This window comes from Myodes glareolus, chromosome 21 (assembly GCF_982192425.1).
Source record: "Myodes glareolus chromosome 21, mMyoGla1.1, whole genome shotgun sequence".
Lineage (NCBI taxonomy): Eukaryota > Metazoa > Chordata > Mammalia > Rodentia > Cricetidae > Myodes > Myodes glareolus.
The window spans coordinates 64422885-64563289 of NC_142046.1; the positions used below are offsets into that span (position 1 = coordinate 64422885).

Sequence of the window (140405 nt, forward strand, 5' to 3'; positions counted from 1 at the left end):
GTTTGTTCTTAGTCTTCTTGTAACTTGTTATGCCATTGTCTTAGTTATTACTGTTAGGAGACACCGTGACCATGGCAACTCTCATAGAGAAGACATTTAATTGAGGGAGCTTGTTTTCAGTTCAGAGGTTCAGTCCACCATGGCAGGGAGAAACTGCCCAGTGTCGTACCTCTTGCAGGCAACAGGAAGCTGGCTGACACACTGGGCAATATCCTGAGTATATGAAACCTCAAAGTTCACCCCCACAACAAGGCCATATCCACTCCAACAAAGTCACACCTCTTAAGAGTGTCACTCCCTATGAGATTATGAAATTATTGGGACCAATTTCATTCAAACTATCACAGCCATATTTGGTTGATAACCCTAGGAGGAGGCCTACTCTTTTCTGAAGGGAAATGGAGGAGGAGTGGATCTGGGGGAGGTGGAAGGTGGGAGAAGCTGGGAGGAGTGGAGGGAGAGGAAACTCCAGTCGGGATTTAATGTGTGAGAGAAGAAAAAATAAAGAAAAAAGAATTCAGGAGTTTAAAGAAGACACAAAGCAACAGTTCAATGAATTCTAGGAGAAAGAGCTAAGGAAAATAAATGCCTGAGGGTTGCAAAAGAAAACACAAACATAAAACTGATAGAAATTATGGAGACAATGCGGGACTTGAGAATGGAATCCAACCAGGAGATAGAAACACCGAAGAGGACTCAAACTGAAATGAAAATGGAGTGGAAAACCCCAGTACCTCAACTAGGAAACCCTAAGGAAAGCCTTGCAGGTAGAATGGATCAAGCAGAAGATAGAACATCAGGTCTCAAAGATGAAGCAGAGGATCTAGACCAAATAACCAAGCCAAATGAATTAATAATGAAAGCACAGAAAAAGAACACACAGAAAATTCAGGAACTGAAAAAATTAAACTTTTGAATTATAGGCATAAATGACAGAGAAGAATCCCAAGTTAACAGCATAGTCCAGCTCTTCAACATAGAAAACATCCCCAAACTATGAAAAGACATACCCATACAAACACAAGAAACACACAGAAGACCAAATAGACAAGACCAAAAAAGAAGTTCCCTATGGCATATCATAGTTGAAACACTAAGCATACATAACAAATAAAGTGTACTGAAAGTTATAAGAGAAAAAAAAGCCCACAATTCACAGATATGGGTAAACCCATCATTATAATAGCTGAATTCTCAATGGAATCTTTGAATGCTGAAGAGCCTAGAGCAACGCATTCCAAGTCCTAAAAGGCTACAATGGCCAACCTAGAATAATACACAATACATAAATCTTTCTTTCATGATTGAAAGAGGAAAAACAACCTTTTCAGAATACAAACACCCCCAAAACATTTATATTCTATAAACCAAACCTAAATAAACACAGGAAGCATTGTTTGGAGCTGGGGAGAGGAATGAGGTATCAGGGTAACTGTGGCAAAAAAAAATATGAAGCCATAATTATTAAAACACAAAATACCACTGAGAACACACCACCATTGAAAATCAACAACACACGGCAACAATTAACACACACATTAATGATTACTTAAATATTGCCAGGCATCGTGGTGCACGCCTTTAATTCCAACCCTTGGGAGGCAAAGATAGGCAGATCCCTGAGTTTGAGATCAACTTGGTGTACACAGCAAAATTCTGTATTGATAAACAAAACAAACAAGCAAATAACTTTAAATATCAATGACTCAAATTCTCCCAACAAAAGACATAGACTGATTCAATTGATCAATAAACAAAATCCTTCTCAGATGCTTCCACTAAAGCATCTGAGTTTTAAAACTGTGTTTTAAAGATAGGCAGCATCTTAGAGCATGGACAAAAGTATTCAGTCAAATGATGGAGAGAAGTATTCAGTCAGATGATGGACGGGAGAATCCAGTCAGCGATGGACAGAAGTATCCAGTCAGATGATGGACAGAAGTATCCAGTCAGATGATGGACAGAAGCACCTCTTCAAATGATGGACAGAGTATCCAGTCAGATGAGACCAGAAAGCAGGTGCCTGTATCATAATATCTGACAAAATGACTTCAAATTAAAGCTTAACAGAAGAGATAAGGAGGGACAGTTCATCCTAATTAGGGAAACAGTTAACCAAGAAGACATTACCTTAATATCTCAACAATCTATCTATCTATCTATCTATCTATCTATCTATCTATCTATCTACCTACCTACCAGACACTGGGCCACCCAATTTCATTAAAAATAATTACTAGATTTAGACATAGATTCACACCAATCCCTTACAAATAGGTGATTTCAATAGCCCACTTTTTCCAGTAGACAGGTCATCTGGACATAAAAAGTAAACAGGGAAGTATCAGGATGAATTGCCATCATACCAAATGAACTTACCTGATAGCAACAGAGTATTCTATACAAACTCCAAAGAATCCACATTCCACTTATCAGCACATGGAAACTTTTCTAAAATAAACCATATCCTGGGACAACCCTTTCCAAATTAAAAAAAGGTTGAACTCATTCCTTGTATCCCATCTGACCACAGTGCGCTGCAATGTAAAACTTACAGCAAATGAACCTTCAGTAAACATGCAAACTCATGGAGATTAAACAACTTATTATTGAATGATGAATGGGTCAAAGAAGAAATCAAGAAAGAAATAAAAAAAACCTTCTGGAGCCAAATGAAAATGAAAACAACACAACAAAACCTCTGGGACACATTGAAAGCGATCCTACAAGGGGAATTTATAACTTTAAGTGAGTGCATTAAACTCAGAAAGAACACAATTAGTGGCTTAGTGATGCAACTCAAATAGTTAGAAAAGTAAGAACAAACCGAATCTAAACTCATTAGATGGCAAGAAATATTGGAATCAGAGCAGAAACCAGTGAAACAGAAAAGGAAACAATACAAAGAGTCAACAAATAAGACCCTTGTTTATCTTCGAGACAACAAACAGCTGTAAGAGATCCTTGGCCTAAAGAGGGGATTCAAATGAACAGAATCAGAAATGAATGGGGAAATAATATGACAGACACTAAAAAAATACAGAAAACTGTAAGGAAATATTTTTAAAACCTGAACTGGGGCTGGAGAGATGACTCAGCGGTTAAGAGCATTGCCTGCTCTTCCAAAAGCGTTGAGTTCAATTCACCACATGGTGGCTCACAACCTTCTGTAATGAGATCTGGTGCCCTCTTCTGGCCTGCAGGCATACATGCAGGCAGAACACTAGACATAACAAGTAAATCTTAAAATAAACCAAACAAAGCAAAAAAGCAAAGCAAAACAAATAAAAAAACAACTTGATGGATGAATTTCTAGAGTCAACCAAGCCACCAAAATTAAACACGGATGTCAACAACTTAAACAGACCCATAACAAATGACAAAATTGAAATAGTAATAAAAAGTCTTCCAGCTAAAAAAAGTTCAGGACCAGATGGATTCACAGCTGAATTCTACTAGATATCCAAACAGCCTTCTTAATTTATTAAAAAGAAGGAATGGCAGGAGGGGAGGGGAGAGGAGAGGAGAGGAGGAAGTGGAGAAATGAGAAGTTAAGAAGATGACGGCAGGCAGGAAAGAAGAAAGGAAGAAAGGAAGGAGCCCAGACTCTTCTACAAAGCCATTATCACTCCAACACACAAATCAGGTAAAGGCACAACACAAGAAAAGAAAACAATAGTTCAATATCCCAGATGCTTGTAGACTTAAAAATATTCAATAAGACGCTTTCAAACAGAATGTAGATGCACAAAAAGAAAAAAAAAAAGGTTATACACAGTGGCCAGGCTGGCTTTAATCCCTGAAATGCAGAGGTAATTACACGTAATAAACTGTGTAAATGTACTTAATGATAAAAATCTCAGGATCATCTCAATAGATTCAGAAAAAGCCTTTGACAAAAATCCAACATGTCTTCATGATAAAAGTCCTAGAGAATGTAGGGCTAGAGGAGCATACCTCCACATAATAAAAGGTATATCCACAAAACACACAGCCAATGCTATCTTAAATGGAGAAAAGCTTGAAGCATCCCACGGCAGTCAGGAACCAGACAGAGATGCCCACTATCCCCACACCCTACCAATAGTGTGCTAGAAACATCAGTTTAAGGAGTAAAGCAAGAGAAGGAATTTAAAGGAACAAATCAGGCAAGAATAAATCAGACTGTCCTTTGAAGATATGTTATTATACACTAGAGATCTCCAAAATTCCACCAGAAACACATTCAGCAGTGTGACAGGATATATAATCAATTTACACAAATCAATAGCTTTTCTATAGATCACCAACAAACATTCAGAGAAGGGGATCATGGAAGCACTCTAGTTCCTAACAGCCTCAAGGACAACAAAACATCTGGAAATAAACTAAACTCAGGATGTGAAGGGCTTCTGGGATGGAACTTTAGACCTCTGGAGAAAGAGACAGAGAAAGATACCAGAAAATGGAAACAGTATCCCAAGCATGTGGTTTGGTAGAATTAATATCGTGAAAATAGCCATTCTACCAAATGCCATTTACAGATTCGGTGAAATCTCAATCTACCTCATTCTTCAGAGAAATAGAAAAATATAAATCAAACCAAAACACAAAAACTATCCTAAAATTCATGTGGAATAACCAAAGACCCCGAAAGTCAGAACAATCTTGAGCAAAAAGAACATTGCTGGAGGGGTTACCATTCCAGTTAAGACACATTACAGGGTCATAGTAACAAAACCAATATGGCACTTGCACAAAACAGACATGTGGACCAGCAGAGCAAAGCTGAGGACCCAAAGGTGAGTACATGTAACTTCCGCCTCTTACTATCTGACCAGGGAGAAACGAAGGCTCTTCAACACATGGTGCTGAGAAAACTGGGTGACCACATGCAGAAGAATGGAATTAGACCTGGGTCTATCACCTTACACAAAAACTAACTCCAAATTGATCAACGTCTTCCATGTGAAACATGTAGGCGAAAATACAGGTGGTACCCTACCTGACGTAGGAATAGGAGAGGGCCTTTCTGAATCGGAGTCAATTTGCCCAAGAATTAAGGCCAAAAATTAACAAGCAAGGCTCCATGAAACTAAAATGCTTCTACACAGGTTTAAAAAAATCAGCTAGGTGAAGAGGAAGCCTACAGGATGAGAGAGAATCTTTCCCAGTTATATACCTGACAGAAGATTATTATACAGGATATACAAAGAACTCAAAATACAGAGTCAAAAAAAAAAACCCAAACAAAAAACCCGACTCATTCAAAAATGGGTCTGAAACCTGATTAGGGAGTAATCAAAAAACAAAACAAAAAAGAATGACAAGAGATATCTGAAAAATGTTCACTGTACCTAGTAATTATGGAACTGCAAATTGAAACAACTTTGAGATTTCATTTTACCCCAGATGGAATGGCAAAGACTAACGGAACAACCAAAACCAAACGCTGGGAGGATGCAGGGAAAAAGAAAACCTCATTCACTGTTGGCAGGAGTGCAAATTGGTGCAGCCACTGTGGAAATCCATGTGGAGAATTCTCAAACAGCTAAAAATAAACATACTGTATGCCTAGTTATAACACTCCTTCACATATGCCCAAAGTACTCAACATCCTATTCCATGGACACTCGCTCAGCCATGTTCACCAATGCTCTATTTACAATAGTCAAGAAATGGAAACAATCAAAATGTCCTACAACTGATGGATGGGTAATGGAAAGGTGGTATACGTATATAGTAGGGATTTTTTTCTTCTTATTCTGTTGTAAAGAAAAATGAAATCATGAACTTTTCAAGTAAATGGACAGAACCTAAAAAGATCCTGTTATGTGGAGTAAACCAGACCCAGAAAGACAAATGCTGCATGCTCTCTCTCATTGGAGGCTCCTAGCTTCAGATCTTCAGACATGAGTTCATAGTCTGTAGTAACTACTAAAGCAAGGACAGTAAAAGAGGATCATTGCCAGATGGGTGGGGTGTTTGGTGGGGGGCAATAGAAAGGGGGTATAGCTGGGTACCAGTGATCTGCCCAGGGAAATGGCAGAGGGGAGGACCTTTAGGGAGGGAGGAGAGGTAAATACAGAAGAAAGAGGGAGGATGGTAAAACAACAATAATGATGTTTGAAAACTCACAAGGAATTATACTGCTATTTACCTAAAACCCTATAATACACACAGTTACATATACAATCACACACACACACACACACACACACACACACAGTTTTAATGAACTTTTCTCATTTGGTCTGATAGTACTCTCTTTAAGAGTCAAAGACCACCTAACAAAAACTTAATACTTGGCATGGGAAGCCTCTTTTTTTTTGAGTTGTTGGTTAGGGTTACCCCAAAATACCTATTGCTATTACCCTTTGTTACCCCCACCCTAGAAATAGGAGGTAAGTCCCTATAACTAAAGACACCATGAACTTCAAAAATGGGCCCCAGAGACCCCTTAGCTGGAACTGGACTGGATGTCCCCCCACCCTGTGGGTTAGTGTTCACGGTACCAGAAGACACTGTGCAACCTTTTAAAGGAGGGCAACAACCAACAGTCCTACCCAGCTATGATACCTATGGCCTACATCAATGATGAGCCTGGCATGATAGTCCTAAGGGTGCAGCAATGGCACACATACCTTGACAACAGCCAACAACTGTCTAATTGGACTTAGAACCCCGCCAACAAAAGGGAAACCATGCCTGGTACTGGACACCTAGCCAGCTACTCAGTGCTAGAGAAGTCATGGTTATTGGAGGAGAATCTAGAACGTTATTAGCCCAGCATCATCCCTAACAACACTCTATTAACATTTGTCCTTCTACCCAGAGAGACGTGTGGTCTTCACTCCTCTTCACGGGCACCGCCATAGGCAACAGACAGAGACCACTACAGAAAACCACAGCCAACCAAAATGCAGAGCTGTGGTGACCCGTCCCAACAGATACATCTACAAAACTCTCACACCTAAGGTTCAGGGAACACTGAGGAAGGGTGGGCAGAAAGATTGTAAGAGTCAGGGGATCAGAGAGTTTGCTGTGAGATTTTTCTCCTAATAATGTTAGAAGTTACACCAATAAAGTCTCATCAACATGAATGGCCATAAGTGAGATGACAACAATGGACAGGTCAAAATAGACAGGGGAAAGCCCACGGAGCCTCAGCCCTACACGACAGTCCTACACGAAGAACTATAGGCAACTGATAAAAACTGGGAGAAGGAGAGATGGCTTTTCCCAGGAAAGAGCACACAAACTAGTTATCCAGGGCCAAATGGCAGCCCTGAAAACATACATAAGAGTCACATCATACAGACTGAACAGGTTGTATTTAGCAACACACTCACACATACACATAGACAACACACATACACACACCCATGCACACATGCAATAACAGTTTTTTTTTTAAAGCCATGAATTTGAAGGAGAGAAGGGAGAGGATTTGGAGGGAGGAAATAGCAAGGGAAAACGTAATTATAATCTCAAAAGTGCAACTAAAATGTAAAAAGAAATAGAGTGATGTGGAGCAAAGTAACTGGCTATGATGGTTGGGGGTGTGTCTAGGTGGTTCTTAGAGAAGGTTTGTATGAGCAGGTGACCGTTAGCTGGGGCCTAGCAATGAGACAGAGTAGTACAGGGGCTTTAGCTTGGTTCAAGAAGTTGGAATCAATATGATGAGGGTCAATCACTCTAATGAAGTTGGACCAGTGGATAGTACCCTGCTAGTGGACAGCCTTGCAAGCAGCAGCAATGAAATCAGGTTGTTTGCTTGTGAGCAGAGACTTTCAATGGAAAGTGTGGGGATGTTGGGTTTTGTAAATCCTCAGTCGTGGTGGCTTGGGTCTGTGAGGCTGCCACTGAGGAGGAGAGGGAGCAGGAATGAATCAGGATACCTGGTCTTTCCCCATCGGACACTTGGAGGCTGGACTGGCTCATCTCTCAGGGCTCTTCCAGCTCTGGGCTGTGGGGCATCTTACTCTATAACAAGTGTTGGGACACCTAAATGAGGAAACGCCAGGGAAGCTGTTGTCAAGACCTGTTTCACAGAGCAACGGCTTCATCCCTATCTCGTGGACCGCTTGCCCCTGGGATTGTGTTGGCCCTTTCACCACCTTTATCTGCCCCGCAAGGATGTTGGCCAAGCCCAGCCAGCAGGCAGTTGGTCAGATTCAGACTTTATCTTTTTTATGAGGCTACGGAGTCCAACTGAGCAGAGCCTGGGTCTATGAAAGGCCACTTATGTCTTTTTATGATCTGAAAGGACTCTTTCTCTGTCTATTGCCTGTTCTTCTGTCCCTGTGTCCTATTCTAGCAGGTCTATGGGCTCATTTCTTGGGACCCTGGCCTATGCCCCTCCCTCCACCAAGTGAACCAACTGACAGGGAGATGGTCCCGAAGTTGTTGGTCAGCCATGCCACAGGATATATTGCTACACGTTTAGCAATGTCGGGCCACACAGCTCGGTAGATCAGAGATATGAGCGTGGCATGACTGGGGTTTCTGTCGAGGGGCTCTTAAGGCTGAAATCAAAATGTTGCTTGACCGCATTTCTGAGCTAATGAGGTTGTGGAAGAATTCTGTTTCTTGTGGGTATGGCACTGAGGTTCCTGATTCCTCACTGGTTGCAAGAAGGGCTTCTGTTAGGTCCTCAAGACTGTCCACATTCCTTGTCATGGTGCCCTCCACTCTAGAAGCCAACAATGGGTTGAATATCCTAACAAGAGATCTGTGGCTTCAGGAAGAGCCCAGCTGCCTTTAAGAGTTCATTTGCTTAGTCAGGTTCACCCCATATAGCCACTCTCTGTCTTTCTGTTGCCCCTACCTACCTCCCTTCCTCTTTCCTCCTGTTTTCCTCTCTCCTCCCATCTGATTTTTCTCTTCTCTTCCATGCTCCTTTCCTCCTCTTCCCTCCTCCCCTCCTTCCTTCCTTCCCATCCTTCCTTCCATGCTGGAAATTAAACCCAGGGTCTCATGAATGCTGGGCACCACTGAACCGCAATCCCATCACTATCCCCATCTTAAAATTAGTTCTGCTGTAGAATATATAACATGCCCACAGGAAGAAAGTCCAAATCAATAGTCCCAAGGATTTTGTAGAGTATGCACCCTAGGAGGTGAGAAGGGTGAAGATTTTTAGAGAGCATCGTAGGATTCTTTTCATCATAGGAGCCTGGAAAGTCATTTCTGGTTCTTAAGGAACAAACCATTCAATAAAGTTGGTTGTTATTTAGACTTTCAATAGGTCATAAAAGAACCTATCGAGCATCACACACGACCTCTCTATGACTGTAGGCTTCATGACTCCTTGGGCATTATTTAGTTTCCAAGTTAAAAAGATATGTCCTGGTGCTGGGGATGCAGAGGCATGCTGGTGATGCTGATTAACAGACAATGTGAGTGATATATGTTTGTATGTGTGGATGTGTACAAGTGTGGATGTGTGACTATGTAGATCAAGGGATAATTATTAGTTCACTTCCTTTTTGAAGGATTAGGGATGGGAAGATGACTCAGAAGGTAGGGTGCTTGTAGTATAACTATGGGACCTACCTCTGGATTGAGTTTGGTTTTTTGAGCACGCACACATGTGCACACATCTAAACATATGTACATGCATATGTTGCACACAAAGATTAAATAAAGCAGTATTTCCACACACAGTATTGAAACATGCAAAGTTTATAATTATGAAGGTGGTAGATTGGCCAACCAAGGGGTCCAATTCTGAGAGCAAGTAGAGGGCTGTATGAAAAGAATTCCTGTTCACTGAGTTCCTCAGCTCGGTGACTTCCAGGCCCATCTTCATCACCAAAGTCTGGACACATTAAATGCAGGAATCTGCTTTCTATTCTAGAAAAACTAATTAATCAGAATTTCCCAGAGAAGGTCTTATCTGTTTTAAAAACATCTTTAATACAGACTCTCTTCAAGTTACAGATTTTTGCACAGACAGACTGTAATCCACGGGGACACGTAGAGTAATTAAAGATGGAATAACTACCTCTCTTCTCACTCATGGAGGCCACCAAGGTCATCAGACTAGTTGAATTCTTTACACATCTAACTATGGTCTCGATGAAGTCTCACAGGAAGGAGCTGCCCAGGTTTCTTCTTGGAAAGCTGTGTTCTCACACTGAGTATTTTCTTCTTGCTGGCTGTGGAGGCAGCACAGGCCTATGGTCTCAGTACTAGAGAAGCTGAGAAAGGAGGATTGCCACAAGGTTGAGGGCAGCCGGAGATACAGAGTGAGTATCAGGCCAGCCAGGCTAGCAAGACCCTGTGTCTAAAACAAAAAGAGAAACCAGAGAGGCAAACAGAGGCAATGAACAGGGAAACTCAAGCAAAGCCCTCAGATGTTTTCCTGTCTGCCTTGCTTTCTTCCCTTCCTGGTGTGGTACACACACAGCTCCTCGGGCTCAGAGGCACAGGTGTAGCTATAGGAGATTCTCTAGAACAGATGTGACACATTTTAGTCACCATCCCATGGGCTCAGATGGTACAATCAACCAATAAGCAACTTTATGAAAGTGCCTACATACAGGTACTTTCCTGTTTGACACAACGGTCTACAGAGAGGAATACTGGTTGAAAGTAAACATTTAACTCTAACAGATGATGAATAGGCTCCCCCAGTGCCTCAGGTAAAGCGGGGAAGCCTTGAATTGGGGGGAGAGTCAGAACTCTTAGCTCAGGTCAAGAACTCAAGGCTTCCCTCCCCCACGTGTGGGAGAGTAGACTCCTCAAAGAAGTGAAGAAAGGACTCTTATCAGCTCACCCTCTCCCTCTGATTGAGACAAACCCTCCTTTGGCCAGGGGACTTCCTCCAAGGCGCCTATAAATGTCGCTGTGAGATGTGTGGAGGGAGGACCCAGCTTTGGAAACCTGACACGACCCAGGAAGACCTGTAAGTGTTCTCTCTACTGGGGATGTCCACCTTCTGGGGAGGACCCTGATGTACGCTGAGGGCTGTGGAAGGCTGGCAGGGTTTCATGGGGGCTTTCAGCTTCTGCTGGAGCTAGTGCAGTGAGCATCACTTCTGAGCCACAGGCAAACTCTCCTCGTCAGGATGAGGATAGGGGAAAGCATAACCAGCTTTGGGGAAGGAACCCACGATTTAAGCGCTGTGCATTCCTAGCAAGCTCGACAGTTGTTGCTTCTCCGTTCACTCATATTGCAGACACTGCCAAGCTCATTAATGTAAACAAAGGAATCATCAATCAATCAATCAATCACTGATCTTGCTTGCAGGCTTACAGGAAAGCAAGGCTGAACTGCTCCTTATGGTCTGCTTCATTTTGTCCAGAAAGGACTTCTTGGGGCTGGGGCTGGGGTTCAGGTCGTTGAGTGATTGCTCAGCATGCAGCAAGCATTGGGATCAACCCCCCAACATAACATAAACCAGGTGTGATGGTGCATGCCTGTAATCTCAGGACTTGGGCAGCAGAGGCAGAATAGCCAGGAACTCCATGCCAGCCTCAGCTCCATATTGAGTTCCAGGCTGCCTAGGCTACATGAAACCTTGTCATAAGCAAGCAAAACAAATGAGTTCCTTGGATCAGCATGGACTGGGGCTCAGCCTTAGCTCTTCCGGCTCATCCTGAGTTCTTGCCTTCTTTCTCCACACTCCCCTCCCATGGGTCAAAAATGGTCTGGCTGTGTGTGTGTGTGTGTGTGTGTGTGTGTGTGTGTGTGTGTGTGTGTGTGTGAAACATCTGTGTTCTCTATTTTAGGACAAAGCCAAGATGAAATTCGCTCTACTTCTGGCTCTTCTAGTCGGGGGCGCGTCTGCTCTTCATCTGAGTGAGTCATCAGGACCTTCACGTTTGCTCTCCCTCTTTTGTTCCTGTGTGTAAAGATGATGGGAGTCACATGACCAGTCCCATCACTGATCACTCCCAATTTCAGAATCCCTGTACACTAGGGGTGCAGGGACTCTGCAGGACTCCCGAGAGCATCTGTTACGTCTTGTAGCCTTGATTCTGTTGTGGTATTTCCAATTTTTTCCTTTTTACATAATTCTAATGATGTCTGCAGTAACAATGCTTCTTTTTATTTTGAGTTTACTGGGGATTCTTCTCTGCATGTTAAGTCCTTTCAGCCCTAGATCACCCTTATAAAGTATCTGGAATTGGACACCAATTTCACACACAAAGAAATAAAGTGAGTTGTTGCTGTATCTGGGACCCAGACCCCAAAAGCATGGACTCTAAGCTACTGTGGTTAGCCTTCTTGACCTCGTGCGTGACATGGGGTGTCTCCTCATGGAGATGTGGCCGTGGGTTCCTTTCTTTACAGGCAGGGTTTTGCACACTGGTGTTTGGAGTGGGGTAAGAGATACCCATAGTTCTCGGGAGAACAGGGGAAGGTGTCAAGGAAGGACACTTGAATTTTCTACTTGCCAGGGCCTGAAACTTCTGACTTCAAAAGCCCTTTGGGAGATGACAGCTTGCCTCGGGATGTGGAGCTATCAAGACCGGAAGCAGAAGAGTGTCCTCCTGGAGAGGAGCTAATACCACTGGAGGGAGAGGAAGGTTCTGGAAGTGAGGACACTTCTGGGGTTGAGGGAGCTGTCTCAGGCCAGGATATGGAAGATGAGGATATTCAGTGCCCCAAGGAAGAGGACACAATCAGTCTGAAGGGCAACCCTGGATGTAAGACCTGTCGGTTCCTCCTGGTGCGGCAGTTTCTAAAGTTTGACAAAGCTCAGGTAAGTGGCTTATGACTGAGGCTGAGAGCAGGGACAGACAGGAGACATGCCTCCATTTCCCACAGCAGTCCACAGCAGCAGAGGGGGAAGCTTCAGAGATGCTGGGCCGGGGGAGGGGCATGTGGAAGCATGCGGTGTACTTTGCTTGCTTGCTGTCTAATGGTTATAGAGGGAGGGCAAGGAGAATAGGAGGGAGGAAGGGAACAGATTTTGGAAACTCAGAGACCACGGCTGTGACCATGGGAACTCCTGCCAAGGGGGTGAGGGACATTTCCCTTCTTCCTCTTTTATTTTGTTCTGCAGTTAGTTTGCCAGAGATGCTACCGGGGCAACCTTGCCTCCATCCACAGCTTCAGTGTCAACTTCCAAATCCAGGCCTCTCTCAGGGTACTCAACCAGGCTCAAGTCTGGATTGGAGGCAGAATCAAAGGCTTGGTAAGAGGGGTACCAGAATTAAATGGGAGCATCTCTTCACCCCATCCAGTGTCAACCTTTCTACAGCTTTATTTGTATTCACCCTTTACTGTCCCCCAAAGAGCTGGGGATAGAAAGCCACTCACACAAGACACTGAGGTGCCACCAAGGATTTAGAATCAGGTTTGAGTCTAAGTTCCTCCCAGCCTCTCTATCTTTGTGATCAGGGGGCTGTTTCCTGACCTCTAGGTTGCACCTGGTTTCCCCAGTGCCATTTCTTGTTCTTGATGTAAGGACGATCATGTCATAGGGAGGCAGAGAATGGTGACCATCCCTGTGGGCCAATACTCTAGCTAGCCAGTCTCCGTTATAGCCCTGTGGTCAAGGTCCTCAGGGATAGTGCTGACTCGGTCTCTCCCTCCCTCCCTCTGTATCCCTTGGCTTCCTCCCATCTCTAGGGTCCCTGCAAACGCTTGCAATGGGTAGATGGAAGCTCTTGGAACTTTGCATATTGGGCTTCTGGCCAGCCCCGCTGTGGTATTGGCAGATGTGTGACCATGTGTACTCGAGGTGAGGTTGGTTGGCTGTGGGAAGGGAAGGACTCAAGAAAGAGTGCCGGGAAGTGAGCCTGGTCACTCAGGGAGAGGCTTTCTAGGTGGTGGAGGGCTTGTGGGAATTATGAGCTTCCTGGTGTCACGTGAGGGTAGACACAGCACTGACATTCTCCTATTCTCCCTTCACAGGAGGCCATTGGCGTCGTTCTTTGTGTGTCAAGAGACGTCCCTTCATCTGTTCGTATTGAGCTGGTCCCAGCCAGGAGTTCGAATCCATGCTCTTCTGGGCAACTGCCTCTCTTTTCCTGCCACATGTCCCCTTCTTTCTCCTACCTACAATAAAATGGCTTTACTGAACTGAATTCCCTCTCTCTTGTGATCATTGGTAGCTCAGTCTCATTTTGAGCTTTCCGCTTCCTCCTCTCACCCTGCCTGTCATGAAGGAGCCATGGAGGTAGCACTCTTCCAAAAAGGATGGTGCAGTGAGGGTGCATGAAGTGCTACGACAGTAGAAAAATGTTGCAGGTGGCTCTAAAGCGCCTGCGGAAGACCCAATGACACAGCATCTGTGTGTCAGGTACTGCCAGGACCCCGCCAACACCTTCCAGACGTGTGACGGTTTCGAGTGAACTCTTATCCACACCGGGCTCTTCTTTCCTATTGTATTAGTGGCTTTCCCTGTTGCTGTAACAAAATATCTGACTCCGGGAGACAGTTTACTTGAGTTCACAGGTCAAGGGTACTGTCTACTACGGCAGGGAAGTCCTGGTAGCCAGGCGCCAGGCAGCTGGTTACATTGTATCCATAGTTATGAAGCAGTGGGATGAAAGCTCAGCTGCAGCTAGCTTCTTCCAAACACAACCCAGGATCCAAACCCAGGGAATGGTGGGTCTTTACATCTCAATTGACCCAATTAAGATACCCCCTCCCAGATTTGTCCAGAGGCTGGTCTCCTAGGTAACCAGAGAGCCGGTTGACAATAGTCACCATCGGGCCTATCAAGCAGAACAAACACATAGCATGTACTAGGCACCATTTCTGTTACCTATTAAGGTGGCTGGCATTACAGCAGGTATTTTATTGGCTGCGTGCCTCTCCCCAGATGAATCCTCTCTTCATCTAGCAAGGTTTCTGCACTTCCCCAAGTTAACTCTAGGATATGGACTCAAATCCTTGTCTCAGTCTCTGTTTTGGAGAAAACCTCGTATTAAACTCTTTATTATGAGTCAAACTCTCAATAAGGTCTGGGAATCTAAGACACAGTGTGTGTGTGTGTGTGTGTGTGTGTGTGTGTGTGAGAGAGAGAGAGAGAGAGAGAGAGAGAGAGAGAGAGAGAGAGAGAGAGAGCATGAGCACCTGTTGGTTGTAACCAATTATTGAGCCCTCACCTGCTGTGGAAACGCCTTGCATTGGTCACACTATACCATCAGTATCATTATCTCTGCCACGCAGAAACAGGGTCAGAGAAGTTATACATGGATGAAAGACTTGCTCAAGGCAGAACAGCTTGCTGTTTCCAAGGCAGAGATTTGACTTACTCAGCTCCAAAGCCTGCTGCTCCTGTATCTATTGTTTCCATGCCTGTAAGTCTAGAGTGATTGCCTTCACTCTTGACTTCACCTTGGGGCATAGAACTCAGCCCATCTGGAGGCGAAGAAGCCTGGTTAAAGACGGGGAAGGACAGCTTTGATATTACCAAGGAGCTAAGCAGGATGCCAGGGTTCCAGTGCCTGAGCCCTTTTCTTTCAGAGATTTCCCAACTCTCTACGATGGGTCCAGGGTCCTGGGATAGCAAACGAAGATGTGTGAGCTTCTGAATGACTCAGAGAAAGGGGGCCATTTGCTCAATGTTAGTTACTCTGTAAGCTGAAAATGAGACAGAGCCACATTTTTGTTCATGCAACCACTGTGTCGTGTCTGCTGTTGGTTTTATCTATGGTCAGCTTCAGAAAGTCCATGTGTTTGGCTCTGTGGTGGGTGCTGGGAGGATACCACGAGCCCTCAGGGGTGCCATCTTCTGCCATGGAACAGCATTGTTCTTGTTTGACTCTTAATAATAAAGATTAGGAGGGGCTGGGACCGTAAGTCTGTGGTAGAGCAGTTGCCTAGCACACGGGAAGCCCTGAGCAGACTTCCATCTCTGACACAAATGAATGGATAAAAAAAACTGCAGGAATAAGACAAGATACTCCCCACCACCATTGCTAAGAGTCAGGTAGATTTTTTGGTCTTGCTTCTCAGACACGGCTCTCTTAGCGGGCTTTGTGGCACCTGCTCCATCAAAGTCTCTTAAAAGGATGCCAAGGAGGCGCCAAGGTGATTTACTATGTTCTCTACATAGTTTTGGATGTGCCTGTACAGGTGCGATGACTATAGTTTTCCCGCCCAGCTCACTCACGGATACTCCAGGTGTCTTCATCAGTGAGTATCTGGCTGTGTTTGCTCAGGAGGCTGAGCTCCTACACACTGCTCTGACCTGTAGATCTCATTTCTTCTCACACTGACGATGAGAATCATCCTTTTGGTAAAATGGGGTTGGGCTGAGTTTTAGTACGAGATTGAAATCCAGGAATCCACATGAAAAATGAATTTATTATTATTACATAAAACTGTTTTTTAAAGTAAAGTGAGTCTGCGGATGAGCATGGTTGGCACGGTGCTTGCCTGGCAGGCGTGAAGCCCTGGGTTCTGCCCCCAGCACCTCATGAAGCAGGAGTGGAAACAGGCGAATCTACAATGGCTGAAATGTTCAACATCCCTAGCCATCAGAGAAATGCAAATCAAAACAACTCTGAGATTCCATCTTAAACCTGTAAGAAGAGTTAATACAAAAAACACTGATGACAACTTATGCTGGAGAGGATGTGGGGTAAAGGGAACACTTCTGCATTGCTGGTGGGAGTGCAAGCTGGTACAACCGCTTGGGAAATCAGTATGGCGATGGATTTCTCAGAAAATTAGGAAACAACCTTCCTCTAGACCCAGCAATACCGCTTTTGGGTATATACCCAAAGGATGCTCAATCGTGCCACAAGGACATGTGCTCAACTATGTTCATAGCAGCATTATTTGTCATAGTCAGAACTTGGAAACAACCTAAATGTCCCTCGACAAAAGAATAAATAAAGAAAATGTGGTACATTTACACAATGGAGTACTACTCAGTGGTAAAAATCAACGACAACTTGCAAGCAAATGGATGGAACTAGGAAAAAAAACATCTTTAGTGAGGTAACCCAGACACAGAAAGACAAATATAATATTTATTCACTTATAAGTGGCTTTTAGACATAAAACAAAGAAAACCAGCCTACAATTCACACCCCCATAGAACCTAGACAACAAAGAGGGCCCTAAGAGAGACATACATGGATCTGATCTACGTGGGAAGTAGAAAAAGGCAAGATCTCCTGAGTAAATTAGGAGTGTGGGGATTATGGCAGAGAGTAGAAGAGGAGGGGGGACGGAGGGAGAGGGCGGAGAAAAATATGTAGCTCAATAAAAACAAAAAATTTTATTATACCAAATTAAAAAAAACAAAAAACAAACAATAACAACAATAAACAGGAGTGGAGGCACCCATTTGTAATTCTACTACTTGGGAGGTGGACGCAGGAGGATCAGAATTTCAAGATCATCATCAGCTACATGGTGAGTTTGAGGTCAGTCTGGGCTACATGAGACTCTGTTTCAAAAAAAAGTAAAATTACTAGACTGGCCTTGTATCCCAGGCGATAACTTGTGTGAGCATTCTTCCTGTCTAGCAAGATGCTGTCCGAGCTCTGTGCAGCGGAGGTCATCATCCCTTTAGATGGGATGCCCAGAGGTGCTGCCCAGTGCAAAGCAGAGGGTGGACACTCAGTCTCCCGAGCAAGCGCAGTACATCACTCACTCACTGACAAGGGCCAGTTTCCTGACAGGGACCATGTGAAACTTACAGTGCCTCACCTCCCAAGGACACCTCGGCTCCACACACCAGGCCATTCTCTGATAGCTCTGCCCTGAGTGGTTTCTTTAGAGGAAGACCTTGTCACTGCCCTCAGTTTGGAGTGGTTGCCTCTTGAACTTGTGATTTGATTACCCATCATGTTGTTGGCTTCTGGTCATGATGAAGCTCATCTCCTGGGTAATATGGGGTATGACTGAACCTTAGAGCAAGAGGCCAATTTGAACACAAATGAAAACAGTGATCCTGAGACTTGAAGACATTGGTACCATTGACTGGGTTGTCAGGGTAACACGTTTGGATGGACGCTGTGAGAACTGGAACATTTACCTCTATTAGTTTCTTTCAGTAAATTTGTAAAATTTAGGTGGCAATGCCCAATTTGTAGGATAATTTTTTTAGGATTACATATGAAAGCAATGGTTGTCAAAAAAAAAACATTATGGAAACACAGTGCTTGGTCTGGAATAAACCTTCAGGAATGTTACTTCTGGTTTTCAATCAGACAGGAGTTACTATGGTCATTGGCAAGGTTATTGAAGTCATTAGAATGCCTTTTTTTTTTCAGGACTTGTGTGCAAGCAAAACAGAATCCATGTGAATGACTGAATGGGGTTGGAGAAGACAAAAATCCAAGAAAGAAAGGGCAAGATGGGGTGCATAAGGGGCACAAAACCCCGAGTTTCGTCTGGTTTCTGACTTGCCATGGGATCTTAGGCAACTCCTTTAAACACATGGAAATTTCTAAAGAGAAATCATACCTGCACAATGGTGCTGCTGGCTCATGAGAAGAGCAACCCCAGGGCTCATCCCAGCCATCCAGTGAATTGCCACCTCTGTCATGGGCCTCACAGTGAAGAAGAGCAATAGGGAAGGGTGTTTATTTCTCTTTTTCTCACTGAGGCAATCTCAAACTTGAAACTTATAGACCAAGTTTTAGGGGTACTGGAATTGATCAACCTTCCCACTGTCCGGTAGATAAGTGGACAGTCTGGTCTGTCGGGTGGAGAGATAAGGGCCAAGACCGTTACTCTGAAATCAGGCCAGGAAATGGCCTCTCAGCTTCTTCTCTAATTATAGGTCCCTTGGGAGAGCAGAGGAAGTCAAGGCTTGCATAGCCCATCTTGCCCTCTAGATGATTTGTGTCTGCTTCTTTGGAGGTGTGGGCCAGTGTACACATAGCAAGTATGCACTATCCAATAGAACACCCCTAAACTGCATCAACCTCACTTCCAACAATCCACAAGCTCTTGGCAGGAAGATGTGGCAAAGCCAGGTCTAAACACCCACTCTTTGCTCTTCGGGCAACAGTGAACGAACTGGAACTTGATTATTTAAATAAAATTAGTCATTGTGAAAATATTTGCATTTAGTTTGATTTTAAGAAAATTTGCATTAAAATATTACTTATGCTTAATACTGAAATTTTAAGTGTCTTCTTAAATTTGTGGTCTGAGATGAGCATTTCATCCCTTGATCCTACTCCTAACCCTGTTAGTGACAGAGGGCTGGGAGGAGGTAGATGGTGAGGGTGGGGAGGGCAATGAGGTCTCCATGTTGACCGGAAGACCTAACATGAGGGGTTTCATCCCAGTTCCTGCTTCTTTGCCAGTCCTAGAGATGTGTTTAGAGGTTGGGATGAAATGATGTCGTCTAGGCCAGTGGTCTCTAAATGATCCAGAGGACATTAGGAAATGAAACGTGTGGAAATGGTTTTGATGGTTGCCTACTCAGTGTGTGTGTGTTTGTGTGTGTGTGTGTGTGTGTGTGTGTGTGTGTGTGTGTGTGTGACATCAGACATCTCAAGGATACAGACAAATAGTGCTATTAAACTTTAGATAATGCATAGGGCAGACCCCACAACTAATACATGGTCCTACATATTAAGAAGATAAATGTTGAGAAACTTGATGCAGGTTCATAGTACAGAAGACACCACATAAATATTGAAGATGAAAACAGCAAAGGGCCTGGTTTCTGAAGGGGGAAGGAGGGAGGAGTGTAAGGGAAGGAGAGAGAGAGAATGTGGGACTATTTAGGACTTAGAAATCCCTGCCTCTTGATTTCTTATGAGTCTTAGTTAGGGTTTTTATTGTTATGGTGGAACACCATAATCCAAAGTAACTCAGAGAGGAAGCTGTACACTTCCATATAACTGTTCATCATCAAAAAAGTTTAGGCAGGAACTCAAAACGGGACAGGAACCTGGAGGAAGGAGCTGATACAGAGGCCAAGGAGGGATGCTGCTTACTGGCTTGCTCATTATGGTTTGCTCAGCCTCCTTTCTTATAGGACCTAGGACCAGCAGCCCAGAGATGGCAGCACCCACAATAGGCTGGACCCTCTCCTATCAATTACTAAGAAAATGCTTGCCTACAGCCTGATCTTATGCTTTTGTCAGTTGAAGGTCCCTCCTCTCAGATGATGCTTTTGCCAAGTTGACATAAAAATAGTCAGGGCATCGTATAAGTTTGGTGAGCTTTCCTTCTCTGGAGCCTATTGCTTACATCTGTGAAGCAGGGAAATCCTACAGTCTCAGTGGAGGTGGGTGAAGGTGGGGATCAGGGGTGTGCTGTCTATGAAGCATCGTGGGGATGCTGAGGCTTACCTCCTGTCTTCCTCCTTCCCTTCAAAGTTCCTAGTTGCTCCCTGGGATCTGCACATCACTTCCTAGAATCATCACTTTGGAAAGCTGCTTCTAAATTAAGGGGTATAATTCAGGCTGGGCACTAAATAATACTAATTACATCATGGTGTTATACATGCCACTCAAATAAACTGGCGCAGACAGGCTTCTACTTAGGGCAGCAAGCCCCAGACAGCAGGACGCTGCTGTGTTAATAGAGAGCAGGGTCTGGGGTGAACAAAACTGAACAAATTTTTATCAGTTCCATTATCCCCAAGCCTGGCCTGGAGCAATCACCGTGGCCCTTTCCACTTCCCCAAAAAGTGTATAAGGCTGACTGTGCAGCAGTAGCCACACAGCCACTGAGCGTGGAGACTGCAGACTCTCACACTGTGAGTGCTGTGCTGGCCAGGATCAGGGAGGAGGCAGAAGGACACAGCAAGCAAACAGTCGGGGAGCCTGCTCTTAGGGTCACCACAGTTGCCATAATTGCCTCCTCTTTCCCCAAATAAGTGAAGTCAGTTCTGACTGGGGGCTGTTCTGTCACTGCAGGTCAGGAATCTGACTGTTCTGGGTAGAGAACAGCCATGGAGATCTTAGGAGGGGTTTCTGCAGCTCAGTTGCGCATCCTGTCCATCCCCTGACTCCTGTTTCAGATTTTTTCAGCTCAGGGAAGAAGAGGGAAAGGAGGAAGAGGAGCTCTCTGACTCTCCCTTAATCAGGTAATTAAATGACAAGTATCATGTCTTGCAACAGAAGCTGTGTTGGACACAGACTGGACAGTTGTGAGTACAAAGGCAGAACTGCCTCTACTACAAGATCAAGCAGACATGAAACAGCCCCTGATCCTGTCCCTTCTCCTGCTGGGGACAGTTTCTGCTTCTTATCTGGGTAAGTCCTTCCCTTTTATTCTCATTGATCATTCTCCCTTCCCCTCTCTCCCACCCTTTTGGTTGTTGTTGCTGTTGCCATAGGGCCAGGGTCACAGAGTGTTCTTTTAGGTTGTTCACACATCTCTGGTTAGCTATCTCCCAGACCCAGAACTGGTTCCTTCAGAACAAAGCAAAAACAAAGCAACTATAGTATAAGATGAAGGGCCAGTGATCATTTCAGGCTTCTCACACAAGGTCTTTCCAACCAGTCAGAGTTCAGGCTATTGTTCGTCTATGAATCTGGAGTGAGACATCTCTTTTCACCCAATCTAGAGGAGTTCCTTTTTAGTGTGTGGCTCCAGATTTGAACTCAGGAAAGCTCAAGTGGATGGCTAGAGCTGTCCTACGTGCTGGAGGAAGAGGGAGTCTGATGTGGTGACAGGTTACCATCTTCTTCCTAGGGACCACTCGCCACCATCAGGAGAGCCCAAAGAGAGAGCCAGACCTGTGGCAGGATGCAGATGGTTCAAGGGATCAGGGAAGAGATTTGGCTTTGACCCAAAAGACAATATTGACAGAGGGCGAGGAGACTGAGGGTTCCGAACATCAAGACATCTTTGAGGATGAGAAGGCTGACCCAGATGCCTTAGACAAGGACTCAACATGCCCCAGAGAAGAGGACATAGTTCATTTGCAAGGAACTCCTGGGTGCAAGAGCTGCCGCTACCTGCTGGTGAGGACTCCCAAGTCTTTTGATAAAGCTCAGGTAAGTGATAGAAAGACATGGTGAAAAGGTCAAGGGGAGGGAAAGGCACTGCGTTAAAACTTCTGTTCTGTATTCATTTAGACTGGTGTTTCCCAAAGCTGCAGAACTGCCTGGAGGTTTTGTTAAGATATAGGATTTACAGCTCCATCTTCACAGTCTTTGAATCAGGAAGCTGGGCGCGGGGCAGGGAATGTCTCAGGGAATAAAAATCTTCTTGGTCTGAGGACTGCAACTTTAAAACCAATGATCTGCATTAGAACACTTTGGTCAGAGAGATTTTTGCATTTCATGGAAGAGGAGGTGGAAAATGTGTAAGAGAAAGATGCTGGGGGTGGGGATTGGGGTGAAGTGAAGCAGTGTCTCTTAGACATGACCGAGATGTTGCATTTGTGAGCCCAGAGCAGTTTTGATTGCCTGTGCAAAACAGGATCAAGCCAGTCAACATTCCATCGTGGGTGTCCAGGGGTCCACAAGCACCACCCTTAGGTGACGAGCTATTGGCAATTGATGACCGCTAAGGCAGAGAAAGTCAGTTTTCGTTAGGGTATGGCCACTGGTAGGTTGACTGTGGTCTTGCATGTAGAGGCAGCCATTAATTAACCTCAGTAGGTCGTATATTTACTAAAAAGAGGCTATGAGGTTGGAAAGATGTGTGTGTGTGTGTGTGTGTGTGTGTGTGTGTGTGTGTGTGATTCAGGAGGAGCTAGAGGAGGAAGTGGGGAGATGAATATGATCAAAACACATTATATGCATGTATGAGAACCTCAGGGTAAATAGAATATTGTATTAAAACCAGATAGAGCATTAGAAAATAACTCCTATAAGAGGGAAGAGTCAAAATGACAGATATACCCTTCTGTGCCTCACTCAGATCTGCCGTGTGTGCGTGTCTAACTGTGTGTGAGCATGCATGTGCATGCTAACTAGGAAGTCTCAAGATCTGACAACCACGCTGGATGAATTTTAAAAGAGTAATCTTACCCCCAACAAAGAAAAGAAAAGAAACCATTGTGCTAAACACTCCCTTCCTTGATTGACAATTGGTTGTTTTGTGGGTGACTCTCGTCACCTTTCAGAGCTCAGGCTCTTCCAAATGAAGATATATCATTGCCCCTTAGTCTCCCTGGGACCTCGGTCTTAGGACCTTCCCAGTGGACACCAATGTCTATGTTCAAGGTGCTTACAGAGAAATGGCATAGTACTTGCATATAATCCTTGCCATTCTCCTGTATTTTAAACTTTTATGCGTGTTTATTTATTGTATATTTGTGGGGGTGCACAAACTATGACACACACATGTAGGTCAGAAGACAGCTCACAGCAGTTTGTGGTCTCTTTCCTCCATGCATGATCTGGTATCAGATTCACTTACCACTCACCGAGCTCTCTCGTTACTCCTCGTGTATTCTTTAAACCATCTCTAGGTTACTTATAACACTGCGGTGTAAATACCATGAGAATAGATCTTATACTTTACTATTTGGGGACTAATGTCAAAGGAAAGGGTATTGCTCAGTGTAAGCATAACTAAAAATATGCCCTTTTCAGGGGCTGAGGAGATGACTCCGTGGGTAAAGTGAGCTTGTTCTGCAAGCATGAAGGCTTGAGTTCAAATATCCAGCATCCATGGGAAAATCTGGATATGACAGTGCGTGCCTGTAACTTTAACACTAGGGGGCAGAGACAGGCAGATCCTAGGAGCTCACTGTCCAGGCGGTCTATCCCGCATCCTGGTTCAGAGAGAATCCCTGCTCAAGACAGTAAGGCAAAGGGTGACAGAGGACACCCCACGTGATGTCCTGCTCTGGCTTCCGCATGTGCAATCCACACTCGCATATACATGCATGCATTACTTCCAGAGCCCCACATACAAACATACAGCAGACATTTTCAATATATGGTTGGTTGAATATGTGGCCAAGAAACCCACAGCTATGGAGGGCTGACTGAATGGTACCACTGCTTTTTAATTGTAACGAAGACCAGACGAGATTATGTTTTCGAGTTATCATGTGAAACAGTCTGTAAGTGGTGGCTATAATTATAATTAGGATTACTATTTCACGCAAGGATGTCCTGACCACTGGTAAAGGGGCAAAACATAGGCTTGAGGGAAGTAAGTGGGTTCCTTATATTGAATCTGTGAATAGTTGTAGGGTCTCTCTTGGAGATTCAGAATCTTGAGGCAAAAGAGAGTAAATTCTCTATCCCACTTCTCCCCTCTGCAGTGCGTCTGCAGGAGTTGCTACGGAGGCCACCTTGCTTCCATCCACAGCTACAATGTCAACTTCCAAATTCAGCGCCTGGCCAGGAAGATCAACCAGTCCCACATCTGGATTGGAGGCATCCTCAAGGGCTGGGTAAGTTAGGCCCCAACTCAGTATAGAAAGCCTGAATTGTCTTGAGGGCTCATTTGCTGACTCTACAGTTAAGGTGTCCTTTAAATGATAGGCAAAGGATGCTGGAGTTGCCCTGCCCTGTCTTGGGAGAATTGATTACCAACACCTCTCACTAATTTTATTCAGCGACTTCAGGTTTGTGCTCAAAATTAACCATGGCAAATTTACACCAAGAAAATCGGCAATTGTTATCAGTTGCTGTCACTGCGACAAAACGCTTTGAGAGAACCAACTTATAAGGAAGAAAGGCTTATTTTGACATAGTTTCAGAGGCTTCAGCTTACACTCACTTGAAGGTGTTGGTTTGGACTTGACACACAGTATGTCATGGTGGGAGTGCGTGGCAGGGACACAAAGAAGAAGAAAAGGGTTCACAGTCCTATGTTTCTCTCCCAGAGAATGCCCCAGATGACCTTTCTCTAAGTAACTCTAATTCTTAGAAGTTCTACCACTTCTAATTCTATCATGAGTTGGGGCACATGATCTTTAACACATGCTCTTCAGATCAAAATTAGAACATGTTACAGTAAGGGTTCCTTCTTCTCATCCTTCCCTAGGGTGTGTGTGTGTGTGTGTGTGTGTGTGTGTGTGTGTGTGTTTTCTGTATGTGGAGACCATAGTTCAATCTCAGGTGTCATTCCTTAGGAGCCATATAGCTTAATTTTTAAGACAGTCTCTCACTGGGACCTGATGCTCCCTGATCAGCTATTCTGGCTGACCATGAGTCCCAAAGGCATTCTTTTATCTTTGATACCTAACACTGATTACAAGTGTGAACCAGTATACCTGGATTTTTAATGTAAGTGCTAGAGATTGACCTCAGACAAGCCCTTTACCACTGAACCATCTCTTCAGTTCTCAGAGCTGGGTTTTGGAAACGTGTAATCTCACAAAGCTGAAGTGAGAAGGCAGATTCCAGGAGACTAAAGCAGGGTTCATCTCAGTTGTTTGCTAGTTGAGAAGCATTCTCAGCTGAAAAACAGGGATCTCCATTCCTAGTGGTAATTCCAAGATTGTGGATGAATGAAGTATACTTAGTAGTAGAGGAATGGTCCACGGGCCATCACCAGCAGCATCACTAGGTAGCTTGCTAGAATAGTAGGTCCCATGCCTGAGCTCCGGAATCTGAGTCAGGATGTAAATCAGATCTGTACAGTTGGGGAGAGCTGCCCTGTGTGGTGTCTGGGAGCAATGGTTATTTTTCCATTGCATCCTGTGCAAACACTGAGAGGTGAGTGGCAAGAGCAATTGCCTTCTTCCCAGACAGGCAATGAGAGGGGTCCGCAGTGGTGTGCATCTTCCTGCCTTCTTTGGTTCTCTGATCCACTTTCTCTCTTCTCTAGTTCTTCTGGAAGAAGTTTCGGTGGACTGATGGGAGCTGCTGGGATTTTGGAAACTGGGCCCCAGGGCAGCCTGGGAATGGGGGAGGACACTGTGTGACTCTGTGCACCACAGGTGAGAGGAATGGGCTCCAGACAAGGAGATGCATTGATAGAGTAGAATTTTAGCTGCTCTTGCTTTGAGCTGCCTGGACACCCCTCTTTGAACCTACTGACTCTGTGTGGAGAACTCAGACTTGGTCTGTGGGGAGAGCTGAGGTATATAGACTTCTCAGGGCAAGACCAGATGATGGGATTGCGGGATAGCTTGTGGAGGAGGTTCCAGCTGGGAACCCCGTACTTCCTCTGATTCTAGGTGGACAAACTGGAATGACTTAAGACCAGCAGATGTGATGTAAGGTGTGGATGTAGGCACTGGTGATGGCTGAGACAAAATGCGAGCTTCTGACTGCAGATGTGGGGGATACCATGTGTGGCAGATGTGAGGCACTTTAGTGCAGTGGCTGAATGCATGTTAGAGCAAGAGGAATGTGGTTCACACACCACACTTGCTACCTACCAGCTATGATATAGCGAATTATTGGCGCCAGTATCCTCCGAAGAGGATGGTAGCCAGGGAAGGGTTTTTAAAGGTACCTGAAAAGGGTGGGATGGAGCTCAATGCAGAACCCTGCCGGTTTGTATCACTGTGTTCTCTGCTGCAGGGGGCCATTGGCGAAGAGCCTCATGTAAGAGCCGCCTGCCTTTCATATGTTCCTTCTAAGCTGGAGGAAGACCCTACCTCAGAACCTCCTGTCTCCACAGCCTTGGCTGCTGGTGTCCCGTCCTCTGGCATTCAGTTCTGTCTCCTGCCTCTCCTGGTCATAAAGTCAGCTTCCCCCTGCATTCCCTAAGTCTTCTTTCTTTCTTTTTTCCTTCCTGGAACTAACTTTGTAGACTTGGCTGGCCTCAAACTCACAGAAATCTGCCTGCCTCTGCTGGGATTAAAGGCATGTACCACCACTCACAACAAGTCTTGTTTCTTTGTTGCCCTTTCTGGGCGACTCCTGCTTGTTGGAACAATCCTGTAACTTCAAGATGATGGGGGTAGGCGGCCTGCTGCAGGTGCGGGGCAGTGACAGAGCTTGGGACTGTGGCGGCAGCACGGAGTCACCCAGAAGCTGAGCAATGCTTTCTGCAGTCCTTCACTGGGCTCTTATTTACCTTTCTACCCTGAGAGGAGAGCAAAGAAGATCTCTCTGGTGGGAGGCTGGTTCTGTCTTTGCTTGGTCCCATGATGAGGTGGGGTGACTTTCCAAAATGGAAGAGATGGGGCTTATTCAAGAGCTGGTATGCAATAATGTGATTGAATGTGGGCAACACTCGACGGTATGGGGTAAAACCCTCTGTTATAGAAAGAGGTCTGTTCCTCTAGTGCGATGCTTTTCTGTCATCCAGAAATCGCTTCCATTACTCATTCTCCCAGGCCTCTTTTGGCTGTCCTGAGAGAGAGGTGGCCCTCTCCTCCCTTATCACCCACACTTTCTGTAGAGAGGCCATAATTTTGAAGGGATCTGTCCTCCACTCAGAAGCCAAAGGCAAGAGACTGGCAGCAGCACAGATGCCACCCTTAGTTCGATTACCTTGGGTCTCAGCAATCCTTCACTTCCCATTCTCAGACCTGGAGTGACGGAGGGAGTATCATTGTTGTCTTTAACTTTATGGCAACTAGGACCCTGGGTCCTAGCAGGATTTTGCAACAAGGATTTAGAGTAGACAGAACAGGAAGTTCAGAGTTGAGATTGGGTATTGAAGGGTATAGAGAGAACTTCACATTGTACGTGTGTGTGTGCTTATGCACAATTTCTGTACATGTGCTTGTAAAGGTGCACACTTGTATTTTTGTGTATGCATAGGTGTGCATATCTGTGTGTGAGCCTACATAGGTGTGTGTGAATGTATGTGTTTGTACTAGTGTGTTATGTGCACACTTTTGCACCTCTCTGCATATTTATGGAAACTTGCCTATGGATGTGTTTGCCTGTGTAACTTTACACCTGTATGTACCAGAGTCTCTGCACATACACATGTATATTTACCTGAGTCTTTAGTCATAGGTATGTAGGGGTGTCAGTGTGTGACTGAGTACAAGTTTATGTTTGTATATGCATCTGATGCAAAATGACTTGAGGCACAAAGATACTAGTATCTCACAAATTCTATCTCTAAGTTTACTGGATTTGAGGGAACAGAACAGGGATGGGCACCATCCTAGACAGTGGGTTGGGGAGAAACAGTAGAGATAAGCCCTTTGAATGTGGAGGTCTCTGACCATGGATGGATAAGCTCTAATACCAAAACACCTCACTGATGGTGGATGCTCAGGGTCTGTCTCAGTAGAGACTGTTGTCTCAGCTCCTAATCACAGCATAGAATCCTGTCAAGAGGTGGGGCTGCCTAGGGTCCCCACATGGAACACTGCAGTAAGTAGGCTCTTGACTCAATGCTTCTAAAGAGAAAGTGGAATTGCTGCAGGGGGTAAGAAGATGAGCACCAAGGAAGGCATTTCAGGGGTACACCAAGCTCCCCCTCCTTCCCTGACAGAGAACGGTGTCTCACAGAGGAGTCCAGAACCCTGGAGACCAGGGCCATAGGCAATGGTGTGTGTGTGTAGGGAAAGGCTCCTTCTCTACTAAGGCCTCCCTAGGGCACACCTAGCTAGTCAGATGCTCCTCGAGTCTCTGGGCTGTTTCAGGGGATCGCAGTCTGCCCTTGTGTGGAAACTGTGCCAGTTGTGCAAAGTCTTCCACTCTTGCTTAGCTCTCAACTAAAAGGCGAATAATCTTGAGAGAAGACAGTCCCTAGAACCCTATCAATTACCATCTCCGGGAGGCTAGCTGGAAACTCGCTGAGAACAAGGTGTTGTGAGGAGGAACACAGAAGGGAAGGGTACGGGATGTCAGGGTATGGTGGGCATCTGGGGGAGGTAAGGGAAGTAGCAGCTGTGCCCACGAGTCTCGAGAGGACATTCCCGGTATTCCTCCAGTAAGTCGGCTCTGTAACTTGTTCCTGAGTCTGGCCAGTGCGGGTCTGGGCACCGGATGATTCTTACAGTTCTCCAGGTCTCCATTTCCCTGCTTCGGGGAGTCTGTGTTTCTCACCCTGTCTGGCTACTCCACAGAGATTTCACTACTTACCTCAAGAGGATTTTGCTTAGCCCAAGTGACACATATGGATAAAAGATGAGTCAGCAAATTTCCTGACATCTCCCAACAGCTAGACCACAGAAGCCAGCATCTCGCACCCCAGCAGCACACATCTAGGTTCAGGTCAGCTCTACTTCCATTCCTTCATCTTACTCACTCTCGGTTTATTTTGTTAAATGGAGATTGGATTAGGCAACGCCTGCTGTACATCTAGCCCACAGCCTGCCAGTGGTGAGTCACCCCACCACTGAATGGCAGCTTGTAGGCTAAGCTGTGTAGCCTTGAGAGTGAACACAGCTTCCAGCTCTAGTTCTCAGGACCGTGTATTTGTTTTTCTACCAAACAAAAAGAGTAACAAGCCACAGGAACCTCAGCAGGTGTGGCCAGGGCCTGTGTGATAACGTCGGTGACGGCGCTGAGTAAACACAGGGTATCAGGTACAGCTTGCTGCTGTGATTTCTATTAGCCTACAGCTAGCACATGACAGTGGACTTGATTCAAAGGGAACAGAGAATGGGGCTTTCCACTTACTGGAAGGTTCAGAAGAGGCACAGGCACCTGGGGGAGGTTATCCTAGCCTGGGGTACAGTTCCCTTTCAGGACACAGGGTCTCCATCTCCTCCTGTGAACTCAGTCTCAGCTCAAAGGGGGCCTGTTGCCTCCTTATTGGAGGATGTGTGTCCCTAACTGATGTCTCTGCTGGAGATGAAGCCTGGCCAGGTCTCTGGATGCTGGTGCCGGGGAGACGGTATCCCATTGCCCATAATGATGGGGGCTGTGAGCAAGCAGAGTGAGGGAAGGGTTGACGAACCTGGTGGGAAGACTCTCACCCTGTCTCCGCCTGGGGTGGGGATCATTGGGGTTAGGTCTGCCCAGGCATGCCTATAGAAGCCTCCCCACTATCCTTCCCCACAGCTCTCTGTACCTTCTGGCGAGGGGCCAGCCCTCTGTCTACATGTATGCTCATCTCTGCTAAGACCTCACCATCACGCCCATGTTCCCAGAGGAGATTGGCCCTGACACTAAAGGAAGCTTGTACCTCAGGCCCACTCACTAGCACGAACCTCTCTGATATCTAATTCTGTATTCCCCCAACTGGGGGATGGCACTTGCCTGTAAATCCCCAAACTGGGGAAAGGTTGAAGGAGGAGGGTTATAAAGCTGAGGCCACTCAGGGATATACAGCAAAGTCCGTTCATCAAAAACCAACCAACCAACCAACCAACCAACCAAAAAAGCCCAAATCAAAACAAAAAAGCCTCTTTTCCCTAACCTTGCCCTGTGCAATTTAGAGCTTCCTCTCCATGTCCTCTTTTCTTTAAAAGCCCAGAGAGGAGGTGGGACATCTAAGCAATGGAGACAAGACGGACTTGGCTGCTGCTCAATAGCGTCCTTCTGTGAGCACAGGACACCCGAGCTCTCTCTTGGCCCCTATGATGACACAAGGCAAGCCCTTTTCCACTTCTGGCCTCAGAGTTTCTGATCTGTAAGCAAGAGGGTTGGACAGGATGGTTTCTGAGGCCCCATTAGCTCCTAGCTGATCACCGATTAGGATCACGTGGAACAGGCCTGGCTGACCTGACTGGGAGCTCACAGGGGACTGCATTTCACTATGCCTCCCACTTCTTCTCTGAGACAGTTTCAGGGGTCCCGGCTGGCCTCAAACTTACTGCATAGCCACAGATGAACTTTCCATCCTGTCTCCACCTCCTGAGTGCTAGGATTATAGGCTCACTACCATACGGTATGTATCGCGCTGGGCGTGGGTTCTAGGGCTTTCTTTGCACATCCTAGACAAATACTACCTACACAGCTACATCCTGAGCCCATACCTGAGGCTTTTCCAACAGTGCTTTAGACAAGGACAACTGATGTCCTGGGGCCTGGTGCTAGGCTCTACAACCACTTCTCAGCTGTCGTGTGTGTGTGTGTGCGTGTGTTCTATCTGGATTCTGAAGCGAGGGTCCAGATGCGTGAGGGTCTAACTGGAGAAGGAAGGTCTGTTCCTCAGCTCGGGCTTGAGATACATGGTGAGGTAAGGAAAAGTTCACTGACAGTCATATCTCCTATTTCTTCTGAAGCTGGGCTTGGCCCGGTCAGAAATGAGAGTTTATACTCCATCTCACTGGGCTCCTCTAAAGTCAGGCCTGCATCCCAGAGAAAGCTCCCTGGTGACCTGGCCATGGGAAAGGCAGGAAAGGGCAACTGACACAAAGGGCAGATAACTAGGGAGCTCATTCTCCCCTCATGGATGTGGGCAAAGGACCTGGGTAGAACCCTCACTTTCTGGCCACATGGCCTGGGGCAAATGACTCTGTCTCCCTGACCCTTTGCTTCTCTTCAAAATCAAAGAATGGAAATCACCCTATAGGATTATTTTAGGACTCAATGAGATAATGTGTATGGAAGTGCCTGGTACTTGTAGGCCCCTATGGGTGTAACTATAGCAACCATTTTCTCTATCCTTTGGAAAGGGATGGATTCTGCTGTCCCAGGACCCTGGGAAGCAGAGGGGAGGCATGCAAGGGATAAATGCAAGACTCGGGTCTTAGCGGGAAGCACTACCTGTCTGCTGAACAGGGGGCCTGGGTACCTGGCTGTGGTCTTTGGGGTGAGCAGCAGAAATGAGAGCCCGTCTCCTCCCCCCATCCCACCCCTTTCTGCCCAGACAGAGTGGCGTGTTGGAGGTTCTGCAGCCTACGGGTGAGCATGGAGCCCTGGGAAGAGGCCCTAGTGGCCGATGGAGTAGGCCCCTGAGTCTGTGGACTGCTTTTCCACAGTGGCCTGGTCGCTGGGGAACACTGGGTTGGCAGATGCGGTGCCCTTCAGGGTTGTCTCGTTCACCTGCAAGCACAAGAGTTGGCAGTGTCACGTTTGACATCAGGCAGGATCTTCCAATGTGAGCCATTTGGAAGAATCAGAAGCTGGGGTGGGGTGGGGCTGCCTGGTCATTAGAGGAGGCAGTAAGTCTCTGAGAGCCCAGGACTTTGCATGCACCCCAAGGGAAAACTGCACCCAAGCCATTTCCAGGCAGCATCTATTCTGTCCCTGAGGTGGACACATGACAGTAGGCGGTGGGCATGTTGATAATGACCCACAGAACCAGCCCCTCCCGATTTGTGCTAGTAAGGGAAGGGCTGGTGTCTTTGTGCAGGCTAGGTGAGCACCGAACCCCTGAGCTACACTCAGCCCAAAGTCCCCAAAGAGTCCATTCTTGGCCCAACCCTCTCTCGGACCCCGCAAACTAAAGGAGGCCCACTGAACTTCCATTCAAAATGCCCTGGCCAGTAAGCCATTGAGAGTCCGGGGTCTGGCAGCCTTCCTTGTCCTGCTTCCTTTGCTTTTCAGTCTCTTCCCCGACTCACCTCCTCAAACTTCCTGGCTTTGTAATGGTCAGCCCCTTTCAGAAAATTGAGCAGGATGATGTCACAGAGAACCGTGCCCTAGAGAGAGAGGCAGTGCAGGCTTGAGCAGCAGCTAGGAGATTGGCAGGGCTCAAATGGCTCCTGCGCGGCCTGGCTCTTGGCTAGGATGATCTATAGCAGCCGGTGAAGCGTTGTGGGGGAAGGGGTGTGAAGGGGCTGAGCCTTCCAGAGAGACCCAACTGTACAGCTCTCAGAATATTCCCAGAGGATCTTCAGGGTCCTCTAAGGCCCACCTTTCTAGCCACTGAGAAATACCCTTGGATCACAAGCACAAAGGGTGTGAAGGAAGAAACAGGGAGCTAGGGGAGGAGTCCTTGGGATGGGCCTTTGTTCCCACCTTTCCTAGTGACTGTTCCTCACTAAGGCATCCTATGACTGTGGAAACACGGAGTCTCTCCCTCCCTTCATGGTGAGAATCAGAAAAAAATTTTTTTTTTAACGTGGAGTTTCTCCCTCCATTCATGGTGAGAATCAGATTTTTTTTTTTTTAACATGGAGTTTCTCCCTCCCTCCATGGTGAGAAGCAAGAATTTTTTTAAAAAGATTATTATGTATACAGTGTTCTGCCTGCATGAATGCCTGTAGGCCCAAAGAGGGCACCAGATCTCATTACAGATAGCTGTGAGCCACCTTGTGGTTGCTGGGAATTTTTGATAAGACAGAACCACCTGAAAATGGGAAGGAAGTCTCTGGAGCCCCCCCCCCCCCCCCGAGCCTCAGGAGGTAATGATGGGAGATGCCCAAATCAGAGCTACTTAGCAGCAGGTGTTGAAGGCCAGAAGGAGGGCTTAGCTGAGCTGTCTGATAGCCCCGGGCCTCACTTGGTCTGACTCCGGCTGCCCCGGAAGAGCCTGGGAAGACTGAACTTACCACTCCCACAGAGGTGAAGGCGGCCACGGAACTGATGATGGTAGGGATGATATTGAACTTGCCAGCCTGTACAGACAAAGAGCAAGGCCTGAAGATGGAGGGACCAGCAGGGAGGGGTGAGGGCTGAGGTTCATCTTGGGCTCCTGTGGAGCCTGAAGGGTTTGTGGAGGGTCAGACAGTTCCGCTCTGCATAGTATAGGGAGCTGACGGGGGATTTGGTCAGTTGACCAGTGGAAGGCCACCATCCCAAGAACCTCTTCAAGGCCCAAATGCAGGCATGGGAAACCTCCCCTGTGCCCCTCATCCGCTGGATCCCAGGACTCACGTTCCCGTACACCAGCACGTCAAAGCGGATGCCGAAAGCCTTCAGGAGGGTGCGGTACTCGCTGCCATTCTCCATTTTGTAGTACTTGGCAAACCTGGAGGCCAGGGGAGAAAATGGGTCTGTCTATGAGCTCTCCTGCCTGAACTCTCAGGGTTCTTTAGAGTTCGACAGCCAGTAACAAGCAGTTGATGGTTGGTAAAATGCCCGCCATAGTTCTTCCTGCACTCATATGGGGACTTCAACAGCAGATTCTGGGGTCGAAACCTAGAACTTACAGAATCAGCATCTTTGTTGGTGAGAACTTAGAATCTCCTTTTAAAATAATCTCCCTACAAGGTGTGTGTATGTGTGTGTGTGTGTATACCTATGAGTGTGTGTGTGTGTGTATACCTATGAGTATGTGAGTATACGTATGAGTGTATGTGTATGTGCGTACACCTATGAGTGTGTGTGTGTACCTATGAGTGTGTGTGTGTACCTATGAGTGTGTGTGTGTGTGTATACCTATGAGTGTGTGTGTATACGTATGAGTGTATGTGTATGTGCGTACACCTATGAGTGTGTGTGTGTACCTATGAGTGTGTGTGTACACCTACGAGTGTGTGTGTACCTATGAGTGTGTGTGTACACCTACGAGTGTGTGTGTGTATGTGTGTGTATATCTATGAGTGTGAATACAATGGTCTATGCGTGTGTGTAGCTTGAGGTCAACATCAGGTGTCTTCTCTGATTGCCTTCCACCTTATCTCTGAGACTGCTTCTCAGTAAACCTGGAGCTCCTCGGTCGGCTAGGTGGGCTAGTTAGTGAGATCTTGGAAAGCCCCATCTCCATCTTTTCAGCACTGGGACTATGCACATGTGAGTGCTGGGGATGGAACCCAGGCTCTTATGTTTGAGCAGCAAGTACTCTACCCACTGAGATACCTCTGAAAACCTCTCTCCCCATGAGTTCTGTGTTTATGAAAGCTTGAACTACAGCTGACCACAACTGGACCCGGGCTTCTTTAGTTCTATTTGCTTGGGTATCACGGGACCCAACTGTAACCTCCCTGGGCTCAAAGCCTGACTCCTATTACTGTGGACCAGCCATTTAACCTGTCTGAGACCCAGTGGCTGCAGCTTGAGGGGCAACAATAAAACAGTCCTGCTCTATGGGGTTGCCACGAGAATTGAAAACACATGGCCGTGTTCTAGAACATCCCTGGGCCCAGGAAACATATACTAGTGTTGGCCATGGCTGTCTCGCAGAAGAAGTATGTTCACACGAGAACTGAGAAAAGTGTTTCCTGACGCCTCACCTCATTCCACCCTTGCCTCCATCCCGTGGCAGAAGGAAATGATTTCATATTTTCCGAGGCTCTGCGAGGTTGAATGACTCACCCAGGATTTCCTACTGGAAACTCAGCGCTAGATCTGCCCAAGTCCTTTGCTTTGTCTTTTGCTCCTCAGTTCTGGCTGTTGGGTGCCTTGTGACGATCGCATTTCAGTCTCCCCACTGACTCAGCTGGTGCCCGCACAGAAGGGTGGTGTTCACACCCCAATTGGCAGACGCCTATGACAGGGGAGGGAGCTGCCTGTGGTCCGGCAGCTCGTAAGTGCTGGACTTGGGATTGGAATTGCACTGACTCCAAATCAAGTGCACTTCTCCCCATATGGCTCTGCCTACCACAGGCCAGGCTCTAACATCAGCACAGGGTAATCTCCCTGGGCAAAACCCCACTGCTGTGAAGAGGCCTGATGTCAGGACTCAGTGAAGTGATGAAAATGAAAGGACCCAGAAAGTTCTAGGTGAAAAGAAAAGCTGAAGCTGCGTTCAGTCAGCGCTGGCTTCTTCCTCTGAACGCAATGGTTGAGGCGGCCCCTCTCTCCCAGTGGCATTCGTGTGTGAAACTGTGCAGCCATGCAGCCGGAAGAAGGAAGTGTCAGCCTAAGTGGATCGGAGCTGGAGGACCACGGGCGTGGGAGGAAGGCATGGTGAAATGCTGTCCGCTGCTTTGGCTGCCTTTGGGGAACTCCAGACTCAGGCAGAAATGAGTCTGGATTCTACAGTCATCCCCTGTGAACAGTGTTCCTAGCCCTCAGGGTGTCAGCTTCAAGTCTATAAAGATGGGGTGCTCCTGTCCTGTCAAAGCTCTGCTAGCAGTAGCAGGTGAATACTCGCTGAGACCAACTCTGAGCACTACTGAAATCCCACAGCAGATATTCTGTCCGCTGGACATCATCTTTCTCTGCCCACATCTGGCCCAGGGAGCCTGTCTCTTGCCGCTTTTGCCAAGCAGTCTGCTCAGCCTTTATGTGGGTTAATCCAAAGGAAGAACAAACAGGAGAGCAGAAAGAATGGGGTGGTTAGTCTGCTCAGCCTTCAGCAGTGGCTTAGCTCCCATACAGGTCAAGGGCTGACAGAGCAGCGTCAGCTTCGTCTAGATTCTGTGCTTTTCTCCCTTTGCCTGCCCATGCTAGCCCTGGGATAGCAGCTTCCACCAGCTGACAGTCTTGGTCCTTCACCATCTAGGTTGGCTCCTCTTGCCTCCGTGTGTACCCTTGTGCATTGTTACTTCATGGAATCACACCTTCTGAGGCCACCCACGTCCCCTCGAGATAACCACTCTAACTGTCCCCACTCTGCAGACAAGGAAGCTCAGGCCAGGTGCTTTTGTCACCAGGAAGCAGTACAGGAAAGCTCAGGCAGCAGGCTTCTGCCCCCACCCGTGCCTGGGCGTGACAGGTGCTGAACCCACCACCAAGTTAGGCTGAGAACTATTCAGTAGGAGCATCCTCGGGGGTGCCTAATGTGAGAACCCTGTGGGTTCTACAGTTGAAGGGGTAGAGTGAGGGAAGACGGGAGAGCTCTCCAAAGACTGAGACTCAGGGTAAAAGTGACAGTGACCCAAGGGGGTGCTGAATAAGTACAGCCCCTGAGCAGAAGAAAGGAAGGCTCGGAGGCCAAGAAAATGTGTGGGGAGTGAGACCATCTTTAACTCTGGTAAGTAATGTCTGGGTAGCAGTGGAGAGCTCTATTCAGGTCAAAGCAGAGCAGAGTGAATCCAAATGCAGCAGCAGGGGGATGATGGAACAGATTGAAGAAAGGGAAACAGTTCAAGATCCATGGGGAGACCCAAGAGCCTGGATCTTCAAGGAGACCTCCAGGGATATCTCAAAGAAGTGTTTGAAATGAACAGAAGATTTCAGACACCCATGGCTTTCAGGCGGCCTTGAGGATATGTAGATCAGACAGACCACGGTGTATAGATCAGACAGGCCACGGTGTGTAGATCAGACAAACCACGGCCATCTCAGCACCCACTATTTATAAAGCCCCATAAATACATGCAGAACATCTCAGTTAACTCATGAATAATGCACAGCTGTTGACCCATTTTACAGATGAGGGAGATGAACAGGTAACTTGCTTGAGTCAGGATCCTGATGACTTCTGAGTCTATGACTTGGAATCTCTGAACCATCTGTGTTCAGCTGGCTGTTAAGGAGGCAGAGCACCCTGGTGCAAAGTCCTGGAGTCCTTCTAAATTCTATATTCTCACATCACCGGAGGACTCAAGATCCTTGTCACCGAGATGCACTCATAGCAACCAGGCAGGGGCAGTGGGGATGAATCACGGGTGTTTGGGGAGGGCAAGGGTCGGGCCTGCGGTCCTGCAGCCTTCGTGTGCAGCCCAAGGCTGCATCCATGACGAGAGCTCTGACATGGACTCAGAGAACAAGAAGTTGGCAGCCTGGGCTCCACTGGTTAAATTTATCCTGGGAAAAAATGTGAAGGGAACAGGGAGAAAAATCAGAGCGGACTTGGTTTTCTTCCAGCACCTGCCTTCCAAGAGGCAATGAGCGTGGTAAGATCATTATCTCACCAGCCACCCACCCTCAAGGAGGCTTGGCAGGGGAGGCTCCTCTTCCTGCTGGGAGGAATTGCAGAGCCCAGGGAGGAGGGCCTAGGCTCTGGACAGGACCAGACTCCGCTCCAGTGGAGCCAACGAAGATCACGGGAGCTGTCTCATACCTAAGGCGGGGGATGGTTCAGGGCACAGGGGCTTGGAGTATGTTCTCTCATGAGGCACGCTTGGACGTATTTCCCAGTCCCTTGTATCTAGCTGGTGCTCCATCACTGGCTCTTCTAATGGAATGAGGATGGACGTGAGGCTCGTTACCGTCGGCTACGATGGCTCAGTGCAGTGTACCTTCTGTGTTCTCCTTTTCCCCCATCTAATGACTAATTGTGAAGGAATCAGGGGAGATTGATGAGGCAATCATGGAGGAGACGAAGTCGAGATGGCAACAGGCTAAGGCCCAAAATAACTGCACAAAGCCCTCCAACATCACTGGCACACAATGTTAAGCTGCCGATGAGATGAGAGGGCTGTTTGTTATAGCAGTTATCAGTGCTTACTCTGACTGTTACATCCTCCCCACTAGCTTTATCACTGAGAAGACTGAGGCACAGTGAGAAGTGCTTTTCCAAAGGACAAAGAATAAGTTAGAGCTGACAAGGACTACACCAAATGGATCATTCCGAGGGATGAGCCCTCTAAGAAAACTTGAGATCTGAGGATGCTACTTGGCTCTTCTTAAACCAGCATTTTGTCCCTGACAAATCACTCAATCTCTCTGAGATTTTACCTTTTACTGACAGGGGGTGGGTTGTGGAGAGAATGAATTAAGAGAGCGGAGTGTCTTATCCTAAGGCCAGGATAAGGAATAGTATTGTTATTTGCCTTAATTCTTCTTGCTCCTAAAATATTAATATTAGGATATTACAATATTATTATTATATATTATATATTGTTATATATAATATATTATTATATATTATATATTGTTATATATAATATATTATTATATATTATATATTGTTATATATAATATATTATTATATATTATATATTGTTATATATAATATATTATTATATATTATAATATCCTAATATTAATATATTAGGATATTATAATATTAATATTACAATATTAACTGTAATATTATAATATACAATATTTATGATATGCTATATAATAATTATAATATAAATTAGTAACATATACTAAATTCCTACTGTGTAGGTCACAGTGTATAGGACTCACAGAGTTCTCTGTTGTGCCGTGGCTGCCAGCACATCCTGAGAACCAGGAACCGGCACTGTGTGACGGGTTCTACACTTACCGATTCACTTTGTGCTGGCTGCCACTCCATGTCACTAAGCACTGCTGCTTTTCTTACTTTACAGATGAGCAGGCAGGGCCGGAGGGGCTAAAGCCAAGAGTCAGGAGAGCGAAGCTGGACTCCACACCTCGTCCGTCCAGTTGCAGAGTGCACACTCTGCTTTGTCCACACACGTGTTTGAACATGGTTTGTCTCCTGCTGAAACTGAATCTCCATGCAAGACGTTAAGAAGTGGGATAGGCAGGACCTTTACGAGGTGATTAGGCCCTCTCCTTGTGAATCTCTGTCCCCATAATAATGGACAAATGTGTTAAAGAGTTACATCAAGGGGCTGGAGAGATGGCTCAGAGGTTAAGAGTATTGCATGCTCTTCCAGAGGTCCTGAGTTCAATTCCCAGCAACCACATGGTGGCTCACAACCATCTGTGATGAGATCTGGTGCCCTCTTCTGGCCTGCAAACATCCATGTAGACAGAATGCTGTATACATAATAAATAAATAAATAAATCTTTTAAAAAAAGAGTTATATCAAGAGTAGGTGGGGAAATGGCTCAGCAGATAAGAGCACTTGCTGCTCCTGTAGAGAACCTGGGTTCGTTTCCCAGCACCCACATGGGAGCTCACAACTCTCTGTAATTCCAGTTCCGAGGGATCTGACTCCTTACCTCCACAGACACCAGGCACACATATGGTGTACATACATACTTGCAAGCAAAACACTCATACACATAAGATAGAAATAAATACAGTTTAAAAAAGAAAGTATGACTGGGTATGGTGGCAGATGCCGTTAATCCCGCATTTAGGAGGCAGAAGTGGGTGGATCTCTGTGAGTTTCAGGCCAGCCCGGTCTACACAGTGAGTTCCAGGACAGATAGAGCTATGTAGAGAGGTCCTGTCTCAAACAAACAAGAGTGGGTGCACTGTGACATCAGGTCAGTGGGTCTCTTGAACATCACCTGTCGGTCACTGTATGATGTCTCATGCTGCCCCAGGGCTCTGACAGCAAGAAGATCATCTCCAAATGTGTCCCCTCTATTCTGACTCATCTCCAGATGTGTCCCCTCTATTCTGACTCATCTCCAGATGTTTCCCCTCTACTCTGACCCATCTCCAGATGTGTCCCCTCTACTCTGACCCATCTCCAGATGTGTCCCCTCTACTCTGACCCATCTCCAGATGTTTCCCCTCTACTCTGACCAATCTCAAGATGTGTCTCCTCTACTCTGACCCATCTCCAGATGTGTCTCTCTACTCTGACCCATCTCCAGATGTGTCCCCTCTACTCTGACCAATCTCCAGATGTTTCCCCTCTACTCTGACCCATCTCATCTCCAGATGTGTTCCCCTCTGCTCTGACCAATCTCCAGATGTGTTCCCCCTACTCTGACCCATCTCCAGATGTGTTCCCCCTACTCTGACCCATCTCCAGACGTGTTCCCCCTACTCTGACCCATCTCCAGATGTGTTCCCCCTACTCTGACCCATCTCCAGATGTGTCCCCTCTATTATGACCCATCTCCAGACGTGTCCCCTCTACTCTGACCCATCTCTAGATGTGTCCCCTCTACTCTGACCAATCTCCAGATGTGTCCCCTCTACTCTGACACATCTCCAGATGTGTCTCTCTACTCTGACCCATCTCCAGATGTGTCCCTCTACTCTGACTCATCTCCAGATGTGTCTCCTCTATTCTGACTCATCTCCAGACGTGTCTCCCCTACTCTGACTCAGAATTACAAGTCAAAATGAGCCCCTTTCTCTGTCCATACCTAGCTATTAGTAACAGAAAATGGGACAGAGCAGCCAGAATTCCAGATTGTTCTCCTCCCGTTCCCTGATTTATCTCGGGTCCTGACTCCGGGCAGTACTTCTGCATCCCTGGTGTCACTGACTGGGTAGCCCAGGAAGCACAGGAGAGCCGCTCGGAGTGGGAAGAGGGGACCCTCCATCTGGAAAGAGAAAGGCTGGCCTCTGTAGATCCCCATTCTCATCCCTCTAGTCTTGAACTTCTTGGCTAGGAAGTGGGCTTGGTGATAAGAACATGGGCACTCGACACCCTGGCCTGGAGTTCAGGCCCTCCTAACATGAGCCGCTTTGTTTCCACCACACATGACCCCCCCCCCCCCCCCCCCCCCCGCACATGCCTGTCTTCCCGTGAGTCCCGAACACGCTCCACAAACATAGACTCTGGAGCTTTGGCTCACGCTGTACCCCTTTCCTCCCCTCTCCACTCCGTGAATACCTTATTTATTCAATAGGGCCCAAGCTCAGACAACCCCTCATTTTTTCAGTGGTCAGCAAAGGCTTAGAGCACCTACTGGGTGCTGGGCACTGGGCTAGGCACCGCAGACATGCTGATAAGCTCTACTGCTGTTAGAGGGAGAGAAGTGTCAGTCACAAAATCCAAAACGGGGCGCAGAGAAGCCTAGGAAGCTGAGGAACACCAGTCTAAGAGCACAGGGTCACCAAAGACTCTTGGCCTAGGCTCGATTTCAGGCAAAGCTCGGGGTGATAACAACACACAGAGCCTGGTGGGCTGGGCGAGAGGCGGAGACGGCAGTCATGGCTAAGAGAGCAGCAGGCTCTTTTGTGGAAAGGACAGGGTGCTTTGGAGGAGCTGAGCGTGTGGCTGGACTGGAGGTTAGGGATGGACTGAGATGCCTGTGGCTGGATTCACCTGCTCTGGATAGGACAACCAACCATGTACACCTCTTCCCAGACCCATGTCCAGTGACTTTACCCTTGTAGCTTGACTACAATGGGGTATTCAGGTATTCACTCTACGGACAATGGCATCCCACACCCCAAACCCCAGAGCACAGCCTGGCCAGTGCAGAGAGATACAGTCGTGAAACGCCCCCTCCCTATCTGTCCAATCTCCATCAGGACCCAGGCCCACTACTGTAGAACCTGGAGTCTGGTACTTGGTCCATGGGCTATGAGCTTGTCCAATGGTCTTGTCATCACAGCAAATTAATTTCTCAGACTCTTAACCCCTCAAAGACTGAGTCTTTCAATGCCAGCCTCTGGGCATCCTTCTGGTGGCTGGGCTTCTCCAGATTCTCTCAGTTTGGCAGATGGAACTAGGATGGTGGTAACAACATGCTGTTTTCTCTCTCAGACAGAAAACATTTAGATCTGGCAGCTGGCTAGGTGGGAAGGTAGGTGCCACTGGTGGGGGACGTGCTGGGAGGAGAGAGGACATAACGCATGTGGGGCACTTACACAAGCTCAGCCCGGTGGGGAGGCCTCACACTCAGGACTGCTTCTGACAGCCCTAGGTGGCATAGGGACTTAGACCTGGGACAGTCCTGGGGTCTGGATCCCTGATTTGCTACTTGAAGTACTCTATACAACCTTGAGAACTCTACACCCCACCCTCCACATATCACTTTTCCTGTCTGTAAGCTGGAGACATCAGCATCTGGTGGCTGAAGGGATTAGCTAGTGATGGGGGAGTGAGAGGAATACTTAGGGAGAGCCAGGAGAGGAAGACAGGAGAAATAACACTAAGGATGTTTTAAAAAAGCTATAGGGAAGCACATTCCTTTAAAAGCTTACTTAAAAATACATACATAACACATATATGTGTATATATACATCATATATGTATGTATATGTATGTATGTGTTAAATGGAATGATAATGCTTCCCACAAGAGCTATAGGCTATCTAATAAAAACCCCAGTGCCAGGCATGAGAAAGCTCCCTTGAATCCAATAGGCTACTGCCATTGTCCTTGGTGTCTTCTAGAACATGAAAGTACGGCCTGAGTACACTCTGAACACAGGACTTGGAAGAATGAAGCTAGAAGCAACCCGGAGGCTCCTTCCTGAGGACTATGGCTCTCATAGTATCTAAGGAAGCAACACAAGCTGCCAAAGGAGAAAGGCCATCAACGGTTCTACTTGATTGTAAAGCCCATGAAACACAATGACATCATGACAAGGTATCCCTAAAGGTGAAATAGTGGCACTCACATCTTGGTGGCCAACAACTGTCTGTCTGGACTTAAGGCTTGCTGAACAGGAAGGAAGTCACGCCTCATGCTGTAAACCTAGCCAACCACCCAGAGCTAGTGAGGTCACAGATTTCAGAAGAGAACCTACCACGTCACTTTTCTAAGCCAGTGTATTTCCTCACTGTATTCTAAACACCAATCCTGACATCTACAGGTAAGTGTGGCTCTCAGAGACCATTACAGAGAGCCACAGTAGTCAAAACAGAAAAAAGACCTAACTGTGGGTGCCTATCTCCAACTGATACAGCTACAACACAACCCTTATATACATCTAGGGCTCAGAGGACGTCATGGAAGAGGGGCTGGAGAGACCGTGAGAGCCAGAAGACCAGGACTCCTGCCTGAGATAGTTCTCCAGACACGGAAGCTGCATGCATGAAATCACAATGCGTTTGACTACACAAGACCTTCATGACAACACCAGCTGATGTGCCAGTATCAGTGGGGAAATTTTACAAGGCCTCCCCACTAGGATAAAGTGTTTCAGGTCATTAATGGCTGCTGAGAGACGATGAATCAATTTCCCCAGGAATTAGTTCCCTGTTATGTTGTTCAGTCCTAAGTGGCCATCCTTAAACACATGTAGGTACAAGCAACACAAAATTGATTCAGTAGGGTGTGTGTGTGTGTGTGTGTGTGTGTGTGTGTGTGTAGCCTGCTTATTTTCACATCCTTTATTTTTTGTTTGTTTATTTTTGAAATGGAGTCTCACTGTGTGTCTTGGCTGGCCTGGAACTCTCAGTAGACTGGGAGGGTTGTGGCACTCTTCCTGCCTCTGTTTCCTGAGAGTTGAGATTACAAGGTGTATACCATCACCCCCAGACTCTCTGTCTGTGATTTTATAAGCCACAGAAAACCAGAAATACTATCAGGTAAGGGGCATGGTTGAGATCTGAACTCAGGCTGTTCAAATCCAAGGTCTACGACTTCTCTAAGACAGAAACTAAAAGGGAGTTGAATACAGCTTCAGAGGAGGCAGAAAATTAACCAGATGTTTCCAACAGCTCAGCTGTCGAGGAGAGCACCCCATGCCTGTGACTTGATGATGCTTAAGTGTTAGAGACACAGCTCAAGCAGCTGCCAGTGCCGAGCTGAGAAGAGGAAGGAGAGGGGAAACAGGGCTGGCGCTGTCAGAGATGAGAGCATCACTACCAGGCCAACCTAGAAAGGCTACCGATGCCAGGCACAAGCAGGAAGTTGCTGTGTGGCACTTCTCTCTTCCCTCTTGAGCAGTGGTTCTCAACCTGTGGGTTGTGACATCTTGGGGTCGAATGACCCTTTCACAGAAGTTGCACATCAGATATTTATATTACGAGTCATAACAATAGCAAAATTACAGCTATGAAGTAGCAGTTAAATAATTTTATGGTTTGGGGTCCCGGAACATAAAGTACTGTATTAAAGGGTTGCAGCATTAGGAAGGTTGAGGGCCACAGAGCAGAGCGAGTCTCTCTTCTCTGGGGTCTGCTCTCTTGCTCTATGGCTTCTGGAGATGTGGTTGATGGGAGGTACTGGCTGGGGATCAGAAGGCAAGCAAGAGAAAAAGTGGGTATTTACTCTTCCTGCTGCTTCCCAGCCCTGTCTTGCTTTTCTAAGTGGCTGTGTCTGTTTGTGATGGCTGCTTCTGCCCGGAATCCTGGTCTAAACCACGTGCCTATTCCTCCCACAAGACTGCAAATCTAGAGTGGCGATGGCTGTCTGTGTTCCTCCCTGTCAGCCGCAGCTCCCATGTTGGTGCTTGGCTGCACACTTCTTCCCAAGTCTTGGCTCAATGTGCTTTCTAACTGAGACCTCCACAGAGATAGCTGTTCCGGGAGCAGACAGGACAGCCTGACACTGGACCAAATTGAGCCGTTTTGAGGCCTGCCAGTATGGCGAGGCTTCACGCGTGTTCCCTTGTGCCACGAGCGTAAAGGATAAAGGATGAGTAAGTACGAACGCCAATTGCTGTAATAAATCATTTGTCAGATGTGCTTCTGTGGGGCGGGACTGAAACTCCGTCCCAGTGTGGCAGGGCTATAAATAACAGTGCACACTTCAGCAGCCCCAGCTTTCAAAGCCCTTCCCTGGCCCCCAACCCTATGTGTGTTAATTTAGGCTGTCAGAGTTCAAAAGGCTTTATAGCCCATTTTACAGAAAAGGAAACAGGCCCACAGAGGCTCTGAGACCTGCTTCAGTCGCACCAAGTGTCCCTAATTTGAATCCACATCCTGGACTCTAACTACCTCCCCTTTGTTTCATGATAATGGTGAGGAGGACTGTTATTGGGACAGGGTCTCACTATGTAGCCTAACCTGCCCTGGTTGACCTAGAGCTCACTATGTAGACCAAGATGACTTCTAGATTATCGAGTTATGAATGCCTCTGTATCCTACGAGTTAGGTTTAAAGGCAGATCGATTTTTTTTTTGTCTTCTGTAGGCCAGCCTGGCCTCAAACTCAGTATGTAGCTGAGAATGTGCTGTGGGATGTCTTTCTGTATGCATTTACTATGTTACAATGAAAACCTTAATTTTTGGTTAGACAGAGAGGGGAAATGCTTGTGGGATGTCTTTTTGTATGCTATGGATATGTGTTGCTCTCATTGGTTGATAAATAAAGCTGCTTTGGCCTATGGCAAAGGAAGGATAGAGTCAGGCAGGAAACCCAAGCAGAGATACAAGAGAAGAGCAGAATTTAAATGTAAGAGTTAGATAATAAGCCTGAGTCATGGGCCAAGCATCTGTAAGTAATATTAAGCCTCGGAGTGGTTATTTGGAAGCTGGTGGGTAGGAGAGAAACTCTAATTACAAAAATGACCTTGAGTTTAGGATCTTCCCCCCACCTCCCAAATGATTACAGGTGTACACCACCATGTCTGGTTTTCTTCTGTGTTGGGCATCAGAAAACAGGGTCTTATGTATACTAAGCAGTCTACAACTAAGTTACATCCCCAGCTTCATCTTAATTATTCTTAGTCATCCTTCTGAAGTTCCAAGAGGTTGATTCTAGGAGCCTTGTAGACACCAAGACCCATTTTCTATAAGGCTCAAGCCCCTTACATAAATCAGCATGGTATTTGTCTAAACTGTGCACACTGTCCTGTGAGTGTCATATCCTCCCTAGATAACTTATAAGGCTTAACAGAGTGTATATTCTGTGCAAACAGTGGTCATGCTCTATTGTTTAGGGTATAAGAAGGAAACAAAGCCTGCTCTCCTTTGGGGCAGGTATAATTGCTTCCTCAAATATCTCTGATCTGTGTTTGGTAGCATCCACAAATGTAGAACCCACAGCTAAGGAGAGCTGCCTGCATTTTCCTGTATAAACAGTTTTTCTATTTGGGTTTAGGTTTATCATTCTCTTGATCACAGGAACTGGCCTCATTCCACTCCCCATCAGCCCTGCAGCTCAGCATGTGAGAGAACCAGAAGCTGAAAGAGACCTTCAAAGCCATCGCCTCATTATCCGCAAGAGTTTTCACTCTTGAGGCCTCAATACTCCTGTGCAAGGAAGTATGCAGCCAAGTTTAGCTTTGAGGAGTGCCAACCATTACAAGGGCTTCCCCATGCTGAGCTGACACTCAAGAACGTTTGCTGAATGGAGAAGCGTTTTTTTATCACCGTGCACAAATCCCTTGGAAGCACTCATATCTGTTTAGAAATGATTTGTCCTCCCATAGAGCAGTGGAAACTCCTTCCTAAACCAGGACCCAAAACTGTTAAACCAGCAGGAAAAACAGCAACAAACATGCAAGATCCGGGTTGACTTGGGAGGGAAATTTTGGGTCTGGGATTTGGGTTTCTCTGTGAAGGAGGTGCTGTTCTCGGCAAAGCTTTGCCTGCTGGGAAGTAATTTTGCCAGCTGAAATACACTTTTACAGTTGATTCTGTACAGATAGGAAAATACTGCCTGGCAGTCTCTTTGCATCTGGGACGGGGGCCACATCTTTAGAGCCTGCTTGGACTCCTCCCCTGAGAGACAGGCCCAAAGCCAAGCTTATTTATTTAGAGTCTATGGACCTGATAAACTGCAAAAGCAGCCATTTAAAAAGTTGCCTGTTGTTGATGTTTAGGAGCACATCCTGAGCTGACCGTGGTAGTCTGCACTTGCCATGCAGCCCTGGGAGAGGCAGAGAGTTACTGTGAGGTAGCAGCTAGCCTGGAGTGCATAATGAGCTGCAGGCCAGCCTGGGTCGCAGGGAGAGGCAGGGGCAGGGGACAACCGTACTGGTTCTAGAGTTTACCAGCAGCTGCAAGTGCTGCTGTGGGGCCAGGCTGCCAGTCTCTGAACGTCTTCCCTGGTACTATATAAGGGTATGTGGCTCTGCCCAGGTAGATGGAACCACCCAACCCAAGGCCCAGAGTTTCGCAGGGATGAAGAGATAACCCCTTTGACTCTTTGGTCAGCCCTCAACAAGTTTTAGATCATATTTTCTATTAGTGACTGGTTTCTGTGCTGACAGGCTGGACACGGATGTTAGAAAGGGCGATACGCACCTGGGACCACTGGTCCTCCCACTGACATGGCAAGAAGGTGGGGAGGAGAGAGGACCATGGGAACATGCAAACACCCCACGGGAGAGGTCTTCCTAATCATGGTTTTCTGTGGAAATGACTGAAGTGGCTGCCTTTGAAACCCAGTCTCTGTGGCGTCTGAAAGCAGGAGGGGAAATCCAGATTGCGGGGAGAGTGGTGAAAGCCAGGGCCCACTTCAGCTCCGTCTCTGTCGCTTGGCCTGGGAGCTTGGTGAGCTGCGTGCTGTGAAGTGGGAGGGGAACCAGGCCAGATCCTGAGCTTCAGGAAAGCTGCCGCGGGTGATTTTTCAACACGGAAAGCCTGCTGGAAACACCTAGCATATGAGGAATGTCTAGCAGATGAACCAGTGGGCCCCCTCCTTTTTTGTAGGTCCTAGACACCAAGAGAGGAAATCCAAAACTGCGTTGTCTTTTAGTAGCAATGCTGTATTAGGAACTTTCAGAGGGAAACTGAGAAATCAGACATCATTAAAAGTGCTTCTGTTCCTCCCCCCACCCCCAGCTGTCAGCACTGGGTATATCCCTATGGCTACTATATTTGTGTGTTGTTAGGCCAGTCACATAATGGTTGAAGGTATGCCAGAAGAAATGAATACAGACCAGGCTTCTGGCTCTGAGGCTCAACGAAGTCGGGCCATTTCTGAGTAGGAGGGTGTAGTGGTCTGTCAATGAGGTGAGCCTTTCACCAAGTGTGAGAGGGCTTCACAGATTCAACATTAAGGGCTTCTTTAAAAAATAAAGATTTATTATCCTTTTATATATACATTGGGGTTTTGTCTGCGTGGACGTCTGTGTTAGGGTGTCAGATCCCCTGGAACTGGAGCTACAGACAGCTGTGAACTGCCATGCAGATAACGGTAATTGAATCCAGGTTCTTTGAGTGAGTAGTCAGTTCTCTTAATCACTGAATCATCTCTCCAGATGAGGACCAGGCGGGGAGTTTCTGAGGTCTTCAAAGACCAGGAATTTTAGGTTGCATATGTATAAATGTATAACTGACTGGAAGGACGACCCTCTGCCCCAGCTGCCATCTATGACGCTAACATCCTGTGAGGGGAGCAGGACTGAGAGAAAAGGAGCCCATGTTGCGGCTCTGTGTAGCTCTTATATTTGTAGACAAGTATCCCTTAGAGGCATGCTAGGGACTGAACCCAGGGCCGTGCACACGCTAGGAAAGGGCTCTACCACTGTGCTACATCCCTAGCCTAAAAAAAGCATATTTTAAGAAAACTTCCATTTGTAGATAAAATAGCCTCTAAGAACAACAGCAGCAAAACGCCAGCAAAATTGCTCATGACTGGGAGTACACACTCTTTTATTGGGCAATGGTTCACACTTTCATCAGGGACATAAGGGTTTAGAGACCTCCACAAGGTAGCAGAGAGACCTTGACTGGACCTCACACGTGCCTTCTGGACCTAGCTTCTCCCTGTCTTAGTGGACCACGTTGCTTCTGTTCTGGTCCTGGTGGGGCTTCGCTCTCCACACCTGCCCACATCTCTAGCTCTAGCCCCTTTCCACAGGCCCTGTAGCTCCCTGCACCCTGCCCACACTTTCAAAGCAGCATCTTTATTAAGCTCTCCTCAAAATACCTAATTTGGGTCTGTCATTTGCTTCCTGCTGAGGCCCGCATAGATATGACATTATAAATCAGCCATTAAATCATCAATGCCTACACACACACACACACACACACACACACACATGCATACATACACACACATACATACAAACATAATAATACATATATATATACACATACACATATACACGCATGCATGCATACACATATACACGTGTACACACATGCACACATATACACACATGTACACACACATGCACTGTACACACACATAGACTTGCTCTCTCTTGGCTTGTAACATTTAATCACTAACAAACACATATGTGCCTCACAGACTCACCGTGCAATACGACAATTAGCCCAATTCAAAATACTGAGCTGAATTTTCAGAGTGAATTGAGGCAAATTGAGGGTATATACCTGGGCTGCAAGGTCCCACCCCATTCCTGTGTCTAAGCTACAGGATGCCACCTCCTGCTTCTGGAGGGGGGGGTTCTTTTGTCTGTAGACCGTTAAACTATAAGTTCTTATTTTTAGATACGGCGACACTTTGTCCACCACACACCCAGACAACCCTATCAACTGCACTCTCAATATGCTTGGAAAAAAGCTTCCAAAAAAAACCACTAAGAGATCCTTAGAATAACTAACTATGCAGAATAGACAAATCTAGGTATAAAAACCAAACATTCTTCTGACCAAACTGCAGGTGGAGAAAGAACAAAAGCCTGTAGAGATCACACAAAAATTAATTTTAACAGAGAGAACCAAGTCCACTAAGAATTGAAGGGAGATGTACCGAGGCCACTTTTCCAGTAGCTGGACCTGATTCATGACCAACAGGCCACCTTATGAAGTATCTTTTTGCTTGGGGTTGTGTCTTAGGCAAACAGACGCCAGTGGCTTGGACAGAATGACCTCTACAGCTACACTAAGATGCTCTCATGGTCTTAGACAAATCACTTCCCCTCCAGAGCGTTTGTTTCCTCTCTGTAAAGGGACAGTTTTGTCTAGTGCTCATGGGATCTTTAACACCTAGACCATCTCAAAATCAATGATTCTGCAGGCAGAGAGCTGCACAGAGTGGGGAGGTGGGCATAGAAATGAGCCGCAGAAGTAATTAGCGATGGAAGTGCAGGTCTCTAGCTGCCCCTGGGTATCAGATGTGCAGCGTACAGCAAGGCCAATCTTGTCTGAATAATTCCACTCTCTCCAGAGCAGACGGCAACAACAGAGTGGAGAGAAATCTGGCTTCTGTTGGAGGGAAGACAGATGAACTTGTTTGGGAGGCAAAAGGCCAGACTGTGGATTGGGTCGCTGGCATCTGCTAGTATTTCCACTCCCTGGGAACCCAGGTTCTTTGTTTTTCAGCAGGGTGGAAAGAATCGACCACCTATGCATGCTTTACTGAGGATTCACAAGTGTGAATGCCCCAGCTTTCCTGGCTGTGTTAGGCATCACTCAAGAATATTTATCCACATCCGGGTCCCTGCATGGATTGGATGTGAGAACTCAGTGAGCCTGCCTTTTCTCGTTAGGACTGGAGGGATTGTAGCATCTACCCTCTAGGATGGGGGAGGAGCAATCAGACATACAGCACGCTATGCACATGGGGCAATGAGTGCCCGTCTTACTGCTAAGTGGCTTTGTGAGGTTTAAACATCAGCCTCAAATCACCTTGTCATGGAAACCATGGCGAGTGCCCTCTTCTCCTATCTGAGCATCCAGAAAGGCGATTCTGTGGCCTTCCTGCCACAGCAGCCGCTTGGCCTTGAGTGTCAGTGTGTCTACCACTGTATGGGAGTGGCGGTGGGGACCTGGGTGGAGGGAAGAGATGGCAGGATGCCAGATGTCTCCCAATGGCAGTTTTCTTTGGCTCTCTGAAGACTTTACCCGGGTTCATCTGGGTAGCATTTCCTGCCCTGTACTTCTGGTTCTGTTACAGAGCAGGTTATTTGGGTTCCTCAGAGGAGCCCATGCCACTCAGGTGGCTTCCCTAGATCCTGAAGATTACAGTGGTGTATTTCATGGAGATCCTCTTCCCAGTCTTGTCCAAATAAACAATCTAAGCTATCTTTACGTAGCCCAGGCTGACCTTGAACTCCCTATGTAGCCCAAGCTGACCTTGAACTCTCACCGCAGCCAAGGATGACCTTGAACTGATCCTCCTGCTTCTACCTCCTGAGTGCTGAGGTTACAAGCAAGTGCCACCATTCCTGGTTTTAGGTTTTGTGTAATTTCTTGAGATGGGGCAGGAGCCCCAGCCTTCTTGCATGTTAGGACCACACTCCACCGACTGAGCTACACCCACACCCTCAACCAAAGCTTATATTGAACTAAGTGTATCTTCAGTCCTATTGTGCCTAGCTAGGGCACAGCCACCGCACAATCAGCTGGAGATGCAGAACTCCAAAGCAGCTCTTCCTCAAATGAAAGGTACTGTTTCAAACTGCATGACACCAAGAGGCGGGCTCTTCACAGCAGACCCCAACTTCACAGCGTTCTGTCACTAGAGTCGTTTGGAGGACTGAAGGCTTTCTAATGGCCAAAGGGGAGTTATAACGTGCAAGCTTGTATTTTAGATTGAGAATTTTATTAAAGTATATTACTATTTTAAGCCACCATACAAATATCCTTTGTATTGATCTCAGTGTGATGAACTAACTGAATAAATATGCCAATTTCTTTCAGTGAGCCAAACAGTATTTTTAACCTACTTTAAAATATGTGTTGTTTCCCAGGGTTTTTCAAACTCTGGAGTTGATTATGAAAGCGATTTCAATTTTTAAAAATTCTTCTTTCCAGAGAACATACATATATATTTTAGACTACCAAATGGAAAGCTTAATGGGACGGGCCATTATTTTTTAAAGTTGCAAAGTAAGGTGAAAAGGAAAACGAATTATTGTGATGGTTAATAACGACTGTCAATCTGATCTGATATAAAACACCCTGGGCATCAACTTATGGGCATATCTTTGAGGACTTTTCCAAAGAGATTTAAGTGAGGGCTGAAGACCATCCCTGAATGTAGACAGTACCATCACAGAGGTTGGAGTGACCACCAAGTGAAAAGGAGAAAGCAAGTGGAACCAACATTCATCTCTCTCTGCTTCCTGGCTGAGGATGCAATGTGACCTGCCACCTCACACTCCTGCCGCCAGGCCTTCTCATCATTATGGATTATGCCCTCAAAACGTGAGCCAGAGAAAATCCTTCCATCCTTAATTGCTTTTGTTGGGTATTTTGCCACAGAAGCTAGAAAAGTAGTTAATGCAAGAAATTGGTACCAGGAGCAGGGTTACTGTTGCGATAAACATAATCATATGGGTTTGCGTGCTTTTGGGACTAGTTTGCTGGAGGAATGCAAAAAATTTGGAGCTCCAGGCTAGAGAAGCCCTAGAATGACATAAGAAGAGAGTAAGGGGCCACTGTGTGTCAGGGCCACCGTGAAAGCACAGCAGGAACAGCAGAACAGCCTGTTCTGCAGATGAGAAAGGAGTGTGGCGAGTTTAAAGCTTAAGACAAAGCAGATGTGGAGAAAGCAGCTAGAGCTGCTGGAGAAATCAGTGCCCCTCAAGAGAAACTGATACCCTAGGATAGTAGGAAAGACACCCTGAGGGCGAGGTCTCACTCACAGAGCACTTCAACTTGTGAAAATGCAAATTCACTTGAAAAAGAGAAAGCCTACATTTAGAGTGCTAATCACCAGAACCAGAGGGCCACATAGGAAAGCATTTGTCCAGGGTCTGCCTCCAAGGCACACAAAGGTTGCCATAACCGTTGTCTGGGGGCTTAGGCTGCATCTTCCTCTGACAGCACAACCATGAGGCACTGGCTCTGCAGGCATGGAGGAGTCACAGACGCTAACACCAGGGTTCTAGAAGCTACTGAAGCCAGGCAGTGTGGATCTGGGTCAGGTCAGACTTGCTGTAAGTAGGCACTGAGAGGCCATGGCACAATGCTGAAAAAGTGAAGCCTAAGTTGCAATGGAGACCCCAGGGTATTGGAGATGCTAGTACTGACGAATGCGGTCCAAGAAGAACTGCAGAACGAAGCAGAGCTGGCCCAGGAGAGAGTCTGTGTGTACGGAAGGCACCAGAACCAGAACTGCAGCCACCCAAGGGAGTTGCAGCCCAGACAGTGCCACCAAGAACCCCACATCCCAGACATGGAACTACAGGGTTTGGTGTCCATCCTGCTGTGATCCAGTCATACCTTGCCTGAGCCTGAGTCTTTGCTTGTTTATTTCCATTCTTCCTTTGTCGGAAGGAGAATGATTTCTTCCTGATATTGCATAAGAGAAGTGTACGACTTGTAGGCTTGATTTTTATAGGGAGTCATGTATAAGAGATTTCCCAAATCTCACAAGAGAATGTATTTAAACTTCTGAAATTTTAGAACTGTTGAGATACTGGAGACTTTTAGAGATGAACTAAATATATTTTACATTACAAAATGAACAGGAGACAGGGATCAGGGATGCAATGCTATGATTTAAAAGCGATATGCTTGGGTGTCAAGCTGATGAAATGAAGGCTTGTGATAGTTAATCTTGATTATCAACTTGGCAGGACTTAGAGTCACCTAGGAGACACTCTTCTAGCCTTGTGTGATGGAGTGTTTAGTTCAGGTGGGAAGACCCACCCCAGATGCGGTGGCTGAGTTTCAAATGAGTACAGAGCAGACAGTGGGTGGAGCATCTCTGTTTTGTGACGGAGGATTCTATGTGACTAGCCACTTTACGCTGGTGCTGCCGTGACTCCCCTCATGATGGACCGGACCCTCAAACTGGACCAAAACAAACCTTCCTCTTTAAAAGGCTTTCTTCTGGAATGTTTGGACAGGAGGAAAAAGAATAACTATATACAATGTAGCACTACACGAAGACTGCTACAACAAGGTGACGCTTGAGTAACAATTCTTCAAATCTGTAACAAATGTATCCTTCTACGTCTTTTACCCTATCATTGCAAATCCATTTCCTTAACTTTCTTTTTTTAAGCATATAACATTGCGTACTTAATCAGGATCCTTCCAGGAAACTGGGGATTTTCAGAAATTAAGGGAATGACTGGGGAGATAGCTCATTTGGCAAGAGTGCTCAGTGTGTAGGCCCAGAAATCTGAGTTCGGGTGCCCAGCACACATGTGAAAGCCAGATGCAGTGGCACAGGAATCTGGAATCCCGGAAGTAGAGACAGGAGACTCGCCACAAGTGCATAGGCCAGCTGTCCTGACGCGTGGGAACGAACAAGCAGAACTGCCTCAAACAAGGCAGGGAACAGACATAGTTTTTAGAAAATTCAGAGTTTGTTCTCTGACCTCTGAACGCACGCGCATACACATACACAAGAGAGAGAGAGACAGAGAGACAGAGAGACAGAGAGAGAGAGAGAGAGAGAGAGAGAGAGAGAGAACACAAAACTGAAAGCCAAAGCACAAAGCGATCAGGCGGCTCAGCATATTCTCCCAGCATTTCACAGATGGGGACCTAACAGGGAAGAGGCCAAGGACTTGCCCAAGGCCCCGCTGTTCCAATCAGTTCACCCTGGGCTTCCTCTCTCTCCATCTTGCCTAGTGGAAAAACTCCCCCAAATAAAAGTCCTTCAGGCCCCACAGCTATTTGGAATACCAATTAGATGATATTTAAAAACTGTTTTTTCCCAAGAAAAGCATGAAAGAAGTACTGATCACTATAGCTGCTGCCTGTGAATCATGGGATTTCCTGGTTTTACAGAGAAATGTCAGTTTACCGTTTTGGAAGAAGAAACCGTGCCAGATATTGTGTTTACTTTGTGGGAGTGAGAGCCTCAGAAAATTCAGGCACAGGGCAGGGAACAGGGCTGGACATGAACCAGGCACACCAGCATCAGGGACAGAGCTAAAAGCAAGTAAAAAATGACAGAATCCAGTACTTCCGGAGACCCTGGCCAGCTGGTGTGACTACTGCCCTCAGCAGATCCCAGGCAGCTGGTTCCTTTTAATGGCAGGAATCCACACCTCACACCACAATTCAGGGATGGCCAGCTCTCAGGAAGTCCTCCCCAAGCTTGAACTGAAACCTGGTGGGGACCAGAAGACAGACAGGAGGATTTCCCTTTCAAATGTGCATTTCTGTTTGACAGGAATGTCTTGGGAGCTGCCTGTGGCCTCTGCCCCTGCTCAGCCGGGGAGGTTTACCTGAAGTTGTAGCCAGGGGAAACGCTGCTTTTCTCCGACACTCCGTCCAGCCGAGTGAAGGAATATTTGGGAATACACTGGTCCCAGGCCTTGTCCAGGTCACACACCCAGCCGATCTTAATGCCCAGAACGCCACCCTGAGGAAAGGGCCAGGTCTGAGCTCTCCTCTCCGCTGTCAGTCAGGGTTGAGGGTTTGTGGAGAGTGATTTCTTTCTCTTCTCTACATGGGAGGTGGCAGTAGGGAGGGGGTGACCTTAGGGGAGGAACCGGGAGTCTCAGAGTCCCTGAGAGACTACACAGGGGAGAAAGCATGGTTGCAGATGGCTTTCCTGTGGCATGACGCTTAAGAGACCGAAGGCCTCTTCTGGGGAGAAATGGGAAACTGAAGCTTGGGGAAGTAGAGGCAAGAGCTCTCGGGGAGAGATGGATGGGATTTGGGATAGGAATGGATTTGGGGATCTGCATGTCTGGGGTGCTTGCACCAGGAGGCATTTCTGCCCAGCATCCCTGGGGCAATCCCTGAAGCCTATGGGAGCACTGAGCTTTCCGGGTAGGGAGCGGGGCATGGACAAGAGACAGGTTCTCACCGTGCGGGCCAGCTTGGCAAAGTCTTGCCCAGCAAACTTAACCACATCCCCTACCCTCAAGATGGGGCAGAATGGGGCCTTTTCCGGGTGGAAGCGGCATGTCTTTATGTCCTTGTCTGTCAAGTTGGGCAGGAGGTTTCCCCTGGGGAGGAAAGAGGAAAGAGGTGAGGCCCAGAATGGAAGCAGAGATAGCTATGCCTAAGTTTTCCCCAGGCTTCTGGATGCTTCTGGCCCTCGACACCGACGTGGGGACATCTATTTCCACCATCGCTCAGCCCCCTTCCCGTCTACCTCCCTTCTTTCCCCGCATGGTTTTGTAGCCCCCGTGTCCCATCTCATGGCAGGGCTAGGAATGTCTGTGGCCAGGGTCTCCAACTACCAGGCTGGGCTCCTGGCGACCAGAGTCTCTCCTGATTGCTCTGTGCATCTCTGTGGTGCCTGGCAGGGTCCTTTCCACATGGCTCCCTGCCACTAGGTAGTTGCTGAATGTATGAGCCAAGGTTGTGAGGACAAACTAAGGCAAAGCAAGGAAACAACGAAACAAAACAAAACAAAACAAAACAACAGTCTCCATTTGAGGGCTGTAGGTGGCAAGAAACAAAAGTGACAGACACTTCAGATCCCAACTGCAGGAGACCTCGGTATCCACAGCCAGGCCATGCTGCCTTTTCTCAGCTGCAAGAGACTCCTACGTGGGTTCAGAGCTCCAAGGCAGGGACACAGGCAGAGAAATCAGCTACGTGACATTTGGGATAGGAGCCCCAGGGAGATGAGTAGGTGGAGGGAAAGTGGGGGGCTTCTGTGGCAGGCCGAATGAAGGGAGAATCGGGGACTCACTTCTCGAAGTTGAAGAGAGGGAAACGGATGCTGTTCTTGATGAAAATGGTGAAGTTCTCGGCTTCCATCATGATAGGCCTGTGGATGAGAACGGGCTATTCAGCTCTCAGGAGAAGGGACACCCGGGGGGGGCTTTTCTTGGGAATATTCCTTTGTGGGGGCCTCTGGAAAGGAAACATAGACTAAGGGCCTATGGGAGCAAGGGTGAGAGGCAGAGGCAGGGCAGGGGAGATGACACCCTAAGATAACATTCCCACTCCAAGAAAGAACATTAACTGGGGACACGCAAAGCCCTCCATATGCTTGGGGATGCTCAGAGCCTTACATCTCCACGGTGTCCACTTCGGTGGGGCACCAGCCCTGGATCTCACAGGTTCGGAGAACAGAGCTGTAGTTCACACAGCGGCCAGTGAGGATCCCTGGAGGGTGGAACTGCATGTCGAGGTGGCTTCCTGCCCCTTGCCACTCCCACCCCTGTCCTCACCAGGGCCCCAGGAGGTGAGCAATCTCTGCTGCACATCAACAATCTGATGCGTGTCCCGAACACCCCAGGACTCTTCTTCCTTGCCTTAGTCTGAGCATCCCTTTTTCCTAGAATACCCTTCACTAAGCTCCCACCATCTTGCTGAATCTTCCCCCAACTTCAGGTCACCTCTAGGAGGGCTTTGGAGTTACCTCTCAGAGCCATTCTTGTTCCCTTCCCTGGGCTCTCTGTATTTTTTTTTTTAATACTACTTGCTACTCTATGCTACCACTGCAAAACCTAGACTAACTCTTGGGGCAGGAACCATGCACCTCCACAGCCCTGACTGCTTCTGGCACCCAGCAAACTTCTTGTAACACTGGCAGAATTCCACAGAATAGGCTTGCCCCCTTTCCTGACATGGGCTTATCCCCATGGAGAGTTCACTGCACTTTAGAGTCCCGTGAAGGCTTGGAGTTGGGGGTGGGGTGGGATGGAGGAAAGGGCTGCACTCACCCCCACCCGGGAAGCGCTCAGGCCCACACTGGCTGTCAGACACACAGCGGTACTTCTCCTCATTCTGTGGGGGGGACACGGTCACAGGTGTATGAAGGATCCTCCCTTGGCCCTGGTCAGCCCATTCGTTCCCATTGCCTCCCCCAAGTTCCCACAGCTGTGACTTCTGGTGGGTGGCAGGTCCAGTCGCAGCTCCAAGGCTAGACCAGGGGCCTCAGTTCACACCCCTTGCCCTGCTTCTGCTGGTACGCTTCCGTGACCTCTTCTACTCACCTCTGGACAGAATCCTTGCATTTGATTTTCAGTGACGATCATCTTGGTGATGATGACAAAGACAGAGGTGCCCTTGGGAGGAGAAGGGAGAGGAAAAAAGCCCCATCCCAATCTGCAGGGCAGGAAGTGATTTCTTTCAGCTCTACAGAAGAGGAAGCCCCAGTCTGCCTGTGACTTGGCCAAGGTAGCAGAGCTAACAAGGGGCACAGCTGGCACTCAAACAAAGTTTCCCTAACCACCTGGTGTCCCCTCTTGCTCTCCTTCTGATCGCTCTCCATGAAAGCACAGCTGTCACAGGGCCGGGGGGGGGGGGTTGGGGGAGTCCAGCTTCTTTATGTCCAATTCCCCCCAACAGTACTGTAGCTTCTGGCTCAGGAGGTCTGCCCCTCTGTCCCCACTCTCCCCAGATGTGGGCATGCACATGTCCCTAGGGTAGAGCACCATACCTGGGGTGGGGTCACATAATCTGACACGTCCATGACTCTGTTGGCATAGCGTCCGAAGCCTTTCACCTTTGTCACTACCGAGGACTCAATGGCAGTGTCCCGCACTTGGTAGGCCTTCTCGTGCAAGAAAACCCACCTGCAGCAGAGAATGTGAATAGGGAAAGAGCCCACGGGCTCACGAGATGGGTTGGGAAATCCTCCCTCCTGACAACGTTAGAGTCGTACGGGTGTGCTTGACAGGGTCAAGCGTTGGGATGAGAAACAGGGATGAGTTCTTGGTTAGTTAGTGAGTCTTCATAACCATCTCCAGGGAGCACTTCTGGGCTTCTTTTTCTAATTGTTCTCCTATGTAAACTCTTATTATCCCACATGTACCATACGGAGTATAGTGTGTACATATTTAAAGGTCAGAAATTGATACTGTTTTTCTTTGTTGTTGTTGTTGTTGTTGTTGTTTTCCTTTTTGAAACAGGGCCTCACTCTAGTCTGGCCCTGCCTGGACTAGATTCATTTTGTAGACCAAGCTGGCCTTGAACTCACAGAGATGCATCTGTCTCCACCTCCCAAGAGATAGGACTAAAAGCGTGTGCCACCATGCCTGGCGTCAGAAGTTGATACTGAGACAGGCATTCGGGTATCACCTCTATTGCTGTTCACCTTATCTTCTTGGAAACAAGGCCTCGCTGAACCCGGTACTCGGTGACTGGCTAGGCTGGCTAGCCGTGAGCCCTCTATCTACCTTCTACTGGATTACCAGTATGCACCGCCATGCCTGGCACTGCTCTTTTTAAAGACCGCACCAGGGGCTCTAGAATGCTAGGAAAGTGCTCTATCAATGATGAGCTACAGTCCCAGCCTATTTGTGATTTACACATAGAAAACGTCGAGCTATGTTTGACTCCTTAGGAGGAAGTTCCACCCCCTTGTGGGCCACATGTGTGGCCAAAAGTAAGTAAGTACTGCTGATAACAAGGTCTCCCCTCTAGCAGGCACCAAGGAGAGCGGAGACAGAGGTTCCGGCCTGCAAACCCTGAGCAGCCCAAGCTTTATTCGTGGTTGTGCCCTGTGTACCAGGCACACAGCAGACAGTCAAGAAAGAAACTGATGAATGTCCTGAATGGCCTTGGAGCGGGCTTCTTGGCAGTCTTCACCCGGCCAACACTGGCTGGGGAATTAGGAGGAGGTGGGGGTGTGGGCAGTGGTTGTGCCTGTGCCGGGGCAGCGAACACCATTGGGGAAATGGGGACACCAATCTTATTCCTTGCGTTGTGCCTCCACCTAGTGGCCATTACCTGTCTTCCCATAGTTTAAAGCCGTCATGTGACCTTCCTTCCATCTCACCTGCTTCTACAGACCCTCCCAGACACCCTGGGGTAAGGGAGAGACTCCGACTGATGACTCCGCCCACCTGTGAAGGCCGCCACAGCCCTCAGGGTGCAAGGCAATCAGTCCCTACACCTGTCCCAGATTGATGTGTGGGCCTGGTGGCACACTGGAAGGTCAATGCAGTTACTGTCTTTAGTCTGTAGGTGAGAAAAACCTATAGGTTTGGGAAAATTTACACACTCTATACAACAAACCAGTGACAATGCTAAATTTTGGTAACCTTATAATCATCATAGCCATTATTATTATTACCACTGTTATCCTATTGTGTTGCGGTGCTAAGGACGGAACCTAGGGCCTTGCAAGCACTCTATCACTGAGATACACTCCTCAGCCTGCTGGCCTTACTTGACCATAGAAGCTATTTGGGAGAGAGAACTCAGGACAGATGGCTGAATCAGACAGAACACTTCGGGAAGGCCGGGTTAACATCATTATCTGCCTCTATCAAACATTGGGAAGGCACATCAGGAGATGACAGAAGGAGTCTGGGACAGTTTAGCTCAGAAAATGCTGTGGGTACACCTGGCAGGACAGCTGCAGGGACAGTACTGTGGGCACCCCTGGGAGGGCAGCTGCAGGGGCAGTGCTGTGTAGGCTCCCCTAGGGCAGCTGCAGGGGCAGTGCTGTGTAGGCTCCCTTAGGGCAGCTGCAGGGGCAGTGCTGTGTAGGCTCCCCTAGGGCAGCTGCAGGGGCAGTGCTGTGTAGGCTCCCCTAGGGCAGCTGCAGGGGCAGTGCTGTGTAGGCTCCCCTAGGGCAGCTGCAGGGGCAGTGCTGTGTAGGCTCCCCTAGGGCAGCTGCAGGGGCAGTGCTGTGGGCTCCCCTAGGGCAGCTGTAGAAGCAGTGCTGTGTGGGCACCTAGGGCAGCTGCAGGGGCAGTGCTGTGTAGGCTCTCCTAGGGCAGCTGCAGAGGCAGTGCTGTGGGCACCTCTGGGAGGGCAGCTGCAGGGGTAGTGCTGTGTGGGCACCCCTGGCAGTGCAGGGGCAGTGTTGTGGGCACCCCTGGCAGTGCAGGGGCAGTGTTGTGGGCACCCCTGGCAGTGCAGGGGCAGTGTTGTGGGCACCCCTGGCAGTGCAGGGGCAGTGCTGTGGGCACCCCTAGGGCAGCTGAAGAAGCAGTGCTGCAGAAGGTTGGGCAGACATGAGGCATTTGGAAGGAGGTAGCGAGTATCCAGCCCAGGAATTCCTGTCGTTAGATTGGCCATGAACTGCTGCTTCAGAAGGGGATGGACACCACATGGCTGGGAAGACTGGGGAGCTTGTTTTTCCATGTTTTGTGTAAGCTGAGATCTTTTTCTTGGGTGGAGGTTGGACTGTATGCCCTTTGAGATCCCTATACTGTTAGTAGATTCAGAAGGAAACAGTGTTCAGGCCACTAAGGGAGGTAGAGTCACTTGTAGGATAGACACACTGTTGTTTACAGCAAGCGTGGGCTGGTCTTTGCGAGGTCTCTCCATTTGGTGAGTCGTCTAGTACCATCCCTATGACCGGGCTTTACTTATTGAAGTCCCCCACCCCTCTTTCTCTCTCTTGTATGTAATTCCTCAGAAGCTATCTACCTTTTACTTGTGTGGGAGTGAGTATGGGTATGCCATGGTACACGTGGGGAGGTCAGAGGGCAACTTGTAGGAACCAGTTCTCTTCTATTCTGTGGGTGTTGGGGACTGAACTCAGGTTTTCAGGCTTGGTGTAAGGTAGCTTGACATAAAGGCTCTCTTACTGGTATAGCATCGGTCTATCTACCTATCTACCTACCAATCTACCTATCTCTGATCTATCTCCCTGTGACAGAGTCTCTCATCTGCCTGCCTGCCTGCCTGCCTGTCTGTCTGTCTGTCTATGAATCTATGAATGGCAAGGTCTCTCCCTTTTACCTGGCACTCACCAACCAAGCCACGTTGGCTGGCAAGCAAACCCCAGAGAAGCACCTGTTTCTGTTTCTCCAGCCCTGGGATTAGAAGCACATGCAACAATGCCAGGTCTTCTTCACACAAGTTCTGGGGATTAAACCTAAGTGCTTGTGCTTGCAAGGTAAGCACTTTATGCATTCAAGCCATCTCTCCAACCATTCCGTTTGAACATGTAATTGGCAAGCAATCGTTGTCTGTATCTATGGGACATACTGTGAATGTTTTGGTGCGTGTATACATTATAGAATGAGTCTATTAAACTAATTAGCATAACCATCTCTTATACTTATCTGCTTTTTTTTTGTAGCATCATCCTCTTGGAATCTGAACGCTTTCTTGCATGAGAGCAAGAGGGTGGAGTTGCAGCTCTGCCAAATGGCTCTGAACCTGTTACCTGCTTTATTGTGGCTGCCGTGTAGCAGCCGGTAAGTTGATTAATGCACCATTAAGCGTTACCCACGTGCTTGTAAAATGCTCTTCTGAGCACCACGCCTTTAGAGAAGTCTGCAGTGCTGTCTGCTTTACCACTCTTTCCATAGTTCTTTCTTTCTTTTTTTTTTTTTTTTTTGAAGGGGAGGAATTTCATTAAGGTCTCATTCACCATGTTATGTTCTAACAGAGACGAAGGCAGCATCTTGTTACAGGATCCAAGGAAGTTATCCGAAAGAGAGCACCATTAGCTCATGGCCTTGTGCCCTCTGGAAGGATGGGGAATGAGGTCTGAGGGGCCTGACTCTCTAACTCAGCTAAGGTGCTGGCTGCTGCTGAACACTTACCACAGAGTAAGGCACAGTCCACACGGACTTCTGGACTGACGTGTTTCTGGGTGCTGAGCTAAGGAAATGGTTCTCTGAGGCCAGTACCCCGTCCTTAAAGCCAGGGCACATTTGTAGATGCAAAGAGCACTCAGACTGTCATATCACACACCAAGACTATGACGCTACATGGACCCAGTCCATAAAGCCTTTGTGAGACGGCTGGACAGGACCATTGTGCAACCATCGGGAAACAGATACAAATGGGTTGCTGACTTGCCCAAAGGCACGTAGCTGGGAAGTGGGTTCCAAACTGGAGTCTGCTCTGGACCGTTCCCAAACACACCACTGTAGGATCTCCAGCTATATCTCAAGTAAGATCCCTGCTTCACTGATAGCAAAGCATCCCCTAACTCAGGAAAGTCTCAGGAGGAAGGGGCTTGGGGTGGAGAAACAATTAACCAATCTCTTCCTCCTCCTCTTCCTTTAAGACTCCTTGTATGCCCAGTAGGGAGGAGAGGCCGCATTAGAATTCTCTCTGAGTTAACAAATGGAAGAATTTCAGTGGCCCCATGGGGCTGAGAACGTCATCAGGGTAGCTAGCAATGGAAGGTGAGGGGTTGCTTCATTTCCAGAACAGAGGGGCTGAGGCTGTCTCTAGAGGCCAGGGCTCAGGAGATGCAGCAGGACTAAGCCTCTGATTCTTGGCATTTACTCGGCTGTTCTGATTTCTTTTTTTTTTTTCCCCTCTTGCATTTCTGGTTCATTATTTATAGAGCGGAAGGTGGTGGCAGCTCCCTGGCAGGTGGGATGTGCAGGAAAGAGGCCCAAGCAGCATCCCAAACCCCTCCCATCTGCCCCCAGGGAGGCAAGGAGGAGGAGGAGGCCAGGGAGTGGGTGTGAAATGTGTGCTGCAGTTGTGTGTGTCAGAGGAGAGGGGTCGTTTTAGGAAGGTGTGAGCTGGGCAGAGGGAAAGCAGGAGGCACATCGGGGTGTCGAGGAGCAGTAATAGTTACCACACATAGCTCAACACCACTGAGTCACCATCTCGGAGAGGCACCTAGCATGTGTCACCTCTCGTCCCTGACAGGAGGTACCCTTACACCCCTTTCCTAGCTCTTGCGGACTGAGACTCGCAGGTCTGTGTCTAGATGGTTTCAAAGTAGGGATGTCAAGCCATGGAGTCCCTTCATCCTGGGGCTGTGGCGTAAGGAGAAAGCAGGTAACGGCGGGTGTCACTCCCCTTGTATCTAGAGGATGAGGAACTCCAACTGATCCTCCCAGTGTGTCACCTAGTGTGTTGACAAGGAGCCTTGGGTGGCCGTGGTGCAGTACACCTTTAATCCCAGCACTTGGGAGGCAGAGGCAGGTGGATCTCTGGGAGTTCGAGGCCAGCCTGGTCTACAAGAGCTAGCTCCAGGACAGCAAGTGCTGTTACAGAGAGAAACCTTGTCCCAAACCAAACAAAGGAACCTTGGGTGCCAGCAGCATGGTAACCCCAACTTCTGGCACACTTAGGGCAGGTGAAGGGTCTGGGCAAAGTGTGTCAAACCCAGCTGGCAGATGATTGGTGGGGTGTTGCTGTGAGTGTGTAAGATGAACACTTGGTTCACGTTACACACTTCTTAGGTGAAGCTGTGTGTCCTGTCTCCCTGGCAGGAAGTTACAGGGGGAAAAACTGAGGAACTAGTGAGTGCGAACCACAGCAGTCATTAAATATCCTTCCAAGGGACAGCAGCACTTTGGCTCCTTGGGTAAAGGTCTTTGTCAAGCCCAAGGACCCGAATTTTATCTTTAGAGTCCCTGTGGTGGAAAGAGAGAGCGGAAAGCCCTGCAACTCTGACGTTCTCTGACCTGTACACATGTCCATGCCCCACTACCCCACAAAACGAATAAAAGAAAATTCAAAAAATAAATAAATAAAACCCTTTCAAGTTCTATTGAGTCTCGGTAGTGCTGACTCCCTCCTTCAGGCTCTTGCTCAGCCACATCTACTCCTGTTAATCCTTGGGCACACCAGGCAGCTCAGATCTCACCCTAACACTCTTCCCAGTCTCAGTCACACATAGGCTGACAATGTCACTTCTTCTTACTCAGGCTTCTGTGGGACGCCAGGTCTGACCTCAGGTCTTTCTAGAGGCTAGTCTCTACTCCCATAGACTCCTTTTCCTCCTCCTCCAGACCAGGCTCTTTCCCGCCACAGAGGTGGGTTCTTCCTTCTGCTCATCTGGCTGCTCCAACCTACCCTTCAGAACCTGGGCTGGTTATGGCATTTCCAGAAAACTCCCCTTGGGTTCCACATGAAGCCAAGTGCCTCGATGGTGACAGTGCTTCTGGTGTCGGGCATACTTCGGACACCATCCACACTTTGCATTTGTCTGTGGGGATCACTGGGTGAACAGCCACTTCTTGCCACATTCATGGGTGTGATGTGGACAGCATAAAGACCCTGTCTGCTCCTGTCCACGGCTCTACCCTCAGTGCATGATGCCCGGCATGAAGAGATACTTGATGCCCTTTTGCTAAATTAATCACAATGGATTCATGAAGTCACATGATGTCTGGGCCCCTATAAACAGCTTGGGCCGGGGGGGGGGGCTGGGCTGCCAAGCGTGCTGATGTAACTGCAAGGCACGGGTCCACGGGGAGCTGTCGGGCTGGCAGATGGATGGGGTTGCATATCAAGACGCCAAAGAGCCTCTCTCCTGCTCCCCTGAGCAGGTTGGACTCCAGCCCCCAGCACTGGAGAAGTCAATCTGATCCTGATGAGGGGCAGCCAAGGGCAGTGCAGGGCTGAGGGGGCTAGGCTAGACCAGGAGACGGCTGTCTCTGTTGTCCATCAATGCCCTGCCTGGAGCCAGGAGAGCCGGGCCAGGTTAGGAATGCGCTGAAACAGCTTTTGTACTCATTTGGACCAATACAGCATCCTGTGAACACAGAAGGCTTAAGGACTAACTCTGAGGCTGAGGGTGTAGCTCAGTTGGTAGGAGTGCTGACCTAGTATGTTCAAAGCCTTGGGTTCAACCCTCCACACTTGTAATTCAAGGTCATCTTCACCTATGTAGTAAATTTAAGGATAGTCTGGAATACATGAGACTGAAAATGGAATACATGTGTCTTAAAAAAACAAAAACAAAACCAAACAAACTAGGCAACCAAAAAGGACCCAATTTCGAGCCAAACTTTGGAGATAGGAATACAGAACATTTCTCTACATCTTTCACAAAACAATATAGGAAAGGAGTTTCAAGGCCATTTAATCCTGCTCTACAGCTTGAATTCTTTCTAATGTCCTCACAAGGCTACATAGCCTCGTTATGCACGGGAATACCAAGGTCTACTGGCAAAAATTACTTTAAAAGAAAAGCCACATCTGCCCATCTCTCCACACATCCAACCTCTCCACATTGCTCCAGCCTTTCAACTCCAGCCCACAGGCACACAGGATGTATTCTTTGATTTGCCTGAATTAACTCATGACCTAGTCAGTGGCTTTCTGTCTTTCATAGACAGACTCATTGTCTCAAGGAACAGCAAGCGACCACAGACCCGAAAGCCAGGAAAGAGAACCCTTGAGGTTTCTGCCTGCATTTCCTGGTGCCGACCAGTGTGTAGTACTGACCGCAAGAAGAACAAACCTGTGTTTTCCTCTCAGCCATTGTTTGCTGGAGTCCCTTTGTGTGTGTGTGTGTGTGTGTTGTGTGTGTGCGCGTGCGTGCGTGTGTGGTGTGTGTGTGTGTGTGTGTGTGTGTATCTTGCTGACCTTTGAGCAACCCCTAGCATGAGTCTTACTGCACAGAGTCAGGCAGAGGGGAGATTTTATGCTTTTTAACAATGGATATCATTTCTGCATTCTTGAGGGAAGAACCCCACACTAAGTCCGGAAAGGTACCTTTCTCTTTAGCAAACTCTTTCCGTGAATGTATCTGTGCCTGTGCCTCTCTCTACCGTGAGGGGCACTTTCCTCCTTTGTCCTGCTCTCTAAGAACAAGGGGCTCTTGCCTTTTTTAACCTCTCACCATCTAGTCCATGGTGGGGAGGAATCCCCAACTCTATAGGAAGCCCAGCGCTCTCCTTTCCTCCCCATCTGGTTCTTTTCCCACACAACATTAGCCCATCTCCCTGGTCCCAGTACCTCCTTCCTATGCTCCTGTATCTGAGACTCCAAAGACTCGACTAAGGGGAACGGAAAAGTGTGCAGAGAGCTCTGCCCCCTCACCCCTCCCTTTTTTTTAGTTTGGAAAGGACCCTGTGGGTCCTTAAATGCCTAGGGAATGCACCTATCCTTGGAGCGTGTGTCTAGATTGATTTTCCAGTCCTGGAAGAATTACTGGGTAGAATAATCCACCTGAAGATGGGACTGGATGGGAGTGGCAGAGGCCAATCCCGAGGAGAAGCGCTGGAAGCTGCAGAGCAGTCTTGGGAGAGGGACGGAAGGACATCAGGTAGCTCTCTTATCCCGGGACCTGAAGGACCATGGACTCACCCCACAAAGTAGGAGATGATCAGCAGCTGGACGGCTCGGTTGATGATCCCAATGGTCCAGCTCTTCACAACCACCGACTTGGTAGTCTCGTAGGTGAAGAAGTCTGATATACAGTTCATATTGAGAAAGTCACAGTCACTCAGAACGGCCGTAGATGGCAGCCCAGAGAGACGACCTCAGGACAGGGAGATCAAGGCCTGGAGTGGGTCGCTTAGTGGGACTTGAGGAAAAGATCCTGTAAGCCAGGCAACTGTAGTCAGTCCCCCTCTCTCTCCTCTTGACACTCTGGCTGCCAACCGTCCAGGGCCAGGGCGGACCACCTTTTTATTCGTCTTCTGCGCTCCACTCCCCTGTGATGTCACAGCAGGGGTGGGGTCTCCAATCCCGGGCTCCAGATTGCCTGGGATGCAGCTGGCTAGGGCCCTCTGGGACTTGTGTTTTATCTGCACTCTGTCTACTGCTTCCATTCTGTTCTCTTATGCCGTGTCTCTACCACACAACTCACCAGCTCCTCCGTATTCCCCAAAGCCCCTTGTAAGGGTCTACTCCTGAGTTAGCTGATCTGCCTGAGCCACGGACTTCACTGCTGTGGGTCTGCTGATTTCTACCTAATAGCACAGATGGAGGAGAAAGGGTTCTTGAGTCTCCTGGGAGGAAGAGTCACATACCCCCTCCTCTTTGCCCTCCAGAATCTCATTATGTTCCTGAGCTGGTCTCAGACTTATGTTCCACACTCACAACCCCCTGCCTCAGTCTCCAGAGTGTTGTGATAACAGGTTTGTACCACTGCAAAGTGGAAAGTCACTTAATTTCCAACTCCAGTTGACAGGGGTGGTTGAAACTCTTCTGGCTGTACAAAAATTACCAAATTTCCTTTCTTGCCCCCCGGGTATTCGAATCTTTTGTTCGGGTATGTGCTCCTGAAAGGTTGGGGCTGTTTTAGCCATCTTCACAATTTCCTCAAATCCTGCATTAACAACAGGTTCTCATGACATGTCTTAAACCCAGTTTGAATTAGCAAAATAGTGCTAGCAATAGCAGTGTTTAACCCAGAGGTTAAAGGCACAAGTTCTAGAAGCTAAGAATGTATTTTGACTGTCTCATATCCCAGGATGGAGTTAGCAAGTCAGTGCAGTGATTGTCAGGAAAACCGCGAGTTTAAATATCCTGTCTTATGCAGGATACGTTCTTGCGATTCCTCTAAAGGTTGGACCCTCATGGTTACGATAAAAGGCTGATGTTAAGGATTCTGAATTCTAGGATTCTTTTGTAGGCCTCATTTTTTCTCATCTGTAAAATGGGGAAGGGTGAGAGAAACTCAAACACCTCTTTCAGACCCGACTTCAAATTTTGCAAGATGCACCCTGGTGCTATGTGAGGCCGTCCGGGTTCTGCCAACTCAGGCTGATGTGGTTTCAAGTAAATTCTCGCTCAAAGATAAATCTGACACCAGCACTTGAACTTAATGCGGCCATCTGCCAGGCTCTTCCGGAGAACCCACAAATTAGGAATATGGATGGGATGGTGCTGGGGTTGGAAGGTGAACTCATCTCAGAGAGGATCTGATGCACTTGCCAGGGTACAGCTGGAAAGCAAGCGGAGACACCGTCATTCCTGGCCACAGCTCTGTACTTTTCTGGTTCAACAGACTCCTCCCCAGACTATTTTACAGGAGGGTGGGACGTGAACGATTCCAACGCACAAACAAACCTGAAAGCCTGATAAAACTGCATAATTTTCCCTCGAAATCTACGCTTTGCAGAGCGGCTTGTAACTTTCTAAGCGGTACTCCCTTCACCTAGCTAAGAATCGCTTTGATTGCAGAAGGGGATGGGGGACTGACGCTCTAGGCGCCGTCCCGTTGGTCGGCTCGGCGGGCGTCCTTCTAGCCACGTCTTCCTCTCTATGGTCAGTGCGCGACTTCCGGTGGCGGGACGCGGGACCGCGCACGCGGGAAAAAGCTTCCCCGGCGTCCCCCTCCCCCGCGTCCCTGCCTCCTCCCCCGCGTCCCCTGCGCCCACCGCCCGGGCTGTGCCGTCGCGAGGCTGCAGCTCCAAGAGGTGGGTGGTCGCGATCCCGGGGTCCCGGGTGTGCACGGGTCGCGCTCCCCCGCGGGACGCTCGAGATGGGTCGTTCCGCGTTCAAATTCGCCGGCAGTGGGCGAATCCATGTTCCAAGGAGGGGGAGCAGCATGGGTCCAGGGGGCCTCGGGGTGGTGGGATCGCTGGGATCCGGACGCTGCCCCCTGAGCGCAGCGGAGGTGCCCTCTCCGGGCTGGTCGCGGGGTTCCGCCGATTGTTGCCGTGCCTGTCGGTGGAACGTCCCGAGAGGGTGTCGGTGGGGTGTGAGCGCCACAGCAGGCCTGGTTCTGCACCCAGGGTTCTGGGCCTTGGCCCCGGGGACGCTGTAAGGTCCCCAGACAGTGGAGAACTTGAGACTATCCAATCCAGGCACAGCTCCCCATGGGTGTGCCGAGTGAGGTGGCGCCTTTACTTGTTTATCAATCTCCTTCCCGACTTCAGATTCCCACCCTGCTGAACATCTTCACATCTACCCAGGAATTGGGGCCCAGCTCCCAGAAAAGGGTTCGTCTTCTCTGGTGCAGCCTAGGGCTCTGTGCTCAGGCCACCACGGGCAGGTGAACTATGGCAGAGACACTGGAGTTCAACGACATCTTCCAGGAGGTGAAAGGGTCCATGGTGAGAATTGCTTGGGCTTTTATTAAAGGCAGAAGTTGGGAAGAGTTTGTGTCCGTTAGCAAAAGCTTAACTCTTGACTGCTGTTTTGGAAATAGTGTATCTGGTGTTTCCTCAAGCAGAGCAGCAGCAAAGTTGTGATCTAGAGTTTGAAGAGATTGCATGTGCCGTTCTGTCTTCTACCCCTGTGTTAAGAACCAGGAAACTGGGTACCTTACAGGACTCTGGGTGCCATGGTCAAGCTTGCAGTCTCGCTTCGATGTCTCTTGTGTCTTTTGACTTGATCTCACTACTTGACCTGTTGCTTTTCCATTGATAATCTATTCACGGGTGAGGGGTCAAGTCGACCTGCTACACACTGTATCCTGTTCTGAATCCGGGTTTGTATTTTTGGCAGAACGATGGAAGGCTACGATTGAGCCGCCAGGGTATCATCTTTAAGAACAGCAAGACGGGTAAAGTGGACAATATCCAGGCTGGGGAACTGACAGAAGGCATCTGGCGCCGGGTAGCTCTGGGCCATGGACTTAAACTGCTCACAAAGAATGGCCACGTCTACAAGTATGATGGCTTTCGAGAATCGGTGAGAGATTTGTTGCCATGACCCTCTCTCCTTTTTTAAAAACTGTCCTGCCCTGTTTATTTTTAGTCTTCTAGAGACAGTTGGTATTCTGATAATCATGTCATTGCTCATATGGGCTCCTCAGAGCAGGGCTGCGGGAGACTATTGAACCAAGAACTAGTGTTCCATGTTTTGTGAATTTCTTTGTGCCTGGACTCTGGATTTATCTAACATCTTAATATAAACAGTGGTTTTACTTGCTCCTTCTGTCCTGGTTCAGAATCTTGAGTCTAGAGCTTGGTGCTCTAGGAATTTGTTTTTCCATTTTGGGTTGCTTGGTTTTAATGTCCACTTTCATCAAAAGAGCACCTGCACAGTTTAAACACTCAGCCAGACGATTCCTACATCTGGGAATGGAAGTTTCTTTACTCCTAGCCTGGTTTTTTTTTTGGAGGGGAGGACTGTGGTATTAAAAGATACTTTTATTTTAAAAAAATTAGTTATTTTGCTGGGCAGTGTTTGTGCATGCCTTTAATCCCAGCACTGTGGAGGCAGAGACAGGTGGATTGAGGCCAGCCTGGTCTGAGAGCGAATTCCAGGACAGCTAAGGCTAAACAGATGAACCTTGTCTTGGAAAAAAAAAAAACAAAAAAAACCGAACAACACCAAAGCTAATTTTTATGTATATGAGGCTTTGCTGGCATGTGTGCCTGTGCACCATGCACATGCCCTGTGCCCTCAAAGCTCAGAAGAAGGCATTAGGTCACCTGGAATTGGAGTTACAGACAGTTGTGCACAGGCCACCGCCATGTGGGTGCTGGGAATCAAACTCAGTCTTTTGCAAGAACAAGTACTCTTGACCGTCAGGTCTCTCGCAGTGTTTTAAGCAGTTGAACGGTGGTGGCACTTACCTTTAAGCCCAGCTTTCTGGGCTGATCTACAGTGTTAGTCCAGGACAGCCAGGGCGGTAAGACAGATAAACCCTGTCTCTGAGAGTGTGGCTGAGGGCATCTGGTCCCAGAAACAGCCTCTTGTAACAAAGTAAATTTTGTTTTACAACAGTTTCTGAGTTCCTGTGCTGAGTTCCTGTGCACAGTTTTAGCTGTGGCTTCTGATAAAGGATACGTTTCTGAACTTTTTCTGAACTCGAGATCTCAGAACTTTTAAGTTGTGTTAAGGTCCAGAGGGTTTACCAGGATTTCACTTTCTCCTTACAATTTACAGGAGTTTGAGAAACTCTCTGATTTCTTCAAAACTCACTATCGCCTTGAGCTAATGGAGAAGGATCTGTGTGTGAAGGGCTGGAACTGGGGGACCGTGAAGTTTGGTGGTGAGTGAGGAAGCTTGAGATTTGGGGAGAAGGTGGGGTGAGGGCTTCGGATGGTAACTTGCTTGACTCTTTGCCCTAATTTCTAATCCCAGTTTGTGTGTCTAGCTTGTATTTGAATACCTAGCATGTCTAGTGTGTCAGGCACTGTGCCTGCTTGTGGTACGGCGTGAACAAAGTTCTTCTGGTCCTCTGTCCTCACGGAACTCAGAGCTGGTGGGAATGCTTCTGCAGACTCCCAGGGAGCAGTTTGCGGCTTGAATAACCCTTTCCTCACAGGACAGCTGCTGTCTTTTGACATTGGTGATCAGCCCGTCTTTGAGATTCCCCTCAGCAATGTGTCCCAGTGTACAACAGGCAAGAATGAGGTGACCCTGGAATTCCACCAGAACGACGATGCCGAAGTATCTCTCATGGAGGTGCGCTTCTATGTCCCTCCCACCCAGGAAGATGGTGTGGACCCTGTAGAGGTGAGGCTCCTGCTTTTTGGTCCTCTGGGTATTGCTGAGTAGGATTCGGCTGGCCGGCCTGGGAGTAGAGGCTGTTTGATTACCTGTGTGTGTTTGCAGGCCTTCGCCCAGAATGTTCTGTCAAAGGCAGATGTGATCCAGGCCACTGGAGATGCCATCTGCATCTTCCGGGAGCTGCAGTGTTTGACACCTCGTGGCCGTTACGATATCCGGATCTACCCTACCTTTCTACACCTACATGGCAAGACCTTTGACTACAAGATCCCCTATACTACAGTGCTCCGCCTCTTCCTGCTGCCCCACAAGGATCAGAGGCAGATGTTCTTTGTGGTGAGCAAAACTTCTGGGGTGCCTGGGTTTTGCCTAAGTCTTTAGTAGGTAGAGGTCACTAGAGTTCTGTATTGCTTAGTTGTCTGGGTTTCAACAGCCTTGTCCACTGTCCTTACCAGATCAGCCTGGATCCTCCCATCAAGCAGGGCCAAACCCGTTACCACTTCCTGATCCTCCTCTTCTCCAAGGATGAGGACATCTCGTTGACTCTCAACATGAATGAGTAAGCGTCTCACTGAACTCGTTTCTTGCCGCTGTCCAAGCAGAAAGCCGGCCTGCCTCACGATCTCATCTCGCTTTGTTGACAGGGAAGAAGTGGAGAAGCGCTTTGAGGGGCGGCTTACCAAGAACATGTCAGGATCCCTCTACGAGATGGTCAGCCGGGTCATGAAAGCACTTGTAAATCGGAAAATCACAGTCCCAGGCAACTTCCAAGGGTAAGGATGGGGGTGGAAGTCCTGACCCACTGAGGATGGGATGGGTAGGAAATGTCCTGCACCTTAGTAATGAAACCCTTCCTGTGATGGGCACCCTCTAGTAGAAGCCTGGCTACACTTGTAATTGCCAGCATCTCTGTCAAAGCAACGTAGTGGGAGTGACTTCTGAGGGCCTGGGCATTGCGTTGCTACTGCTGAGGTCAGTGCTGACTGGGCTCCTTCCGTTCTCCATCAGGCACTCGGGAGCCCAGTGCATCACCTGCTCCTACAAGGCCAGCTCAGGACTCCTGTACCCACTGGAGCGGGGCTTCATCTATGTGCACAAGCCCCCTGTGCACATTCGCTTCGATGAGATCTCTTTTGTCAACTTTGCCCGTGGCACCACAACCACTCGCTCCTTCGACTTTGAGATTGAGACCAAGCAGGGCACTCAGTACACCTTCAGCAGCATCGAGAGGTAAGAGCCGTCTCCTGTTTCCTCCTGCCGTCCTGATCCTGATCCCCCTCTACCCGGAAGCTCAGACTAGCCTTGGGTCCTTTCTGGGCCCATGATTGGGATTTTCTAGCTAAGTTGAATTTTCTTCAGGTTCTCTGAGATCTGGTCTTTTCAAGTATTCAGACTCTAGAAATGTATTCATTGGTTTTTTTTTTCTGTCCTTAGAAAAATTTTTGTTTTTACATTATGAAAGCTGTGTGTATTGGTTAGCTCATTCTCCTCCACTTTTCCCATGGTGGAAATATTATCTCTTCCTTTCCTGGAATGAGCTTTGTGCCCAGGAACACAGCAGCTAATGTTTATTGAGTACTCAGCTGTGAGTGAGACACTTTACAAACATCTTCGTGTTTAATCCTCATTACAGCCCTGCAAAGGGCGAAACGCAGACCAGTAAAAAAGATGGAAACCTCCCTTCCCACAATGCTGTGGGTCTCTTGGTGACTACCTAGACCTATGCCTCTTCTGTCCCATAACTCTTTAGTGTATGTCTGACCTATGGTGTCCAGGGTGGTGCAGTCATGAGCTCCAGCTCCACCAGCTACCTATGTTGATTCTAACCATCTGGTAACGACGTTTGTCTCCCTCACAGGGAGGAGTATGGAAAGCTGTTCGATTTTGTCAATGCCAAAAAGCTCAACATCAAAAACAGAGGATTGAAAGAGGTATCTGGGCAGGACGCACCTCTCTCCTGTTCTTTCTGTAGAGGAGAAAGGAGCAGAGACTTGGTGGCCTCTTTTTCACTCTTTCTTCTCTTCTTACCCTTATAGAAAAAAGAGGTGCGTGTGGCTCCTTCCCCTTCCTGAGCAGGTTCTCTCTGCATGGCCTTAGATCAGTCTGTGCAGCCTCTTAGGAGCCCTTGTGGGGCTAGGAAAGGGAGGGGCTTGGATTAACTCAGTTTAGTAGGCCCTGCATGTTGGCTGTGTGGACATTCCTGCTCAGGGGCTCCTGGGAGCGGCTGGTCTGGTTTCACAGGTGGGGAAAGGCTTTGGCGTGCTCAGGAGTTCCGGCTCCAATATGTTGGCTGACTCTCCTCTCTTCCTTGGCTAGGGCATGAACCCAAGCTACGACGACTATGCCGACTCGGATGAAGACCAGCATGATGCCTATTTGGAGAGGATGAAGGAGGAGGGCAAGATCCGGGAGGAGAATGCCAATGACAGCAGCGATGACTCAGGAGAAGAAACTGGTGGGCTAGCCACTGTGCCGGGGCCTGGCGCAGTCAGGTTCTACCCTGTGGCCTAGGCTGGGTGTCTGGGTGTGGGATGGGACTTCCACTGGAGTAGAAGGTGATGCCATCTGTGTTTTTTCTTAGATGAGTCCTTCAACCCTGGTGAAGAGGAAGACGATGTGGCCGAGGAGTGAGTTTTGATTGGACCTCACAGGAATGAGATTATGGCCTATAAATTTAAGGGTTTCTGAGTATTTATCATGTCCCTGTCTTAGCCAGTGTTCTGAGATGGAAAAGTGACCTCCCGTGAAGTGAGACATGAAAGTATTTGTCAAGGTGTCAAGGAATTTATTAGTGCATAGCATGCTTTAAACCAGAGACATGGAAAGAGGATGGGGAGTGGAGCTAGAGCTTATGCATGCTGGGTGCCCTTGCCTGCAAGTGACCGCATGACAGTCGTGTGTACCCGTGTGCTGTGCCATTCAAGACTCCTGATTGTCCTGTGCAGAAGGGACTCGAACTGGCTCCACAGGGCTGGGTTGTTGTCTTAGTTCATGTGACTGGAGAGTACAGGGATGTAGTTAACCTTAGGTGTTACTGCATCTGCCTGTTCAGAAACTGTGAGGAGTCTTTCTTCTGACTGTACTATTCTTAGGACGCTTGCTCCATGTCCCTCAGAAAGTCTAGGTAGGCTGAACGTGGTTAGCTTCACACCCAGAAGCCCCTCTTGGTGAACAACACAGCAGACAGTATTGTCTCTGCTTAACTGCCTTTCGGAACTTGAGATAATTAAATGTTCAGGGCTCTAATGGGTCAGACCCTGCAGTTGGAATGAGTCCCCCTCCTTGCAAAAAACAAACAAACAAGTAAATAAATAAATGAAACTATTGATCCAGAAAGATTGGACAGCAAAATCAAACCCAACTGTGAATGTCCTTTAGAAGCCCACTGGTTTGCTGCAAAGGTTGAGGCACAGATGCCGATGAACCTCGGGAGGCTTTCTGCAGGAGGCAGGTATCTGCAGCTGCGTGCTCAGAGGAAATGCGGTTTATTGGACAGGAGAGTCAAGCATGGGGACTGCCTGCAGTTGAAGCTTGGTTTCCTCCCTTTTAGGGCTGTCTCTTTCTCAGAAAAGGTTGTGGTATAAACGGAGGTGGTTTAAACCAAAGGGGGTGGTGCAGTAGCCTAGGTGTGCTGCAGGCCCACAGGAGACAGTGACTTAATGGGCAGAGGTGGGTTAGAGAAGAGGAGCCCACTGAGGCGTTTGTTCTTCATTGATTGAACCAGCAAGTAACCCTTTGTGGTACTGGGTCTGGAGAAGGACTCTGAAGCCATCTTCATGAAAGGCAGGAAGCTGGGGTGACAATTAGTGGTGCAGACTGTCCTGGGATTTACTCCCTTGGCCCTTTCTGGGCAGATGTCTAGATTCCTTTTACTTCTGGCCGGGCGGTGGTGGCGGCACACGCCTTTAATCCTAGCACTTAGAGACAGAGTCTACTCCCAGCAGGCCCTGTCTGTGAGTTTGTGGCCAGCCTGCTCTCCAGACCAAGTTCCAGGATAGCCAGGGCCATACAGAGAGACCCTGTCTTGAAGCAAAACAAAATATCTGTATCCTGCTGTCTTTCCTGAGTCTTAAGCTTTACTCTGGCAGGTTTGACAGCAACGCCTCTGCCAGCTCCTCCAGTAATGAGGGTGACAGTGACCGAGAAGAGAAGAAGCGGAAACAGCTCAAAAGGGCCAAGATGGCCAAGGATCGCAAGAGCCGCAAGAAGTCTTCAGAGGTATAGACTCGCTGTAGGTTGTGAGAGAGCGTCAGTGTGTGAGAGTGTGTGAGAGTGTATCCACTTTCTATTTCCTTTCTCCTGTCCACTTCCAGCAGGCCCTGTTGGTTGTCGCCGCTGGAAGCGAATGTAGCTTTGGCAGATATCTTCTAGGCTTTCTTTTTTAGTTCGAGATACTCTGTTTCTAGAAGATCTGGAGTTTTGTTTGTCTAGTTTTAATATTTTCTGACAATCTTGTACACACATTTGCTGTACTGCGATTTTATCCATACCCCATTTCCCTTTGTTCCCCTCTGTTAAGTCCTCAATTAGTCTGTCTTTTACTTTCATGTCTCGTGTCTGCTTTGCGCCTGGTGAGTTTAGTTAGACTTGCTTGGATAGCACAGGTGAGACCTCGCCAGTGCTGCGCTGCTGAGGAAAAGGACTTGTCTTCTAGCAACTGCATGTAGCTCCTTAGGAGGGGTGAGCCTTGTGGGTGCCTCTCCCGTGTACAGTAGAATATCAGGGCCCAGTCTCATATCGGCCTGGGACAAGTACCCGTGGCTGCTGACGGTCACAACGAGTCCATAGCACTCTCCCTCTTCTCAGCCTCTTGCCCTCTTCCTGCCCACCCCTTAGCTATATCCCCTGGGCCTCGGTGATACAGATGTTCCGTTTAGCGCTGAGCACCCAGTCACTGATTCTCAGCGCAGTCTGAATTAGGAGCCATCCTGCCTCTGCCCAGGGATTCTTAGAGAAGGAAGAAGTTGCCTGTCTTGCCCTTAGATCTGTTTCTCTATCACCAGAGCTAATTAGTTCTTCCTGCGTCTCCTCATTCCCCAGATGGTTTCTCCTTGGGGAAGCTTGGGGTAACTGTGAGGTGTGGATGGCCGATGGCATTTGGATTCTTTCTCACATAGGGGAAGAAGGGTAAAGATCCAAATGCCCCTAAGAGACCTATGTCTGCATACATGTTGTGGCTTAATGCCAGCCGGGAGAAGATCAAGTCAGACCATCCTGGCATCAGCATCACCGATCTTTCCAAGAAGGCGGGCGAGATCTGGAAGGGAATGTCCAAAGAGAAGAAAGAGGCGAGTAGCCGCGGACAGGAGGGTGGCGAGAAGGGCGCGGTGTGGGGTGCGCTCAGGAAACAGCTGTGGGCCCAGGCTTGCCTTGGTCTGAAGGGCTGTCTGTGACAGGAGTGGGACCGCAAGGCTGAGGACGCCAGGAGGGAGTACGAGAAAGCCATGAAGGAGTATGAAGGAGGAAGAGGAGAGTCTTCTAAGAGGTGAGTGTTAGGGACATAATGGCCCCAGTAACTGCTTTTTCCAGGTTAGAACTGAGAATTGCACACGGCAGCAGTAGAGTAGTGCTTCTCCTGCCATTGCCAAGAATGGGTGATGTATGGGGTTAGGGGATATCTTCAAATAAATAATGGCAAAGTTTAGCAAAAAGTATTTTTGTGAAGTTTAATTCAAAATCTATAAACAAAAAATAAACAAAATAAAAGTGTCAGCAAAGTTTTGTATGAGTTGCTTCAGGCTGTGACCCTGGTTCTTCTGGGGAACTCACATATGATCCTTTCCTTTGTGTGCTCTGGACCGACAGAGTTGACATTATGTTTGCCATGGTGAGACCAGTGTGGCCAGTACTGGGAAGAGTCCTCCTTCAAGCCGGGAGAAGTGCGGCCTGTCTGATAATACAGGGAGGCTAGTGGCCTGACTTCTTTCATATTTTCCTAATCTAGGGACAAGTCTAAGAAGAAAAAGAAAGTAAAAGCAAAGATGGAGAAAAAGTCCACGCCCTCCCGAGGCTCATCCTCCAAGTCTTCATCGAGGCAGCTGAGCGAGAGCTTTAAGAGCAAAGAGTTTGTGTCCAGTGACGAGAGCTCTTCAGGGGAGAACAAGAGCAAAAAGAAGAGGCGGCGGAGCGAGGTGCGGCAGGAATGTGGGGTGCAGGGGCACGCGAGTGTGGGGGCAGGTGAGACAGGGTGGGGTTGGTCTACAAGAGGAACGAGTTAAGAGTGGACAGATGGATTTCTGAAGTTCCGGTGAGTGCCCGAGCCATGGGAGGAACTGGGCATTAGGGACCTTTACCAAAAACTGGCTGGGAAGGTAGCTGGGACATCACTTCTTTACCTAAGAGACTTGATTTTCCAGGACTCTGAGGAAGAGGAACTAGCCAGTACTCCACCAAGCTCAGAGGACTCTGCCTCGGGATCTGATGAGTAGAGGAGGATCCGTCCTTGCCCTGTCACGTCTCCAGGCTTCCTACTCATCCTACAGTCCTTGGATGCTGTGCCATGTGAGCAACTGCCCTTGGTGGCTTCCACTTCTCTGAAGCATCCAGGGGAACTTCTAACCTCTGCTGCTGTGCAGGGATGGCTCCTTGTGATCTGGGGACAGACTGGGTACGAGTGTGTTCTGTCTGCTACAGTGCATTGAAGGATCCAAGTCCTGCGCTCACCTTCCCGACTGTGGGGAAGAAGCTGCTTCCTGCCTTGTTCAAGTGGCTGCAGCTGCAGCAGGGGTCCTGCGAAGTCAGGCCTGGAGCTCCTAATTGGGGCCTATTTCTACTTTTATTTTGTATTTCTGGTCTGTGAAGTCAATTTAATAAATGGAACTGACTTTGGAAATGATGTCCTTATGTCTCCTTTCCCACTTGGCACGTGGTGTTTACCTTTCTATCCTGACCGGGCAGGGCTGTCCTGCCCAGCCGGGAAGTAAGTCTCTAGGTACATCCTGTCCCTGCCGGCTGGACAAACGTTGGTTTTCACCGTGTCTGGGTGGAGTGAAGAAATGAGTACTGATCCGATTAGGAAGCCTCTCATAGTCCCACTCCATTAGCCCGCGCGGGCGGGGAAGGGGGGCAGATATTGAGCGCTATCCTTAATCACTTTACAAGTCAAGGGTCTTACAAGGCTTGAGATAATAGAATGAGGATCGACTTTCCTTTCTAGTGTAGAGAAAGGAAACCTGAGTCAGGAAGATGAGTTGTGTGAAGTTAGGGGCGAGAAGGGAGGGCTACAAAATTCTGTGTTTGGGAACTGGATCTCTTTTAGATAAAGAGATCTTAAACACATAACATGCGGGGAAAAGCTACCCCACTTCACACTGTGTCCCTCAATCTGAATTTATCCACGTGGGATGGCCAAGTCGCTTGTGCTCCCAGGAAGGCTCAGGTGTAACAGGAAGCCTCTTCAGTCCGCCAACGGTTCCCTTCGTGCTGCCCGCGCTCTATGGTGCTGTAATCAGCGTAGGCTTAGGGAAAGCAGTCCAGGGCGGTTTCCTCTCTAGGCAGTCATCTCGGTGGCGCTGGGGTAAAATTGCGTCAGTTTCGTCTAAGTCTGAATCGGGACCGGCCCCTCATTTACAAGGTCATGAATAATTACGTGCGAGCTGTGCTTGTTTTGCGTGCGGTGCGCTGGACTCCGCCTCAGCTCCGGCTTCCCACTCCCGGACCCCTACATGAATATTCATGAGCTGGCTGGAGGCGTGGTACTGGGCGGGGCTAGGGGAGGGGCCTCGGGGCTTGCATTGGCTCGGTCCCGCGGTGACGGTGGCGGCGGCGGTGGCGGTAGCAGCGGTCACTGGCGTCGGGGTGCCTAGCTGAGCGGAGCCCGTCCCGGGGGAGCGCGTGAGTGCGGTGGCGGCGCCCGGAGGGGGCGGGGTCCGGGGATGGGGGCGGGGAGGGGCATGGAAAAAACTGGGCGCCTAGCAGCCCGGATCTCATGTTGGGGCGGCGGCAGCAGGGGGGGGGGCGGTCACCAGGAAAGTTTGCGAGGGCCTGGGGCGCTGGGGACGCGGGGGCGCTGCGGAGCTGGCGCGTGTGTGCGGGGGTGGAGGGCACTCGTTCCGGGAGCCAGAAGAAAGCGGGGAGAGGCGAGGGTGGGGCGGGGCCGGGGGCGGGCCGAGCGGCTCGAGGGATCCCCCCCCCCCCCCGCCCCTGCCCTCTCTGGTCCCCTTTCCCGGCTCCCATGGCACGCCCCCAGCCACCCCAAGCAACCCCCACGGTCCGCGTCGCCAGTCCTCGGTCTGCTCCTTCGTGGGCTGCCTGGCATCTCGCGCTGTCCTCGGCTGCTGCCGCCCCCTCCTCTCCGCCCTCGCCTGCTCCTCCTCTTCGGCTAGCCGCTCGCTGTCCGTAAGCTCCCCACGGAGGCCCTCCAAGCAGCCCCTTGCCCTGAGCTGTTCCGTCTTCCTGCTGGCCCTCCCTCTTCCCACACTTGACCCTCTTGGTCGCACTAGTCGCACGTCCAGCGGGAGACCTTTAGGGACGACCCTGCCTGCCCTTAGGGTGCTTGCCCAGGGCTGAGGCTACCCAGCTCCTTCCCATCCTTTGGGGACAGCCTTTACTCCCAGTGCTGTCTGGCTCGCCTAGATCATTAAGGGTGCGGAGTTCTTGAGGCACTGCGATTCTGCAGTTTGTGGCCATGGCCTTGGTTTCTTGGGGCTCCTGGCTGGGGCCTCTCTACTGTAGCCACGTCCCCTGTTGGGGACTCGAGCCTGTTTTCCTCTCTGCAGCCCCTTATAACCGCAGAGGTGTCCATCAAGCCTGCAGGTGAGAGAGGGTTTCTGTTCTGGACTGTGTTTTTTTTTTTTTTTTTTTTTTTTTCTGTTTCTAACCACCCACACCACATCCCTTGTAATGATGTTCAAGGACAAGGAAACAATCTTGTGTATTTTTAATTTTATTTTTTCCTGTCATTTTCCCCCCACCCCCCACGCGTTATTCTCCCACATACCAGGGATACAGACCATGGTAATTGGCTGATCAGAGATTGACATTGTCAGAGTTTCTCTTCATGCCCTCTTTAAAATAAGCTGGGACAGGGTCAAGGACGATAGGGGTGTCTTTTGCAAAGACTGGGCACCACAGGTCGTTTTAGAACTGAGAGCTGTCTTCTCAGACCAGCTGGAGTGGGAGCCGGACTTTAAGGTTGCAACACGGGGAGGGTTGGAGAGGGTTGGGTTCCCCTCCAGGGCTGTGTGCATTCCACACAGGGCTGTGTGAGGCAGCTTCCCCCTTGCTTTTGAACCAGAGGGGCAGTGCTCCAGAGCCTGAGGGGGTCTTGTGGGTGGGAGGGTGCTTCAGCTGCCAAGGTGGGAACTGAGGAGGTGGAGTGCCAGAGGAACCGGTGACTTGGGTTGAAGGAATGGTCTAGGAATGCAGCCTAGGGTAGGGGGAGAGGTATAGGTGGTTACCAAGGGCACTGAATGTAAGTCACGTTAATAGTGGCCAACTGTTACTTATCATTTCCCTGCTTGGAATTTTGCATGCATTGTCTGGCTTGAAACTCAAGTCTTAATGCCGTCTTTTCAGATAGGGAAAAGTCACACAGTTCTAAAGTGGTATGCCTGCTTAGCGGTTAAATCTTACAATATTGGATCCAAAAGTTCTGTGACAGGTTACTACTGTGTAGTTATCATCTGGTTTAATTTCTTCTAGTCACCCAAAACTCCTTCAGTCTGTCTCCAGGCTAGTGATCCACACACATTTCCATTTCACAGGCTGTCCAGATCCCTCCCTGACTGTCCTGGAAGGCAGAACCCTGGGGAGTTTTCCTCCAAGTCAACCCCCCCCCCCCCCCATGTAATCAAGCCCAGTCCGTTCTCCCTGCCCATCCTGGGCTGACTCCTCCTTCCCTTTGGCTAGGCCCTGGAAATCCAGTGGGAGGCCATTGCTATGGTAACAGGACTAGGCCCTGGCTTTACCTCATCAAATTCCAAGCTGAAGCCAAAACGATTGAGAAATTAAAGGGAAAAAAATGTATTCCAGATGTTTACTTTTTATTTCTTATTTCCCAGTGTTTGGATGAGACAACTCTGAGAGGAGGAGGAGGGGGGTGCAGGGATGTGGAAGGAGAATGGGGGAGAGGGGGGGTAGGGAGCCACTCCCAGCCATAGGGGGAGGGAGGAGACTGGGAAGAGGGGGGCCGGCAGTGGGGCGGAGCCCCAGGTTGGGGAGGAGCGGGTTTTTCCCGTCTCCCCTGAGGTGATTCCCGAGACTAGAGACTTTCTGGCCCTCTTGCCCCGCCTGGAGTGTACATACCTCTAGTGGGGCTGCCTGACCAAGAGGGGTGTCTTGAAGACTGTAAGTAGGATGTCACAGGAGGGAGCTCGGGGGTGGTGTGAGAGTGGAGGTCGCTCTCTGATGCTCCCCGTCTTTGAGGTTCGAAGCCAGGAGCTGGAGAGCTGTAGTAAGGATGTGGCTGTGGGGACCTTCCGCACCCCTCCTGTGGGGACCTCCTCGACGTCCTCCTGGACTTAGTTCTCTGTCTTCCTGTCCCACACAGCCTGGGTCAGAAATAGACTTCCTCGGCTAAGCCTGTTGCCTCGCCCAGCCCCTTTCCTTCTCCGCCTCCCCCTTTCCTGGGTCTTAAGCCACCCCAACTTCTTTCTCGAACAGGGTCCGCCGCCTGTGATGAAAGTCCGGGAAACCACTGCCATGGCTTCCCCACTGCCCCAGGAGATGGGGGAGGAGATGGCGCCTGCTGGCTCTGAGCCAGGTACCAATGGGTGATGGGTGCAGGGTGGGGCCGGTGACTGGAAGGGTTGGGAGGGCAGAGGCTGCACCCCTGTGCCGTCCTGCCAGGTAACTGAGTGACAGCTGTGTTCGGTGAGAGGCAGCAAGGGTGGAGTGAGGGCCTTGGGAGCTGGGAGAGTGAACCGGAGCTCCGGAGGGCATGGACGCAGAATCTTTAAGATGGGTCCAGTAACTTTGAGAAGGAGACACTGAGGCAGAGGAGAAATAGAGTGCATTTCTTTCTCCTTGTCTAGACTTTTTTTTTTTTTTTAATGCTTAGCTGAATGAGTGGGTGATACGGGATTCTATTACAGAAGGGTTGTGGCCGTGAGTAATCTCCGAGGTCTTTTATTTGGCATTAGAGTGCCTTCTATACAAGGTAGATTTCTGTCTTTTTTTTTTTCTCTTCCTGTGGCAGATTTACTTCTGTTTGACATAAGTCAATAGTAAGTTTGCATTCCTGATCACGAATCACATGACACTGAGGAGGTGGCCTGAGAGTGTGCAGGCGGGGGGGGGGGGGGGGCTCACTTAGGGTAAAATCTTCACTGTGGAAATACGGTCCATAGGGCCCTATAAAGAAATAGGGCTACACTGGGTACCCGGGCTGACTGCTTGGTGGGCCCAGACAGATGAATATACTCATTTGCTCATTCATTTATTTGATAGGCGTCTGTGCTAGGTGTAAAACAGGGTGCTAGAGAATTCAGGTGCTATAGCACCCACAAATAGCTTGAGCTTTTAAGAGGGGGAAACGGGTGACCATGAAATGAGTTTGGAGAAGGTAGGCTGCGTCTGGGATGTGAAGAATCGAGGCAGGTTTTCATGGAACAAACAGCGCATACTTGAACCAAGAAGCAGGAGTCACAGACATTTCTATTTCACGATTCTCCTGACAATTCCAATGAATCCTTCCGTTTGATAGGTGACCCTCGGGCTAAACCACCTGTCAAGCCCAAGCCCCGAACCTTGCCCAGTAAGCCAGCTCTGCCCGCCAAGCCCAGCCTCCTGGTTCCTGTTGGGCCTCGGCCTCCTCGGGGTCCCCTGGCAGAGCTGCCTTCTGCCCGGAAGATGAACATGCTGGCAGGCCCCCAGCCCTATGGTGTTAGCAAGCGTCCCCTCCCGTTTGCACCAAGACCTGCAACTGAGGCACCTGCCGTAGAAGTGACCCAAGATTTCGGGAAGGAGGATGCTGGGAAAGAAGACCTACCCCCCTTAACACCCCCAGCTCGGTGTGCTGCCCTGGCCGGTGTGCGGAAGGCCCCTGCCCCCTTCCGTCCTTCCTCCGAGCGGTTTGCTTCCAGTACTGTAGAAGAGATCTTGGCCAAGATGGAGCAGCCTCGGAAGGACATCCCTGCTAGCCCTGACCGCCTCTGGGGCTCCCGCCTCACTTTTAACCATGACGGAAGCTCTCGATATGGCCCCAGGACCTATGGTACCCCTGGACCCAGAGAGGATGATAAGATCACTGGCAAAGGACAGTCCCTAGAGGGGACAACGAAGTCTCCAGTGGAGTCCCAGGAAGAACCGAGCAAGACTCCTGAGGAGAGGTAAGGGCTGAGGAGAGGCAAGAAGTCTTGAAGGGGCCAGGGAGCAAGTGAACTCCAGTTAATTAGGTGAATGTGGGTCAACCGGTCTCAACCTCAGAGTATCTCTGTAGCAAATGGTGATGTTATTGTGCTCGCTCTTGCTCTCTCTCTTTTTCTCTCTCTGCATGTGTACGTGTGTGCATGCACAGTGCTGGGGATTGAACCCAGGGCCTTGGGCAGGTGCTTTATCACTGAGCTACAACCCCAGCCAACCATAATTCTCTTCATAGAGTGGATGCGTGGTGTGCCAGAGGTGGTATTCAGTAGGTCAGTGTGTAGTCCACAGAATGCACCCATACCCATGCTCCTTGGAAGAAGGGACTGTTCGGTCTGTTTTAGAGACTGAACAACCGAGGCTCCAAGGTGACTTCCTCCAGCCTTTCAGTTTGAATGCCAGTGTATACGATTCTAAAACCTGTGATCTTAGCTGCTCGCTCTCACGATCTGTAGGGCACAGCCTTAGCCAATGAGGATCGTGCTGGGAGTGAGTAGACAGTAACAGGTCTAATGCAGTTTCAGCTAATTTCTGCATAGAGATGTCTTCCATTTAGAGACTTTTTCCCATGGTGTATTTCTTATCCATAGCTGCCCTGCATGTAAAGGAAACCTGGTTGGGAGGTGCTTCTTGGGTTAGTAGCCATGGCATGGGCAGGAGGTGAGGGATTTGGCTACCCAAGACTGGAGAGAACACCAGCCTCAAGCCTGCATTGTTAGTCCCATTGGTTGCCTTCTCTCTCCCACTGTGGAGGCCAGACCTGTTGTGGTCTGGGCTGAGCCAGTAGCTGAAGGAAGGCCCTGCCCTGCCCTGCCCTGCCCTGCCCTGCCCTGCCCTGCCCTGCCCTACCCTGCCCTACCCTACCCTCCAGCTTTCCCTTCTCTCACCTGAAAACACCTGGTGGTTGGGCTGGGACATTAACCTTTGCATATCCAGGACCAGGGCTGCTGGGACACCATGCTACTCCCAGCCTGGATTCCTCCTTCCATCCATGCAGGGTTCAGTCTTGGAAACCCCCACTCCCACCCCCTTACAGTCATTCAAGAAATATCAGTAGGGCTGCCAGGACTAGCTACATTCTAGCCACAGAAGAAACTTAACCCCTTAGGGACTAGGAGAGGGAGATACTGTCTCCTTAGGAACCCCTGAGTGGTCTGGGGCCATGTGATGTTCCTAAAAGGGAGAGGGATTTTAACCTGTGTGTGCAGGAAGGGAAGGAAGTTATGTCCTGGGCATTTTCTCTCTGGGCATCACCTAGCTTCCTTACCCCAGGTGGTTCCAGGCCAACCTCAGGAATAAATCCTGAGGTGTTTAACTTCGGGTACTGTTAAAATTGCTTTGGGGGATACCTCCTCCCCCTTTTCTGTTTTGTGACAGACTTCAACATTCCTTATCTCCCCTCTGTCTCCCTTCCTCTCAGGAGCATCACTTCTAGCCCAGCAATGAACGGGGACCTGGCTAAGCCGACCAGCTCTGAGCCACCTGCTGATGTGAGTTGTCTTTGTGTCGTGACCACAGTTGTGGTAGAGCAGACGAGTCGTCTGAGATCACCTCTTATGCTCTCAGAGTTTAGATGGGGAAACTGAGGCCCATGGACTTGCCCAGAGACTGGCTTCCAAGACTCAGATTTATTTATTTATTTTTTTAAAAAACTCCCAGCCACTGTTCCTGGTCATCAAGGTGTCTATGCATGGTTGATCATGAGGTTAGGGCAGTACTCATGATACCCACAGCACTGACCAAGCCTCTACTGTGTGTTGAGCATGTCCTAGGAACATTAGTTCATTTAGTCCTTTTGGCACCTCTAGCTAGCAGGCCTTGCAAGCCCCTTCTGAGAGTGCCAGGACTCGGGCTAAGTAACTCACGTGACCTGAGGCAGGACCTGAAGTGTCTGACTCTCGAATCCCACCTGGCCATACTGCTACTCCTGGATTCAGAAAGAGGAAAGTCTGGGCTTCCTGTTCATTCCTTCTTCTCTCCGATGAAGCCTAATTTCCTGAGCAAACCATGTTAAAAATGGCCCTTGCCTGGAGAGCCGTTGTCAGCCAGAGACTGTCCCACGTGCCCGGGAATGGAACTCTGGGTCTGTGTAATGGCATGCTATGTGTTAGGACATCAGGGAACAAACTGTGCATTGTGCTGCTGTAAGGCCCTCACCTTCCAACGGGAGCCAGTCAGGCAGTAGGCTAGACGACCTGTAAACTGGCAGGCACACAAGGTGGGAAGGTCACCTGCGGTGAGGATAGCAGGAAGTCGGGAAGTCCTCACTTCATAGGTCAGGGGGTGAGCCTGTGAAGTTCGAGGAACAGCCTGCTTGGCAGAGGACTCGGCAAACACAGCAGCAAAGAAGCCAGAGGTCTGGGAATGCAGGAGAGGAGGACTGGATAGTAGTGAGGACCATGAGGCAGTAGTACTAGATGGCAGAGGCTTGGAGGCCTCTGAGGACTTTGACTTGAGCAAGGAGAAGCTACCACCGAGCAGTCTGAAGTCAGAGAAAGCTGTGTCTGATGACGTAGTTGGGAAGACGTCTTGCTTTCTTGGATAAGGGGCTGCAGGGAAGTCGGAACAGCAGCAGAGATCAGAGAGATGATGTTAATGGATTGGATCCTAGAGGCAGCTGTGAGAGCTGGCGAGAAGTAGTCGGATCTGGACTGAAATCTGTAGGTGATAAAGAGGGCATGTCCAGAGTCTCTGGAGGAGGGATGGAGGGAGCACGCAGCATCCAGGAATACCCCAAGGCGTGTGGCCTTAGCAACTGGAAGGATGAGGTTCCTGCGTCCTAAGATGGGGACTTTTAAAGGCAAAGCATAACTGGGAGACATATGAGGAGGTGACTTTTGGGTTTGTTGAGATCATGATGCTCTTTAGACGTCCAGATGGAAATGTCAGCTGGGTGACCGGGTAGAGTGTGATGACGTTTAGGGGAATGGAGTGTGTTTGCAGGAAGTCTTGGAAGTGACCAGTGTAGAGACAGTGGCTGAGACTGGCTCAGGTCACCAAGGGCGCAGGTGGAGACAGGGAGTACAGTTCCAGGACTTGAACTGGAGTGGGGGCAGCAGCTGCCAGTCCCTCTGTGGGCTTTCCTCTGGTTAGCATCAGTTGGGTTTAGCTACAGGGAGGTCCTCAGTGACCTGGGCAAATAAGTTAGGTGCAAGACACGAAGGAGAAAGCCTCTTTGGAGTGAGTCAGGAGAGGCGGGGCTAGAGGTGCTGTGCATTCCTTCAGGTGCCATACTTTCCGGAAAACAGATGGTAGCTAGAGAGAGATGTGGGGCCCAGAGCGGTCTCTCTCTTTTTCCGTCTCCGTCTCTCTCTTGTTTTCTGCTAAGGCAGAAGAAAATAGAGAGCAGTTGGTGTGCAGTGGGAGGGAAAAATCATCAATGTAGGAGAGAGAAGAGGGGTTGGCCTTAGCCTGGAGCAAGGGCACTGGCTGGTCACCGAAGGGGAACCAAGCCCCCAGGCTTCCCGAGGGTACAGAATGTGGGTGTTCTCTTCTGTTCTGAGGGAACCGGAAGCAAGGCCATCAGCTGAGAGGATAGGAAGGAGTTGGAGGTTTGAGGATAGACCTGTAAATACGTTATTTGTGGGGTGAATGGAAAGGAAGTTCGGTAGGGTTGGTAGATACTCGGGAAGCAGCTGGAGGTCAGGGACGAATCTGCTGTCATTGCTGTGTGTTTTTCTCCAGCCACAGCTAACGCCCCAAGAGCCAGGGTTGGCAGAGAACATTTACACAGCTTCGGGCAGTAAGATGGAGGGAGCGAGGGTGCTGAGGATTGTGCTGTACAAACTGTTGGTGGGAGTGCCAGAGAGTAGAGGCCTGGGAGGAGGGACAGGCTGTGAGGAGGAAGTAGGGTGACTGACCCTTGCTTCCCAAGGGGATTGAGGAATGCGAGAGAGCTGGGAACATGAAAAGAACGAGCAGAACAGATAGGAAATGGGAAGGACTGGTGCAGACTTAGAGTTGAGACTGGAGGCGGTGGGGATACAGTTATTGGGAAGGATTGGCGCTAAACGCTTGATCCCAGAAGGATGCAGGGCACTGAATCAAAGTATAGGGAATCAGGATGCTGGAAGACTTGACTCTGCTCTTGAAACACAGAGATTGTAAAAGTGGAGGCTTTCGCTAGTCCAGGGGCTGCCATTTTCAAGGAGTGAGTGGCTGTCAGAAGACTGGCAAAGGGGTGGGGCCTCAGGGTGACAGTTCAAGGGCACCAGTTTGGGAACTAGATTATTGCAGAGAAGGAGAGTGGGGGCGGGGCTTGAAAAGAAATAGAATTCTTCCTAGCACCCAGATGCAGCGGGCAGTGGCATTGGAGGCTAGAGGTCACGACCTCCAGCGGTGGGCACAGAAGTCGGGGCCACTGTCAGCATATCTGGATTCACTTAATCTGCCCGGGCACAAGCAGAGTGTCACAGTGCGGGAGAACCAGGGGCTTAGCGTCGCCATTTCCTTTCTCTGTTCACAGGTGGTAACCACAGTTGGCTTTTTATCTTTAAGATACCCAGGGCCCAGATGTACAAGTCTTGTTTACTCCTTCTTTAACTCTGAGGTGGACAAGACTCTGTAGGAAGGAGGCGTCTGGCTTATGGCAGGCAGTGCTGGGATGACTAGAAGCCATGTGCCTTTGATGACTTCCGTCATTCTTTGCTTGAATCCCCGGCGTTGGGGCTTCCTTGGGTAGTGCTGAGACCCGTGGGCGCACAGAGCAGAGGATGGGACTCCATTCCTCTCTGTGATGGTGCTCTGGGAGATAGATGCTTTGGGTCTGGAATGGACTGGCAGTCCCTTTTGTTCTGAGGCAAGCCTTCCATTCATGCATATCTAGATGGTCAGAGCCCGCCCCCCTTTTCTTCTTCCATTTATAAAACCTGCAGCCTCTTGGAGAAGATGCTTAGGTGAGCCTTGGCGTGGGGTTTGAACCACTGAAGTATAAGACTGCCGCCAGGTGAACAGAGCTGGGTACCTTTTCTGGGCAGATGACCCGGTGGGAGAGCCCTGCGTGAATTCACCTCCTGGGCCTTTCCCAGCTGACCCGAGGTGTGCGTGAGCTTGGACCCAACTGAGGAGTGACTGACAGCTCTTGATCTTTCTCTTGTAGGTTTCCAAGACCTGGATCACCCCCAGTTCAGACCCCATTTCAGAGCACAGAGGCTGTACCAGCACCGTCCTCACTGCTGACGTCTCTGTCCCGGCCTCCGCCCCGGCCTCCGTCCCAACCTCCGAGTCTCCTAGGCTTTCAAGCCACCAAAGTAGTCCCCACCATTCTCAGTTTTCAGGAACCCCGAGTCCTGCAGCTTCTGAGGCTGCCGTTTGCCCCCATGTGACTCCAGCATCTTCCAGTGCAACCTTACCTGATGAGCATCCCTGCCATTCCCCTAGCTCAGAGCTGCCTTCTGAGGCAGCCCCAGCGACCTTCAGACCCAGTAGCTCTCCTGTGGAGACAGTCTCAGGGCACCATAGCCCAGAGCAGCCCCCAGCTGTCTTGACTCAACCCCTGATCGAGGAGGCTGAGCTGACAGACCTTACACGAACGTTCCCATGTGGGGAGGAGGCAGTAGCCAGGGGTCGCACAGAGCCCTGTCCCAGCAGCCTGGCTCAGCGCCGATTCTCAGAAGGGGTGCTTCGGCCACCTAACCAGGACCAAGAGAAGCTGGGGGGCTCGCTGGTCGCTCTGCCTCAAGACCAGGGGAGCCAGTCAGCCTTAGATCGTCCCTTTGGAAGTGGGACGGAGTCTAACTGGAGCTTGTCACAGTCATTTGAGTGGACCTTCCCCACGAAGCCCTCAGGTCTGGGTGTGTGGCGGCTGGATTCCCCACCCCCATCTCCCATTACTGAAGCCAGCGAAGCTGCGGAGGCTGCTGAAGCCGGCAGTTGGCCTGTCTCTGCCAGGGAAGAAGGAGTGTCCCAGCTGGGACCAGGAGCCCCGTCGTCTCCAGAGAGTCCCGAGAGACCTATTTCTGGGGTTCAGGGAAGTGATCCAGGTGTCTCCCTACCCCAGAGAGATGATGTAGAGAGTCAGCCTCCGGCCCCGGCTGTTCTTTCCTCTACACCCTTACTGCAGGCCGAGGAGGGCTATGAGGACCAGGAGCCACCGGCAGGGCGGGAGTCTCCCATCGCTTTGGCCACCAGGGAAGCAGCCCTGCCTGTCCTTGAGCCAGTTCTGGGACAGCAGCAGCCGACATCACCTGACCAACCCTGCATCCTCTTTGTACCTGATGTACCTGATCCTGGGCAGGCACTGCCTTCTGAGGAGGAGGTGGTCACCCTAGGCTGGGCAGAGACCACCCAACCCAGGACGGAGGCTCAGGACCCATGTAGGGTGTCCCCAGAACCGACAGGCCCTGAGAGCAGTTCTCGCTGGCTGGATGATCTTCTGGCATCACCACCGCCCAACTCCGGCAGTGCCAGGCGGGCAGCTGGATCTGAGCTAAAGGATATTCAGTCATCAAACACCTGCTCGGAGGTAAGGAGGATGTGGGGAGGAAGGAGGCATCAGGGCTAGGGTTTGGGCAGACTTCATTCTCTTAACATGGGTCCTACGGAGTAGAAGATAGCTGTGGACCCAAATCCCATATTTCTGCAGTTGATATCAGAGCCATATAGGGCAGTGCTTACGGTTTAGCTGTTTGCGTTCTGATCCTGACACCAGCATGCACTAACTGAGCAGTCTTAGGAGCGAACCTTAATTGTAAGCTTTGTCCTTTTATAGAGATGTGTGTGTGTGGGCATCTCTGTCCACCCTTTTTTTTTTTTTAAAGATTTATTTATTGTATACAACATTTTGCCTCCATTTATGCCTGCACGCCAGAAGAGGGCGCCAGATCTCATCACAGATGGTTGTGAGCCACCATGTGGTTGCTGGGAATTGAACTCAGGATCTCTAAGAGCAGTCAGTGCTCTTAACCGCTGAGCCATCTCTCCAGCCCTGTCCACCTTTTTTTCAAGACAGGGTCTCACTGTGCCCTGCAGTTCACCCATTTACCTAGGCCTGCCAGCCGGCCAGTGAACTCCCGTGAACTCCTGGCATCCTCCTGTCACTGCCTCTCCATCTCAGGGATTGTAGACACACGCCCCTGTGCCCAGCTCTTTTGGGTACTGGGGAATCTAAATTTGGGTGCCGATGCTTGTGCTGTCAACACTTTCCCGATGTCGCCTTCTCCCCTGCTACCGTGTTTGCCTGTAGTGAAGTGGAGAAAAAGCGCAGGCCCTGCAGAGCCTTTGCGGAGTAGCCAGCCTGATATTCCTGGGAGTATTATACAAGGGAGCGCTGTGTAGACTGTGGGGGCCTGGGTTCATCTGACAGCAGAGCTGTGTTACCTGGGCTCAGCGGCTCTACCTACTCCTTGCCCAGGTGTAACCGTGAGTCAGATGCCTTTCTACCGTCTGCCTCAGAGTCTGTGTATGTAAAGTGGTGATGCCTGTGATTGGCTGGACCGCAGAGAGCCAGAAGACTCAATGAGTTGGGACATGTAAAAGTTCTGGGACTAGTGTTAGTGTTGGGCTCATTATAAATAGTTTATGAGCGTTGGCTTTACAACTGGAATTACCGTTGAGTTCAAGATCTGTTTTGTAGACCGGCCGCTGAAGCCCGGAAGAAGTGGTGTCCTGTACAAGTTACCCAGCAAGTCGGTAGCTGGGCCTAAGCCAGGACCAGCCCAGTTGTCGGCTCACTGCCTTTTCTCATGCCAGGCTGCCTCTGCATTGAAGGGCTAGGGATCCAGGTGGCTTTTGAGACAGATTTTTCAATCCTGGACTGGACTGGTTGGGGTGGAGCTGGAGGCAGGGAGGAGCCCCCGGAGGCCCTCTGGAGTTTTGGAGGAGGAGGGAGGAGGAAGGGGTTAACAGCGCACTGACTCCTGCGGTAGGTGTGTCTGTCCCAGGATGTGAGTGACTCAATTGGCTTCTGGGCGGGGCTGCCAGAACTGCAGCTGCTCCCAGGGCAGGAGCAGGGCCAGGGCAGGCGGGAGCCAGAGCCGTCGGACAGGTCCTGGCTAGGGGAGCAGCCTAGCCCTGTCCTGGTACCTGGCTCACCCAGCAGCCCCAGGGTGGTCAGTAGGGGGATGTGGGGCATGGCCTGCTCCGGGGAGAGGGAAGCCAGTATGTCTGTCCTGGAACGGCTGCTGGCCAACGCGGCACTGAGGGACGAGGCTGGCAGGCTCCGAAGCCCTGAGCCCCAAGCCCGCCCGCCCTCTGGGGTGAGTCAGGGAAAGTTGGGTGGGGGTGCAGGGAGCCTTGTGCCCTGAGTTTTCTGGGCTGGCTGAGGGCGGAGTCTTCCTGGGGAAAGCTGTGCAGAGAGGGGAAGAAGGGCCTGGGTGCTCACGGGGGCTGGAAGAGCTCTGGGTGGTGCTTTGCAAGGTAAGTTGCAGATCCGTTGCCCTTCACCGATGGTGTGCCCCCTCATCCCAGTCACGCATTTAGGCCTCTCCTTCAGGCAGGGTTTCTCCTGGCAGCTAGCCAGGTCTTACCCAAGGGCTGTAAACATGATCACAGGACTGTTTAACTGAGTGTCCATGTGTGCCAGGCTGTTTAAATGCTCCTGACTGGTCCCTTCACGCAAGTCACGTGGAGTAGGAATTATCTGTTTAAGGTTGAGGATCCTTAGGCCCAGAGTAGTTAAGTGATTTACTCAAGGTCACACAGCTGAAATCTGGGCAGCTTTCTTCTGCCACAACGGGGCTCTGAAGCACTAGGTAGCCATCTTTCTCAAATTGGGTTGGCTCCTCAATTAACTCTAAGCATTCTTTCTCTTCCCTCCCGCTCCTGTTTCCCAGGGACTCCTTGGCTGGGCACAGAAAGACCTGCAGAGTGAATTCGGGGTTGCAGCCGACTCACACCCCAGCAGTTTTGGCCCTTCTAGCTGGTCTCAGGATGCTTCTCAGAACTACAGCCTAGGAGGCCGGAGCCCTGGTGGAGACCCAAGCCTGGGGAATAGAGACTGGAGCAGCAAGTGTGGGCAAGGGTCCGGGCCGGGGGGCACTAGGGAGTGGGCCGGTAGATGCAGCCTTGGCCAAGAGGTGATAGGAGCCAGCGGCGGCCAGGATGAGAGTGAGGTGTCTGTCCATGAATGGACAGTGGGAAAGCCAGCCCAGCTTAGCGCTCAGGGTCCAGAGTCTGATGCACAGGAGTGGGAATTCAGGAAGAGGGACTCACAGGGCACTTACTCCAGCCGTGACATAGAGCTCCAGGACCAGGAGTTTGGGAAGAGAGATTCCTTGGGATCTTTCAGCACCCGAGATGCAAGCCTTCCAGACTGGGAGTTTGGGAAGAGAGATGCAGATGAGAAGCGTCAAGAACTGGGGATGAAGGACCTCTCCAGTGGCTATAGCAGCCACGATGCTGAGAAGCAGGACCGGGAGTTTGAGAAGCGAGATTCTGTACCTGACATCCGTGGCAGCCCGGCCACAGCCCAGCAAGACCAGGAGTTCGGGAAGAGTTCTTGGCTACAGGATTACAGTGGCGGCTCAAGGGCTCTCAGCTTACAGGACAGAGGATTCGGGCCACGCACCCTGAGCTCCGGGTTCAGCCCTGAAGAAGCTCAGCAGCAGGATGAGGAGTTTGAGAAGAAGATCCCAAGTGGCGAAGACGGGTTCCACAAGGCCAGCAGGGACATGGGCCAACTGGAGGAAGGAGAATCTGGGGACCTGCTGAACCCCAGCACACCGAAGTTGCAAGATGGAGCCATCAGGCAGAAAGACCAGGGCAACTGGCAAGATGGTGGTTCCAGCCAGGAGATCACAGGGCTGCAGGGGAGAATTCAGGCAGGAGGAAGTCAGAGCCCCAGCAACGTGGACTCGGAAGACACAGAGAGAGGGCAGCGAGGCTGGGCTGGGGAGTTCGGCCTTGGTGTTGCAGGCCAGTCGGAGGCAGCGTTTAGTCCCGGGAATCAGGATTGGAGCAGGGAGCTGTGCGTGGAGGCTCCGGGGAGTGGCTATAAGTTTGGCATCATTGGCGACGACAGAGTGAGTGGACCTGGCCTCAGCCCTTCCGAGAAGATGGGAAGTGGCCACTTTGTGCCTCCTGGGGAGACAAAGGCCGCGGGGGCTCTGGACTGGAGTGACCAGCTAGGTCTCAGGAACTTGGAAGTGTCTAGCTGTGTGAGTTCCGGGCACCCAAGCGAGGCTGGAGAGAATGTTGTGGGTCAGATGGGCTGGTCAGCCAACCTGGGCTTGAACAATGGGGATCTGACCCGTCATTTGGGCACTGGAGGTTCTGAAGAGCCAAGGGGAATGGGAGTTGGGGAGAAGAACTGGACTTCTGACAGTGAGGTGAGGAGCAGGGATTTGTCAGGACAGGGAGAGAGAGGAGGGCACAGCCAGGCCAGGGAGAGTGGTGTGGGGCAGCCCGACTGGTCAGGTGTGGAAGCTGGAGAGTTCCTTAAGTTGAGAGAGCGAGGAGTTGGACAGGCAGATTGGACACCTGATCTTGGATTGAGAAACGTGGCCCCGGGGGCAGGCTGCAGCCCTGGAGAGCCCAGGGAACTTGGGGTGGGTCAGGTAGACTGGAGTGACAGCCTAGGTCGGAGGGATTTGGAGGTGTCCTGTGACCTAGAGTCGGGAGGTTCTCGGGGCTGTGGAGTTGGCCAGATGAACTGGACCCAGGACTTGGGATTCCGGAACCTCAATCTCTGTGGGGCCCCAAGTGAAGTTAGGGAGTGTGGGGTGGGGAGAGTGGGCCCTGGCCTAGAGCTAGATCCTAAGAATAGTGGCAGTTTGTCCCCTGGTTTGGAGAATGAAGACCCCTTGGAGACCAGGGAGCTGGGGGTCGGTGAAACAAGTGGTCCAGACACGCAGGACGAAGGCAGCTCATCACCTTCCTTGGAGACCCATCCTGAAGACACTGGAATGGACACAGGAGAAGCTCCAGGCTTAGCCAGGTAAGGCACTCCATCCGGGGACCGGGAGGGAGCACACAATTGCTCTTCAAATGAGGGACTCCTGTTAGGAGGGAAAGGCAGTTTTCCCTGTGGACTGTAGTGGGAAGGGGAGTCCTCTAGGGCTGTGAATGTCAGCTTCACATTTTACATTTTGCGTTAAACTTGGAAACACAAAACTTAGATACGTCCTTTCTTGTGGGATGAATGTAAAACTTGAGGTACTATTTTGCAACTCATGTTTTGGGCTGACTTATGACTGTCTCGAGGAAGTGGAATCTGCCACATCTTTGGTGGTTTCTGGTGAGTTGTGTGTGAGTGTGTGCACGTGCGTGCGTGTGCAAGTGCACTTGTGTGTGGGAGCACACATATACAAGCCTCTGTGCTTATGGCATGACTACCTCTGCTAGTATTTCTTTCACTGTGTTTTGGGACAAGTTCTCTTACTGCTCCGAAACTTGCCAAGTAGGCTACGCTGGCAGGGCCAGTCAGTCAGTCCGCCCCAGGGGTACCCTGTCTGTCTCTGCTTCCCCAGTGCTGGGATGGCAAACGTTACCAAATAATCTGTCTTCCTGGTCTGGTTTCTGGTGAGCTCTGATGCCAAATGAGCTTGCGTAGGTAGCGGAGGGCAACCCGTGGGTGGTGACTCTGGTTGTCTGGCCAAGGGGCGGGGACTAAATGACCTAACCTGCCCTGTCATGGAGCCCAGAAGAGCAGTGGTCAAAGGATCTGAAGGTGTTGAGAGCCAAGCCCCAGCCCTGTGATCTTGACCCCAACCCCTCCTTCCCTTCTTCCCTCTTTATATTTTGAGGCAGGGTCTTTCTGTGTAGGCTTGGCTGATCTCAGACTCTCTGTGTAGGCCAGGCTGACCTCTAATTCAGAGATCACATTGCTTCTGTTTCCCAAGTGCTGGAATTAAAGGGGTACTGCCTGGAGAAGAGGACTTTTCTTGGGGGCAGGCTGGTAAGATGGATGCTCTAAAGCCAACAGAAGTGATGTCACACCTGGAGGGGAGGGCATGAGAAAGACATGGCGTGTCTCCCGTTGATACTTTCGCCCACCGGGATGTGGCTTTCTTCTCTTTCCCTTTTCCAGTTCCCGAGTGGGAGCTTCCCACTAGGCATGTGGGAAGGGAAGGGGAGGGAGGTGTTGGTGGGGGTTGTTCTCGTTGGAAGGGCAGATGGCGGTGGGAGGGGAGCTGGAGGGACCAGGAAGGGGCTTGGGAGGCTCTGGGTAGGGGTGAGAGAGACATTTGGCATGGAGGTGGAAGTGGGAGAAAGCATAAGGTTAGGAAGGGAAGCCTTCGGAAGGGTGTTCTCAGGTGACTGGGCTGAGGAGTGTGGGGCAGGGTACAAGGACCGGCAGAGACTGCAGTGGAGTCTGTGTGGGCGGAAATGTGCAGAATTCGATGTTGGTGGGAGGGCCCTGTGATCCTGGACTGGTGTTGGGCTCTGAGCTCCTGTTTCTGCCGGTGAACCTGGTAGTCCAGTCCCGACACAAGGGATCATGGGTTCCGTGCGCCTGTTCTCATTTCTCTTCTTGGGACTCGGCCCTCTTCTTGAGTGTTCAGTGATGCATTGATTTTCACGGCTGCGCTATGCAGCAGGAGAGGACTTGGGTCCTCTTCTCTTGTTAGAGGGAGAGACGGTGTGACCCGCCGAAGGTCCCTGAGGCTTCAGTGTGCCATCCGTGAGGAGTGGGGGTCTGCCCTGCCCCGCTGGGGTTGGCTCCTGAGGAGGGTGAGAGGGGCGATGCTCCCTGCAGGCTGACAGGACAGTGCTAGCGTGAGGATGACTTTGATGGGGAGGCTGCCCGACTCTCCACACCCCAGAGCACCCATGCCTTTCTGGACGTGCTACCATGATCCATCTGGTGTTGTCACCCAAGCTTAGAGTTTATCTGGAATGCAGGCAGCATGTTTCTTGCACAGCTGGAAGGGAAGCATTGTTTGTTGGCTCTTGGGGATGCCATGTTTTCTGATGCATGTCCTAAAGCCAGTCCTGTTTTTGGAAAGAGCTGTGCGCTCTGTGACCATGTATGGGAATGAGTGTGTCTGATAGTGTGTCTAGGACTTGAACCAAGTTTTCCAGACTTCCCTGACTAATGGCCGGCAAGTTGGTGCTGTGAGCATCTGACCAGGGCAGTTGATGCACCTTGAGATGCTTATCTTCTAAAAAAGATTTAGAGAGATCACCTCTGTATCAGGAAGTCCTTAAGAATGGGCCAGAGTAATCTGGGGTGGTCTACTGCTCTGGTCTACTGTCTCTGGGACCTCAGGCTAGAGACCTGAAACAATGGCCTTTTCTCCTCAGATGTCTTTGACCTTACCTTAGGACCCACATCCTCATATGTAAATTTTGAGAATTTACTCCAGGCTTTCTTGGGATTTTTATGAAGAAGCTTAACACATGTAAAGCGATTGATACAAATCCCCCCTCTCCTGTGGTAATTGTTTAAAAAAAAATACTAGTCACCTGCATTTGCATCTGCTTTGCAAATTTGAATGCTGGAGACATTTCTGTTGCGGTCCTCACGTTAAACAAACACAGCCCTGATGGCAATCATTGCTTGGATGGCTGGCAGGAGTAACTATGACAAACTAGGCCGAAGTGGGTGCCCGAGTTGTTCTGGATCAGGGCCCTCTCACCCCAGTGAGCTGGTCCAAGGTCCTCTGTTTTCTGGCCTTTGGGTCACCCCTTGCTCCTGTCCTTTGGACTCAACAATACAAAACCTTCCCAGTCAGTTTGAACTCTTTGTAGGATCCACGAAGACTCAAAGATCAAGTCCAGCTGCCTCTTTTCAGGGATGGAGAAACTGAGGCCCAGAGGGGAAATATGGTTGTGAGTTCCTTTCTGTCCCTGTAGGCCCTAACTTTGTTGTCCTCTCTGAGTTCCTTCCCCGTTTCTCTCTGGTATCAAAACCAACTTTGTCCCTTCAAATGTATCATCCCAACTCTGACCCTGGCGTTCTCTCATTTTAGGTCTTAGAAGCTTAGACACGAGGACATGTTGCAGATTGTCCCCTGTATTTGCATGTGAAGCAGTAGTGGAGGGGAGCGTTGGGCAGAATAGATGGTCCTTAAATTGGGCAGTATACGGGAAAGGTTTAGGTGAGGCATCCTCTCATGCCAGGAGCCTCTGGTCAGAATGACAAGGACCATCGGAGCATGTGTGTTTATCACGCATCAACCACATTGCAGGCACATATTTCTGCCAGGAAGCCCAGTTCTGGGATTTCTTTTGATTCCCATTGAACAGATAAACTGGGGCTTGCATGTGTCGTGCAACTTGAGGCCAAGGCTGGCAAGGGTGCGGGATAGAACCCAAGTCTGTAAGGCCGAGCAGGCTCAGCTCCCAGGTTGTGGATACCCTGCGATCTCAGATGCAGAAGGCAGAGGCTGTTGGGTAGGTGTGCTCTCCATTCCAGAGAGCCCACTCCGCAGGGTCCCTGACGACCTCCTCCCTCAGTGGACAGAGAGTAGATCTTTCTGTCCCTTCTCAGATGGTCCACATCTCTTCAGCTGCCTTGTTGTCCCGGCTGGGTGGGGTCCCGTTGCTCCCCTCTTGCCTCCTCCCTGTCTCTAAGCCGGCTTCAGGGTCAGCTGAGTTTGGCTGCCATCCAGGCTCTTGAGTCCTCTGTCCTGCTGTCCTGTGGCCTCTGCCACCTTTTCCCTGCCTCTCCCTCCCATGCTGCTTTAATTTCCATCTGTCAGCAGCTTATGGAAGGACAGACTGACACATTTCCCCTGCCCTGTCTCATCCTCTTGCTCCGGCTTGACTCACCCTCCTTCTACAGTATCACAGTCACCCAGCAGTCTGGCTCTCAGACATTGCCCGCGAGCCTTCACTACCCCTGCGTGTGTCAGGGTGTGGCTTTGTGTGTGTGTGTGTGTGGGTGTGGTGTGTGGGTGTGACACCCAGCCTGCCCTAGGTGTGTGATGTGTGAGCATGTTTTAGGGAGTGGCAGCTGGACGTGGTGTGGGTGGTGCCATCCTGGCATTTGGGCTGAAGACACGATGCTGTGCTGTAGTCTAAGGTGACTGACCCTGCCTGTCATCCAGCAGGTGTTTGTGTGTTCTCATCTCTGGAACAGAGGAGACACAGAGGCGCCTGAATTGGTCCTTGAGGATCTCCCGGACAGGCAGTGGAGGCAGATACTCAGGACTGAAGGTGGTTGGGGCTGTAGGTTAGAGCTGGCGTAGGCTGGAGTCCATAGCTCTCAGAGCTGAAGAGCTGTGTTAGCAAGACGGCTTCTGAGGATGACGTGGGCTCTGCAGGGCTACCAAAGTGCAGCCGTGGAGAAACGTCCCGGGTGAGGGGAGGGTGCTCCTTGTCCAAGATAGCCGTGTGTTCTGCCCAGGTTCAGTGAGACTGGGGATGCAGGGTGAAGGTGTGAAGGGGCCTAGGATGAGATGGGCCGACTCCTGGCTCACCCCAGTAAGGTGATGTCCCGTCCAGGAGCATGCTCCCGAATGGTGCTGGAGCCACGGTAACTTAGGACAGCAGGAGTAAGTGGGAATATCCTGAGTACTCTGGATGCTGTGCTGACAGGCTTTGGTCTTTGTTTTCTCCCTCGCTAGGGACTCTGTAGAGGAACACAGAGTATTTACAGGCAAAGGGCTTAGGTACAGGTACCTGTTCTAACCCAAAGACCTAAGCCCAAAATCTGAAACTTTAAAAAAAATTCTTTAGATTCTAATTATTTATTTTTATTTTTATTTATTTTTTAAATTTTGATTTGTTGGTTTTTTCTTTCAAGACAGGGTTGCTCTGTGTAGCCCTTGCTGTCTTGAACTCACAGAGATCCGCTTGTCTCTGCCTCCTAAGCACTGAGATTAAAGGCATTTACTACTACTGCCTGGCAGATTTGTTTATTTTTTAATTTTATGTGTATGGGTGGTTCGTTTGCATGTGTAGCTGGGTGCCATGTGCATGCAATGTCTGTGGAAGCCAGAAGAGGGCGTTGGACCCCCTGGAACTAGAATTGGCTGTCGTGAGGGTTCTGGGAATTGAACTCGAGTTCTCTGGAAGAACTTTCAATGTTCTTAGCCACCAAGTCACCTCTCCAGCGCCATAAAGTCTGAGCATGACATCACACAGAAATCCATACCTGCCCCAATGACAGATCACAAGGTACAGATAAACCAAAATTGTCTCAAAATTACCTCATGTCTACACCTGTGAGGTAAATATGAGACACAAAGGAATTTTTTGTTTAGGTTTTGCTATCCACATCACTCCTTTCGGGGCTAGGAAGACAGCTCGGTCAGTAAAGTGTTAACAGACCCGAATTTGGTCCCTGGAACCCATTAGGAGAACTTGATGTGGTACCTTTAACCCCAGTGCTGGGGAGGCAGAGACAGGAAGGCCTCTGGGACTTGAAGAAAGTTCCAGGTCAGTGAAAGGTTCTATCGAAAGGAAAAGGGAGCCGGGCAGGTAAACATGTCTAAGTCAATACTTGACTAGCCAAGTTTGTTCTCTGGAACATTGTAGAAGAAGAGAACTGGCTCCCAAAAGTTATCCTTGGAGATACACGCACGCATGCGTGCTTGCGTGGGCCAGGAATGATGGCTGAGATGGTTCTTTGGCCTCACCACACATGCATTGACCCACAGAGAGATCTCGTTTTATGCATGTGCAAATATTTCAAAACCTTTTAAAACTGGAGCCAAGCATTTTGATAAACAGATGCCCGGCCTGTCGTGTGATGTAAAGCCTTGTCTGGGGCCTTCTGAGTAGCCAAGCAGGTTCAGCCCTTCAGGGAAGAGAACTGCGGTCTCACTGGTTGGTGACTGACCCTGGTTTCTGGCCTGTCTCTTTTGCAGCCCCGGCAGGTGCCTGGCTCGTTCCCCACCTTCTGGCTCCCAGAGCCTTCTGGAGGGGATGATGGCAGCCAGCACCGCAAAGGCACCTACTCAAAGGGAATCAGCTGCTTCAGGCCTCAGGGTTCTGTTGGAGGAAGAAGGAACCATGGCAGGTGCTGGCCAAGGGGAGCCTGAAGAGTCTAGCCGAGACCCTTTGCCTCCCTCGAGGCCTCAGCCTGATGGCGAAGCCAGCCAGGTGGAAGAGGTTGACGGCACCTGGAACCTTACAAGGGGGGCGAGGCAAGATGAGCAGGGGTCAGCCCTGCCCCCCCAGCGGCCTCCCAGAGGACCTCTGCCTAGCTGCCCCAGTGAGGACTTCTCCTTCATAGAGGTCAGTGGAGTCAGTGGAGTGTTGTGGGGTCAGGGTAAGTGGGTGATGGAGTCAACCCCATTCTCAGAGCTTTTCTGAGCGGTTGATTGGAGACAGACACAACCTGAGGTACCTCATGACAATGAAAACCCCTTCTGGGGTCGTGTTGAGGGGCTCCCCTCCTGGGGTTGTGTTGAGGGGTTCCCCTCCTAGGGTGTGTTGAGGGGCTCCCCTCCTGGGGTACGTTGAGGGGCTCCCCTCCTGGGGTGTGGTGATGCAGGACGTGGGTCAGCCATAGCGATGATGTTGGTATTGTTTTGAGCAGGACACTGAGATCCTTGATAGTGCCATGTACCGGAGTCGTGCCAACCTAGGGCGTAAGCGGGGACACCGGGCCCCAGCCATAAGGCCTGGGGGTACCCTGGGCCTGTCAGAGACAGCAGACTCAGATGCTCGGTTGTTCCAAGATTCAACAGGTATGATCAGTGTATTGAATGGAGTCTGTGTCGATTTTGGGGAAGCATCGTGTCTCCCTTGTTGCTCAGTATGTGTTACCTTTTCCTTGACATCTGCAGAGCCAAGGGCTTCCCGGGTGCCATCTTCAGACGAGGAGGTAGCAGAAGAGCCTCAGAGCCGCCGGACACGCATGTCTTTGGGTACCAAAGGGCTGAAAGTTAACCTCTTTCCTGGCCTGAGCCCATCAGCCTTGAAGGTACCATCTGATCATTCAGCACACATACCTGGCCATCTGGCCTGCCAGCCTTGCACCCAGCATTTCCATCCATCTGTCCGTCTGTCCATCCATCCATCCATCTATCCATCCACACACCCACCCGTCCGTCTGTTCATCCATCCTTCCATTCACCCACCCACTAATTTCTCCACCCACCAACCAATCCCTCTATCCATCCACCAATCCGTCTGTCCATCTACCCACATCTGTCCCTCCGTCTGTCCATCCCTTCTGCCATCTCTTCTCTTACTGTGCTAAAGAGGATTCCAGAAGGTTCCCTTTGTTCCTTGCTCAACTTAGTTCAGTGTGCCAAGTTTGATGAAAGAAAGAATGGGATATTCTTTTGTCTCAGCGCCTCCAGTGTATTGTGGGGGTTGTGGGGCGGGCATGGTCCACGCAAATGGGGAGTTCAGCCATGGGCAGGACTGTTCAGTAGAAGGAGTTATTTCCTGACTGCAGCTGGATTTGGGAGGTGGCTCTAGCAGGGTTTCTTCTAAGCAGTTTCTCTTAGCCTCGAGGTTGGTGCAGGAACTGGGGTAGAAAGGACACTGCCTGCAGGAAGGGTAGACAAGTAAAAGCGTAGGTGCAGCAAGTTACCACTCTTCGTTCAGCCTAATTTACTGAATCTTGTCCCTCCAATGTGTTTCTGATGTTCAAGTGTGAGAGGCTCAGCTCTGTGGGAGGCAGATCTTTGACTTCCTGTCTGTGGAGGGGTTCAGGCCTGGTTCTGGGCACTGCACCCTCTTGGTAAAGGCCTGGCCTTCTAAGTCTTACTGCCTGTCCATCCTTCATCTGTGTCCCCCAGGCTAAGCTGCGCTCCCGGAACCGCTCAGCCGAGGAGGGGGAGGCGACAGAGAGCAAATCAAGCCAGAAGGAGTCCTCCGTCCAGCGATCTAAGTCCTGCAAGGTCCCAGGGCTAGGGAAGCCCCTCACATTACCCCCCAAGCCAGAAAAATCCTCAGGGTAAGTCACTGGGTTCTATCTAGGTATCTCCTGAGCTTCAGGTGTTATCTTGAGAAGAGGAAACCCACTTTGCAGAAGTGGAAAACTGAGGTGGAGGACATTGAGCTGTGTCACATTGAATAGGGGTTCCAGGCCTGCAGCTGAGCCCCAGGCTGCCTCTCCTGGCCTGAGGGTAGATCTTCTCACCTTGTGACCTTTGCACTCTGTCTTCCAGGTCAGAAGGATCATCACCCAACTGGCTACAAGCCCTGAAGCTAAAGAAGAAAAAGATCTGATCAGAGGCCAAGGTAAGGCTGGGCTTCTGGACCTGAGTGAGAGTAGGGTCCTGTGTGGAGAGCTTGGGAGGTCCTGAACTCTCCTCTCTCCTGGTCCTTAAGGCTCCCCTCTTTCTGTGAGAGGCTGGAAGGAAGCGGGAGAAACCAAACAGAGACTTGGTTGGGTCCCTTGGCTCCTCTAGGTTTGTTCCTGGGGCTGGAGTAGATCCTGGGATTGAAGAGTGGGAAGCACTTCCATCCTAGCCTGTGCCCCTGTGAGCTGGGCCGGTCCTCCAGCCCCTGCACTTAGCCTAGGCCGGTCATCTTCTAGTCATCCAGCCTCCACAGTTCAGAGCTTCCAAGTATGGGGCTCACATGAGGGAATCAGGATGGCCACGGGGCCTAGGGCGCAAAAGCCTTGTCTCTTCTCTGACCTTTGCCCCCTCTCCCAATTGCAGGTCCTTCCATCTGGCAGTCTCAGGCAGTGCCATTCCTGTGGGGTCCCCAAGTGAGGAGACAGCTGGAGCCCCACTAAGGCTCAGACTGCAGCCCCCTCCCCTCCCCTTCTGAGGAGAGTCTGGGAGGCAAATTTATGCACTTTGTATCACCGTCCCAACTTCTTCCAGCCCGGATTCCCGGACCTTTCCTCTCTTCCCTTTCCCCTCTTCACTTCCTTCTTCAGCTCCCCTTGGGTTTTCTTTTGATACCAATTTATAGCATTTTTTATAAAAGCCTTTGATTTTTGTAATGGGTGAGCCCCACCCCAAACCCCACCCCAAGCCCCACCCCATCCTTCCCGCCAGGTGCCCCACAGAGACCAATGACATTTTACCACTTGAAACAATGAATAAAGTTTTTTGGGAATTGGTGTTGTGCAGGACTGTGGTATGTGGCGGTGCTCGTATCCCCCATTCTGGTGCAGCATTTGGAAAATGCCGCTTCTCCCCTGTGTTGGTGCAGCTTGTCCTTCCTATGACAAAATGGTTAAACAAGCACCTCCAGGGAGGAAACCTTACTTTGTCTTACGGTTTTGTTCTGTTGAGGCAGGGGAGGGCAGGGTAGAACAGAGCAGGGGCGTTATGGTGTCTGGTGCTAGCGGGCATCTCCCTTGTTTCTATCCTACCTGGATCCCAGCCTGTCGGGTACTCCGTGGTCATTCAGGGTGAATCTCCTCCCCAGACACAGGTGTGTGCTGCTGATCTAGACTCTTCTCTAGTCTGTGGCATTAACCATGTACTCTGTGAGCTCACTCAGACTCTGGACATGTCACCTCCTTCCACTCTTTGTCTCTACAGGATGGTGTAGTGGGTTGGTTGCTGATCCAAACACCGCCACCCTGTCTCAATAGCTTGACACAAAAATGTTTATTTTTATGGTCCAGTCTGTCAATGTGGTGACTTGTGCTTCAGTCATTGGAGTCCAAAGTCCTTCCTCTGGTAGGCTGACCGTTCGTAGGGCCTTGGAATCCTGCCAAGCTTCCAGAGGCAGCGGCAGGGAGTCAGTCTTAGTCACCGCGGAGGCCACTGAACCTACTGTATTTTGTTATAGCAGGTTGAATGGCCTCGAAGTAAATTTATTTCTGATGGCTTTGCAGACTGGAAGTCAAATCAGGGTGCCGTCAGATGCCATGACTAGTGAGAAGTTAATTCACGGTGTATAAATGGTACCCTTCCATAGTGTGCAGACACCGTGGAAGTGACCACGCGGCTCCAGGGCTCGTTTACGATCTACGGATCTTATTTATGATGCCTCTTCTCCCAGTCACTTCCCAGAAGGCCCCTTTCTTCCTCACACCGTCAGCGTGGAGGTTAGAATTGCGCCATTTCAGCGACAGACATTCCGGGCTTGCATTTCAGCCACCCAAGGTCTTTTCTCAGTATCACTTAATCAGATGACAGTTCAAGGTGCGCTGTATCCCGAGGCACATCGCTCTCCAGCTGCGAGTCCGTGAAGTCAGACATTTATTATGCTTCCCAAATACACCACAGGACAGTCATGGGCTAGACATTCCCAGTCTAAAGGGAGACGTAGACAAGAAGGCAGGAATAAATCATTCCCAGCATGTCTAGATGAACAGCGTCTAGACACGACATCCTAGACACCGGATGGATGACTGGTCCATGCTAACATCTGCATCACATGATCACTTGACCAGACTCTTGGTGGTGTTTCCTAAACATACCACATCTTCGTGGGCTGTGACCGAGTTTCCGACGGTCTAATCTATCTGGGGAAGGCAGAGCAGAGCAGCAGGGCCCACGGTGTCAGATTTGTCACACAGAATAGACCTGGAAGCAAGGACAGCTGAACCAGAACCAGGTGCAGCCTCCAGATTGCAGAAGCTCCAAGCCTTCAGAATAACCCCTTAATCTGGGAAGAGAGTGCTTGAACCTGTGTGTGTGTTGGCGGTGGCGGTATGTGTGTGTGTGTGTGTGTGTGTGTGTGATACATTTCAGATTAAAAACTACAACTATCTTAAAATTTCATCCTTCAACCCTTTCTATATTTTACTATATGTATTAAGCAAAAGCCAAGTTGTATCTTCAACACTCTGCTTAGGACTTCTTCAGTCAAACACCCCGTCTTTTCGCTTGTGCCCCTGATCAAGCAGCTGTCAGAGGGATTCCTACAACTCTCTGCTCAGGGTTAATTAATTGGCTTGAATGGCTCCCAGAATGAGGGAAGGTCTTCTGCGTTATGATGAGAGATATTACAAAGACCATCAATAAAGAGGGGCACGGTCTGGAGTATGAAGAAGGGGTGGGTGTAAGCCTGCTCTGCTTGCTCCGGCTGCATGGCCATGCTGGCCAGCTTTCCATAGCCAACCCAGATAGCTGAGATTGAAGCAACAACAAGAAGGGTTTATTTTGGTCCATAGTTCCAGAGACTTGAGCCCATGGCCACTTGGCTTGTTGCTTTAGTGCCTGCGACCAGTATTAAATACATCATGGGTGGGTGGGTGGCAGAGGATAGCAGCCTGTCTCACAGTGGACAGCAAGGAGAAGGGAAGAGGCCTTCATGATCTAATCACCTCCAAAGGTCCTACCTATGAATACTGCGGCACTTGGGACCAATGCTTCGATGTATGAGCTTTTGGAGGTCCATCAGATCCAAACCACACAGTTACCCTCTAGGAACCTCCATGAGTTCTGCTGCCGAGAATCTCTGATCCCTATTTGTTTTTTGGTTTTTTTTTTGTTTTTTTTTTGGGGGGGGGGATTTGAGACAGGGCTTCTCTGTGCAACAGCCCTAGCTGTCCTGGAACTAGCTCTTGTACACCAGGCTGGCCTCAAACTCACAGATTCGCCAGCTCTGCCTCCTGAGTGCTGGGATTAAAAGCATGCACCACCACAGCCTGGTTCTATTTTTTTTTTTTTTGAGACGTTGTTTTTTTGAGACGTTGTGTTTTTTTGAGACTGGCTGGGGAGGTTAGCAGCACCTCTTAGATTCTTCAGCGTTCCTGTCTTGAAGGGTAAAGCACAGTACCTCTGGAGTGAAGCAAGTCTTTCAACCTCCAATCAGACAAAGCAGGCCAGATAATACTTTTATGGCCACTGAAAAGCTGGGGAAGGTCAGAATTTCTGTCTTGGGGAGGAATCAACAAACCAGAAACTGTGGTTGAAAGCCAAAATATGTATGTCTTATATCACAACCTGCTATAGAAAATACTGCTAACAGATAGCTTATATACAACAGCTCTCAGAGTTCAGGAGGCTAAAATGTGTAAGATGGGGGCACTGAGAAATTCCAGGATCTGGTGAGGACCCATTTTCTGATTCACTTCTTGCTTTGGCTCACGTGGAGTGAGCAAGGCAAGCGTGTTGCCCCCGATAGAGCCCAGACACCCTTCAGGCTCAGAGGTCTACCCTTGTGAGCTAATCACCTCTCATGAGGCTTCTCCTCCTATTTAGCATCACGCTGGAAATCTGAATTTCACATATGAATCTTGGGTCCGGGATACAAACATCTGGAACTTAGTAGAGACCTAGGATAGACTGTGTTGGGCAGTATTCAATTCATGGCTCTTAGAAACTGCAAGGCCAGTTGGGAAATGTAGTTTCATCATGTGGCTGGAGGCTGGACTGGATATTGAAGGTTCCTGTGGCCCTTTCAGGTTCTTTCAGGCATTCTGGAATGACAGGCATGGTCTGCTCTCACCTAAGCCCCTGCCTCTGACACTGTGCTGTCAGTCGGTTCTCTGTCATCTCCATCTCCACACTATCTTTTTAGAGCCACCTCTACTCCAGTTTGGTACTTGGAGTCCTGCACCTTGAGTTCCTGCCTGGCGTCCCTGGCTGATGAACTGTGACCGGCAAACCTGAAGAACCCTTTTCCTTCCAAGTTCATTTTGGTCAGTGTTTCATCACAGCCCTAGAAAGCTAACTAAGATGAACACATTCATAAAACGTCTCAACTTTCCCAGAATCCCTACTTTCAACTTCCTAAAGTAGCGGCTTTTCTTAAAAAGTTTAGTATGCATTTGATCATGGCACCTTCATACATGTGTCTGTGTGCTTTGCTCTTCTGCATTGCCCTTCCCCGTCTCCTAGCCTCTCTCCTTGCTCCAGCTGGGTTTTGTCTCCCTCCAGTTACTGCTCCCTTCTGTTTACCTGTGACTTATAATCCATTATCTGTTTCCCATCTCTTCTTCCTGTCATCCCTATTGGAGTTTCATGACCTACACTCACATATGAAGTGTTGATATGCGTATGTGTTCATGTGTGTGCGAATGTGCGTGTGTATATGCATATGGAAGCCAGCGATTAACATTAGTGACTCTGTCAGTAACTCTCCACCCTGGTTTAAATGTTAGTTAACTTTATGTGTATGAGTGTTTTGCCTGCATGTATTTCTGTGCACCACGTGTGTGGGTGGTGCTGGAGGAGAAGACGTCAGTTCTCCTGAAACTGAAGGTACAGGTGGTTACGAGCCACTAAGTGGGTGCTGAGAATTACACCCAAGTCCTCTGCAAGAACAGCAAGTGTTCTAAACTGCTGAGCTATTTCTGTAGACCCCTCCTTGTGTTTTCAGACTGGCTCTCTAGCTAAACTTGGAGCTAACTGATTCAGGGAGAACTGCTGGCCAACAACTCCAGAGGCCCCCCCATCTTTGTCTCCCAGCACTAAGATTACAGATACATACTACATGAGATCGGAACTCAGGTTCTCATGATATGTTGCAAGTACTTTTACTGAGAGTCATCTCCTCAGCACATATATGTAGACAATTTCAAACTTAGGTTCTGCATACGAGAGAAAAGATGTGGCCTTTGCGTTTCTGAATCTGGCTTATTTCACATAGTGCAGCGATTTTCAGTGACAATCCATTTCTTTGCAAAAGTCATGGTTCAGTTTTTCTTTGCGCCTGCATAAAATTATCTTGTGTTGCGATGTACCACGTTTTTCTAAAGCCTAATTCTTTCTTTCCTTCTTTTCATGTTTGTTTTCATGTGCGCATGTATGAGGGCACATGCATATGTGTGGGTGTGTGTGCACATGCATGTGTGGAGTTCTGAAGCCAAAGTCAAGAATCTTCCTTATCGCTCTTCCACCCTATGCTTTGGTCTCTCAATCAATTCCTGGGTTCACAGACTGGTCTTAGTTGCCAGCTTGCCCTGGGGATCCTCTGTCTCTTCTTTCCAGGGCTGGAATTGCAAACATGGTCACCCCACATTTACCTGGGCTCTGGGGCTCCAAACTCCTGTCCTCTTGGTGGCAAGCCACTTTAACCCCTGAACTATCTCCCCAATCCTTAAAGAATTAATTCTTAATCTTCACTGTATATCACCGATTAAAAATGCACATTCCAGAACTGGGGAGATGATTAGTGGTTAAAACGCTCCCCAAGCAAGCTTGAGAACGGGAGCTCAGATCCTTAGAACCTCCTTAAATGTCTGATGAGTTTGATATCTCACCTGTAATTCTAGTCTGGGAAGGTGGAGACAGAATCTGTGAGCAAGCTGGCTGTATACACACACACACACACACACACACATGTACCCACACCGTACAAACATACCCACGACAGTGGGGAAAGAACAATGCACCTTTCTGGGCCCACCCCCAGGATTGCAACCTGGGAAGTATGTTTAAGGAATTGTGCATTTGGGGAAGTCTCCGAAGTGGAGGAGAAAGTGGGCCCTGAATGGGCCGCCCGGCAGCTTTCCTGATTGGTTTGCCTCACGCAGCCGCTATGCCAGTCCTCCCAGGACCTAGCATGGCTGAGCCCGCGTGAGCTCTGTCCCATTCTCTCCCACCCCTCCCCCCTGTAGGAGCGGGACTGGCAGGCACCCAAGCCAAACACTTAAGACTCATTAGGGGAACAAATGGAGCCTGGGTCGATCCCAGAGCCAGAGTGGGTGCTGGGAGAAAGGCGAGGCGGGAGCCCCTGGAGCAGAGGTTCAAACTTTCTTTCTGTAACAGGGAATAATTTAGGGCCTTTGTTCGGAGTCAGGGAGAGGAGATGAGTACCCACAGTGCTGTGGCGTAATGGGAGGTGTCTGCAAAGCTCCCAAGAAAATAATGTTACCGTTTTCATGCACCCCTTTCTCGAACAGTGCCCGGGGTTCTAAGGAGTGGCTTCAGAGGGCCTTATAGACTCGTATTGGGGAAGACTTTAGACCATCAAGCAAGCTGACCAATCAGGGTCAAGGGTGGCTCTGGAGACAATTTCTAGAGAGATGAATGAACTCCGGAAGTCACTGGACCACTTTGAAGGCAGCCGCTCAGCGTGTTTCTAAAAACAATCACCGGGTCTCTTACCAGTTAGAAAGCTGGGCTGTTCTTCCCCTGGGCTCCTGCTGATAATGCAGAAAGGGAATCTGGCCCTAATCTCATTACAATTAGAAATGCCTCAACCCTCTCCTCGAAGCCCTTGCCAGAGAGAAGACTGCATGTGTTAGAGCTGGGCTCTGAGATGGTGGAAGATGCTCTCAGAACCGACCGACAGGAGTCTCAGATGCCCCTCCACGTTCCCAAGAGCCCAAGACACTGCTGTCTGAGGAAGCCGGCCCTGAGGGTCCTTTGTGGGGGTAGCGGCAGGGTACTGTGCACGCTGCACGCCCCTTCCTTCCTCTAGCATCATGCCTCCGAGTTGTGGTCCAGCTCTGTACCGTGGTCATACCTTGTTCCTTGAAAGTTAGTGTAGAAAAACATGTCCCTACCCCAGACGGTTCAGAAGGAGCCGTAAACAGATCAAAACTCACAGCCTTGGGAACCCTCTAGGAGCTCAACTTTGAAATGGGTACGTACTGGTTGTGGTGGGGCAAGCCTGCACACGAAGTGTTTTGGAAGCAGAGGATGAAGGATCAGAAGTTCAAGGCCAGTCACGGAAGATGGAGAGTTTGAGGCCAGTCTGGGCTATTTGATACTCTGTCTCGAAAGAAAAAAGGTAGCGGCACTGAAGAGATGAGTCAGTGGTTAGGAGTGTTTGTTGCTCAATCCTGAGGACCATTGTTCAGACCCACGTGGCTGCTTATAACCTCATGTAGCATCAATGTAACAAACAGGGCTTCCTGACACCCTCCTCTAGCCTTTGCTTCTGCTTGGGCACAGGTGTGGGCATCCACTCACCCACTCACACGTCAACAAATCAAATAAAATTTTTGGTAGAAATTGATTGATTTTTTATTTTATGGATATGACAGTTTTACTGGTGTGAATGTATGTGTACCAAGTGCATGCCCAGTGCCTGTGGGAGAGAGGAGGGTGCTGAAACCAGAGTTACAGATGCTTGGGTGCTACTACATGGGTGCTGGGAACCACACCTGAGTCTCTTGTGAGAGTAACAAGCACTCGTAAATGCTGAGCCATCTCTCCAGTCCAATAAAGTAAATCTTTTTTTTTCTTTTTTTTTTGAGACAGGGCCTCACTACGTAGCTCTAACTGTCCTGGAATTTACTGTGTGGACAAAGCTGGCTTTGAACTCACAGAGATCCTTCTGCCTCTGCCTCCTGAGCATTGGGCTCAACGGTGTACCTCACCATACCTGGTCCAACAAAGTAATTCTTTAAAGAAAAGAAACAAAAAGCGAGAGATGGAGAGATGGCTTAGTGGTTAAGAGCACTGGCTGCTCTTCCAGAGGTCCTGAGTTAATTCCCATGGTGGCTCACAACAGTCTGCAATTTCAGAGCCGGGGACCCAATGACCTCTTCTGGCCTCTATGGGCACTGCACATACGTGGTACACATATATACATGCAGACAAAAAAGACCAAGCTAGACGAAAACCCCAGCTTTGATGAGGCAGGGCTAGCTGAGGTGCTGTTGGCAACTGATGGCTTTTGCAGGAGTGAGAACCAGTTCACCTCAGGGATGCAGACACGGATGGTCTACCCATGCTCCGGCAGACGGCTCTAAGGCCGTGTACCTAACGGCAGCGTTAGGTGGGCTCAGTGGATTTTTTAAAAAAGAGCACATGAAGCTGGGAGGGAAAAGTGGTCCAGGACTAGAGGAGGAGTTAAGGAGGAGAGAGAATGGGGGCGGATTTGATCAAAACACATTGCATGTATACATGGAATTCTCAATATAAAATAAAAATGGCTAAATAAAAAAGGAGTAGAGAAAGGGTTAGATTGACAGGAGTGATTGAGTTCTGAAAGACGTGAACCCAGTTCCCGAGGCAGAGCATTGACTCTGTTCTTGCCTTTTCTTTTGCTCACATCCTGAGGGCTGGGGAGCAGGGGGAGTCCTCCCACCTCCGAGTTCTATGATACTGATGCTTTCTCTGGAGGCTGAGGATGTGATGCTGTTGGGAGCTGATTCAGTGTCTGGTCTCTTTGAGCCAGAAAAATCCTTTGGCCCTTACAGCAGCTGCTCTGACTCCTGTCTGTCCCCTGTCATTCAGTGCTCATCACAGGGAGGGAAAATGCTGGTAAGTTTCATAGGCGCTGCACCCTCCTCTGCTGTGGGTGCCAAGCCCTGGTGGCCAGAGCTGCCTAGATGCAGAGTAAGTTTTGATCGCAGCCCAAGGAATGGCTCTAATAATACTTTTATTTATACAGCACTCTGTCTCTGATGTCCTAACCTCCATTCATTAATTTTTTAAAGCAGTATTTATTGGCTATTTTTCTGGTGACTAGCACAGAGTCTATTCATTGCCAACAATGGAAAAAGCACTTGGAAGGAGAACTAAGAAGAGATACTGTATGAGCTGGAGATGCAGCTCAGCTGGCAGAATGCTTACCCAGCATGAAACCCTGAACCCATCTCCAGTACCCCCAAAACAGGGTGAAGGTGTATACAACTCCGAGCCCAGAAGTGGGAAGGTGGAAGCAGAAAAACCTAGATTTGAAGGTTTTTCTTGGCTGCATAGCAAGTCTGAGGCCAGCCTAGGCTTCATGAGATAGTGTCACAAGAAAACAAAGTAAATAATTAGATGCATAAATAAATTGGCTGTAATCTTACCGCCAGTTATACTGTCAGTATTTTTTTTTAAAGAAAGATACTTTTATTTTGGAATAGATTTAGATTTACAGAAAAGTTGAAATGATAGTGGAGAGTTCTAACCCCAGTTTTCCCTCATATTAATATCATATAGTATCGTGGTAGATTCATTACAACAAATAAAACAATATCAACACATCACTGCTAATTGAAGTGTATAATCTATTTACATTTTCTTACTTTCTACACACTATCCTTTTAAAAAGAAGGACTTATTTATTTTTATTTTATGTGCATGGGTGTTTTGCTTGCACTCTTGTATGTGTACCACGTGCGTGCAATGACCCCGGAAGTCAGAAGAGGACATCAGATTTCTCTGGGGCTGGAATTACTGAGCCACCATGAGGGAGTTGGAACTGAACTCCAGTCCTCTAGAAGAGTACCCAGAGCTCTTAACTCCTGAGACCTCTCTCCAACCCTACCTAATGTCCTTAAAAACTTTTCCAGTATCCTATCTAAGATAGCACATTAAATTGTCGTGTCTCCTTAGGTTTGACTGTGACAGTTCTCAGATCTTCCTTGTTTTTGATGACCTGAACACATTAGTAGAATATTCTTCTATTTGAGTTTGTAAGATTTTCTCCTGATTAGGCTGGGGTTATGAGTGGTTGGAGTCTAGGTAAACTACCAATCTATCTTCCACATCCAAGGCACCTGCTGTCACAGCCATTTATCAGTTGACTTTGCCTGGACCAGCTGACCTGTGGACCTGTGGAGAGTTTGCTAATATTCCCCCCCCCCCCCCGTGAAGTTATTCTTCCTGTCCCATTCATTCATATATGTGTATGCATGTATGTGTGTATGTGTGTGTGAGTGTGCATATAATAGGGTCTCATGTAGCCTAGCTTGGTCTTGAACTTGAGATATAACAGATGATGAACTTGAACTTTTGATCCTCCAGCTTCCACACCCCAAGTGCTGGGATTGCAGGTGTCTGCTTGCCTGGTTGGGTGCTCTGGGGATCCAGCCCAGCTCTCCATGGGTATTAGGTGAGTGCTGTATCACCTGAACTTGCCAGCCATCCTGTTGGTCCCACACTGTCCTCTTTAGGAAGAAGTTATAAAGGGGTAATATTTCCATGCATTCACTTTTGGTCTGAACCATACTCCCCACTCACACTATTCTCCAAAGGAACAAGATTCCACCAGACATCTGCTCACCCCCTGCATCCATCTATTTCGCTGATTACTTGGACCTGGGTTCCAGTCTTAATCCTTTAATCTTCTTATTTCTGGTGGTTACTTCATGGAGACACCTACAGTCATTCTAAATGGGTGTAGGCTTAGCTTCCTCATTAAAAACAAAATTATCCAGCACGTTCGAGGTGCCAGGCTCTGTGCTAAGTGCTTGCTTCTTTCCCATACCTCTCTTATTCACTTACATCTGACCCCAGGTTGGATGTGACGCTTCTGCCTTCAGTGGTCAAGTCGGTTGTACACTCTTTACTGGTTAGGCTAGGCTTCAACCCTTGGTCTGTAACCTCAGAGGCCAGCACCAAAGCATGCTGCAGCAGACAGGTTCAGAGAAGCCTAGAGAAGAACAATTCCAAGTGTGGACGCAGCTTTGGGTAATCCAGGTCAAATCTTTGTGCCTTGGTTTTCTGACCTGTTCAATGGGACAGTGGCTCCCCTTCCTCCTAGGGCTGTTGTGAGGGTTATTGGCTCAATGTAAGCAATGAGGAGGATTGCTATAATTAAGATTTTTTTCTTTTGCAGTTCTACACAATAATCTATCCACCGTCTGTGTACACTCCACCTGATGTGGGATTGCCCTCTGTGTGTTGTGAATACCATTGGTTAAAAAAGAAGCTGGTTCGGGCCTGTTGATAGGGCAGAACTTAGGCAGGTGGGGAAGACTAAACTAAATGCTGGGGAGAAAGAAGGGCAGAGTCAGAGAGAAGCCATGGAACCGGAGACAGGCGCTGGGAACTTTACCTGGTAAGCCTCAGCCACGTGGTGATATATAGATGAGTAGAAATGGGTTAAATTAATATAAGAGTTAGCCAATAAGAAGCTAGAACTAATGGGCCAAGCAGTGATTTAATTAATACAGTACCGTGTGATTATTTTGGGTCTAAGCTAGCTGGGCGGCCAGGAACCAACAAGCGACCTCCCTCCTACACTCCACCCATCCATCCACAGCACCACCTGTTCTCAAGTTGTAGAAGTCTTTAGCCTTTTTCTCGCCTGTGTGTATGTGTGTGTCATAGGCTCATCTGAAAAGCTGGTAAAATAAGGTAGCTTAAGAAGAAGGGCTATCTGGGAAGAGAAAGGTGGTCAGTGGGCGTGAGAGCAGGACAAGGAAGAGTAACGGGGGTGTGAGCTTGATCAAGATTCATTACATGCCTGCATGGAAATGTCATAGGTAATAAATGCATGCTAATAAAACTTTAATTATAAATACATGTGAATAAAACATTGATTGTACTGAAAGCTTCCAAAATATTAAAACGTATGTTAGGGATATAGTAGTGCGTGTTGTATGGTGTAACACTTCTTCCTGGTGACACCGTACAACAGTGCCCGCAATGATATGTGAGCTTATGAATGTATTAAACAGTGAGATTTAGGATCAGTGAGAAGGCTCAGAAGTGTGAGCCTGGTGACCTGAGTTCACACGAAGGTGAACAGAGAACACTCAACAAGTTGTTGTCTAGCCTCCTCACATGTGCAATGGCATGCACCCCCCCCCACATGAGACACCTGCAAGTGCACACATGTACACAATAATAAGAATGAGCAAAACAAAACAAAGGTCTAGAGTTACAATTTTGAGGTTTGCGCAATACTAATGTTTTGAGAATTGCACAACCACGGTAATGAACTATCAAATACCTGCCATTACCCTTTTGTTCATTTGCTTGTTGAGATTTATTTATGTTATATGTGTGAGGGTTTTGCAGCCATGTTTGCATGTGCAGCACATGCATGCCTTGTACCCAGAGGTCAGAAGAGGATGCTGGATCTGTGGAGCTGGAACTTTGGACAGTTGTAAACTGCTCTGTGGGTGCTAAGAAGCAAACCTGGGTTCTTTACAAGAGCAGCAAGCATTCTTGACTGCTGAGCCTTCTCTCCAACCTCCTTTTTTAAAATTTTTTTAAAAGTTATAATGTTTTTGCTACTTTATATATGCATATGATTTGTTCAGGTCATTTTTACCCTCATTGCTCTCTCTCATCTCCTCCAATTCATGATAAACTCCATCCTTTTGTTTTGTTTTTTTATTTGTTTGTTTTGAGATAGGGTCTGTCTGTGTAGCCCTGACTGTCCTGGAACTCGATATATAGACCAGGCTAGCTTCAGACTCACAGAGATCCACCTTCCTCTGAAGTACGTGCCACCATGCCCACAGGGGTGGGAGATTTATCTTTTGAAACAAGGTTTTACTAAATAGCCCAGACTGACTTGAAACTCACACTTTTCCTGTCTCAGCAGGGCAAATGCTGGTAGTCCAGGCCTGTCTGTATTGTGGTGCCCAGCTTGTTTTTCTTAATGAGAAGGGATTGGTCACTCCTAATTCATAGGTGTCTTGTTGGCTATATTTATGTTGAAAAGAAATGCTAAATTTCAGAAAGAGATGAGTGAAACTTTTATAGTCCCCTTCTTAGCTCACACACGCTGAATTCTTAATGTGGACTCCAGATAAAGAACCGAATTGGGGGAATTCTTGGGGTCCTTTCCAACTCTATGATTCTGAGTCTGACTCTGAGGTGTCCCAGGTGTGAGGAGAGGAACTCTGTTCTTAGGACTGTAGCCCCCAGACACGCTTACACAAGGCCTCTCGAATCATGGCTTACCTTTCCTGCAGGGCCGCTGGGTTCCCCTGAGAGCCTTTGCCCTCCTAATCAATAGCAGGCATGGGACAACTATTGACCCAGACCTTTGTTTTCGGGGTAGGGGGAAAACAACTGTGTCTTTCTCTCGTTAACCCCAGCCAGCCTGGCTCTGGACAAAATGACTTCTGTGATTTGGGCTAAGCATGAGGGTGAGCTGAGTAAGAGAGGGTAGCCTCTGATGCAAAAGGGGCACTCACCAAAGACCAGGAGCCATCGATGACAGACTCTTCTTAACGCCAGGCTGATTTCAGCAGTTAAAGCACTGAGCTGTTAACGAGGCCTTTCTGGTCTCCAATATTCCTGTTCCTCTTACTTTCTAGGGTCCCAGAGGATTCTAGCCGTAACTCTGCACACGGGTGAGGGGAGGATTTTTTTCCCACCTCAGGATTCAACATTCCCTGTTCCCAATTCTCCTCTAGTGCCTGAGGGCACATATGCATCTGCCAATCTTGAGTGAACACACGTGTGCGCGTACGTGCACACACATACACACACACACACACAGACACACACAGACACACACACAGACACACACACACACCTCTCTTCCTGTTCTCTTCCTCTCTCCTGCTTCCTTTCCTCTCTCCCTTCCTCGCCTTTCCTCCCTCCTTCCCTTCCTACCTTTTTTTTTCCCCTCCTTCCCTCCCTCCTTCCCTCCATCCCTCTCTTCTTTCCTTCCTCCATCACTTCCTCCCCTTTTGAGACACTGTTGTATAGCCCAGGCTGGTCTCAAACTAACGATCCTTTTGCTCCAGCTCCATACTGATGTCACAGGCATGTCACATTAAGACACGAGCACAGTCCTACAGATTTGTAGTGTTTAGGGACAACTTTACCCAGACTGAGAGGGAGCCCTTGACTCAAGCTTTAGGGGATGGTGGAACAGTGGTAAGGGTCTCCCCGAAGTCTGCTGTGTTCAACGCCTGGACATCCCGCCCTGCTATCGTAGACAACCCAAAGCTCTGTCTAAGTACCGCTCTTCCTCGGGCTTCTGTTTTGTGATCTGCAATCTGTAGAGCAGCCCTAATGCTTCTGACCCTAGTGCGGCCTTAGAATTTGCATAGGAAGAAGATGAACACACCGAAAAGTATGCTATGGGGTCTAAGGTGGGAAACCCTGCCAGGAGAAGCCAGATACTCATCAGATGTCCAAGTTCAATCCAATCCACCGTTTGTTTTATTAGCTCATCAATTATTCATCCTTGGGAGATGGCAAAGAGCCAAATACAGTCATGTCTCAAAAGTCAATTTCCAGTAAGGGAGGTGCCAATGGGAGATAAACTAAGATATGACATCATAGAGCTTAGAACGGTAGCAAATGCATTGCCGTCTCCTTGTTCACGGTTTCACTTTCCATACGTTTGTCTGCCTGCAGTGGGCTGTGGTCTGAAAATAGCAAATGGGAGATTCTAGAAATAGATAGTTCATAAGCTTTAAATTGCATACCAGTCTGAGTAACAGTATGAAGTCTTGTGTAGTCCTGTTCCATCTTGCCTGGAACGGACATCCTCTCTTTGTTCAACATATCCACACTGTAGGTCCTACCCATCGGCTCATTGTGTGCAAGTAATCTTTCATTTTACTTACTAGCTCAAAGTGCAAGACTAGGGATGCTGGTCGTTTAGATGTGCCAAAGAGATGCACTATGAAATGCTTCCTTCACTCTTTGACGTCATAAGTCGGCGAGAGACGAAAGTGCAATGGAGTATTTTGAGGGAGGAAAAAAATGTAACTTTATCGTTGGATGCTATCATCATTCCATTATTCCTTGTTGCTATCAACCTCTTTCGGACAATTTTATTGTACACATATGAAAATGCAGAGTTCAGGAGTGCTTGTCGTTTCATGCATCCACGAGGGGCCTGGGAGTATGTTCCCATGGATAAGAGCCTGAGAGGATGGCTGTAGCAAGGGAGGCTAATCAGAGCACCTGTCTGACTTATGGAAGCTTAAAGGGTCTGCACTGAGCAGTTAGCAGTTAGCAAGGAAGGTCTGGGCTGCGGAATTAGCCATTAGGTTAGAGGAGGAGGGAGGGAATAGCTCCCTGAGAAGATTGATTCAGCTTATACCAAGGTTGGGTGTGAAGATGTGTAATTCTCAGAAGGCAGTGACAGCATTAGGTTGTCAGGGATACTATAACAAAAGGCTCCAGACTTGATAGAAACTACTTCCCCGTGACTCTGGAGGTTCGGAGTCCAAGAGCAAGGTGCCCCTAGGCTGAAACTTCTGAAGCCTTTCCACTTGGTTTTTAAAAAGCTGGTTTCTCTCTGTGCCTCATGAGGTCTCTTTCATGTGTGTGTGTGTGTGCTCACATTCTTGGTGTCTGTATGTCCAAATTTCCTTGTTGAATCTGGGGGAGACCCATTTTAGTAGCCTCATTTAGTGGAGTCGTGGTTTTAAAGGCAGTATCTCCAAATCTAATCACATGTTTAAGGCCTAGGGGTTGCAACACATCAGTTTTGGAGAAGCTAACTGAGCCTCCAGCAGGGTGACTGTGGAAGAGGGAGCAGTGGGCCTTGGCGGTAGTCACAGGGCAGAGCTCCGTGGGGGAAGGCCTTGGCTCTCCGGGTTGAGTTTCACACTTTAGGACTTAAAGGTGTCTGCTGCTGCTGGCTTTGGCCTGGAAAACCTCATTGGAAAGCAAACAACCCCAGCTTCCTGTCTGCCATGCTCTGACCATCCTGGGAGGCACAGGATCTTTCAAGCATATGGCCCCTAGCACTGATCACTGGAGCCACGCCCCAAGGAAGCATCAGTTTTGGCCCTCTGCCTGGGCAATATGGGATCCTTGCCCAGATGGGTGGGTCCTGGAAACTTATCAGAAACCTTCCGGAAACTCCCACTTCACAGACGTGACTGCACAGCACCCGTGCTGAGCAGTTTTATGGGTGCAGAGAGGAAGAGAAAAACCAGGAACCAGACTTCTGCCTTCTGTAAACTCCCCACGTCTCAGAAGGTCCAGGGCCCCACACCGCTGCCCTTGGGTCCATTTACCTCCTGCTGTCTCTCTGATTACTGTTTTTATTCCCCAGAAAATGAGGGTCAGGCTAACATAAGGGCATGGATCTTCAGGCACATTTAGACTCTGAAACCCAGAGGAAGAGGTGGTGAGGGAAGACTTTTCCACTCTGGGTGGAGGTACCCCAAATTCTATATCCCAGCCAAAGTGGGGAGGCTTGGGAATTTGCTTTCCTAAGGTGTGTAAGGCTGGCTGGGGGTTAGGATGGACAGAGATGTGTGTTGGCTATACTTTTTCTTTTAAGCAAAAAGTATTTTTCTTAGTTTTTTGAGAATTTTGTACAATGTGCTTTGATTATATTTATCCTCCATTTCCTTGGTTGTTTACTTATTGTTTCACAGTTTTGTACATAACAATAAAATATACCTTGATCACACTCTTCCTTCCAGAACTGTCTTGTATCCATCCCCTAACATACACACTTTTTATTTTCTCTGGAGAGTGAACCCAGAGCCTTGAACACTGGGCATGTGCTCTGTTATTGAGCTCTGTCCCTAGCCCCGTCTAAAGCACTGGTATTTACAGTATAAAGAACAGTTGATGTTGTGTGTATTTCAGTTCAGAGCCTGACTGATTCCTCACATACAAATACAGTAGTGTAGCTACCACTGCAGGATGGCTTAGAACAGACCAGCAGCTCAGCAAGCTGCCTCCTTGGGACCTCAGGGAGCAGCTTCGGTCTTTTGTCGGAGGCTGAATAAAGGGATCATTTGGTGGGTAGCCCTTCAGGAGTCAATGTTAAGAACTTAATCGCAAACTTCTATGTTGATGCTATTTGGATGTCTTCTCACTGGGTCAAAAATGAAAAAAACCCAAACCAAACCAGCACAGCTGATCTTCTGAGTCTTCTTTCTGCTTGCTGCACCGTCTGGCCTCTCCTAAGAATTTATCACGTTTAACTCAATCTTCTTATTGTGGTTAGTTTTGTCAACTTGGCATAAACTAGAGTCTTTTTTTTTTTTTTTAAAGAGGGAACCTCAGTTGAGGAATTGCCTCCATCAAATTGGCCCTTGGGTATGTCTAAGGGAGTATTTTCTTGACTGATGATTGATGTGGAAGGGCCCCGCCCACTGTCGATGGTGCCACCCCTGGGCAGGTTTTGTGTGCAAAATAGGCAGAGCGGGCCATGGGTAGCAACACAGAAAGCAGCCTTCCTCCATAGTCTCTGCTAAGGTTTCTATCTTGAATTATGACTGGGACATGTATGACTGTCCTCTCCAGCTGGTCTTGGCCAGTGTTTCGTCAGAGCAGGAGAGAAGATCTGGAATACCTCTGAGCGCATGGCTCAGGGGACAGAAGGCCTCACTCACAAGTCTTTGTCTCCTTAACAGAGCTCCTGAAGGGAGGGCTTGTAGGGTGCTGGTGGAACAGAGCTGGGGACTCGGTGCTGGGAAGGTTGGCCCACAGACACAACCTTCCCTCTGACCACCACCTAGACAGTAGCATCACTCAGGGAGAAGGACTCTGGTGCCTTGACTTTCAGAATTCTTTTCTGAGTGCTTAATTTTGTGTCCGTCTCCTTTCCCTCATTATGAGATGCTCCCTTCACTATATAGATATGACCAATATCTGTGGTCATATGGACTAATATGGCACTTGATGATGGCTGGTATAGTTGCTTTTTGATTGTTGTGTGACCATGGATATTGTCACAATGAACTTCAGTTGTCTCTGTCTTAAAAACAATAAACAGTCCTAAGTGTGTCTAGGACTCCGACACACTCCGAGAAAATCATTCATTTGCTGGGTGGTTGTGCAGCCTTTATTAGCATGTTGACCAAGCAAAATGAAACCAGAGTGTTTGGCATTTATTACTGACTTTTAAAATGATGTGTGTACGTGTGTTGTGTGTGTGGAGGCCTGAGGTCAGTCTCTGGCCTTGTCCTTCTGTTGTGATACGATGTTATGCTCTTTGAACTCCTTTGGGGGCCCATTGTCCAGCTCCCAAATGAATCTTATTCTTATTTATAAACGTTTGAGCTTAGCTAGGCTTGTTTCTTGCCTGCTTTTCTTAACTAATTATCCAGTTTACCCTTTGGTTTCTGTGTTTTTCCTGTTCTCTTACTTCTTCAAATCTAACTCTTACACCATGAATTGCTGTGTAGCTGGGTGTCTGGCCCTTGATGTCCTCCTTAAGCTACTACTCTGAACCCTTTCTCCCAGTTTTTTTCCTTCTGTATAGTCTCTCTGCCTGCCAGCCCTGCCTATCCTTTCTCCTGCCTCATTATTGGCTGTTTAGATCTTTATTAGACCATCAGGTGTTTGAGACAAAGTATCACAGCTTTACAGAGTTAAACAAATGCAGCATAAACAAAAGTAACGCACCTAAAAACAATATTCCCAACATCCCTCTAGGTGTTCACATTGTTTTTTTAAGATACAGTCTCCGATTTTTACTTGAAATTTGTTATTTAGCTATGCTGGCTGGAAACTGAGCCCCTGGGATCCTCCCGTCTTCCCTTCCCCAGTCCTGTAATTACAAGTGTGTGCCTCTGCACCTGCTCTTTTTATGCGGGTTCCGAGGAATCGAACTCAGGCCCCCCACACTCGCATGGCAAGCACTTTACCCAGAGAACCATTTCCCCAGCCCATTTTTCCCTCACAGATGAAGACAAGCCTGAGGTCAGAAAGTCATTAGAAGACAGACATGTGGTATCATTTTGTGTCTGTCTATCACCAAAGTGTGTGCTATTTCCCCTCTGTCTGTCTTTGGAGCAGGTGTCCACGGTTCTGAATGCACCACCTTGAAGGCTGCCTGGACTCACAGTCATGTCTTAGGCTTACGTAGTTGTGTCTCTTATCTTGAGAGACACCTCCCGCCTCAGTGAGTCTGGGTGTGCCAGTGGTGGCCAGGGAGCTGTTGCAGCCCTGAAGAGCCCCTGGACACTGGAGGTTGCAGAATTGTACAGCTGGCCTCCTTCCAAAGGACACTGTGTTGAGGCCCTCATTTCTGTGATCCCCATGGGTCAGGAGGGAATGACTTGCAAGCTGCTCTTCCTTTAAACAGGGAAGAAGGATTTGATTATTTTATCATAAAAAATAGCATTAAGATAGAAATTATGTATCACCTAAAGCACCCATTGAAAGTGTGTAACTTGGTGACATTTGGTATAGTCACCAAGTGGTACAGTGTCACCATGAAGCAACATTAATGATGGAGGAGGGTTAACTGTCTATGTGTTACTTTCATTGGTTAATAAAGAAACTGCCTTGGCTTTTGATAGGACAGCAGCTTAGATAGGTGGAGGAAACAGAACAGAATGCTGGGAAGAAGAAGGCAATGAGGCAGTCGCCATGACTCTCCTCTCTGAGACAGCCACAGGTTAGAATCCTCCCGGTAAACCACCACCTCGTGGTGCTATACAGATTATTAGAAATGGGTTAATCAAGATGTGAGAGTTAGCCAATAAGAGGCTGAAACTAATGGGCCAAGCAGTGTTAAAATGAATACAGTTTTCATGCAATTATTTCGGGTAAAGCTAGCCTGGCTGGCAGTGGGAAGTGGCCCACTGCTCCTTCTACACATTAACACATCTTTATCATCTCATAAAGGTATTATTCCTCTTAGCCATAATCTCCATGCTCCCATCTTGCCATCACCTTTAATACATCATTTTTAGACATTATTTACACACAGAATCTAGTAACATTAGTTTGTAGTGATTGCTTTTTTCGCTTAGTGCAATGATTCTAAGTTTTAAAATTTTAGCGACATTTAGGGTCCTCTTTGTTGTCTAGATTCTCTGGGGTTGTGGGCTGTAGGCTGGTTTCCATACAGGGATCTACATAGGAAGGAGAAAAAGACAAACTCTCCTGAGTAAATTGGGAGCATGGGGGTCATGGGAGAGGGTAGAAGGGAAGAGGGGAAGGAGAGGGAGAGAGGAGTAAAATATATAGCTCCATTTAAACAACTTAAAAAAAACTAACACACCATCTATTCTTCTAACTGCCAGATAAAAAAATTAACTTCATAAAAATTTAAAAATCACATTTATTTATTCATTTGTTGTATATGTGTTTGTGTGAGGGCATGCACACGCCACATGTGGAGGCCAGAGGCTAACTTTCAAGAGTTTGTTCTTTTCCACCATGAAGTAGAGATCTACTCACAACATCTCAACAAGGCCACACCTCCTCATCCTTCCCAAACAGTTCTATCATTTTAGGATTGGGTATTAAAATACATAAGCCTATGGGCGCTACTCTCGTTTAACCCCCATAGTTTATGACGTAGTCTTGGCAGTCCTAGAACTCACTATGCAGACCAGACAGACCTTGAATTCACAGATTCCTTTGCTTGTGTCCCTGGACAGAAAAGTGTGCCAGAGTGCACCTGGAGACAGTGGCAGGTGTCACGTCCCCAGCCTCCTGCTACGTCACTGGAGAGGGAACGATTCATAGTCTTTGCTGGTTTTTCCTTTCATTGTGAGTTACAAATTCTTTATATCCTTCCCCCACACGTCTTGCATGTCGGATTACTTCTAAGGCTATTTAGAAAAGGCCATTTCCTAACTTCCCGGTTCCTGTGTTTACTGACTGGAGAACTGACAGAAAATAAACATTGGCTCGTCCATGGGCACAGCCTTTTTGGAGGCAGGCCCGGTGGTGGTGGTAGTGGAGCAGACAGGCCCTCCCATTCCCTTCCCCCACCCCACTGCTCACCAGTTTTCTCAGGGTGCAGAGTACAGGGGACTGTTAGTGTCACCTGTGGGATTCTTTACTCCCTCCCAAGCCTCAGCTACCCCAGAGCTGGATGTCTTTTCTGTCTCCCCCGCCCTCCTCTTGTTTCCGCTGAAAACTATCCTGAAAGAAACACTTTTGAGAGTAACTCAGGTGTGGCATGAGAGGGCCACCCGGTGGCCAGGACACTGAGAGGGAGGCTGGGGGATGGGCAGCGTGGGCCAGTGCTGGTTCTCAGACAAAGAAAGGGACATTCACTTCTCACAGGCAGTGAAGCGGGTGAAGTGGTCAGATTGTTCCCTGCCTAAGGGCAGAGGGTAGCCCTGTGAGGCAGATCACACTCCGGGGAGGAAGGAAGGGACAGTGGCCCCTTTCTGTCTCCGAGAAGGATCTTGGCAATAGCACTCAGTGTTTATTAAGCTCTGAAGTTGAGCCAGGCACAGAGCTAAGCAGTTTGTATTCCTTATCCACTTAAATCCCAACTGTAACCCTAAGGGTTAGGCAGTGTGTCTGTATGTCATCTGAATGGGTAAACTTACCAGCTGCCACCCGGCAAGCAGGTGGCAGAGCGGTCTGATTGGAATATCTGCACTCATAAACTCCTTTTGATGCTCAGAGCGCTCACGCTCTGGAACCCAGAGCTGACATATGCTCATTTCATGCTGTCATGGAAGGTAGCTACCCGAGGAAGCAAGAGGCCTGAGCGTAGATTAGAAACCTGGAGCTGAGGGTTGGGAAGACAGTTCGGTGGATGCAGGACAACCCAACAAAAAACCAGGCACAGCAGAGTGTGCTTGTAATCCCAGCACTCATACGGGGTGATGCGTGGGGGAGACAGGAAAATCCCTGAAGCCCATGGGTCAGCTCGTCTAAGAAAGGCAGTGGTCAATGGCAAGAGACCCTTCCTCCCACAAGGTGGAACCTCTGAGGCTGTCTTCTGACTTCCACACGTGTGTTGTGCCGTGTGAACGCCTGTGATCACATACATGAGAGCAAATGCTGACACAACATGATAAAAATTAAACAAACAAACACACAACCGCCACAGAGGAGTGCCTGGCCTGCGCAGGTTTTGTGCATTAGTCCATTACATCATCGTTCTCGAGGTTTCTGCCCCATATGGAGACAACATGCCTAAATCAACAGGGTTATTGTGAGGTCAGATGAGATTGTGGCTGGGAGTACGATTTGTCCACCCCAGCGTTTTGAAAAGCCAGAGGTTGTTATTCTTCTTACATTGTTCACTTAATTCAGGTCACATCCTGTCATTAGCAGTCCCGAGTCTCGATGATAGGAGCTGTGAGTCTTAGCCAGGGAGTTCAGTGTTGGCTGCGTCTCCTGGGCAATACTCAAAACAACGAAACATGGTACCGCCCAGGCTCTGGCTTTAGAGTCTACTTTAAAAGTAACGTATTCCTTTCATGCATTTATTTCTTTGTGTATCTGTATGTGTGTGTGAGCATGCGTGTATACGGATGTGAATGCCTGTATACGTTGGTGCCTGTGGAGACTGGCTATCGGCTGCCTTTCCTAGTTGTGTCTCTGCCATATTATTCTAAAACAGGATCTCTTACTGACCCTGACGCTCCTTGCTTCCACCAGGCCCGCTGGCCTGCCATCCGCTGCCATATTCCTGTCCCTATCCCCACTCTCCTATATGCCGGGGTTGCAGGAGCACACTGCCATGCCTGACTTTTTTTGTGTGGGTACTGGGGATCTGAACTTGGGTCCTCAGGCATGTTTGGCAACACTTTACTGCTCCAGGTCCTGGAGCTTTTAATTCTATAGTCTTGCCACTTCTTTTTGTTTGTTTGTTTGTTTTTCGAGACAAGGTTTCTCTGCGGCTTTGGTGCCTGTCCTGGAGCTAGCTCTTGTAGACCAGGCTGGCCTTGAACTCACAGAGCTCTGCCTGCTTCTGCCTCCCAAGTGCTGGGATTAAAGGCATGCACCACCACCACCCGGCTGAATCTTGTCACTTCTTCCTGACTCCTCAACTACAAGTTTGGATCTTGGCTTTTGTTCCTTCTCTGTTGGTACCTTGGTACCTGTGGGTTGAAATGTCCAAGCCTCACCTTTCCTTGATCTTAACAGGTGCAGGATGGTTGCTGGGGACCAAGATAAGACATATTCATCAAACGTTCACCAATGCACTGGTTGGGACCTTGCCGTGTGAGCAGCGATGACAAGCGTGCCCTCTAGGGGGAGCCACCTAGGGCTCAGAGCTTACTTCTCTTCCATTTCCCTGGGTATCTCTTAGAGCCAACTGGAGCATGGAGTTGCTTGGCTCACACCGGTCTGTGCGAGCTGAAGGTACTGAGAAGAGAGTCGGTTTGTGCCAATTGTAGCCTGGGATTACTCCACCAGGTGTATTTCCTTTTGTTCTGCTATACAGAGGGAAGGGGGGGACAGCTCCTTGCACCCCTCCTGTAGTGAGATGGGTGATGGAAAGAGGAGGGTCTCCTGGATGCTCAGAAGTTGATCAGTTAGCCTGGGGGACTCAGAGAGGCAGAGACAATTAGCTGGAAGGAGATTGCTGACTCCCGAGAGCCGTCCTCTGGCTCCCCATGCACACTTTCATGTACTCACACATCACACTCACTGTTAATAATAAACAATAGAAAAAATTGCAATGGCAGGAGGCTGGAGAGGTGGCTTAGCAATCAAGAGCATGTCCTGCTCTCGCTGAGGACTGGGGTTTGGTTCCCAGAATCCACTTGGCGGCTTACAGCTGTTTGTAGCTCTGGTTCCAGGGGACCCGGCACTCTCTTCTGACCCCCGGCACTCTCTTCTGACCCCCAAGGGCATCAGGCACTCGTGATGTGCGTATATACATGTGGGCAAAGCGCCCACACACATAACATAAAATAACTCTAAAAAAATTAAAAATAAAAGAGAAAATAAAAGCCAAGTGTTATGAAAAATAATGGAAGATAAGAAGCCTGAACGTCAGAGGGAAAGGGCTGTCATCAAAGACATTTTGAAAAGGTAATATTGACTTGCCCATTGGGTGTTTACTGAGCATTGGCCACAGGCCGTATAATGTACTAGGCTCCAGGGGTGTAGGAGTTCCCACAGTGTGGTCTAGTGATGCCAGGAGCATCGGCTTTCTCAGGATGACCTGTGCAAGGAAAGACAGGCATAGGACATAGGACGGTACCAATCAAACGATGGGGGAGCCAGGCTTCGCTCTGGGGTCAAAGCAGGCTTTTCTGGGGGTGGGAGAAGGAGCAGCAGCAGAATAAAGTGGTCCAGGCGGGAGGACTGTTGAGGGAACACCAGCTGCAGGTGTTCTGTGGTGGTGGTAGGGGGCGCACGGATGGGAGAACAGCGGAGGGAGAACCCTGTGACTGAAATACAAGGAAGGAGGGGTCCATGTGAGGTAAATGGGGAAGAACAGCACCCTTTGGGTCCTTAGGCCGCTGCCTCCGTGGAGTAGGGATTAATTTTGCATAGTTGTGGCAACTATGCAAATAGTTGTGAACACCAGACAAATAATTTAAAGAAGGAAGATTTTTTTCCCCTCACTCAGAGGTCACTTAGTACCATGGACAGAATGTCATGGAAGTAGGGATGTGTGTTCAACTCATGGTAGATAGGAGAGAGAGAGAGAGAGAGAGAGAGAGAGAGAGAGAGAGAGAGAATGTGTCCTGGGATGAACTCTTTGGGACTGACTCCAAGTGACTCTCTTCCTGTAGTCGACTCTGCTTCCTAAAGGGTCTACAACCTCTGAAAAATAGTGTCCCCAGCTGAAGACCAAAAATACAACCCATGAGCCTGTGACCACACTTTACACTCAAGCCATAATCCTGTGTCTTTGAGTTGGTCTGGAAGAATTTGTAAATGGGCAGTGGGACAGGAAGAGAAAGCAGCCTGTGTAAAGGAGGGTTGAGAAGGGGCAGTGCCCCTGTCTGGAGTTTGACTGGAAGGCCAGCCATAGCCAGCGCAAAGATCTGGTTGTTCCTGCCAAGACTGTACACACACGGTCTGTCTAAAACCATCATCACCTGCATAGGTCCTCTTCCTCCAAGCAGTACTCTGCTAACTATTGATGAAAAACCAACTGACTTCAAATTGAAAGGTTTAAACCACAATGGTTTATCATTCCTCAAAATTCTGTGAGAATTGTGTGGAAGGTCCAAGAAGATCGAGTGGTGCTCTTCCATATGCCCCATTCTCTCTCATTGCCTTAGGCTTCCTCAAGAAGGGTGGATCCAAGGCCAAGATTTATGCCACACCTGTAGGTATGTGACTTCTGATGAATGTCTTCACTTTACTTTTCATAGGTTCAGGGTGAATGGAATTGTGTGTGTGTGGAGAGAGAGAGAGAGAGAGAGAGAGAGAGAGAGAGAGAGAGAGAGAGAGAGAGAGAGGTTTCTCTATGTGGGAAAAAGATTTGTTATTAATTTTACATCACCATCAAACACATAGAATGAGTTATCCTGTTGTTTAACTGAGCAGTGCTCACTCTCCTTAATGTCATGGCTTACTCACTTCAGAGGCTTTAAAATCACTCTGAGTGTCATTTTCCTCATCCATAAAACAGGATTATGACACTCTTTTGGCAGGCTTATGGGGACGGGACAGTCACTAAACTATAAACCACAATGATTAATAACCTCCATGTCTCCTTGGATACAGATGATGGAGGGAGAAAAAAGGTCTTGGGAACACAGGTGAGGGGAGAAAGAGTGAGAGAGAGGCTCGGGGCTGGGAACATAGGTGATGGAGAAATGTAGGGAGGGAGAAAGAGAGGGAGAGAGGGGACCTGGGAACACAAGTGAAGGAGAGATGGAGGACGGGAGCAAGGGAGGAAGGGTGGGGGCCTGGGAACACAGGTGATGGGGGAATGGAGAGAGAAAGGAAGGGGTCTGGGAGCACAGGTAATAGATGGATGGAGGGAGGGAGGAAGGGAGGGGCCTAGGGACATGGGGCTTTGAGCCTCCTGATTTCTTCGCATGCACTGATGTGCTGGTGAGTAATGAGGGTGCTTTACCTTTATCATCACAGAAATGGGAGTAGTGAAGCTGGAGAGCAGTTTAGTGTTGACCTGTGCTTGGTTCCCAGCACCTACACAGAGGCTCACAGCCATCTGCAACTCCACTTCCAAGGGATCTGATGCCTTCTTCTGACCTCCAAGGCACACATGTGGTATAGATATGAGTGTTTTGCCCGCGTATATGTATATATGTACCACATGGGTGCCATGCATATATATATGTATGTATGCATTCATATATATGCAAAACACCCATATGATGTGAGATTTTCCTCTGTATGTTGCAAATATGTCTTATTGTCATTGATTAATAAAGAAGCTGCTTTCAGTCGATGGCTTAACAGAATACAGCCAGGCTGGAAAAGATATATATATATATAGAGAGAGTAGGCAGAGTCAGTGAGACGCCAGAGGAGACAGATGCCTGAATCTTGCCAGAAGGCCACGACCTTGTGGTGATGCACAGATTAATAGAAATGGGTCAATTTAAGATATAAGAGCTAGCTAGAAAGACGCCTAAGCTATTTGCCAAGCAGTGATTTAATTAATACAGTCTCTGTGTAATTATTTTGGGTCTGAGCAGCTAGGAACGAACAAGCAGCCTCCGCCAGCAGAATTGGTGCCAACGTGGACTCATCCACATAAAAACCTGAGAGAGTTTGAAAAGTAACTACACACACACACACACACACACACACACACACACATGGGTTTAGCACAACTTTTTGGCAGTCCCACTTTTTTTCTCCACATGGACTCTGTTTGCTGGTGACAAGCAGGGGCACCACAGCCCCTTTAAGAGAGGTGTGTGACTTCTTTAAAAATGGCAGCTTCCTGGTTCTCCAGCACAAATGGCTCTGACTCTTTCAGGAGGTCTGGTTAAGGAGCACTTAAATGGGGTTTGTGAGCATCATGCTACCAGCTGCTTAATGGTGACATAGACCCGCTGTAACCCTGGAGCTGGGGCAGCATGAATGATTCTCAGAGGCAGCAAACATGCCTCTGCCATATTGGGTTGGGCAGAGCCAACAGGAAGGACCACATAGTTGGTCCTAGCCATTCCCACTTAGCATTAAAAAAAAAGGGCGTTCCTGGTCAAAAAATTATTGCAGATATGCAATAAAGGCAAATTCAGATGGAAAAGACCTCTAAATAGAATAGGTCACAGTGTTGAATAAGTGTACATAGGCTGGAGAGAGAGAGAGAGAGAGAAGAAATAGTTATAAAAAAAGTAAATGGTTTTACCTGTAGAAGAATGAAAGTAGATCCATATCTATCACCATGCACAAAACTCAAGTCCAAATGAATTAAAGACATCGACATTAATCTGTCCACTTTGAACCTGATAGAAGAGAAAGTGGGAAGTAGTCTACAAGATATAGGCACAGGAGACCACTTCCTAAGTAGGACCCCAGTAGCACAGACAATAAGAGAAACAATGAATAAATGGGACCTACTGAAACTGAGAAGCTTCTGTAAAGCAAAGGACACTGTCAGTAAGACAAAAAGGCTGCCTTCTGACTGGGAGAAGATCTTCACCAACCCCTCATCAGACAAAGGTCTGATCTCCAAAATATACAAAGAACTCAAGAAACTAGACACTAAAACTCTAATTAACCCAATTAAAAAATGGGGCACTGAACTGAACAGAGAATTCTCAACAGATGAACTTCGAATGGCCAGAAGACACATAAGGTCATGCTCAACCTCCTTAGCGATCAGGGAAATGCAAATCAAAACCACTTTGAGATACCATCTTACACCTGTCAGAATAGCTAAAGTCAAAAACACCAACGATAGCCTATGCTGGAGAGGATGTGGAGTGAGGGGAACACTCATTCATTGTTGGTGGGAATGCAAACTTGTGCAGCCACTGTGAAAATCAGTGTGGCGGTTTCTCAGGAAACTGGGAGTCAACCTCCCTCAGGACCCAGCAATTCCACTCTTGGGAATATACCCAAGAGATGCCCTATCATACTACAAAAGTATTTGTTCAACTATGTTCATAGCTGCACTATTTGTAATAGCCAGAACCTGGAAACAACCTAGGTGCCCCTCAATAGAAGAATGGTTAAAGAAGGTGTGGAACTTATATACATTAGAGTTTTACTCAGCGGTAAAAAAACAATGACATCTTGAATTTTGCATGCAAATGGATGGAACTAGAAAACGCTTTACTGAGTGAGGTAACCCAGACCCAAAAAGAGGAATATGGTATGTACTCACTCGTAAGTGGATTCTAGCCATAGTTAAACATCTTGGAGTCTATAATTTGTGATCCTAGAGAAGCTAAATAAGAAAGTGAACCTGAAGAAAATCATATAGTTATCCTCCTGGATAGTGGAACTAGGCAAGATTGCCAGGCAAACTCGGGTGCATGGGGGGTGGGGGGGTGGAAGTGAGGGAAGATGGTCAGGGAGAGGGGAGAGGGGGAGGATTGGGGAAGGCTTGGGGGAATGGGAGGGGGGAGGGAGGAAGGATGGTTGGGGGAGCAGGGAGGTTTATATCTCAGCTAAGGGAGTCATTTTAGGGTTTGCAAGAGACTTGATTCTGGAGGGGTTCCCAGTAAAAATTAAATAAAAAAACAAAAAAATAAAAAAAAAATAAAAAAATTAAAAAATAATAAAAAAAAAAGAAAAGAAAACACTTTACTGAGTCAGGTAAGCCAGACCCAAAAAGAGGAATATGGTATGTATTCACTCAAATGAATTCTAGTTATAATTAAAGGTCTTTGAGCCTATTATTCGTGATCCTAGAGAAGCTGGATAGGAGGGTGAACCTGAAGAAAATTCAGGTAGTTTTCCTCCTGGAGATTGGAAATAGACAAGAGTCCCAGGTAACCTCGGGTGCATGGGGGGGTAGGAGGGTTGTTGGAAGGGGAGAGGGTTAGAGAGAAGGGAGCAGGGGAGGAATAGGGAAAGCTCGGGGGACTGGGAGGGGGGGAGGGAGGAAGGATAGATATGGGATCAGGGAAGAATATATCTGAACTAAGGGAGTTAGTTTAGGGTTTACAAGAGACTTGATTATAAATGGGATCCCAGGTCCAAGGAGAGACCCCCAGATTGTTCTCTGGACAGCGGAGAGGGTGCCTGAACTGGCCTTGACCCATAACCATACTGATGAATATTTTGCATATCACCATAGATCCTTCATCTGGCGATGGATGGAGATGGAGACGGAGACCCACATTGGAACACTGGACTTAACTCCCTCGGTCCAAACGAGAAGCAGAAGGAAAGAGAATGTGAGCAAGGAAGACAAGATCAGAGGGAACCTTCATCCGACGATGGATGGCGATACAGACGGAGACCCACATTGGAGCACCGGACTGAGCCCCCCAAGGTCCAAATGAGAAGCAGAAGGAGGAAGAACATGAAAAAGGAAATCAGGACAGCGAGGGGTGCGATCACCCACTGATACAAGGGGACGGATCTAATGAGAGTTCACCAAGGCCAGTTGACTGGGATTGAGCGAGCACGTAATCCAGCCAGATTCTCTGAATGAGGCTGGATTCTCTGAATGTGGCTGGCCCGGAGTCTTTCTGAAAAGCAATTGACAATGACACTGGGACTTGTTTCCTCTGCATATACTGGATTTCTGGGATCCAGTCTGTTTGGATGCTCACCTTCCTGGACCTGGAGGGAGGGGGGAGGAGCTTGAACTACCCACAGGGCGGGAGACCCTAACTGCTCTTGGGGATGGAGAGGGAGGAGGAGAGAGAGTGGGAGGGGATTGGGAGGAGGGGCGGAAATGGAGACTTTTGTATATCTAAATTAAATAAAAGAAAAAAAAGCACAAAAAAGTAAATGGTTTTAAAAATAAAATAAAATCTTTAAGGAGACAGAGTGCAGCCATAGATCAAAGAAGTAGAAAAATAAGTCATATAAAGATGGAATATACACAGAGAGTCTGGATTATGTATATTATTGTGTTTTGTTGAAATTTTTTGACTGTGAATGAGCTAAGTATAGAGAGACATTTTATTGTATGGACTGCTAAACTAAGCCAACATATATACTTTAAAGGTATCTTGACTTCAAAATTTGGTTTTAAGAATATGTTGCTTTAGAAAAGAGGTTTTGCTTTTGTTTCCACAGAAGATGAGAACCCGTGGATTCCTTCCAGGCTAATGTGGTTTGATTAAACAAGACTCCTGAAGCAATGACCCAGATGGTCCAACATCCATAATGGCTTCAGGACTGCCGGCTGAGATGGACCTACCACACAAGATACCCCATGAAAGACCTGAATAACAGTGCCCCCAACCAGCAGGAAGTAGTCTAGAGAACAATGTCCAAATCCTCAAATATTGTTTATAAATGTTTGTTTACATTTAAAGGGGAATATTATATAGAGATGAATAGTTTACATTGGTATGGATCTTAGTCTATTGATACAAATTTAAGGTTGATTTTGTTATATGTATATTTATGCTCTTGATTAAGTTATTGTGATTGTGCAGCTCATTTAAAAATGTATAATTAAAAAACATAGGTTAATAGAAAGTCATCTATAACAGTCAAGTTTGTAGTCATGTTAGTTAGATTTTCTAGATATACAGATATATTTCAGATGAATAGGCATTCTTCAAATCTTTCAAATACTACAGAATATGACATTTAGAATGTTTTAATAATTTAGGATTTTTCATGACAATGAGACACATCTGCTTCTGGCAGCACCAATTACTTTAAAAGGAAGATGGGTGTTGAAGAGGCTCCTTATGGAGTTGGTTAGCCATTTGGGCAAGAACCTGCTCCTGTCTGGACTGCTGAACTGGACATGCAGGACCCACAGAGAAATGACTGCTGAACTTGCCTAAAGGTGAGATGGTCCTTCAGGGTTCCTGATTCATGAAATAGTCTGCCAGGCATTGTGCAGAACACAGAAGAAAATGACTGACAAACTGCCAATATAGGTGAACTGTCTTTGAAATTCCCTGCTTCATGGAAAAGTCTGCCAGATACTATGGACCTGTAGCCTGAAGATGGATACCCCAATGGTACAGAAGAACTTTGGGTGACTGTCCAGGCAGTGAGATGTCTCTGTCAATTCTAGAGTTTCGGAAGTTGCTTACAATACACTTTCTGTTAACTTAGGTAATATTATATTCTCCTGGAGTCTTTGATGGAGTTGAAGAATTTATAGTTATAGTTTTCTTTATATGATAAAAGATAAAATAGATATAAATACTGTAACTATAATTCTTGTTTGATACCTGTTTTGTTATAATTTTACTATGTGAAAGTTAAAATCTTCCTTTTTATTTAAACAGAAAAGGGGAGGTGATGTGGGAGTCCCTTCTGTGTGCTGTGATTACCATTAATGAATAAAGAAACTGCTTCGAGCCTATGGCAGGGAAGAACAGAACTAGGTGGGGAAAGCCAAGCTGTTTGCTGGGAGAAAAAAAGTGGAGTCATAGAGAAACCATGGATCCTCTGTCTGAGACAGATGCTGGGAACATTACTCCATAAGCCACTGCCACGTGGAGATACACAGATTAATAGAGATGGGTTAGTTTAGGATATGAATTAGCTAGAAATATGCTTAAGCTATTGGCCGAACAATATTGCAAATAATACAGTTTCTGTGTGATTATTTTGTGGCTGGGCAACCAGGAACCAACAAGTGGCCTCTCTCAACATGTGGCTGCCTCTTTCACACCTTGGTGAATCAGGAGGCAGGACCAGCATGGAAACAGGGTTTGATCACATCACTTACAGTTTTCCTGCAGTGGTTTATGTCTGCCAGATTGGATCCATGACCCAAAGGTTCCATAGCCTTCCCAAACAGGGCAGCCAGCTAGGCACTGGCATCAGTGTTCAATCATGGGGGCCTTTTGGGGGAACATTCCACATACAAACCACAGCACAGCCCTACTGAGCGCTTGAAACACTGAGTGGGGATTTGTCTGTTTTTATTTTGTGTGCTTAAGTGTTTTGTATGCATGTATGTCTGTGCAGCACATGTATGCTTGGTGTCCATGAAGGCCAGAAGAGGGCACTGGATCCCCTGGAGCTGGAGTTGCAGATGGTTGGTAGCTGCCGTGTGTGTGTTGGAGATTGAACCCAGTTTTATTTGTAGAGTGTGTGTGTGGTGTATGAGTCTATAAAGCTTCCTACGTGTGCACACGTAAGTAAGGGTCAGAGGTTAATTTTATAAGGCATCCCCACTCTTCATGTGTCCACCTTATTTTCTGAGTCAAGGTTGCTAATTGAACCTGGAGCTCACCAGAGGGCTGGGGACATTGCTCTCTGCCTCTCCAGCACGGAGATCACAAGTGTACACCAGCACACTTGTGTAGAAGAACATGAATAAAGTAATCCCACACTAGCTCAGAATTGAGCATAATAAAGGTTTTGTTTTTGTTTTTTTTTGTTAGGGAACTCACAGATTACAGACCTCTGCACGAAAGGGGGAACAGGAACCGAATTCAGCAGCCAGGAGGAAGGAGGGAGAGAGAGAGAGAGAGAGAGAGAGAGAGAGAGAGAGCGCACGCACTTGTGCGCACCCAAGGTCACGCCCAATCTGATCCAGCCTCTCAATGAACATCGACTGAAGGAGGTTTCCCAACACAACACACTTGGTTTTTCATGTGAGTGTTGGTGATCCAAACACGGATCATGTTTACGTGACAAGGACTTTAGTGACAGAGACTTCTTCCCAGACACCCTGATCTAACTTTGATTAAAATCTAACTTTGTTTTTGGAGTTGGGAGTTTATCTCAGGACCCGGAGTACACTAAAGCACACGGTGCACCCTGAGCAACATCCTCAACTGTGAGTTAACGTAAACCAGAACGTCTCTCTGCGTCCGCGTCTACCACGTTGAATAGAAACAGTACTGAGCTGTGTCAGGGCCTCCGTAAGGTTGCATTCCTTACATCATCAAGGATGAGGAGACAAGGCAATCCTCAAACCGTCACAGCTTCCAGCCACAAAGTTGGTACCCCCATCAACGCTTGGGTGGCAGTCCCAGCTTTTGTCCCAGTCCTAGCTTTCCCCTGATAAACGGACAAAGGATAGGCCCGTAGTCGCCCTTTCCTGAGAGGTGCCAAAGAGTGAGTCTTCCTGCGGCAGTAGACGGACCTCTTGCTTTCCTGGTGAGAGGTTAAGCACCCTGTTTAACTCTCCGCCCCCCACCTTCTTGGCATGAAGACCACGCCGATTAGCCTCCAGTTCTGCTTCCCCAGATAGGCAGAGAGAAGCTGAGGCAGAAGCTGTACCAACTGCTGTGAGCTGGAAGCCAGGCTGGCTGATGATCAGGGTTTAATTAGCTGAAATAACTGCACATAATCATCTTTCAAATGATAGTGTTTAAAGCCCAGGCCTCAGCGCTGATTATTCAACTGCCCTGCATGAGCATCCCGTTGCCAACTCAGCCGTGCCAATGAGGCTGCAGGCCTGTGTGCGCGGCTTCAGCAGGTCTTACCGAAGCTCCTCTCCTGCCGATCGCTCTCCAGGTGATGGAAGAGGCAAGGTAGCATTCGGGGCTTAACTCTGCATCTCTTAAAGGACACAGATCACATCTCTCAAAGGCAACGTGCTTAGGGCGGGGGTGGGGAATGTCTCTCGGAGGTTTTGTAACACTATCAAATGCTCCCAGACAGCAGTGATGAGAGGGTCTCCATGGAGACCACAGACAAGGAGATACTGGTCCTAGCTGATAAACGACCATAGTATAGTTTTTTTTTTTTAAATGTGGAGACCTGTTTCTTTGTATGGAAAATGCAGGACACTTTAACAAAGAAAAAAAAATCTGTTTTGTGTGTATGAGTGTTTTGTTGTAATACCTGGTACCTTAGGAGCCCAGAGAGGTCATTGAAGATCCTAGAACCGGAGTTACAGACAGTTGTTAACTGTCATGTAGTTCCAGGGAATTGAATACAGTTCTCTGCAAGAGTAGCCAACGGCTGAGCTGTCTCTCTAGCCTCCATGAAAAATGGAGAATGCCCATTTTAAAGGTGTCTTGGAGTGAATTCTATTAATATAACAAATTATTATTATCATTTACAATTTCCACAATGTACTGATCATGCTCCCCCTCACCTCCCTGCCACCCCAGTCCACACTCCCCACAAATCTCTCTCACCTTTATATCTGTCCATTTTGTTTCATGACTCGCCAAGGGCCATCTGCCTGACCATGGGTTTGGAGCTGTCCATTTAAGCTTGCTGGTTTCAGCAGAGGGTACTCAACCAATGAAAGCAGTCCCCCCCCTCCACACCATTTAAGAATTTATTGATAGCCAATAGTTAGAGTTAAAGGGTACCCCACTAGCCCCTCCCCTTTCCTTGACTGTTGATAGTGATGGGGTTGAGTAGGTCCAGAGCAGGTAATTGCAGTTGATGTGGTATTAAATTATTTAACTGGTGCTGGGGACTGAGTCCAGAGCCTGGTCATGCTAGGCAAAAGGCATCAGCACTGAGTCCCACCCTCTGTCCCTGTCCTAGAGCATTTAAAGAATATTTGTACAAGTGACACTTGGACCATCGGCATAGAACATGGCCAGCGCTCAGACATCTCTTCCTCTTGTTTAGTTTTGCTTTTCTTTTTAACCAGGTCTTCGGAAACCTCACTAGTGCAGAATGAGAGGAGAGGACTCAGTAGGAGATTCAAAGGAGCTGATGCCCCAGAAATTGCTGTATTTCCCAGAGTCACCAAGACTTCCTCTGAGAGATGCAAAGTTCAGAGGATTCCGGAGAATGAAGGAACAGGCAGAGATCAGGGCCTCTCCAGGACAGACCATGCATATTCTCCCCGAGAAATCCGAGCAGGGAAGAGCCCTGCAAAGCTACTGACTAATTTGCTCAGGGCAGTGGAACTGTGAGACAGAACGACAAGAAACTTCTATTTCCTCACATCAAAGTTGGCGAAATACAAGCAAGACATAATTATAAAAACAGCCATTGAGTTTCACTTTATTAACTAATGTAATCTGTACCCAATGATATACTGCTTCTATAGGTTCATTTTGTAAGAAAAGAAGAAAATGTTTCAATACAGGAGAGAGGCTACGGAGTAGGATGTCACTCACCCACAAGTACTTTGTAGCAAAATAGTGCTTGTGGGAGTGGAAGGAGGGACAGGATGCTCCGCTGACATGTGTGATGGGTGAGCTATGGGAGGTGGGTGGTTTTGACTGCTGCCTAGAGGGAAATTTAGCAGCTAGAATAGTCAGAGAGGGCGGGATAGTACTCTCTGCAGAGAGAAACAGCACCACCTAGATCTGGGAGCTCTGAAAATGAACAGGGCAGGAAGACTATATCTGTCCACACAACACAACCTCTGTGGCAGCAGGCATTAGCAGATACTGGATGAAAAGAATGAATGAATGGGGCTGGCAGTGGTGACTCACACCCTTAATCCTGGCGCTCAGGAGGCAGAGGCAGTCGGATCTCTGCGAGTTCGAGGCCAGCCTGGTCTACAGAGTGAGTTCCAGAACAACCAGGTCTACACAGATAAACCCTTTTTAGAAAAACAAATAATAATAATAACAATGATGATGATGATGATAAAATACAATGGGAAATCATACTGTACAAGCAAAAGACCAATAAGGTTAAAATAAAAGCTCAAACAAAGCAATATGATCATAAGAGAGAACATTTCTAAAATGCCAGAACTCGTTTTGTGTTGGCTGTCTTGGCTGGGTGTTGGGATCTGCCCTATAGTGTGGTTTATAAGCCCAGTGCGATTCCACTGGGGAAAACTTATTTTTCCTTTAGTGCTGGGACCGCATCTGGTTTGGATCTCTGCAGGCCCCATGTGTGCTGTCCCAGTCTGGGAATTCACATGCGTGTTCGTTCTGCAGTGTCTGGAAGACCCTGTTTCCTTGGCATCCTCCATCCCCACTGACTCACAATTTCCTTACCTCCTCTGTCACAGAGTTTCCTGAGCCTTCAGAGGTCTGATGAAGACATTCAGGACTGGGCAATCCAAGGTTTATCATTTTCTGCATATTGTCCAACTATGCGTCTCCTGTTAGTTCCCATCTACTGCAGAAGGAAGCTTCTCTGACGATGGGCGGGGGAGACACTGATCTACAGATATGTAGGGATAATCTTATTGCTGTGTTCCTTTGGCGGAACAAAGTTTTTGGTTTTACCCTAGCTCCCTGTCCTATCTAATCTTCGGCTACTGGCCACAGAAGATGGAGTGGGTCTTAAATCTAACCAGTGCTCGGCTCCTCCCACAACATTTGTGCCACCAGTGTGTATCATGCAGGCAGGTCTCCACTGCGTACTGAAGGGTTTGTAGCTGGTTGGTGTTTACCTTTCTCCACTGGTTAGATGCAGATTACCTTCTAGTCAACAGGGGTAAAACTCTAGTTAGGCACCAGTTCAATCTCTCTGTGTTCAATGAGATCCATAGATGTCTTCAGCTAGAGGGTCTTTTCATCGTTTCTGGAGAGCAACCAATAGACTCATGCCCAGTCTTTTATGTGGGTGCTGGGGAACTAATTAAGGTGATCACGTTTGTGTGGTCAGCATTTTATTAATTAATCAGTTTCTCTGCCTTTTGGTACACTTATTTTGATGAAATGTTTTCATGGAATGACTCCTGGTATCCTGTGAATGGTTATGTTTTTTTTTTTTTAAAGATCTATTTATATGTGTGAGTCTGTGGCTGCATGAATTTTTTTTTATTAATCACATACTCACATACACGCAGGTACTCCAGAGACCAGAGGGTTTAAATGACCTAGAACTGGGGCTACACTAGCAGTGGTGAGTTACCTGTTGTGGGTGCTGGGAACCAAACCTGGGTCTTCCAACTAGAGCATGAAACACTTTTAACCACTGAGCAATCTCTCCAGCTCTCCAGCTTTGATATCAGGTGTTTTGACATCTTTGTCAAGTCTTACACCTGGGCCAACTCACCCAAAATTTCCGTTGCCTCTTTTGGCCCTCTGGATTCTTGTCCCTCCCCGCACCCCAAAGTCTTCTGATTTATTTGTTAAGTTTTAGGCATTCTAGGAAATACGTCACAGGAGTTCTGCAGACAGATTCTCTTTGTGATTTGTCTTTGTGGTGTTTTTATTTTCTTACTAACCTGAACCACTCTTGTGATGTCCTTCAAGTCGTGGGCACCCAGACTTCAGTGGGATTCTGTTTGACTCTTTGATCTTGTTGTTAAAGAGTCTACCCCTGAGAGTGTTACTTTAGATTTCAGTTCACTGACTCCCCCGAGTTTTCACATTGTTGCTGCCGATATCCTGGGTATCAGTTGCTCTGCAGCCTAATTCAGGTTAAGAGCAAGGCTGGTTTCCTGTGACCTTGCAGAGTTCTTAGCAGTCTCTCATCCTGAGTCTGACTGGATATCCTGGGACATCAATTGCTCTGTTTGCGTTAAGAGCAAGGCTCCTTTGTTCTGACCTTGCAGGGCTCTTGGTTGTCTCTCATTCTGAGTCTCACTGGTATTCTAGACGACTCATTTCTTTGACTCTGACAGACCATCTAATTGCTTTCTTCCTGATGAACTCTGCTGCCATTGAGAATGACCTTGACCATGATTTTGCCTATTCTCTTTCAGAAAAAG

General features: G+C 48.6%; 5 protein-coding genes across 10 annotated transcripts; 4 read left to right on the top strand and 1 right to left on the bottom strand.

Annotated features, from left to right (window-relative positions):
- Nucleotides 1-10805: 10805 nt before the first annotated feature.
- Nucleotides 10806-14024, top strand: Prg2 (proteoglycan 2, pro eosinophil major basic protein). The gene is made up of 6 exons (XM_048426182.2): nucleotides 10806-10891; nucleotides 11718-11787; nucleotides 12390-12694; nucleotides 12998-13129; nucleotides 13567-13678; nucleotides 13852-14024. Exons 2-6 carry the CDS (start codon nucleotides 11730-11732, stop codon nucleotides 13908-13910), a joined length of 666 nt encoding a protein of 221 aa, XP_048282139.1. The 5' UTR covers nucleotides 10806-10891; nucleotides 11718-11729; the 3' UTR covers nucleotides 13911-14024.
- A 6465-nt stretch (nucleotides 14025-20489) lies between these two features.
- Nucleotides 20490-26623, top strand: Prg3 (proteoglycan 3, pro eosinophil major basic protein 2). 2 transcript variants are annotated; one of them, XM_048426228.3, is made up of 6 exons: nucleotides 20490-20626; nucleotides 20991-21125; nucleotides 21568-21872; nucleotides 24101-24232; nucleotides 25615-25726; nucleotides 26316-26623. In XM_048426228.3, the coding sequence occupies exons 2-6, from the start codon at nucleotides 21065-21067 to the stop codon at nucleotides 26372-26374; spliced, it is 669 nt and encodes a 222-aa protein (XP_048282185.2). In that variant the 5' UTR covers nucleotides 20490-20626; nucleotides 20991-21064; the 3' UTR covers nucleotides 26375-26623. The 2 variants fall into 2 exon arrangements, with proteins under 2 accessions (XP_048282185.2, XP_048282186.2); XM_048426229.3 differs by lacking the exon at nucleotides 20490-20626 and adding an exon at nucleotides 20653-20786.
- A 2307-nt stretch (nucleotides 26624-28930) lies between these two features.
- Nucleotides 28931-68400, bottom strand: P2rx3 (purinergic receptor P2X 3). 2 transcript variants are annotated; one of them, XM_087900111.1, is made up of 12 exons: nucleotides 66549-68389; nucleotides 58012-58147; nucleotides 57566-57637; nucleotides 57293-57356; nucleotides 56639-56732; nucleotides 56314-56391; nucleotides 55477-55618; nucleotides 54890-55026; nucleotides 33417-33510; nucleotides 33092-33157; nucleotides 32162-32239; nucleotides 28931-31640 (listed from the first exon to the last, which is right to left on the bottom strand). In XM_087900111.1, the coding sequence occupies exons 1-12, from the start codon at nucleotides 66665-66667 to the stop codon at nucleotides 31527-31529; spliced, it is 1194 nt and encodes a 397-aa protein (XP_087756237.1). In that variant the 5' UTR covers nucleotides 66668-68389; the 3' UTR covers nucleotides 28931-31526. The 2 variants fall into 2 exon arrangements, with proteins under 2 accessions (XP_087756237.1, XP_087756238.1); XM_087900112.1 differs by lacking the exon at nucleotides 32162-32239 and having other exon boundaries at nucleotides 66549-68400.
- A 76-nt stretch (nucleotides 68401-68476) lies between these two features.
- Ssrp1 (structure specific recognition protein 1) lies at nucleotides 68477-78429 on the top strand. 3 transcript variants are annotated; one of them, XM_048425613.3, is made up of 17 exons: nucleotides 68477-68608; nucleotides 69071-69247; nucleotides 69642-69827; nucleotides 71031-71136; nucleotides 71413-71603; nucleotides 71703-71933; nucleotides 72053-72156; nucleotides 72242-72370; nucleotides 72606-72827; nucleotides 73456-73528; nucleotides 73914-74052; nucleotides 74179-74224; nucleotides 75686-75815; nucleotides 76715-76885; nucleotides 76994-77082; nucleotides 77542-77728; nucleotides 77954-78429. In XM_048425613.3, exons 2-17 carry the CDS (start codon nucleotides 69194-69196, stop codon nucleotides 78023-78025), a joined length of 2130 nt encoding a protein of 709 aa, XP_048281570.3. In that variant the 5' UTR covers nucleotides 68477-68608; nucleotides 69071-69193; the 3' UTR covers nucleotides 78026-78429. The 3 variants fall into 3 exon arrangements, with proteins under 3 accessions (XP_048281570.3, XP_048281571.3, XP_087756236.1); XM_048425614.3 differs by having other exon boundaries at nucleotides 68478-68608; nucleotides 69107-69247; XM_087900110.1 differs by lacking the exon at nucleotides 68477-68608 and having other exon boundaries at nucleotides 68955-69247.
- An 887-nt stretch (nucleotides 78430-79316) lies between these two features.
- Nucleotides 79317-103761, top strand: Cnot12 (CCR4-NOT transcription complex subunit 12). Of its 2 annotated transcripts, none has more exons than XM_087900113.1 (12): nucleotides 79317-79430; nucleotides 82200-82299; nucleotides 83242-83866; nucleotides 85321-85390; nucleotides 88999-90363; nucleotides 92672-94773; nucleotides 100595-100964; nucleotides 101269-101419; nucleotides 101519-101655; nucleotides 102482-102639; nucleotides 102854-102926; nucleotides 103352-103761. In XM_087900113.1, the coding sequence occupies exons 2-11, from the start codon at nucleotides 82215-82217 to the stop codon at nucleotides 102912-102914; spliced, it is 5124 nt and encodes a 1707-aa protein (XP_087756239.1). In that variant the 5' UTR covers nucleotides 79317-79430; nucleotides 82200-82214; the 3' UTR covers nucleotides 102915-102926; nucleotides 103352-103761. The 2 variants fall into 2 exon arrangements, with proteins under 2 accessions (XP_087756239.1, XP_087756240.1); XM_087900114.1 differs by lacking the exon at nucleotides 79317-79430 and adding an exon at nucleotides 79969-80351.
- The last annotated feature ends 36644 nt before the right edge of the window (nucleotides 103762-140405 follow it).

Bases quoted from the DNA above. Each gene is read 5' to 3' on its own strand.
- Prg2 (XM_048426182.2), top strand. From the start codon at position 11,730: ATGAAATTCGCTCTACTTCTGGCTCTTCTAGTCGGGGGCGCGTCTGCT. The intron at 11,788-12,389 runs GTGAGTCATCAG...TCTACTTGCCAG, and splicing joins CGCGTCTGCTCTTCATCTGA to GGCCTGAAACTTCTGACTTC. The intron at 13,679-13,851 runs GTGAGGTTGGTT...CTCCCTTCACAG, and splicing joins TGTGACCATGTGTACTCGAG to GAGGCCATTGGCGTCGTTCT.
- Prg3 (XM_048426228.3), top strand. From the start codon at position 21,065: ATGAAACAGCCCCTGATCCTGTCCCTTCTCCTGCTGGGGACAGTTTCT. The intron at 21,126-21,567 runs GTAAGTCCTTCC...TCTTCTTCCTAG, and splicing joins AGTTTCTGCTTCTTATCTGG to GGACCACTCGCCACCATCAG. The intron at 24,233-25,614 runs GTAAGTTAGGCC...TCTCTTCTCTAG, and splicing joins GAGGCATCCTCAAGGGCTGG to TTCTTCTGGAAGAAGTTTCG.
- P2rx3 (XM_087900111.1), bottom strand. From the start codon at position 66,667: ATGAACTGTATATCAGACTTCTTCACCTACGAGACTACCAAGTCGGTG. The intron at 57,357-57,565 runs GTGAGTAGAAGA...TCCCCCCCACAG, and splicing joins TGCAAGGATTCTGTCCAGAG to AATGAGGAGAAGTACCGCTG. The intron at 55,619-56,313 runs GTGAGTCCCCGA...TTTCCTCCCCAG, and splicing joins CCTCTCTTCAACTTCGAGAA to GGGAAACCTCCTGCCCAACT.
- Ssrp1 (XM_048425613.3), top strand. From the start codon at position 69,194: ATGGCAGAGACACTGGAGTTCAACGACATCTTCCAGGAGGTGAAAGGG. The intron at 75,816-76,714 runs GTATAGACTCGC...TTTCTCACATAG, and splicing joins GCCGCAAGAAGTCTTCAGAG to GGGAAGAAGGGTAAAGATCC. The intron at 76,886-76,993 runs GCGAGTAGCCGC...TGTCTGTGACAG, and splicing joins TGTCCAAAGAGAAGAAAGAG to GAGTGGGACCGCAAGGCTGA.
- Cnot12 (XM_087900113.1), top strand. From the start codon at position 82,215: ATGAAAGTCCGGGAAACCACTGCCATGGCTTCCCCACTGCCCCAGGAG. The intron at 82,300-83,241 runs GTACCAATGGGT...TCCGTTTGATAG, and splicing joins GCCTGCTGGCTCTGAGCCAG to GTGACCCTCGGGCTAAACCA. The intron at 85,391-88,998 runs GTGAGTTGTCTT...TTTCTCTTGTAG, and splicing joins GCTCTGAGCCACCTGCTGAT to GTTTCCAAGACCTGGATCAC.